The sequence below is a fragment of the Fringilla coelebs genome, assembly GCF_963513975.1.
Source record: "Fringilla coelebs genome assembly, chromosome: 7".
Classification (NCBI taxonomy): Eukaryota; Metazoa; Chordata; class Aves; order Passeriformes; family Fringillidae; genus Fringilla; species Fringilla coelebs.
The window spans coordinates 30441363-30566328 of NC_140035.1; the positions used below are offsets into that span (position 1 = coordinate 30441363).

A 124966-nucleotide genomic window follows, 5' to 3' on the forward strand; every position below is an offset into this window, starting at 1 on the left:
GGAAGTAAATTTCAAAGAAACAAGCACATCTCTGTTCATTACACTGAGTGACTCAAAGCAAGCTGCACTTAAGCTCAGCAAGTACCAACATAAAATAAAAAACAAGAGCAATTGTGTATATAGCTTGGTAATATGTGTAATTTATATAACCAGCATGAATAAATCCAATTTTGGCTTCAAGCTGCATACGGGGGACTCTGTGGATTTTTTCCAAGCACAACAAAAACAGTCTTGCTGCCTTTTGGTTGACCTTAAACTGAGCTGCACAGTAACACAGAATTCTAAAGCAGGAAACATAAGCTCCCTGACATCAGCTATTGCATGCCTTTTCATTCTAACCTCTTCTCACAATCGTAATTCAAAGAAAACGGGGGATACCTTTTATTTTTGACCACCTAAAGTTCATGAGAAGTACTGTAAGACAAGATCAGACATGGCACGAGAACCAGTCTCCTTTTTCCTTCTTCCCTGCTCTCCATGCAAGGCAACCCTTCCCGACTCCCAAGTATTAACTTCAATATAACTGGAGTTTCTGAACAGCACCATGGATCAGGTTTTGGCATGACAGTTCCTGCTATTGCTTCAGTACAGATGTTTTGCACAGGGCAGCCTTAACATTCTGTTGAAAAGATCTGCCTTGAGATAATTTCATTGCTTTAAAGGAACACTGGAATAATTTATCTGTAGGATGAAGATACAGCCCAAGCCTCCTTCCATTAAAAAAAGTGAGAATTTTGTCCTTATGTCACGATGAGTAAGAACACAGTTCTCCACAAAACAAAACGATGGCGTGGAGGAAAAACACAAAAAAAGAAGCACCGAGACACTACCAGGAAAAAAAAAAAAATCCGCTCTTATGTAGTTCTACTAACTGTGCTTGTGTTTTCGCTGTGCTTTGCAACCACAAAGTAAAAAAATGTGATTGTTTTGTCCTTTGTCTTGGTGCGACGCTCTAACTATCCTAATTTAAAAAAACATAAAACCTGTCAGTCACCTTCCCCCATAGCTTTTATTCATAACCATGTTTATAGATCTACTGCTCCCTAGCATTTCACTCCACGACCTTTACCAAACAGACCTCCTACTTAATTCTTTTCATGAGGAGGGAGCGGCCACAGACTACCCTGGAGACCCGCAGCGGAGCCTGGACCTCAACATCCCGCTCTTTGTCGGCTTCAAGCACCAGACAAAACCCAAAAAGGCTTCGCTGGACCAAGAGACAGCGACAGCGTCCCTGCCAGCAGGACTTACGGGAAATGGGATGGGGAAGGGGTTGGGGAAGGCTAAGCACCCTGCAGTTTATGGGCGCCGGAGCTGGCCAAGCGAGCAGGAGCGGCCGAGCCAGGAGCCGGGCCAGCCGCGCAGCCCCCCCGGCCCAGCCGCCCTCAGGGCCCTCAGGGCTCGCGCTGGTTTCGCTTTCGCCTCCGCCGCCTTTCCCAGAAGTCACGTGACGCGCCCTCCGCCCGGGAACGCCCCCGGCCCGCCCCCGCGCACGCGCACTGGGGCGGGCGCGCGGCTCCCCGGGCGCAGCCGGCAGCGTGACAGCGCCGAGCCGGAGCCGGAGCCGAGGTGAGGGGAGCGGGCGTGAGGGGCCGGGGATGGCGCTGGCGCTGCCCGCGCCTCGGGGGCCGGCGGGGTGAGTGCCCGGTGTAACCAAAGCTGTCGCTTCCTCGGACTGCTCCCCGTCCGCGGGACACCCACCGAGCTTTGCGCTCTGGTGTCCTTGCACCTGGGGAAACGGGAGGTATCTCCCCGCGGTCTTCGTTCCTGGCAGGGACGCCCCTGCTCCTCTGTCGCTTGTCGCACCCGCTCTCAACTCCTCGCTCTCCACAGCTCACCCTCGGCAGACCTGCCCTGCCCGGGAGCGCTCGAAGCGGACCCCTGTCCCCAGCACGGCTGACGCTGATCCCGCGCCCCCAGCGTCGCTGGGCAGCCTCTGCTGAACAGGTGCGCTGATCCCTCCCTGCCTCCCTCCCTCACACCCGCGGCCGGGCCGGCCGGCAGCGCGGGGAACGCGGGCACGGAGCTGGCCGGGGGCTGGAACAGCTGCCCGCGCCCTTTGCTCCCGGATCGGCCGCGATCCCCGGGAACGGCAGGAAAGGAGGGAGAGGAGGGCCAGGGAGGAGCCCTGGGGTGCAGCGGGTGGCCAGCACGTCGAGAGGGGGATCAGCCGTCTCTGCTCAGCCCTAGGGGGGCACATCTGGAGTGCTGCGGGCGTCCAGGTACAAAAAACACCAGGAGCTACTGGAGAGGGTCCAGTAGAGCTCACAAAGATGATGAGGGATCTGGAGCACTCTCTTTCAAGGAGAGACTGCGGGAGCTGGACCAGTTTAGTCCGGAGTAGAGAAGACTGAGAGGGGATCTCATCATTACATATAAATAACTCAAAGGCGGGTGCCAAGAGGATGGTGGCAGACTCTTTTCCGTGGTGCCCAGCTACAGGATGAGTTCCAGCTCAATGTGAAGAAGAATTTCTTTACCCTGAGGGTGGCAGAGCACTGAAACAGGTTGCCCAGGGAGGTCTTGAAGTCTCCGTCTTTGGGACTGTTAGAGCACACTCAAATGCTATGTTAGCTGTAATCTGAAAAGCACACATCAAAAGCCTCCAAGCCCTCACTTTAAACATAACAGTTTTAACTCCTTTGTTTCTCACACCTAGCACACACCACTCAGCAGCTGAGGGCACTGACATAGAAAAATGAAAGGATTTGCTAGGAAGGGGCATAGAAGATAGTCTTTCACCCTGATCCTGCCCTCTTCATTTGGATGGGTCTTATAGGCAGCCATTAAAAAACAACGATGTGAGTGGATTTGCATCTCACCACTCATATTCTCAGTCTGGGCTGTTCCTTGGATGTATTTTTATGTGCCATTACCACTACAAGCTGATAACCTGCAGCATAGAAGGCTAAGTGATCTGCTTCTAGAGACCCTACATCAGAGCTAAAGCCACTCTCACAAAAGTGTTAGGACTGAGAGGAGCTGTTCTGCACAGTCTTAGTTCCTTTAAGCACCCTGTATCTGCCGCACAGGTTACTTGAATTTAGCCTGAAACTATGATCATGAGAACTAAAACACATAGAAAAAAACATCTTTCCAGTACTTCTCCATCTAAAGTGACTTGAGATGTAGTCCATTTTCAGAGCAGGCAAGTGTGGACACAAACAGCAACTGAAAATGAGCACTTAGAGGGGTCTCTAAATTTTTCACTCATACTCTTGGTGCTGGGGAATACATCTGCACAAGCAAAGGTGATACTCCACGTTCAGGATCTGAGTTATGCAGAGTACAGGTATCAAACACACAGATCCTCATTCCATATCTGCTAAGCAAGAGAGCAGTAACACTAGCAGTACCCTAAATGCCATGAAAATGGGTTCAGAGGAAAAGGCAAAAAAGAAAGCACCACACAGCCACTCACTCACTTCCCCTCCTCACTACAAGGTGGGGATGGGGAGAGAATCAGAAAGGTAAAAGTGAGGCACATTATGGGCTGAGATAACAACAATTTAACAGGTAAAGCAAAGGCCATGTACACAAGAAAGCCATCCCAGGAAAGCCAGGCTCCATCACACCTAACAGTGGCTTGGGGGGACAAACCATCATGCAAAATGTCTCCCTTTCCTCCTTCTCCAAGCTCTGTGAGCTTGGTACCACATGGTCTGGAACATCCCTTTGGTCAGCTGGGGTCAGCTGTACAGCTGTGTCCCCTCCCAGCTCCTTGTGCACCCCCAGCCTCCTCACTGCTGGGGTGGGGTGAGGAGCAGAAAGGGCCTTGATGCTGTGTAAGCTTTGCTCAGCTGTGATAAAAACATCCCTGTCTTACCAGCACTGCTACCTGCACAAATCCAAAACAGCCCATACTAGCTGCTGTGAACAAGATAAACTTTATCCCAGCCAAAATCAGCACATCCTCTAATTTTGTCAATGTTCATGAAAACGTCACATAAATTATTTTTCACCACTTCAGTCCAAATAGTACTTAAATATTTACACTGGCTTTTTTTTTTTTTTTAACCCCTTCCTCAGAATGTCTCAGTGGTATCAACTACAGCAACTTGATTCCAAGTTTTTGGAGCAAGTTCACCAGCTATATGATGACAGCTTTCCTATGGAGATCAGGCAGTACCTGGCACAGTGGCTGGAAAACCAGGATTGGTAAGCCCAGAAATTAATTAGGCTTTGGGTTGTGTGATAAGCAGTGCCCTCAGAAGGGCAGTTACAGGCAGCAGCAGAATGCTGGGGAACCAAGCTGCTGGGTGATCCTTTACTGGTAGGATGCTTCAGTAGCTCTGTGGGTGCTCCAGCCTGTGCTCCTGCCCCTCTTCAGAGCTTTCTGGAAGGGCCTGATACCTGGAGTAAGTGTCCTTGCTCATGATGTTCTCAGTGGTCCCGAGTAGAAGTGGTTGTTTTAAGTTAGCTACTACCTTGGTAGCATCAGTCTCTCACTCTTCAAAGGCTCTGAACTGCTGCCAGACTTTCTGTGGAGTGTCTTCTCTTTGAGGGGTGGTACAACATGCACATGCATCAGGGTCACTCTGAGGTTCCTGATGTGCATGGCATGAGTAAATTGATTTGCACAGAATGTGGCAAAAATAATAGAGAAACAACATTTCTGCATCAAGGAAAGTAAAGTCAGTTAAGAGAATGAAACCATCTTACATTTGAAGGCAATTTTCAGTGCTTGCATATTCTACAACTGGAGTTGGGGATTAAAAATCAAGTATACCTGTATGTATTTCTTGGTTCTTGCATTGTAAGTGTATCTAACCCAAACATGCTTTAAATGATTCCAGGGAACATGCGGCCAACAATGTATCATTTGCTACACTCTTATTCCACGAGCTGCTGTCACAGCTTGATGATCAATTCAGTAGATTCTTTATAGAAAACAACTTTTTGCTGCAGCACAACATAAGGAAAAGCAAACGTAATCTTCAGGTACGCCTGGGTTATCTATACAATCTGCACATCTATATGTTATCTGTATATCTGTACATGTGCTTGATTTGCTTCAGTGCAATTGGATGCCTCTAAGCAGCTACCCTGCTGTGAGGGATTTTTACAGAGGATGTGTGAGAATCCTGATTTAAAAGCCAGAATTCCAAGTGTTGCTCCATTTTTGTTTTGATGTGCTACAGTTAGAAAGTTACTGTTTAATTATCAGCTCAGTTACAGTTTGAGAACTCTAGGAAAAAGAAAACCCCCCAGGGTAGCACCATCCTGAGTAGGGCAGTACTCAATCCACAGCACATTTCAGCTTTGTGTGCAGGTAAAACAGTAAGGTGGAATTTGCATCCAGCCTGGACTGTGTGTTAAACCAGCAGCCATACCAAGGTGTGGGAGGGTGGCTCTTGAGGGATGAGCTCTCTCTAGGACTGTAGGGTAGTATCCCACAACTCCCAGGAATGTCTCTGACCCTTTCATACTTCTTTGTATGCCAGTGAGGAAACTCGCTCTTGGAGCTGGTTGTGGCCATCACACCCTGTAATCCTGGAGCAATTTGTGACCAGTATGTTCCCTGAGACTCACACTTGGGTCATACCCTAATTTTTTTTGCCAATCTGAAAGTTACTGAAAGACAAGAAATTATGTGTACGGACTTGAACAATAGACTGTGTCTCTAATGCTAGGATAACTTCCAAGAAGACCCAATACACATGGCAATGATCATCCACAACTGTCTGAAAGAAGAGAGGAAAATACTGAACTGTGCCCAGGCATGCAATGAGGTAACAGTCTTGAAATGGCTGCTGCAGTTGTATCTCCCCTTGCCTATTGTTTGGGACAAAGGAAGTGGATGAAGACTGGCAGGGGAAACAGGCTATCCTCTCTCTGCCCAATAAGAGGCTCCTTAAAAAAGAGAAGAGAGAGCACTGATATGTACCAACTGGAGAACACTAATTTGTACCAGCATAGCTGGACAGTCTGGCTTTTTTCTGCTGAATGAAGCATTTGGAGGATAAATGGCCAGGAAATAATTTTTATTCCTCGAGTGACATAAAAGCTATGCTGGTTGTTTTAATTGGATTTTATTTTTAATAATTAGTGCTCAATTCATATATCAAGTAAGATTTTAGGTTTGTTCTTCTGCATTTTACTCCCCAGTTTACTCTCTATTAAGCAGCTGAGCACGCTTCTTTGGACTGTCTCTGGAGAAATGATGCATCATCCTCCTTCCCTGTTGTCTCCAAGTATTTCTTTCTATTTTTGGTGGTGTTTTGGGGTGTTATTTTAGTGAAGCCCTTTTCTTCTGAATTATAGGTAAAGCCATATCATGTCCTTCATCGTCTGTTCTCCAGCTTCTCACCTTGTTTTTTTTTTCCTTTACACAAGCTTCTTTTGCAATAAAAACTCCACAGTTGGGAAAGGCATGCGAAATATATAGATAGCTGTAATCCACTTATGTAGAAATAGAGTGATGACTGACCAGGCATGTTAATTTCTAATAAGGAAATACCTCAATTTATAGCAAGGCTTTGAATGTGCAGCATGGGAAGAGCACTTGGGCAGAGGCTTTCAACAAAGGGCCCTTTGCAGCAGTGTCCAAAGCAGCTGCTCTAAGAGTGTGACTCTGACAGAGCCCCTGTAGCTGCAGCACAGCTGTTTGGCCCTGGCACATAAAGCACTTGCTGCTGCCTTTCCAGTACACAATAAATGTGGGTCATCAAAAAGGGAAAGGGAATTTCAGAAGGCTTTGGGTTGGGAGGAACTTTAGAGATCATCTACCTTCCTCTAGACTGTGTTGCTCAAAGCCCAATACAGCTTGACCTAAATTCATGATGGGGGACCTTTGGCACTTTACTAAAATAAATACTTTGTTTCTTTCAAATTCACCTGAATTTGATTTTTTTAATACTACAAAATTTTAGTATGATTTATCAGAACAAGCCATGCTTCCTCAAGTTGTTTGTCAACAAATACCATTCATTTACAGTGATGAAAAAAGTTATGGGTCACTCTGTTTTGACTTGTTCTGCTTCTTCCCTCAGATGGAGGTAGGGAGCGTACAGAACACTGCGACTGGGATGCCAGACAAACAGAAGGAGCTTGATGCCAAAGTTAGGGATGTAAAAAGCAATGTTACTGTAAGTATAATAGAACTTTTCTCAGTAGGGTTTATTGATTTGCAGATGCTGAAAATTAGACTTGATAAAATGACAAATAAAAGTAAGGTGGGGTTTTCAAGTCCATAAACCAGGGATTTCCTGAGCACGGGAAGTACCTTGTGTCTAAATTTTAGCAACAAAAGCATTTTACCCACCTGAAATACTAGCAACTGACGGAAAAAAAAACCTCTTAAATCACAACTGACCAGTTTCTTGCCAACTAGAAGATATACTTTTTTTAGCATATAGATGTTGGTCTTAATAAATACAATCACAACAGAAAGCTTTTCTCCAAATAGTACATAAGAATTTGAAAGTTTAAAATGCAACGTGCTGTTCCAAGTTTTACCACTGTAGCCTAGGTTCTTCTAAATTCTGTGAACTTACTTGGCTTGACCACAAGGGTATTTCCATACTTTATAATTAACAGATTTCAGTTAGCTGAGAAGGAGGATGTATAGAAGGTGATAAAATGTAGAAATATTTCCTGTTAGTCCAGGAACAGACATATAAAACTGGACTTCATGTCTGTCAGGCCTGGTACCAGGCAGTTCCTAATCAGATCAAGTCTTGCATTACTTGAAAATATTAAATAATTGTGGCCACCCTCATTTCTGCATTACAGGAAGTGGAGCAGGACATCAAGACATTAGAGGATATACAAGATGAATATGACTTCAAATGTAAAACCCTGCAGAACAGAGGTGAGTCATTTTTCAGACATCCCCCACTGTATATAGTTTGTCAGAGTAAACTGCTCTTTATGTCAGGGCCCTGAGCCTAATGATAACACAGCCAAACTTACTGGTAATGTCCCTTGTTGATTAACTCTGCTTCACACTGATACCTAAATTTCTGCATGTCTTTTGTTCCAAGTAAGAGATTCTCCTTGTTAACACAGCATTCCTTTGCCCTTTACATCCCTTTGCCACTAGAAGTAACAAACCCTGTAGACTCTGTGACCATTCAGCCATACACTTAATTAGTGATGTTTCACAAATGCCAAACCAGCTTTAGGTTTTGTAGGCTCTTGTGTACCAAGGGAAACACACAGAGTCCATGCTGGTTTCATTGTACAGTTCTGTCTCTGTTGTTGCATTCTTTGTTCCAGAAAAGGCTGTTTATTTTCTAACACAACTTGGCAGAGCTGACTATCCCTTAGAACAGGGACATGTTCAGAAGGTGCTAAGGGAAGCACTAAGCCAGCATCTTGCTTTTTGTGTTTATCCCCTTCTCACCTCAGCATTTCCCCCGCCCATCCTTCAGCATTCCTTCAGCCTCATATTCACAATTTGGACTTATTTTACAGAACATGAATCCAATAATATGTCTCAGGAAGAATACAAGAAAGAGCAGCTGAATCTCCAGCACATGTTCTTATCACTGGACCGCAAGAGAAAGGTAGCATTCAAGTTTTCTTTCAGAAGTCAGCAGCTCTTAATCTTAAGCACACGTTCATTTTCATTGAATTGACACAAATTAGCAGTAGGAAAGGTTTTTTAATATATCAGTTCAACTGAGATATTTGCAGAGTTTTGCAAAACAGAAGAGCACTAGATAAAACAGTACTTATTTCTCCTGTGTGAAGTATTTCTAATGAACAGGCTAATCTCATATTCTGTGTAGGAGGTGGTGAATAAGATAGTGCAGCTGCTGCAGAGCACAGAGCACACACAGGCTGCCCTTATTAATGATGAGCTGGTGGAGTGGAAGCACAGGCAGCAGACAGCGTGCATTGGTGGGCCACCCAATGCCTGCCTCGACCAGCTGCAGAACTGGTAAGTCTTGTGTAAGACCACATTTAAACCATGTTATGAAGGAGGACCAGGTCTAGGGAATATACTGATTATTTGTATGATCCCTTTTCATTCTGTCTTAGCATAACTGCATTCATTTTATTACCTCACCACATTTCCATTGAGCACAAAGTGTACTCTGGGCACTGCCACGTCCTCAGGGACAGTCACCTGGCTGGTGCCTCTGCACTAGTACAATGTAAAAAAGTGCTAAAAGTAATAAGATTGTGTCAATTGTAGGTTCACCATTATTGCTGAAAGTCTACAGCAAGTTCGTCAGCAGCTCAAGAAGCTTGAGGAACTGGAACAGAAGTTTACCTACGACCCTGATCCCATCACAAAAAATAAACAATTTCTGCAGGACCTAACACACAAGCTTTTCCAGCAGCTCATCCAAAGGTAATAGACCATAAGGATCTTTTGGGTGTTACCATGAATAAATAGACAAAGAGCACCTTCCCTACCATTCCCTCAGTATTTCCTACATAGTATCATTTCATTTTCCAAGGTTTTCCTAAGTTTGTCAAACATTAAACTGAATTACTGCTTTTTAGATTTACCCCATCTAGGATTTCCACAGGTTCAGCCCTATGGAAAAGGTTTATGCTCAGTCATTATTTAAGGTATCAGGAGCTTTGCTGCAGTACACATTGATTACAGAGTCAAATTCTCAGTCTGTTTGTCCACTTCTCACTTCAAGCTTCAAAGTTCAAGTGAAGAGAGGCAAGAAAATCTGCAGCAAGCTGTGCCTGAGATAGATACACACTAGATTCTCCAATCCTTTGTCACTGGACACATCCTCTTTGCCTCCAGCACAGGGAGGCCAGCCTTGCCTCTGTACCACCTTTTTGATGCAAGTTACTGTAGCTGGTAGTTGCTTCACATAAGATCAGAAACCTATTCTGTAAACACACAGTAGATAAAAATTTTGTGTATCAAAACAGGCTAGCCCCAAAAGTTTGTTTCATAGCTGGCCCTCATCAAATTCCCTGCTAGTGTATCCGTGCCTTGGGCATATGTTGTTACACAGCAGTGTTACTGTGTATTCAGGAAGCCCTGGAAATGGCAAATAAAACAGCCCTCCTCACTTGCACCATGGTAATTGCAGCACAGTGTTTCCTTGCTGTTTGATTTCAGAGAAGTGTGATGTAGCAATCTCCCTCCTCAAGCCATCAATGTATTGCAGAAAAGCCAACACTTTAAAAATCACTATTTCTAGCCCCGTTGTAACAATTGAAAGGAACTGAGTCACACACCTCTATGTAGATTGAAGCCGAGTGAATATAGTGTATGGTATTACTGGTAAATCAGCATTCTTTAAAGTTCACTTTCATGTGGTTTCTTATTTAGGAGCACTACAGATAAACCATAGTGCCTTTAACCTGTTCTTCCCGTAGCTCCTTTGTGGTAGAGAGGCAGCCTTGCATGCCAACACATCCTCAGAGGCCACTAGTCCTGAAGACAGGAGTGCAGTTCACTGTGAAGCTGAGGTATGTTTTCCCCTTTCCCTGTTCCTTTTTTGTGGTAAGGCTTTCCTGTCACTGGCTTCCTGCAGCCCAGAGGATTGCACAGCCTGCCCTGCAGCCCAAGGGCTGAGGCAGGAGGAGGGAAGTGCCAGGGGCAGGGGCTTTCTTCTGGCAGAACTTAACTCACATTCAGCTTTTACTCTTTCCCAGAAGTGGGGTGTACCGAGTGCGTAACAAACTCAGCCAAACAGCAAGAAGATACATGCAGAGCACTCTGTCATGCCAAAGAGTAACTCATTTGCCTGTTTAGTTTTATCTCTAAATGCTCTCTGGTATGGAGCAAGCTTGGAGCCTCCATGTGGCCCCCAAGCATGCTGAAATATCTGTGGTAAGCAACACAATAGAAGAAAAGCCATATTTTTCAATTGCTGATGCTAAAAAAAAATACTTCTCTTTCCAGATTGCTGGTGAAACTGCAGGAACTGAACTACAACTTGAAAGTGAAAGTTTTATTTGACAAGTATGTTGAATTTATTTAATCCCTCTTAGGTAATGGTAAACCGTTCCCATACTCAGAAACCCAAGAGCAGTTACATTACAAGTGTTGAGGAGGCCAGCAGCAGGCTGGTTCTCCATGGCAGCAGGTACATCCTTCCCCTTTCCTTACCCATTCCCTTGCTCTAAATTTCTCTCTGCCACCAGAGACATGTCACAAAGTGCAGATGGCCTCAGCTTCTCACCATCAGCTCCACAGAGAAGAGCTCACTACTGCTAAATCAGACAGACCTGGGCAACAGCCACTCTGCTGGGGTGTTTCACCTGGATTAGCATGAGGTGACAGTGTGGAATTGGACTCCACCATTCCTAGTCACATAATTCAGTCATCTCTAGAATCCTTTACTTTTTGTCTGGAGTCTAGTAAGGAATATAGTTATCCTCAAGCTACCTTTGAATAAGGGGTATAATCTGTCTACCTGTAACATATGACATGTTCTCAATCAGAGAAAAAATTACAGCAGTTGAACAGATGAATTCCAATCTTTTGTATTTTCTAAGGGGTTCAGGTGAGTTTTGCACTTACTTCAAGGGCAGGGAAAGAAATGTGACAGGCTGTCTGAAATGATGACAGGGACTGTGCTTTCAAGAAAGCAAGTGGGTTTTTGTCTTCCCATCCAAGCATTTTTGTTCACTTGTAATAGTTCTAGGGTCCAGAAACTTGCAAAGATTAGTAAAAAAGTAAAAAGGAATTCTTATGTGGTTGTGGAAGGTGAGTCCTTGAGAAGTGCACTAGATAGAATGCAACTCAGTAAAATCCCAAGTGCTGGGAAGACCAATTCAAGTGGTGCAGCAATTTATCCAACCAGTTTAAATCCAGATTTAGAGTGGCAGAACTGTATTTTTTTTTCCTCAGAGCAAGAGTTAAAATCTTTATAATAAAAGAAAGTACTTCTTTTGATTATAAAGCTCCCATAGCAATATCAAGCCTCAGTAAAACACAGGCTGTGTAGTACAATATTTATTTTGACTGCTTTAACCAATTGCCTCATCTTTTGCACAAGAATTTCACAAAAGCATTTTACCAGTTCTCAGTCAGCACTGTCAGCTACTAAAACACGCACATTTTCCATGTCTTTGGCAGAAACTTTAAAAGATTATTTTGTCTTTTTTTTTCCTTGACAGAGATGTAACTGAGAAGAACTCAGTCAAAGGGTATGTGGCATCAGAGTTTGATATATTAACGTTAGGTTCTTTCAATGAATGAGAGATTTAATTACATTTTCTCTCTCTCTGTGTAGATTCAGGAAATTTAATATTTTGGGAACAAACACAAAAGTAATGAACATGGAAGAATCTACTAATGGAAGTCTTGCAGCAGAATTCAGGCACTTGGTAGGGGGTTGGTTTTTTCTTTCTCTTACTGATACAGACACTTAATTTTGTAGTAGAGCATGGTAGGAAGGAAACAAATTGCTTTTGTTATTGAAGTCATTATTCATTTTTTGTGTAAAGAGGAACTGTGATTATCTCTCCTTTTTCTTTGTTCTGTCTTTTAAAAAATATTTTCACCTGTTTCAAAATCAGAATCAATCAAAATGTGATTGGTTTGGCCCTTTCAGAGGAAGATCCATAGGTAGGGAAGTCTGGAATAGTTTAAAGAGCTTTGAGTCTGGAACATGAAAATTGTCAGAGTGTGCAGCTGCAAGAGTCAGTGCCTTTGGCAGGCTGTGGGGCACTTCTGATCTGCAGATTGGCAGGGAGCACTCTGGTTCCATCACTACAGGAGGAAAGGAAAAAATGCAAGTCCAGAACCAGGGAACATGGAACTCTACCTTCATTGTCCAGAACTGACAGGCTGTCTAGAGTTTATAATCTGATTCAGAGGGGTACTTTGATAGACCAGTATTCCATCTGATCCTGATTTCATACTCCTTCTGTTCTTAAAAGGCTTCTTGCATAAAGGCATTGCAACATAACTCTGCAGTATCTTTTTTCACAGATGGACAGTTCATAAAAGGGTAGTAGTTACCTAACAGTTTATTCCTTTGGCTCCCACAGTTTAGAACCAAATAAAATCAGACACTAGTGCAGCAAGTTTGCATACGGTTGAGCAAGTGGAGCTCTACCACTTCCATTTGTGGCTGCCATAAACAAGTGACAGGTTTTTTGTTCGTTTGCAGCAACTGAAAGAACAGAAAAACACAGGGAGCAGAACAAATGAGGTAAGCAGCACTAACCTTTGCTTTCCAAAGCTTTAGCATAGTGCTAACAAGGCATTCTTTTAATACAGTGCTCTCTGCTCAGACCCATGGAGACACATGTGGGATGAGAGATCATAGGAGAGGAGTTCAGTGTTTCTACAAAGTGATCCATGTAGGAAGAGTCTGCAAGGAGAAATACTGCCAGAATGTCAGTGAGGGACTCTCCCACACTGGCATCTGCTTTTAACAGGGCTTCTTGGCAAGCACAGATTTTTCTATGGCTTATAGGTAGTAGCCAAAAAAACCCCAAAAAACATGCCTGGAGAGGCAGTTTTAGGAATTCAGCACTGTCACTTGACTTTTACTTGTAAGCTCTTACTGAGGTCTAGAGCATGTGACCATGGGCAGAAAAAGGTTTTCCTCAGGATAAAGCCCCATTACTTCACCCTAGGAATTTTCGGTCCCTGAAAAGTTCTTTTTTTTTTTTTTTTTCAAGGGTCCTCTGATTGTGACAGAAGAGCTTCACTCTCTGAGTTTTGAGACACAGCTGTGCCAGCCTGGTTTGGTAATAGACCTAGAGGTAAGTCTTAGATCAAACAGATGCACTTCAGTTCCTCTGTGTCATTTGTGCTGACAATCTTAACTTTTTTCTCTCTCTTTTTTTGTTTTCTTTTTTTTTGTTTTTTTAAGTACTGGGATATCACGTACTTTGAGTTATTTCAAATTATGGGAATGACACTTCACAACAGCTCTGTACAGACACAGAGGGAGAATTCTGTCAGCTCTCTGGGTAAATAAGAATAGATGTGCTTTGCAAAATGTCTGATACCTAGAGGGCTTAAACCACAGGGTTGGTTATCAGGTTACATTTATTTCAGAAGCAGTCTTCTGTGAGCTCTACTGCCACTGTCAGTGCTGGGATACTGACACTAAATGAAAGTCTTTATTAGACAAAAATCACCCAAGTCTTTCCAGTATTTCATCATACTTTCTCCCCTACATACAAACTTCTATAGAAAAATTCAAGATTATGCAAGCAGGGAATTAAAACAGAAACCGGGTGTGTGGATAATCTCAAGGAGGATTGTGGCAACAGTGCAGGGTAACCTGACGTGTCCTTTTGTGCCCCTTTCAGACCACATCCCTTCCCATTGTTGTGATCTCAAATGTGAGCCAGCTTCCCAGTGGATGGGCTTCTATCTTGTGGTTCAACATGCTGTCTACTGATCCCAAGGTATTTGCAAGGAAAAAAAGATGTTTCATCAGGTACTATGTCTCATTTTCAAGCATTGTTTGCAAGTGGCTGCTGCATTTTAGCTCTGCAGATGACTCATAATGAGTTTCAGGTGTAGAGAGGAGCAGTGACTTCCCTGACCTAAACAGAGCAGTGTTTGAAACCATAAGGGTAGTGTACATGTATTCAGGATACACAGCACACAGTGAGAAGCCAAATAAACATTCAAGAACTCAATTATGGTGCACTTGAGTAATCCAACAATTCATTTCTGCCTGCTGGGAGATGACCTATCCAGAGCCCCAGAGATTGCTTTTCCTGGTAAAGAGTGCCTGGAAGAATAGCTGCCTGCTTCTGCAGAGCTGTTGCAAGCTGACATCCATCCTTAAACCTGGAGCTTGTTTGGGCAATACAAAAATTCAAGTGGCATTCCAAAATTAATGTTTGTTAACTATAGCTTGTATTTTTCTCTTCCATTCTAGAACCTGTCCTTCTTTCTGAATCCACCTTGTGCAAAGTGGTCTAAGCTTTCTGATGTTCTGAGTTGGCAGTTTTCTTCTGTAACAAAGAGAGGACTTAATGCAGATCAGCTGAGCATGCTGGGGGAGAAGCTTCTTGGTAAGGTCTACTTTCATCACAGATGGCCTGTCTGAATTGGAGCTAGTTCTGCATCTTTTCCTGCAGCCCATTTTAAATTTTCCTTTCCTCTCACAGCTTTCCCCCTCCTACAGTATGAAGCATTTTCCACTTTTCAGTATGGCAGAGTTTGTAAATGAGTTCCTGTCATGAAAAAAATCTGCAGTTCTAACTTGGGAGTTTTATGCATTAGAGCAACACAGACTGGGCCTAATTCTGCCTTTTGAAGTAACACTCATGTTTAGTCAGTCTGTGAAGTGGATGTTTCTTGGCATCTCTCAGCTTTTTTTTTAGTCCACCTCCATTCATTTTAGCTTCATGCATGCCCCCAGCTACAGTGGGGATTCACTCTGCATCAACACAGTTGCAGTATCAGCATGCAAACACTATGAAACTGCTAAAGAATATCAAACTGAATTATCTCCCACATGAGTGTCCTTAATAAAAGCCTCATCAGCCATGGGCTTTGTTTCCAAACTCCTTGCAGTTTGCCTGAAGAGGCAGAGCACTTTACACTGCTACTGATTTTTGCACAGTAGACTCTAGATGAAAAATACTATTGATCCAGTATATTTCATTAACCTTAAGTTTCAGGGATAAAATTGTATTTAAAGGCATTGGAGATTAGTGTGTCTAGATGGCAACTACAGCATTCTACTCTCTAATTCCCTCAAGACATAAGATCTGGCAAAAAGCTGTTAATTTATTAGATTCCTTTTCAAATTTCTACAAGGAAAATAATTTTATTTTTTAAATTAACCAACATAAAGAGACCCCTGATATATTTCTGTGGCAAATTTGCATTTCAGAACTACAGGGATTTTGTTGACCTCTGGTAGGGTTGCTACTTAAATCTTATCTCCATAGATAAAAATATTACCCAGCTGAAAAAAAATCCTGGTTGCTGAACACTATATTCAGGATTCCTCAGTGCAAGGAGACAGAGCCAGCATGGTGCCAGGGCACAACCTGGCTGCTGTTTTTGCAATGTGAAAGTTGACAGAATCTTGATCTCTTAACACCAGCAGTATCAGTAACAAGCTCCCTAACCCAGTTTATTTTTAGAAAAATGACAGAGAAAAGCATATTTATGGGAAGCCATAGCGTGATCTTGAATGGGAAAAATCTGGCTCTGACTACAGTCAGGGTCTGCAAAGCTCCCAGCTACTGTAGGCCCAGCATAGGACTTTTCTTTATGCTTTGGAGATGGTTATCAAACACTGTGGACATACAAACAAGGCTGAGGGAAACAACTGCAACAGGAATAAGATCAGTCTGTGGTTGGGGTAGACTTAGGAGTCAAGAGTTTCTGGGGCAAAATCCTGCAAATCACCAGAATTAAGGTAGGAAAGTGCTTAATCTTAGAGAGATGCTGCAGGGTCTGCTGAGCCTGCAGAGGAGCTAGTGGGCTGCAGTCTTCTTGCTGGGCTGGCAGGAACTGTGCAAGGATTCAGTTTCCTTCCTGGAAGCATTTTGAAGCTGGCAAGTGTTTGGTGCAGCACAGCACAGAAAGTGTCAGGGTGGATTGGTTCCCATTACACAAGGGCTGCTCACACAGGTTGGGGTATCCTAGCTGTGAAAGCTGCTGCAGCCTGCCCTTCCTTTTCTTTCTTAGTCCTACAGCTGCCTTCCCAATAAATACTCTGAACTTGGTTTGCTAGGTACTTTTAGCCTTACTAGGTAACTTGTGGAACATGACTGAAGTCAAATTTATTGTGTTCAGGGCCAACAAATGGAGGATCTCAGGATGGCCTTATTCCTTGGACAAGATTCTGCAAGGTATGCACACAGTTTTAAAAACTGAGATGGAAGAGGGATCTCATCTTGCTTTATCATGGACTTTGGGCATTTTTTGGTTCTTTCCCCCCCCCATGCCTACTTTTCTAGTAGCATCCCCTAGTTATTCTAGACATTACATGGTCATGGGAGGCTTTGGTGGTGAGGCTAAAGTAGCAGCAGGAGGAAAAAGAACTTGCAATGGCAAGGAGTAGATGATTTTGAGACTGTTTTTGATCCATGTAAACTCCATAAGAAAAAAAAAAAAGTGTCTTTCAAACACAGCATCTCCATTATTATTAATGCATCTGCTATCAATAGAATAGCTCTCCATTTTGACTGTTACAGAAAATGTAAACAAAAAGTCAAGATGAACAATTCTTCTGTATCTTAGTGAAGGACATTCCCCAGACCAGGGGAAACTGGATCAGGGTGAGGATTAACACAGGGTGGCCAAGAGGGTCAGTATAATGATAGAAAGCCACATCATGGAATTTCACAGCCCTGGCTGAAGCAAGACAGGAGGACTCTTCACATTTTTTTTCAGTTTTAGACCCTTAGCTGGCATAGATAAGTAGGAAATCACAGCAACCAGGAGCAGACTCCAGGGGAAGAGCAAGGCTCTGGTGATGTACAAGCACTCAAATTCATTGGTACAGATGCCTCATGAGACGCTGAGATCCAGATCTCAACAGAAAGTGTCTCTAAGGTTTTCTGCTAGCCAGCCCAGTCAAAAACCCCAGAGGCATGGGTTTGCATGTCCCACAACTCCAACAGGGATAGCACCCAGGCAGGAGCCAGAGCCTTATATCTGCTCTTAGACCAGTGTTGCCACATGTGAGAGGTGATGGATCACACATTTGTGGGTACTGGGGGCTCAGACAGGCATTTTATTTTAACTCATGTCTCATTATCCCTATTCTCCCCCCTCCCATCCCTGCTTTTCCATATTCTGAATTTCAGGAAAATATAAATGATAAAAATTTCCCCTTTTGGCTGTGGATTGAGGGAATCCTGGAGCTTATTAAGAAACATCTCCTGTGTCTCTGGAATGATGGGTAAGACCTTAGTGAATGTAAAGATGTGGTCATTGCCTCAGACTTCACTTTTAGGCTTGCAATTGCACCCTCAGGTTAGACGGTTGTTTGTGCAGAGGGTGGATCTTGAAACTGGAAAAATCTGAAGCAAATGAATTCTAATAGTGAGGAATCCTCTGATGAGGCAACTGCTAAAAGCAAGAACATCAGATCACCAAGTTGTCCCATTTAAGTCACAGAGCAGGGCTTTGAATGTTAGATTAGATTTTGTTTTGCCTCTGCTCCCACTCTAAGTCGGTTCTTCCTACCTCCTAGAACACAGCCAAGAAAAACTGAAGCACAAGAAAGTATAAGTCCTAGCGATATCCATTTTAAAAACCCGAAAACCAAACTCCCTGCCCGAAGAGAGTTACTGTGAGCTGCCTGGAGGTGGCAGCAGCCAGACTCAGAATGCCTGTGGGCCCAGAACCGTGTGCCCAGAGCCCGGCAGTTCACTGATTTTTTTAAGAGTATTACCAAGTAGAAGGACTCTGCCAGATGGGAACACAGTTCCATTTGCCCTTTAATACTGGTTTAGTAAACTTTTCATTCTGGGATTTCCGATTTCAGATGTAATTCTGCCCAAACTAGGCTTATCCAAAGTCACAATCCTGTGTTTTAGCTTTAGTCACATTATGAAACCTCATCAAACAGCACACTCACAGTGGAGCATCCCAGTATCTCACACTTCTGCAGGATCTACAGCAGCAGGATTGCTTTGCCTTGCTACATTCAGCAGAGGGCTTCACATTTTTACCCCCCAGCTCCAGAAGAGTTCTGTCAAAGCCCTGTGCAGTACAAGCCTTGTTTCCCTGCCCCAAACTTCCCCCTCTCTTAGCTGCAGTGCAGTGGGAATATTTGTCACCATTACTGAAGCAGAGTGGCAGTTCTGGGATTGGGATGACATGTGGATTTGGTACAGACTAGAATAGCACATACTCCCCTGGTATACAAAAGAGTAAATAATGCAACCTCAGGGACACTTACCTTTCTTCATACTTGAGAGAGAGGAAGGCAGAAGGCTTCCCTTACACACAGGACATTGACTACTGAACACATTTGTTACCTAAAGCATGGCATTTAAACCAAACCAAACAAACTCAAAAATCAAACTCCCAAACCCCATAAAACAGGGCAGCTTACTGCATCTGAAACTCTAAGCAAAATTATGATTGTTTAGGGGTTTGATGTGCAAAGCCCACTTTCCCTAACTTAATGCACTCAAGGACAGTCATAGTACTCAAAAGATCATTATTGATGAAGTGTTTTGAGGAATAAGAAACAGAGAAAACGTTTGGAAAAAAAAAAAAAAAGCCAACAAAAGCAAAATACCAAGCAACAAACCAACCAAAACCAAATAGCTGGGGCTTGGCCACGGTCATACCCTCGTACTGACTTGAAAACTCCCTCCCCAGTACCTGTCCAGATCAATCAATCTCTTAAAACTACCACACTAGCCTCCTTGTCTGTGCAATAACATTTGCTGAGCACAGTAAATAAGTCACAAAAATTTTACAGTTCCTGTAGAAAACAAGCTCAAGGCCCAAAGCAAACCCCATACCTGTAAGAGAGTAATCTGTCAGCCAGCAAAGTTGTTTCATCCGCCAAAAAGGAGAAACAACTGTTCCTTAGCATACTTTTGAACCCAAGACTGACTGCTAGCTGGGATCTGACCCTGTTACACACATGTAACTTCACTTCTGCTCCCCCAGCCCAGCTTTGACAGCAAAATGGACCATCATTTTTGTTCCAAGTGCAGAAAGATATTTGTATAGGCCCCCAGGCTGAAGTGAGAGTGCTGAGGGAAGCTGTGGTGATTCACAGCTGCCATGAGGCATGAATCACCACCTGACTGCAGCCAGTCAGTCCTGCTGCCAGCTGTTCACAGGACAAAGCCTTCTGTGAGGCTTTCACCAGTACCTCAGCTCTTTTAAGTGAAGGAAAGCTCTTTAGTTTTCCTAGCTAGCACAGCACAGATTGGTTTTTATGTTGGGAAGTAACTCAGCTCTTTCTTTTCAACATTACAGCTGCATTATGGGCTTCATCAGCAAAGAGAGAGAACGTGCTCTGCTGAAGGACCAGAGCCCAGGAACATTTTTATTGAGATTCAGTGAAAGCAGCAGGGAGGGAGCAATCACCTTTACCTGGGTAGAGGAATCTCAGAACGGTAAGTCAGCAACAGAGAACCTTTGCTGACCTGTTTGCATCAGAACAAGAAGTCTTTGGGCCCTTCTCCTCCACCCTGAGGACCAGCACAACAGCCCTGGCAGCAGAGGGCACAAGCAATAGCAGGGACACACTATACTTGGGGTAACTCAAACCACACAATCAATTGATCAGGGTTTCAGCTAGGACAAGTAGCACTTCCCAGTTGGAAAGGAAAAACTGCCCTCATTGTCTTCCCTGCCTCCTTAGGCTCTCTCCCAGCCTTTAGTACACAGACAGTTGCATCTCCTTCCAAGCCCAAATGCAGCTTTTGTTCCTCCCTTCCTTCCCACACTCCCCCTAGATAAATTATGTACTCACTTCGTTTTCCAAGTAGTTCTCCTTCCTCCCCTTGTCCAAATGGATCAATGAAGAGCTTGCTTCTTCAGTGAGCTGGACTAGTTTCTCATCCTCTCCCAAGGAAGCCTAGAGGCATGACAGCCACAGGAAGTTAAAACCTCCCCTGTACCCAGTCAGGGCTCTCTTGTTATCACTCTCTCTGCACGGCCCCACCTGTCAGTGTGGGGCAGCTGTTGACACTTCACTTTGATGAGCCCAAAACCAGCAGCAGGTGGAAGAGAAACTGCTGATGTACTGAAAGATGCTTCTTTCCCTTGGCTGCCTTTATTGCTGAGACATCCAAAAGCTCAAAGAAGGTTGATAGTATTTGGATCAAACACCCTAATAGGCAGCAGAGTTTGAATTACAACATTTGGAAGAAGGTTTAAAAGGCAGCACAACCTAAATTACTTAATGAAATATTGCAGTTAATTTCCATGGACAAGTCACACCAGTCATTCTGGACACAAAACACACCAAGAGCCATCACTGTGTGCTATAGCCCCATGCCTCCCTACCCACAGAGCAATTACGCTCCCTTTGCAGGCATTAAATACTTCCTGCAGCACTGTAGGTGTCCTCCAGGCAAGGCTTTTGCTCACGTCAACTCCGAATTTGTTGGAAGGGGTTGCAGCTTTTCTGGACACTTTCAGAAATGAACTTTGAAGCCAGCCTTAAGAACTGCTGTGTCTGTCCCCTGCAGAGCCACAGTTCCACTCAGTAGAGCCCTACACCAAGAAGGAGCTCTCTGCCGTCACCTTCCCGGACATCATCCGCAATTACAAAGTGATGGCAGCCGAAAACATCCCTGAGAACCCGCTGCGGTTCCTGTACCCCAACATCCCCAAGGACAATGCCTTTGGCAAGTACTACTCCAGGCCTAAGGAGGGTGAGTGTGCTATGTGGGGCTCGTGCCTTTTATCTTGTCTGCTTGTTCCTCAGCTGCTGGGGCACTGCACACTTTCTGTGGCGTGGAAGGAAAGGGAGCAGTTGGCCTGAATGCCTTTGTAGGTTAAGAAAAGGTCTGTTTTTAAACAGGCACTACATGAGAACTAATCAGAGCAAAAACTGAAACCCCTAATTGTCACTGGCTGTCATGTGAGCTGTTCCAGAAATGTAGGCTCCCACTAACAGCCCCAACCATGACTGATTATGGGATGGGTTTCTTTGCCATTTTCTATAGGAGAACAGGAAAAACTGACTAAAAATGGAATAAATTAACCATAGTGCTGTAAAATGTATGACAGAGAGACTTGCACGTTATCTGGGTCATAGGCTGTATTTTTGGTACGATAAAGGGGAAAATGTGATGTAAACTTGCTGAAGAAAAAAAAAACCCACAAGCTTTTTTTCTCTCTTGAAGCACCAGAGCCAATGGATTTGGATGGTCCCAAGGGAACTGGCTACATCAAGACCGAGTTAATCTCTGTATCTGAAGTGTAAGTTCTCACAAAAAGGCTGGATATTTGAGAACTGTTTATAAGATTTTAGCTGTAGTTCATGTCCCTTCATACTGTTTAAGCTGTAGGTGCCCCAGTCAAGTGTTTCCTCTTTGAGAATCTGATCACAACACATTAATGTGTGTTCAAACCACCATTTTTAGGTAAAAACCCTAGAAACTTGCAGGCGAGTAATTTCTTGAAAAGCATGTTCTCAAAGACTTGTTGGACTTCTTTGGTTAGGATGTGCACCCCTGAGTAGTCTGAGTTTTCATTTAAAGCCAGGCTGGCTTTGCAAAGCCTGGTCTTCCTCACAAGAGGCCTGGTGAGTGGCCCTTCAGGCCCCGGAGGCAGGCAGAGTAGCCCAGCTGTGCCCCATTTCTCTGGTGACAGTCAATCCCTGCTCTTGTCCATCAGGCACCCTTCCAGGCTGCAGTCTCCAGAAAACCTGCTGCCCATGTCTCCCGAGGAGTTTGATGAGGTGTCCCGGATGGTGGGCCCCGCCGAGATCGATACTGTGGTACGTACCAGGAGCCAGCCTGGAGCCCGAGGCTCCAGCCACAACTTGCTTTTCCCTTTGTTTGTCCCCCCTATCTGAGACATCCCTCAAATACTTAAACAGAGGGCACAAGCATAGGAATAGCTGGTGAGCCAGAGCTAGACTGGGATTGCCAGCAGTTGTTTTTAAACGTGTCTGCAGGGAGAAGGGTGAAGAACTGGAGAGCAAAGCTTCCTCTGCGTGCCTTGCAGGTGGAGGAGAGATGGCAGGGGGGTGAAGGAGTATCCCTGTAGTGCCCCTGGTAGGGTCTGTGTGGGGAGGGCCTCCAGCAGGAGTGCAGTTTGGAAGTGCTGCCCTGCCAGGGCTGGCGAGGTACTGCCTGCTAACAGAGCAGCGCTGCCCTTGCAGGGTGTGCCTCAGAAAAAGAAACAAATTCAAGTGCTCGCCCCACCCCGAGCAGCTGATGTGAATCAGTGTGACTGGGCAGAAGGTGGTCATGCTCTGTGCTTAGCAAGGACTGGAGAAGCAGGGCTGGGCCTGTGTAATGGAGGTTTCCTTTTCCCCTTGCAGATGTGTACACATATCCAGCTCTGAGCTCTGGCTGAGCTTTCCCTGCGTCGTTAGCACGGCCCGTCCGCTTCACGCATCCCGCGCTGCACTCAGTGCTTTGCTGACAACGCTTCACTGCCTTGGTTCCTCAGCCTCAAGGTCCAGCAGCAGTTTTAGCTGATGGGAATATCAACAGCAGCAGCCTGAGCAGCCTCCTTACCTGCACATCTTTGTTTAATTAGCAAGATACTGTGCCGAGGTGGAGGAAGAGGAAGGTGAGAATGTGAGCTCCTCAACACCAGTGATGGCAGAAACATGCATTCATTGTTTGAAGGAATTAGTTAAAGGTTTAAAACAGTTAACTGTACATAGAAGGCTTCAAAGAAAAGCTGGTTGTTTTCCAGGGGTTCTGTTCAGAAAGCTTACACCTTGAATTTTGGTCACAAAAGGGAAACACTCCACACATACCATGCCACACCAAATCCATGTGCTGCTGAAGTTTGTTGTGCTTTTAGCTCTTCTGGGCATGGCCTATGCAGAGAGCAGAAGCCCAAAAAGTTACCTGCATTTCATTTTCACAACTTTCACAAGGCATAATCTTGTGTAGGACGTTTAGCACAATCTTTCTCAAAGCATTTCTTAGGACACCACCTTGGCACATGCTGAGCTTGGAAGCCAAGGCACATAATCAAGACTAAAGCCTCTGCAGACTGCAGTCATCAGACAAAATCAGAACCTCCTCTTAGAAGACTGCAAAAGGGATTGAGTTACGTTTTTATTTACTGTGCCTAATCTGCCAGGGTGAGGATCTGGTCACCCCTATCTTCTGCAATAATACAGACCCCACGTAGGTTATAACAGGGGGACTGGAGCTCAGTTTTCTCATGCATCATGAACCAGGGCATTTATTTAACTGTTAATCTGAATAGCTAAAATACTCTACAGGTTTTGATAATTAAGTGGTTTTGTAACTAGGGGTAAGGCACAGGAAAGTGAAGAAGTTACAGTTCAGCCAGAGCAATGGCTGCAGGACAGAGTCTGCAGTACTTACAGGAGGAAGCTGTGCTTCCACCAGAGGAGGAACAGGTTGGTTTCTCAGCACGTTCGGAGGCAATTAACAGCTCTCAGTTCAGGCAAGGCTGTTCAGGCAGCTGCCTCTCTCTGAGAGTACCTGTTAGTGCAGGCTGCTCATCAGCACGGAGCTGAGCAGAGTGGCTGCAGAGCACTGGTGCTGCACCCCATCTGTCCAGGGACAGGGACACTGCAGGGGCCCTGCCTGAGCAGGGCTTGGACAAGGTGACCTCCAGAGGCCCCTCCAGACCCATCAGCTGCTGTTTGGGAACAAAAGGACTGCTTCAGTTTGGTGTGTTGTGCCCAAGACAACTGATGTGGCCCCTGAAAAAGCTTCCTAGAAAAATTAAAGGACCTAGAGCATGTAACACATGTATTTAAATGAAAGCATTGCCAACATATTTAAAAGAAAGCATTGCAAACTGACTTCTTTTTGGTGCCCTGAGTTACTGAGATTAACAATGCTACAGGAAAGGACTTAATGCTTTTATCTTACTGTAACTAGCTGGATGTGTATCTGTTGCTAATACAAAAATCAAGTTGTTTTCTGAGCTATGCTTTGTGTTCATGATCTACAAGTCATTTTATTCTTCAGTTTTGTGGGACTTAAAGCAGTGGCCTTATTCACAGCTTGGTCTTTCCATAGCCAATAGTTCTAGAAGCAGTGACTTTTCCTCAGTGGAATATTCTTTTATATATTTTAAATAAAAGGAACTGTCAGTTGCCATTTTTTGTCCTCTCTCGTGTTTTGGCTCCCTCTGTTATAAAGTAGATGTGCCAGTCAGTATTTTACTACTCTGTATCTCATTTTAAACTTGTTTGTGAAACTAAAGTTACAGCTCTGAAGCCTGAAGCTGTATTGATGCTTTTAATTCTCTGCATTGTTGCAGGTCTATCTGCACTGGAGTTTTACAAGGTGGCTGTTACCTTTTTTTATTCCTGCTTGTATCACTTCATTCATTTGTTTCCAACCGCACACAACCGTTAATAAACTGAACTTCAGTTTCTAATTTGAGTCCTCAGTAGGATAACTGATCTGTGGCTCATCTTTGTGAGCTACCAAGCTGGACCCTGCTGCTTTTCTCTGGGGCTAGTGAGTGACAAAATCCCTCATCTCACACTTGTCAGGCTTTTATATGAACTGTACAGCCAGAAGAAGAGTAAAGAAAACTGTTGGTGTGATGAAGGATAGCAGAGTAGGTCAAAAGAAAGCTAGACCTGTTCAGAGTACCTGGCCAGAATTCCAGCATTAACAAAATGCAACCACCAGTGAAAGGACACAGCTCTGGAAGTGTAGGTTTCAAAATAAACACAAAAAAAAAAAATCAGGAAAACGCTACATGACAGAAATTCATTCTGATTTCCTGTATGCTTTGCACAATGGAAATGACCAGAGTAGGTATTCCAGGACAGCCTTGCCACAACTGAAGACTTATTTCAATGGCATTCCCACAGAGAACCAATAAAAGCCAGCAGCACCACCATCATCTTGGTATTTCCATTTATTATGCTGTAAAAAGCAACACTATCTGGATTTTATTTCTTAAAATAAATAACTTTCATTTTCAGAACCAGTACAGCTCAAGTTTAGATTCATTCATGGGAAACTGCTAGAAATACATTCATCACTGTCTAGTCCCCACAATACAGAATCTAAAAGTCAAGATCAGCCCAGTCAGTTACAATGACCAGAAGTACACTGCCAGTAAGTATAGTCACGGATAGTCCAGCTCTGAAGCAAAAAAAATCTGGTACAATACAGTTTGTTCACAGAGGCTAATTAATGCTAAGACTACCACAATATCTCTGAGTACAAAGCATTAAGTTAGCTGAACGATTTTAGGTTGTGATACAGAAGAAACATATATGACATAAAAACAAAGGAGTGGGGGGAATCTTCTTTGGAGCATAAGGAAGTCAGCGTTGGGTAAGATAACCAAAAGCTATTTACTGTAAAACCTACATGTCAGTGTCATGAATGATAAACAGCCAAACCAATGTACTGCATATATTTATATTTATAAATAACGCCATGTCTAAGCAGCTGCATCGCTGAACTGGACATTACAAAATAATCCATCTTCTCACAATGAGAAAATACTAAAACTAACCAGCAAAAATGCACTGAAGCTAGGACTGGCTAAAAGCACTCAGTATGAAAGCATTAAGCTTAGGGACAGCCATGATCTTCAATGTTAGCTCAGTTACAATCCTTTTGGTTTTGGTTTGTTTATATCATGTGTACTAAATAATATAATTACGTTTAAAAATGCCAGTTTGAACAATGCAATGTCAGTTAAATAAAGCTACATCAGGTATTTTTCTGAGAAGCTACAGAATGTGTTGTAATAGGGGCAAAATTGGGAAGATTAGCACTGACATCCATAATTTAAAACTAGGATCCATCTGAAAATATTCCTTTACACTGAAGCTCATAATTTGTTGCCTTGTGCTACCCAGTGACTGATGTGGCTCAACAAAGAGCCAGAGGCCATTTCATTTAGTTCTTGTTTACAACAGCAGTGGCCATGACACAGGATGTGAAGAGAATGGGTTAAAAGCCTTCAGAAAAATAGCTGATCTTCAGAAGAACAAAAAAACAAAAAAAAACAAACCAAAAAACTAAAAACTAAAAACCAAACCTAACCAGCTTAAGAACAGGAGGATTCTTAAGAAAAAGTGTTTGATAACCATGCCAGCCAGCTTCAAGATGCTGTTTGAGGGCTTTAGACTTTCAGACTCTTTCATGATGAAGACAGTCACTGCTTGTGATGAGTACCAAGCACTTTTCCATGTGGCTTGTCCTCCCTGCAGGGAGGCAGTATGGCATTTCGACAAGAGACTGTACAGGAACTTGAAAGGATTTATTCTCAACTATACTGACCTGCTGGGTCGCTCTGGAGAGGTTACTTCTCTCCATGCCTTAGTGTACTCATTGCTAAAGGAGGGTAATGTGGTTCAGATCATCTTTATAAAGTGCTTGGGCATTCTAGGAAGAATTTGGGCATGATTTCAGGAGATTTTGGTGCCAAAACACAGAAAATTTGACCTCTGAGATCTACTAATGACTTGTACACCACGTGCTAGGATAAAAACCACCATATACACAATTCTCAAGCACAATCTCCTTTTCCATGTGCTAAATGATTCCTGCCTAAAACTCTTGTGCTAAAATCCTTGCCTACATCCAACAGCTGTAGTGTGTTGTGAGTATCTGAAGTGACCGCCCACTTCTGAGGTTTTGTGCCACACTACTGGCAGAAGCAATTGCACATGGGACAGGGAGCTGTGGCAGTATTGGACTTCTGTGAACTACAAATACCTGCATCTACACTTTCCATGACAGGGCACGTGCCAAGCTGGCTTCAGTGGCAAGACAATGAATGCCACCATTCACCACAGAAGGCATTTACTCACTTGTGCTCCTGGTGCTGAACTCCTGTCCCACACCAGGGGAATCCCAGCGATGCAATATCCCGCTCCCTGGTTGATGGCAGTGCAAGAAGAGAACATACCCCAAAACCTGGCTTATCTCCTGCTCTGCTCCTGTTTTGATTGGCTCTATGCTCCTTAAAGCTGTTTCACTCCATCCGTGCTCCTTACCACGAGCTTCAATGAGCTCAGATTGCATTTGGTTCGGTTCTTTGCCTTTCAAGCACTCCCACTGCCCTGGCTGGCTCCTGGTGCAGCCACCAGGAAGGAGCAGCCCCTGCCAGCCCCCCCAGGGGTAGTGCAAATACACCTGCAAGGAACACCTGCACGGAGTGGAAGCACCCGCGTTCCCTGGCCACAGGGAAGTACTTTAGCAGCTGAACATGGAGAGAGAGGAGGGAGGCAAGACAAAGGGAACTGAGAGAAATGCTGCCAAGACAAAAATCCCACTACACACTGGAGCTACACGTCACACTCCCCTACACCATTTGGTCAAACAAACCTTAAAACACATTCCCTGACAAGACTATCTCTAAGAACAAGCCTAGACCATTGACAAGTGTCACCTATATACTCTGTGATATTTATATTATGTAAACAAGGTTGTGTGGAATTCTTTTTTCTATTTTTTCCCAAAGATAAGTGCAGATCCTTACTTAACACACCCAGCCTAAATCTACAACAGCATCCTCAGCTTTCAAAAAAACCTCACTGACGCTCATACCTGACAGTACTCTGGCTCATCCAGGCCATACTGGGAACAGAGGGCTAAAGAAACAAAAATTCAGCAGAAAAGTTCCTGACCACAGACTAGAGTTCACATAGAACACAAAAATAAATTAAGTAGTGCACAGTAAAGCCAACAACAGCTAAATATTTTTATACATCAATTATATGCAGCATGAGGTAATATTGCTCACATTATGGAGGGAGATTCTTAGTTGGTTTTGTTTCTTTTGAAGAGATTGGATTTGTCCTGTGCGTATAGAAACTCCTGTAACGTAACACTGAAGTAACAGAGACTTCTGTAAAATATATACCACTATCAGATAGAAACACACACGCTCTTCATTACTTATGCATACCACAATTAAATAGGTAAGTGATTTGATTCTTAGGATCTAGCTGAAGATGATTATAGCAAGCCATCCAGATTTTTATGAACCGTTCGGTTCTCTTTGCCGTCGTTGTTATCCTCTGATGGCGTGTATTGGGTCTGATATTCTTGAAGAATTTTAAAAACATCATGGTGTCCAAAATGTAAAGCTTCATCCATAGGAGTGTTGTTCCACCTACAAAAAGCAGCACGGAATTTTTAAGATCGGCACAGTTAAGCACAGAGCCAGAAAGCACCACAAATCCAGGTCTTTACATTCTGCACTAATGGCTCAGCACACAGACCCCATTCAGTTCAGTAACTGTGGAACTTCATTAAGCTGAGCACAACCTTTGAAATAATGGGTTTAGTGGCTCATTCTTCATTCCTGCTCAGTCTGCAGAGCCTACAGACAACCAGCAGGATCCCGTTCCCCCGCTTCAGTGGCCTGGCTCAGTACATTCCACTCTTCTTTGACAGGCACCTCTCCTCACAGGGACTAGGGAAGTGTTACTGGAGCATCTTCCCTCCAAACCAGCAATAAAAGCACTCACCTATCTTTGGGGAAAGGATTCACTTTGCATGCTTCCAGTAGAAACTTAACAACATCCACGTGTCCTACAGGAAAAGCAGCTTTGTGAGTGCCTGTACTTCTGTATATCCATTTATGTACAGACAAAAGCAGGTATGCACAGAGACAGCAAGGACGTGCTAAAGCACACAGACAGACAGACAGACAGCAAATGCTGTGTGAGGAGACAGTACCTTCTGCAGCTGCCACATGCAGGGCTGTCCGTGAGTCATAGTCTCTTTGCTCCATATCCATTCCTGACAGAGCAAACCTTAAAAACAAAATAAAACACAATCAAGGAGACTGCAGAGGCAAGTCTTAGGTAATTTAAAGCACATCACAAAACTGGCACGGCAGAACACTGCCCTGCCACAAGAGGATGCAAGCAGCACCACGAGCACATCATATCTTTGCTGATAATGAAAGGGGCTTTGGCTTTGAAAACCAGCTTGGTGCCTTAACTTCCTTTCTGTTCTTTAGCTGTCATAAACTGAAATAAAACACCTTTGCAGAAAACATAACAGACAACATGCCTGATTTAAAATTGTTTGTGGACAAGCTAAGCCACATAAGGCAAAGTAAATTTATACCAGGTGAGAAAATCCCAGGAAGTCTCCCAAGTCTGAAAATCCTGAGCAGCATTAAGGGATTGGGAGGGTTCTTGCTTCACACTATGATTCCCTGGCACAGCAGAGTTAAACTATACACTATATATTTTTCCACCCACTAATTATATTTAGATATATTCTAGCCAAATCAATGCTTATTTAGACCACCACCATTATTACCTTAAAATTTTGCCAGATTCTCCTCCATATTTCAAAAGCAAAGCTAGATATCCAAACCTGTCCAATAACAATGTACATTTTCCAACCTGAATTTTTGTGGCATTTTCAGAATTGATTATTAAAGCATGTGAGAGCATAGACAGGATTTTCTGCCACTGCTATTAAAAAATGGTTAAAGAAATTGTTTTACTGTGATCCAAAGAAATGGAACACAGTGGGATTCAGGATAGTGTGAGGGTACCTTTTTGATAGTTGGATTGGGGTCTTAGTTGGGTTTTGGGTGAACATATTCAATCTCTAGCTCATGCAGCTCCATGTCCCCAACCCAGACAGAGTGCATATGCATGTTCCTAAAGAAACACCAAGAGCAGGAACCAAACAAGCAGCATTCCTATTCCCAAATTCCTGTTCCCAAACTGATTTTTACCTCCGGAGTGCAGACACGTCCCCTGTGTAGGCAGCAAACAGCAGATTTATCACAGACTTCACCTACAAAGAGAGATTAAGTTCCAGTTTACTGATCTTCTTCCCTCTAAAAGAAAACCCAGTGGGGCCAGTTGGTCCAGTGCTTATGAACTTGTGAATTGTATCCCCTCACCTGACCACATCCTGCAGTACAGCTTGCTGTGCTACCAGTACTGCAAGGTCTGTCTTTCCAAGGCTGAAGGACAGTAAAGTAAACTGAAGGACAGTTTAAGGACAGTAAAAGAACTAAAACCAATTAATTTCTGCTCTGTTGTGGTAAAAAATATGAGCCTGGCTCTATGGGCAAACTCTGTTTCTCTCTTCAGTTGCCCAATGACACCAAGTATTGAACTGCACACACAGCATCACTCTGCACAGTTTATAAAACCATGAACTCCTCAAAAGGCAAATTCACCCTGGGAAAGTAGGATTATTTTTGTTATTAACTGCAAAGATTCCTAATGCCAGGAGAAATCTATGTCAGCAGACCTAAATTTACTTAAATGTTACCCTTTTTCCCATGTATTACAGATTATCCTTGCATACACCCAATGTACACACTTTTGCTCAAATAAACCATTTTAAGCAGATCTTTTATGTAACAAGCAAGGTTTCCAGGCAGATAAAGTTGGATCTTTTCAGATAAATATGGGCTTAAAGCACGACACAGGTAAGTCTCTGGTAAGTAGTGCTTTTTCTCAGCTGTATTAATTACTCTAGTAAGAAATGATACTGTCAGGGTACACCAACCTTGTCCCATGCATATTTTTAATACATCCTGGCTATAACAACTCTGCAGGTTTTAACAAGTGCCAAAAATGACACCCTAGATGGTTTTAAGTATCCACATCAGTTTCTTTGATAAACTGACACGGCCACTTCTAGGCACCATTTCACAGTCATTTCCAGTAAACTTTCTAAATGCTGCTTTGCTTTTTGAGTCGCTGCCACCAGCCAAGTAACAGAGAGAAAAGAGGGACCTGATGCTGCACTGACCTTCTACAACAGGGAGGCTGCAGGACCTCGGGAAGGAGCTGCTGGAAGCACCCAGAGCTGGGCTGGGCTCTGCCCAGGCAGGGTCACAGACACACGGACACAGGGACCTGGCAGCAGCCACCCAGCCACACTCCATGGGCTTTCCACAGGGAGCACCACAGCCACCCCAGACTGCCAAACCCTCTCCCAGAGACAGCAGCCGAGTGCAGGTGTGAAAGGGGAATTTAGCTGGATCATCTCTGCATTTCATCGAGGTGAGTCGGGCGTTCCAACCTGCTGGGGCCCCGCTGGCAGCACTCCCGGGGTTCAGGTCCTACAGGTGATGAATACTCTCCCTTTGCAGGGTCTGGGATGAGCAAAGGACACACTGTCTTACACAAAAACCATTTCAGAGGTAACTGACCATTCTGGCTGGGCTTCTTGATGTTTCTGGGAAATGCAAATATATATTAAAGTAATAAAATAAAAATAGCGCACATTCCTTTCTTCAAAAAACAACTCTCCAAGCGCAGTCAGAACCCAGAATCCTGGATTCAGCTGAATGTTCTGCTCAAAAGTGATTTTTGTTTTCTATAAAGACGTGACAAAATGTAATTTAGAGATTCCTGAGGCCTTGTAACACAATCACCTTAGATTACATCTCTCAGCAGTCTGGGAGAGGTCAAAGCTGCTCCTTCCTTAAGATAAAGTAAAATCAAAGGTTACTTTACTTTAAAACTGAACTTTTGATAGATCAAAACAAAACCAAATACAAGTCCAGGCAAAAAGATCTCTGCTTGTTTACCTCAGAAGGAAGTTTGTTCTGTGTCCAATATTAAAAGCAATAGGATACAAAAAGCAGGAGAAACACAACAAATTCAGCGGGACAATTATTAGCAGAGTAATTATCCAAAGCTGGTCAAAGGTGAACTCAAACTAAAATGGGCCAAGTGTGGCCATCATAGCTGAAAAAATCCTTTTGGGACAACTTCCTCCTGATCCTAGAGAGACTTCAATGATTTTATGGGGGAATTAGACTGGATTTGCTACCAACAAAACACACCTTGACCCCATAACTGCACCCTACTGTAACAGCAGCATAGACCAGGCCAAAAAATTAACAAACCTCCTAAGGTATGAAATGAAACTGTTCAGAAGGCAGCCAAAAAACACAGAAGTTTTATTGAGTTCACGTAAAAAGTGAATTCAATAAAGTTAAGAAATCTGCAAATACAAAATATATTTTGAACTCAAGGTAAGAATATACCATCTCCACAAGCATCTCCTCAGCTTTCGAGAGAATATAAATCTAAGCAGCATATATACTAAATCATTCTGTAAGAGGCTGTCATTTACAGTGAGAAAAACTTTACTAAGTGAACAGCACTTGCTGCCATAAGCTTTGTATCTGTGCAGAATCTCTCTTAGGCTGCCAGAGTCAAGTTCAAATTCTCTACCCAAAACTCACAGTACTAGTTTGAAATAACAGGTTCATTGCAAAAAAAAAAAAAAAAAAAAAAAAAAGCAAAAGGCAAAAGAAACTCTGAAGTGACAGGAGCAAACATATGATTTTGGGGACAAAAAAAACCAGTGAACATGACAGATGAGCTCTATCCATTCAAACTAAGTAGGGCACAAAGCAACTAATTTAAGTGGTGAGAAACTCACTGGCAGAGTCTCTAAGCAAGCGGTTCATGAACATTCAGTGTTGGTGTTTTGATAACTGCACTGGTGAACACAAGCTTCCCTAATGTTTAGAAACACAAAGTTTGTTTTTCACAACCTTTTCCTACCGCACGTACTTCCCTAACAGTGAAAACGCAATGGAAGGAGAAGGGATGGAGTGCCTTTGCTTGCTGTGAGCTGGATGGATCTCACACTGCCACACAGCTGCAGGGCCAAACAAGAGGGAAAACCTGCATGCACTGAAGCAGAGGGACTTGGCAGCTCCCTTCTCACCACACCAACACCACAGAGCACTGCTCACTCAGCTACAATGAGACCCTCTCTGTGCAGCACTGGGTATCATCTTCATCATCCAGGCAGTGAAACCAGCAAGGAAATGTTCCTCAGAAATGCTCATGTCACTCCATGGTAGAAATCAGAACCACAGTTTCACTGTCAGGTTAGCAGGGGTTAGAGGTCTTGGACTCAGCTGGACAAAGCTGCGAAGGATCCAAGTCCTGCTTCACATCAGAGGTGGCCAAGTGACCGATGTCTCCAGAGGCACCTCTCCAATTAATGGCTCTGTGAGTCTGTGGGTCAGCATGTGAGCAGCTCAAGAAAGAAAGATCAACACTGTTGCTGCTCAAGAACTGCACTGAGGTCAAGTTAAAGCAAGGGAAACAGCCACAGTTGAGAGCAGCAGGAAGTCACAGAGCTGCAGCAGATCCTTCAGAGAAACACGGGCGACGAAAAGGCAGAACACGAAAGAGCAAAAACACCATTCCAAAACCCAAATGGACAAAGTGAGTGAGCCACAAAGCTAGTTGCAAACTCAGTGTCAAAGTGACTCCTGTGGCAGTTATTTTAAACATCTCCAGAGCCTGGTGCTGGTGACAGTCTCAGAGCAGGCTCCCTCAAGCAGCAGTGCTGATGTGAGCGGATGCACAGGGACAGAGGAAGTGCAGCAGGGAGCACGTGGCCCAGCACACAGCAAGAGCATGGCTGTGCCCCCCTTCTCTGCAAGCACAAAGGACTTGGGCATGACAGGAGAGCTCCAGGGCTGGTTTTCAATTCCTCAGTGTACCAACTGGAAAAACTAAATTTAAGAAAGGAAAGTTTAACTTCAGTGTTAATATGCTGAAGTTACTTATTGCAAGGGAAATTTCAACAAGATCTAACTGATCTGAAAGGCTTGGCTGGAATGTGGGAATTGCCTTGGTGGAGTATTTGTAACAAAACAGTCTTTCCTACCTGAGCTGCACACCCAAATCCAGACTTATTTAAATAATCTCACGATGGCTAACAGCAAATGCCCACACAAGACTAAGAATCACTCCTCTCCTAACAGAGACCAGTTTAGAGGATATTTTTTTAACTGAAGGCAAGGGTGTCTACCACTGCCTGGCTCTAATGCCATCCACAGAAGACCTCTCCAGACACTTCAGAGACAGCACCCTGGCATTGTCAGTGGCACTGAGATGGGAAACTGAGGCCCAGAGATGGAAATGAACTGCTACAGTCTCGTGGTGGAGGGAGAGTGGCCTGATACCTTCTGCCCACTGCCTTCATCACTACTGCAGAACACCCAAACCTCCAGGAGGAGCCCAGCCCAAGCAGCTGGGCACACTGTGCTCTGTCCTTGCCCAGGTGTCCCTGTCACCACAGGGCTCTGTCCTGCTCTGCAATGCCTCCAGCAGGGCAGGGAGAGCCTCAGCCCCGCACTGCACTTGGGTCAGGAGAGAAAAGCCAAACAGCTGTGCATGTACAGAAAGCAAATCCTTCAGGAAAAATTAATTTAGCTCAAAGCTGGATTAATTCCATGAGAAGCTCTTAGCTAAAAAGGTCAGTGGATCTGGATTTTAATTTCCTACCGTGTCCTGCTTCCTGAGAATGCTCCGCCCTCTATAATTTCTTTGAAAATGTTACAGAATTAACATTCTGAAAAAAAAAAGTATTACTTCCAATTTTATGTTTCTCCAGGTGGCTGAGCAATATAATCAAGCTCTATAGTTTATAGTAGTACTGCTCAAGGCAAGCCAAACAAGGATAAATAAACAACTTTCCAACACTCTTTCCATGATATTTAGGGATAACGCCACAGGTTAGCCTTCTGAAGAGATGTTCAAAATATTGAGAAAAAAAGGTTTGAATGGATGTTGTTTCTCAGGAACTTTGCTCTATCTGAATTTTACTGTGCACCAGACCAAGTGTGCTGACAGGAGACTTTCAAACACAACAAGAGGAGTTAAAAAGAGAGAGCAGAGCTAGTTGAGAGAACACGTGCACCACGCTCTTCTCTCACATCCCATTTTTTGTGCTTAAAATGGGACACAACACTTCCTCTCAGGGAACCCTGCCCCTCTGGCTTGAAGAACAGAGTTATAAACACTCTCCTGCATGGCACAGAGGTGCAGAGATCAACTGGGATTTAAATTTCAGTGCCCAATGACACGTGACTGTCACACCAACCTCAGAATGGGTCCCAGGTAAGCAGGGCTCTGGGTTCTGTCCCCCCAGGCTCCTGACAAGGCTCCCAGCCCTAGGAGAGCTGCACAGCCATCAGAATGCACTCTGCAGCTCTTCACCAGGGAATCACAGAATAATGAGGTTGGAAGAGACCTCTAAGATCATCGAGTCCAACCTATGCCCTAACACCTCAACTAGCCTATAGCACCAAGTGCCATGTCCAGTCTCTTTTTAAACACATCCAGAAATGGTGATTCTACCACCTCCCTGGGAAGAGCATCCCAGTACTTTATAATTCCTCTGGTGAAACATTTTTTCCTCATATCCCATCAGCCCAGCCCTGTCTGGCAGCGTCCCTGAGGCACACTTCTCCGTGCCACTAACCCCCACAGCACCGAGCACAGCTAATCTGCACCTGTGACAGCCTGGCTGTGTCACCCTCCCTGTGCCACCCGCAGCGAGGGTGACACAGCACAGCTCCGCACGGAAAATCCGTCAGGTGGCGTTTCCAAAGTGCCCATCCCAGCTGCACATTGCTCCCTGCAGCCAGGAGCTGCTGTCCCACGCTGGAGCCAGCCACCCTGGCTGGCAGGGGACACAGGAGCCCTGCACACCCCGGCTCTCCATCCATTGTTCCCAGCGCACGGCCCAGCTCATCCGGCTCAGCGCGGCATTAGCTCGGAAGGCAGAAAATAGATTGTTAAGCTGCCCAAGGTGAGCACCCGTCCAGGGAAGGGGGGTTAGTGCTCCACAGAGGGACTCTGCCTACTCCCATCCTCTGCAAACGGCCAGGGACCGACAGGGAAGGCAGGAGCAAGGAGTTTATGTGAGTCACGAGTGATTAAAGCAATAAAAGCTCCAAAGTCAACAGGAATTCACTTTCACAGTAGCACTGTTCAGCTGCTTTCCCTAAAGCTGATCCCCTGATGAGGGTCACCAGGGTATGCAGCAAAAAGCAATCCCTCCTCCTGCTCTTCAGAAGAGCTGCAGATTTTTGGATGCTTATTTTATCAATGGGAAACAACCCCTGAAAGCCAAGACACCAATATAAACTCTTGAAACAGCAGTGCTGACCTACAGATACCACAAAAAACAAACCTAGAGCACGAAGCAAACCATTTAGTCATCCAGTTTTTACACACTGAACTTGTAACTCACCTATGCTGGAGCACAGCCTTTAGATGGCCTTTTCCTGGCATGGAAGGTTTCAAAACAAAGTAAAAACAAACAGAATAAAAACCCACTCAAACCTGCACAAAACGAATTTTGGTGTTTCAACTCTGAAACTGGAATGCAAGTAGTGCCTAAAAGGACAAAAATAAACCAGGGATGGATCTGAGAGCAGAACACAGGTATCTATATCTTCAGACATTAGACAGGATCACTTATTTTACAAATAAGACAGTTTTGCATTTACATATAATTTTCAATAACCTGGAATCTCCTCTCCAGTGTCCACATACAAGGCTATTGTTGGGGAAAAAAATCCAGGTCTAAAAGAGATAGCCACAGTCTGCCTTTAAAATACCATGTTCAATATGAAGGTAAGTTGTACTTCATAGGGGAAGAAATCTCAGTCAAAAGCCTGTTTTTAAAATTGAGCTTCTGCTTTGTGGAACTTATTACCTAAGGGCAGGTAAAGCCCATATAAGACTGAACTAGAGACAAATATCCAACCAAACTCTAAGCCCTCCAAGCCCAGCCAAGCATCATCTCCATTCCACCTGCCCTGTCTGCCCCACTCCAGTGCCAGCTGCCTGCCAGGACCCAACTCCTAGACCTAATTCCCAAGTTTTATTCACTAAATGAATCCCAGACTAGTTTAGGTGCCCACCCAAGGGAGGACTGGCTCTGAAGTGGTCTCAGAGCTTGCTAGTGAGGTTGTCCATGAATATTTGTAGGGATGGACAGTCCTTGAAGGCACTCAAAGCAGCCTCTGTATTAAGCCTCAACATTACCTTATTCTACAGAAGACTCAGTTCCACAAGAACAGGCAATTTCTCTAAATAACTTCCTGAAGCACACAAAAGTGAGGCTTTCAGTGAGTGATCAAATGATCCCACAGAGCTCTACAGCAACCCAACACCAACTGCCCCTGACAGAGCCCCCTGCCCTGACTTCAAACAAACACAAGGGTCTTAAGAAGTTATAAACTTAGAATTCCTTGGGAGAGTATTTGTTCCCACTGCACTGTAAATAATTAGAAGATGGGTGAATAAATTAATACATATCCCTTCACACATTAAAATATTGATATATTTGAAAATACAGACGAGGTTAATTCCATAAAACTTGCATTTTTTTTTTCTTGACAATTTCCACCACCTCTTTAGGCTATTTTCTGCACTACTGATCCTTGTTTCCTCATGTAATGTGACAAAGTGCAAAAATAACTTTAGAATCCGCTCTGCCATGTCTTAAAAGTGACACAGGAAACAAGATTTTGCCAGTTCCTTTTCTAACCTTTGACTATCCTTTCTTTTCCTCTAGATGGTGCAAGGTCCTCCCACTTCACAGCTGGGGACAGAGGACAATACCCAGCTCCCTCAGTTTTACCAGCCGTGGGTGCAGAGTTTATTTTTGGACTCAAAGCTGCCACAAGTGACTTTCAAAGCTGCTACCAGGGAGTTTATTTCTGGAGTCTCCCTGGTGGAATTAACTCGAAGTGCCGTTTGCACAGCAATTATCCACACAGTTTGTGCTGTTGATATCAAACTAACAGACTAACAAAACACTTATTTATTCCTCACTCCGGTTTCCAGCAGCCCTGCTCAAACACGACCTGTGCATGTACTGAAATACTGAAAGCTGCTTCTCCCATGAATGATGTCTAGACTGCAGGCACACAAGAGGCTGTATTTCCATGTATCCAAACACAAAGCAGCTCTAAACCAACTGTGCTGCTAACGCTGCAAAACCCTCAGGCAAGCCAGCACACCAGTTAATTATTATTTTTATTTAAAGCTGGGCAAAATCCCAGTAGGTATTTAAGTATTTTCTTGCAATTCAACTATTCACATTGTTTCAAATCCTAGCTGGTAGAACTGACAATAAAAAATTTTCAATGGTCCTGAAAGTGTCTGTTTAAAACTCAAAAACAGAGCAAGGAGTTTTGACTAGGTTCAGTTCATGAACATTGAAACAAGCCTGCACCAGTAGCTCAGTCTTGGAACTTGTCACAGAAGCTGTGCATGCAGCTGAATGTAAGAAATAATTAAACCAAATATACACACCCAAGGTTTGTCTTGACACCAGGACCCGTTCTTCAACCTAAGAACAACTGCCAGTCTGCTTTACTGGCAAACAGGCTAAGGCCACTACAGGAGAAGTGCAGCTTTCCTGGAGGGAAGGCTGAGCAGAGGTGGTTTATTCCCCTCTTCCATCTACTGGCATCAAATGGATTTCCATCATTCATAGCTCCCTCTGATTCAAGCCTTTCTGAGATAAGTACTGGATTATGCCACCCAAAATTGCAAATAATTAGACTATTGAAACCACATGTTACAGTAAACTGCATTTCTTCATCCATCTCTGCCTGAAGCCCTTTTTTTGTCAAAATACTTTAAATTAATGGAGGTATTCAAAAGCATCTAAAAAATGTGTTTACTAAAAATGAGCACAATATCGTAAGAGTTTGTCCCTTTTTTCCTTCTCTGTTACTGTACTAGTTTGCATAAAAATTTAAAAGCTTAAGAACACAGGAAACAGTAACAGTGAGCAGAAGGTGCTTTTCCTCCAATCACATTTGGAGCCATGAAAGACAGAATTCATCTCTTCCAGCACCAACCCCATGCTCATAAGATGGCCATCAAGTGTACAGAAATTTCTGGAAGGAGTTTCTAACACCTGTATTCCTCAAAACAACATCTGTCTACCTGTGAATTCACCCTAAACACTGTCAGACAGGAGGTGCAAGTTCTTCCAGCTGTCCAAAAATATTCTTTGACTCATACAGAATAAAGAGTCACAGATAGGACTGAGCTCAGTTCTACCATTAATTCAGCCAGTGCATGCTCAGACATTATTACATTTATTTATTCTAATTTTTAAATGAGATTTAGAATCCTGTAAATGAAACTTGAAATCATCTATGTTTCCAATATAGTTTGTGATTCCATAGGTATAGGCTGCTTCATGCTATGTTTGGTTTTACTCAAGTGCCTGAAATACAGAAAGCCCTCGATGATGACAAGCCATGGAAGCAGAAACCTTGTTTCATGGCAACACACACTGGGAACGTGTAGTGCCTGGTTATTTACAGTCCTGACTATTGATTCATTCTGAAGTATTAGTAAACTGATGCTGTTTAAATTACAGATAAGACTATTTAATTATGATGAATTAAGAGTTAAGTAATTAAACAAACCGTTTACTAGAATAAGTGAAACATCTACTTACCTTCTGCAACTGAGATTCCTTCACAAAGACCATGCCCATCTATGCCACTCCTGAGCTGTGCAAACCCCACAGGGTGAGACAAGCTGCTCTGGCCAGCCATGTTCCTGAACTGCCCCACTCCCACCCCTGCCTCCCCTGAAGAAGCAACCATTCACTAATGCTGACTCCAGGACCTGATCTCCAGAGCTGGAGGGGGGGGTCACACAAAGCAAAGTGTAATTGGATCCCTGCACACAAGCCTCTCCCCCAGGAATCAAGGCATGCCAACTCAATTTCACTAGAAAATATTAGATAGTATCATAAGAATGTCCAGGGTGAGTGGATGGGGCAGTTCCTCCTTTCCAGTGCCATCAGCAGGAGCAGGACAGCAGGAAGTGTTGGGGGAAGCAGACTGGGTTTCTATTTCCCCTTTCTAGCAGATAAAACCAATACTAACAATGAACTGGGTTCAAGGGATACACAACAAAAAACCCCACAGAAATCAGAGCTCAAGATTCAGAGCCATTGACTCCACCAGTATTAGATTACAGAATCCCAGGGACAGATGCTTCTTTGGTTGGAAGACACTTCCAGGAAAAAAAAGCCTGATATGAAGGGTCAAGAACAGGTACTAGGATGGACCCAGCCAATATTGTGTCACAGATAACCTCTCAACAACAGATCATCCTAAATTTTTCAACACAGAAGGCCTTACAGTACCTAATGCTGAGGCTTCACCAGTGCTCAGATGACAATGTTTTGCCTGGAGAGCTTCCCTGCCCCTTCCCATGTGTGCCTGGAGAAACAGATGAGCCTGGCAGAAGAGGAGCTGATCTCAAGAGCTACTCACTAACAATTTCTTGTTATGTCTTATCCTTTGCTTAATACCCACATTGGTATGGGTATATCCATCCCATCCCTTTATTTTGGGGATAATGATGCTGATTTCAGAAGGCACAAATACTGGGAAGAACAGAGAGAACAGAGCACCAAAGCTGCCTTCACTAGATTACAGTGAGCAGGGCCATGCTTGCTTTTCCACCTGCTGTTTCTAATTTCTTCTGGTACCAATAAATGAACACACTTTTTGCTTTTGGAAGCAACAAAATTAAGCACATCACTGAAAAGACACCCAAAACATCACGTGAGAATTGAATTATCCTTCACTAGACTTAAGAGCTAAGTTGGCTGATTCCACTGTGTTTGGTTTTTTAAAGAAGATATTTCATGGACTTTCATAAACTCATATATTGTGCCAGCAAGAGAAGTTCTTGAACACCTAATAAAGAAAACCAAATTACAATAGCAGTAGTGAATAAAAATGGATCAGGCAGTTCCACAGAACTGTAAATTAACAAGAGGGAGTGACAGAAAAACCTGGCCTGGCTCCTGTCCTGGATGACCAGAAGTGTTACTGCTGCATTGTTGGCCATGAACAGTATGACAAAGGAATGGTAGATCAATTAATCCTTTCAACAAAAAGTTTACTAGATCAAGTGAAAGATCTAAAGCATGAAGACTTCCACCCTATAAGATGAAGACCAAGCAAATTTTCATTTCTAGGTGGCATGCATCTGCCAGCAGCAGCTTGGATGGAAATACTTCAGTGATGCCACCAATGTCCAAAGCATCCAAGTTTTGTAAAAAAATGATCCTCTCAAAGAGTTTAACTCACTCCACTGTGAAACATTTTCAGCATTTCTCATCAGCAGTGAAAAGTTTTGTCAGCAAATAATGATGGCTGGAAGTTCAAAAATGGTTAAACAATTCTTGCAGTAAACTATCACAGAAATGTTAGACCTACTTTGGTAGCTCCTTTACAAACACTAAACCTCTGCTGACAGTTCTGCAACAAAGAGCATTGGGAATATACAGAGAAGCCTTAAAAAGGGGAATGAATGTTAAGCCATTGATCCTGGATGCAGGGAAAAAAAACAAGAGCCTTTGAAGTAATGGATATAGACATCACTAACCGTGCAAGATTTGGGACCAAAGGACTGGGATCAACACTGTCACATGAATCCAGTGGAATGCTGATGGGTGTTTTAGTGACAGAGCTGTGTTAAGCAGACAGGACAAAAGGATGTCTGCCTTTTCAAGGACCTATTGACACCACTGATACCCACACAACAGAGCAGAGTGGGGCAATGCTCCTGCTTCCCAGCCTGTAGGCACTTCACAGTCTGTGGATGACAGTTTACTCACAAATACAGGGCTTGGAACTGGAATTATAGCCAAAAGAAAGGACTTGGCTCTAGAAGGACACAGGGCACCTGCACTAGCAACAGACTGACTCCACCCTGCAGGCTGAAAGCAGAATGGGGAAATCTTACCAGATGCTTGCACTCTACTCTTGCTGAGAAGGTTCTTTCTAAATACTAGGATCGAGTTTCTATAAATCTTCTTATTTTTAGGCTATGTATTCCATACCTGGTATTGAAAGGTATGTTTTCCTCATATGGAAAATATTTATTAGCTTAAATAAATCTTTTTCCTCCCTGCTTTTATGTTTAAATACTGCAAACAGTCATATTATTCCCCAGCAGCCTTGGTATGTAGAATAAAACACACTCAGCTATTTTAGCCTGCTTTTCTATATTCTCAATCATAATTGTTAATCCTGCTCTGCAATGGCATGAGTGGGGATTTTTTAAAACATGTTTAATCAAAACAGTTTATTCTCAGAGCAAGATTACATTTTAATTATTTGATTTGCAATAATTACAGGCTGGAGAATGTTAAGAGAGAGGTCCTTGAAAAGAAGTGTGAAATGTACTTTCCATTCAGAAAGTAAAAGCTACACATATAACCAAAAGCAGGTCTGTGAGTCCAAAAAAACCCTGATTATTGCATGAGTAATTCCTGGACAAACAATAAAGTTGCCTGCCTCAAGGAAAAAGCTGGGCTAGTGAATGACATCAACAGGAAATGAGTAACAATATCTCTTCCTATCACTCCACTTGTGTTCTCAGTTCATTGTTTTGACAAGTGCTCTGATCACAAGGGGTCCTAACAGTACCATGCCATCCCCCAGCAAATAGCACACTTCCACGTTTGCATTTCGCCTCTTGGGCTTCAATAGAAAAATAAAGGGCCTTTTCAAATCCCTGAATCACTTCACTTTCAATGACATAATGAAAAAATACTTAGAATCTGGTAGGAAAAATACAGCAGGAAGTAAAAATACTAGTTACTGCTGACCAAAAGCCACTTTCCCCTACACCACTTCTAGGACTCTCCAAAAGCCAACAGATTACAGCATGAAGGTCAGATCATCACATTCAGTGAAAACACAGAAGTCACCATGACAAACTACAGAAAGGGAAAATTCCAACTGTAGGATAGGAAAAAAATATTTAACCAAAGCATTAAAGCACTGGGATAACTTACCCAGCCAGATGATAAAACCTCATCACTGGAGGTTTTCAACACTTGACTGGCAAAGCCCTTGAGCAACACAATCCAAGTGACACTAGATGGTTCTTTGAGCTGGAGTCTGAGATCTCCAGAGATCCCTCCCAGCCTCTGTCACCTCGTGGTTTCCTTCTCAGGTTGCTGACAGTCACTAGTGCCCTCTGCACATCATACAGATAAGTTACAAGAACTGCACCCAGCTAAGTAAACCTGACCTCTAAGGAAAGGTACAATATGAAGATAAATGTCCAATTCACAGTGTGCACGTGAGTTTGTAAAACCACATGAAGGCACAGCTATGTGCCAGCTGAGTCAGAATCAAAACAGAGCAGCAGCTAAAACAGGAAGCAGCACCTTACAGCAGATATGCTGCCCCACGTGCCTGCTTAGCACAAAATACATCCAAGACTGGTTGGCTGGAACATTTTTGAGGATAGGAAGACATTCTAGAATAACTTCCTTTTCTCCTTGTCCTTCCTTCAACCCCATTTCCTCCTCAGTCCTAGTGCTGAGGTATCAAAGTGTCTATTATTCTCCAAACATCCACCTGCCTTGTCCTTGGGTCAAGCACCCATGCCAGCTTTATTGCCTCAATTAAGTCCTGCTGAAATTAAACTGGTAAAAAACCAAAATAGCAAACAAAGTACCCAACAAACTTGCCCCCACCACAGTTCTGCTACTCAACTGCATTCTAGGCTTTATTCAGCTAAGCTGCAGCCTCAGATGTGACCATTAAGCACCCCTGCTATGCACAGAAGAAATACACGTGGCATTTTCAGGAGTAGCTGAGCCATGTGCACAGTGCTGCCACTCAAGTCTTGCTAAAACACTTAAATGTTCAATGTCCAAGTGATACCAAAAAGTCTGCATAAAGCAAGATTAGATGCCAGTAAGAAAATTAACTCTTGCTCGCAGGAAAACCCAAAGACAAGAGGGCATTTTTAATTTTGTACGCAATATTCTCTAGGAGCAAACAGCAAATCAGAAACCATGCTTGATTCAAGGTAGGTAGTTTAATAATTTAGACTATTTAAATTATTCAACACACTAGGACATGAATTCCTGAAGGAAAGTGGGGCTGTGCATGACTCAACCATGTCTTTACATATATTGGTTAGTCATGCACTTTCCAGACTAGACAAATGTGGAACAGACAAGGTGCCAGCATGATTAAAAAAAATAGTTTTAGTTAAGATTTCTACCCAATTTAAAACCTCTTGCCAAAACTCCAACCACCATAGACATATGTGAACTCAAATCCTCAAGGAGACTCTGCACTGAAGGCAAATTATTAGGTGTATTTGTCATTCTAATAAGAACTCTGCTGAAACAAGCTCATTCTTGTTTCACTGCAATAATTGATTCTGAACCTTCAAAAAAACTACAGAAATATTATTTAAAATTTAAAAAAAAAGGAAAAACAGTGCAAGCCTACAAACAATGATGTTTATGATACCAAAACATCATACATTAATTATGCTCATAATCAATTCCTTTGTTCACAAATTACTGTGCATCAATGACATGTATGTATCAAGACCAAGAGATACATGAGCAATAAAAAACCAACATAATCCATCCCCCCCACCCAACCTCCTCTGAATCCATTGCCTTTTTATTCATCTACCCACCCACTTGACTTCTGACGCAAATATATGCTGAAAACCAAAATATAAGAGCCAAAATAAATCTACAGGAAATCACCTGTGGCTCTGTGTACCTGCTACTGTTTTTCATCATCTTTATGACTTTCAGAGAATAAACTCCTTTGACATTCAATGTTTTTAACGATAATGAACATACAGCTCATTTCACAGCCATGACAAAACTTCAGCTTATAAACCAGTCTGCAGAAAAGCTAAATTAACAATTCTGACCATCCTCAGTAGAGGCAGGCCCCAGCATCACTACCCAAACAATGTGGGGCTTGGACCACCTCCCTTGCTGCACATGATTTATTACAAGCTGTGTTTTTCCCTTCATAATGCTCAGGATCAGCAGTTACTACACTGGCACTGGCACCATTAACCATACATTTTCCATGTGACTGAATCAGTATCTTCAAAACCAGACAAAAACACAGTGATGTTAAAATTCTACTGCACCAGGACTTCTCTATTAAAAAAAGTCACGGTGACTAAGTTTTGCTAATTTTACTTTTGCCTTCAACTTTCTAAGACAAGAGTTCAAACAGAAAAATAATTAGATTATTGTACAAAATGTTTACAAAATCTTAGGAAAGTTTTCAATGACTGGTTTAACTTAATCTGCTTATTTCACCTCCTCTTCCAGAATCTTATTTTTCAACAGAGTACTCACTATTTCACTATTTCAACTTCAATCTAAAAAATGTTTTTGAACAAATCTGTTCTCCATTGAGAGGAAAAAAAAATACAATAAAAAAATCAGCTTAAAATAAATTTATTAAACAATACAAAAATAAGCATGCTGGAAATCAAGATACATAAATAACATACAATGCAAATGAAAAATGGAAAACGAGACAGGTAACTTAACAACTGAGCCAAAAGGTACAACACAAATGCTAAAATAAATCTTTAAAAAGCATTTACATTTCTAATGAAATGTTAATGATGCTGACAAAGAAAAAACAAACAAACAGCTAAAATGCTTGAATATCAAGAATTGCTATTACTGTAGCACAGGTGAACACTAGAACCGTTGCAGACTTCACACATGGAATGACTAAACCTCAGTGGCCCTGGCCTCTCCCACTGCCCCTGCTGGGTGACCTTGGCCCCCCAGGTGCCCTGCCAGAAACAGGAGCCATGTGCACACGTGGCAGCCAGGGCAACAAACTACAAGTGTGGGCAAGTTACAGAACAGTTGGTTCAGAGGAGTCTCCTCCTGACCCTTCCTAGCTAGAAGCTGCCTTCAATTCTGAGGCAGGCTTCAAAAGCATATATTACAGAACTGTAATATATATATATATTTAAAGATTGTTTAAGCTGTACCCTAAATATTCTTATTATGCATATTAAAGACCTAGTAGTTTTCTTATATTTGTATTTCCCATGCAGGACTTGACTCTACCACCAGGTTTGCCTGTGGAAAAATCGTCCATCTTCAACCACATCTTTAGAAGTGGCTTCAAACAGTACTAAAAATCAAGGTGGGTAGAATCAGACCAAGCAAATCCTGCATCGTGCCTTTTCCATTTTTAATTAAATCAGCAAGTCATCCAGCAACATGTCACCACTGTAAATACTTTCCATTAGCAGCACAGACACATTCTGTTCCCTCTTGCAACTGAGGGTATTTCAGGTAAAGTAGTTCTGCAGAATATGAATACTTGTTATGTCTCTGTAGCTACTGGTTTACTGCAAAATCCTCAAACAGGCAAGACATTTTTATAATTGAAGACTTTGCCTTGATTTTGAGGATAAGGACTAACAAACCTAACCTCATCATCAGAGATAAAATTATGAAAGTTATTGTTCAGCAATTCATGACTGACACTTATTACTGACATCTGCACCACAGATTTACCTCTTCATCCCAGTAGGGCATCAAATTCACTGAAAATTGATGTTCTGTATTGTTTTGCTTAAATATTTCCATCCTAGGCTTCAAAGACAGGAAGCCCATCCTTTTACAATACTCTGCTAAATGAAGATTATTCAGGGTTTAGTCAGAGCTTTTTCAAATGTTTATGCAAAATTAACAATACCCAAACAGATTAATTCAGAGCAGCTTGCTTCCTCAGAGAACATCAGCTCTGTTTTATGCATCTTCCTAAACTCATGAACATCCAGATGGATCAAAAAAATGGCAGGAAAAAAACTAACTCTGCCATTAGGTAAAACTCACATATCAACAGTTTGGAGTTTTAAAATAAAAAAGGGAGAGGGACTGGGGAAGGGAGCAGAGAGAAGAGGTGAAGGTGTTACTACAGAATTGTTTGTCACTGTCTCTTAAAATCCTCTAGCAGCTAATACCATTTATCATTGCTTGGACAAGTTTCTCCAGTTTGATAAACCAGGACTCTGTGTGATGTGTACTAGGGATGGGACACATCAGATTACTTTCAAATTTAGAGAGGAGAAAACTTTAGAGAGAATGCTTTCTAAGATTTTCAGCATTATTAAGAATCTAATTCCTGCAAGTGTTAAGAATTTAGCAAGTCGTTGACCTCTGTTCACAACTGCCTGTTGAGCCTATCTGAAGCTTAAATATATCATTTGGAGCTACACCCTACTCAAGATACTCAAATTATCAAATTATGCAGCTTAAGAGATGCAGCTGCCTGTAGAAAAATGCAAGTCCTCTTTCTCAGTAAGCTGACAGTGCTGCAACTCAAAATCATTTCCAAAAAATAGCAATTAATTATAACTTAAGATTTTGCTCCTGTGTAAATGAAACCTCATATATGAACATATGCACACATTAATGGTTGAAAAATAGTTCTAAACAGTACTAATAAGATCTACCTATCTGCTTCCCTGTGAACATATTTCCTGCTCACTGCTCAGTTGGTTACCAGTCTAAACCCCAGATTGCTTACATTCCTTTCCAGGGTGGAGCACAGCACTATTAGTAAGGCAGACATCTGAGTCATAACTACCAGCTGGCAGCACAAGCACCAAGAGAGACACTGCAAATAGCTGGGGCAGGAATCTCTCTGCTGCATTAGTTAACTTGCAAACAAGACAGGTTTTTTCCCTCCTCCTCCTCCTCCCCACTTCTCCCATCCTGCCCAGGCATTTTTGCTCTCTTTATTACAACATTAGCATTAATAATTATTAATGGTTTGATTAAAAGAACAAATAATCTTCACTAGCATGGCATATGCAAAAGGTCCATTTCTCTTCAAATTTGAAAGCTCATATTAAAGTAACCCTGATATGGTAATAATATGACTCAGAACCTATCTCCACTTAATATACAATTATTTAGAAATTCAGGAATTTGCTGTATTTTGCCAAATATTATTTTATATTTTAATTAATATTCTATCTTTACATGCTGACCCTGCTCAGTGGACACAAGCTCTTGCTCAGCCTCAAAGTTCATATACTTAAAAATCTCAGATATAAACAAAAATAAACAGATACATACCACTTTTGTGGTGTGTCTCTGAAAACACTAAGATTTACCTTTTTTTTTAACTAAATGTGTTCTAAGTAACTACAAAAGTCAGTTTACAGCTTTGGGTTTGTCTGCACATGCTTTTTGCCCACACACCCTTGAACTTTGACAATCTTTTTGGTATAGCATACAGAATTTACACAAAATGTATATATAAATGAAACACCATGTAAACAATATTCAAATCAAAGTTAAATCTAGAGATGCTTCAGGGTTTTTAAAATGAAGAATTTAATAGAACTAGAACCCATTTGTTTAGTTCTGCTCTCCCCGACCTTCCATTCTATACACTACGGTTCTGGAGATGTCCTCGTTTGATTCAGGTGACACTTTTTTCCATACTGTTTCTTTTAAAGCAAGTTCTTGCTGGAGATTCTCATAGTCCATTGGTCCAAAGGAATGCTAGTTGTTCAAGCAACATACATTATTTATTAGTGTACTTGAAGGAAAAAAAAATTCATACTTGCAGTCATTGCTAACAGACTCAAGTTTTTCAGCTCTTCACATAAACTGTTTCTCTTTTCCACTTATAAAAAAATTAAATTCAAAACTGGGTAATTTTTAGATGTACACATGCAAATAGAAGCACTTTAATAATCATTCTACTGTATTGAAATTTTCATGCCTTAGTCAAAACACTAATGGTATTGAAAACAAAGAGGTTTTCCTTATCTCAATCCCCTCATGCTTGTATCATTTGTGAATGTAGCTGGAGGGGATTCAGTTCATTCCCAGACACTGCTTATGCTGCTCCTTAAGTAGCAGGCTCTTGTCTGCAGCACTATTCATGCCTGAATTCACTGCCTGTGCAAGTCTCAGCAGGTCACATGGTGTCAGAGATATCCTCATGAAACTACAGCTAAACACACTTCTTGTGTGTTGCAGCACACACCAGAAAGGCTAAGCCCAGCAGCTGGTCAAGTCTTTATTAAAGGCAACCAGTACAGTAAAACTCCTGGCAACTTCCATCAGATACCATCTACCTGACCTAGCAGGGGAGATGAACTGCATGAAATGGAGTTACAAATCTAGTCATCAATTCTCCTTACACAGAAATGGAGTTACAAATCTAGTCATCCATTCTCCTTACACAAACCCTGTGACAGTGTGGCCCACCCAAGTAAGTGCCCACTAGTAATGTGCACTAACTAGATCTGAAAGCTTTGATGCAATACATGTCATTGAGCAGTTTGGCATTTAGAGAAGAACTGGCCATGTTTCCTCTGAAGTCTGGGAGCAATACTCACTGAACACAGACAGTAACTTACCCGCTGATCACCTCCTTCTCTGCGAGGATCAAGCTTTTTTGCAAAGTGTCTCAAATTATCGTAGTTATGGAAATTGCACAAAGAAACCAGATCCTGCAAGCATTTAGAGAACATGCATTATTATCTGCATAGGATAGCCAAATGCTTCTCAGTTATACTACCACTTAAATTTTGCATCATATCCTAGTAAGTTAAACCAGTAAGAAGGGAAGTTTATTAAACAAATGAATACCCATGTCCACGAGGCACTTTGAACATAATAGATCTACAGGATAAAATTCTAATAATACCTTTAAATAATACCTTTATAATATCTTTACTTCCTTCTTACAGAAGGACAAAACAAGGAGCAAATTTGCAAAATATCTATTTTAATAAATTCCTACTCAAAGACAGGAAGCCCATCCTTTTACAATACTCTGCTAAATGAAGATTATTCAGGGTTTAGTCAGAGTTTTTCAAATGTTTATGCAAAATTAACAATACCCAAACAGATTAATTCAGAGCAGCTTGCTTCCTCAGAGAGCATCAGCTCTGTTTCATGCATCTTCCTAAACTCATGAACATCCAGATGGGTCAAAAAAGGGGCAGGAAAAAACTAACTCTGCCATTAGGTAAAACTCACATATCAACAGTTTGGAGGTTTAGATAAAAAAAAGGGAGAGGGATTTAAAGCATAAATAAGCTGTACGCAACCCTTCAGCAACAGAAAAACTTTGATCAAAAGGATCAAACAAGGAAATGAGTGACCAATGGAGTCTCAATCAGTTTGAATTACGACATGAAAGGCTATGATTATAAAACTTGGCAATGCTGTTGTATTTTTAAAAGTGACTGTTACATTAATGTTACTTATATGCCACAATCATGTATCAGTTTTTAGGTCTCATTGCAATGCAGTAAACCCTTCACCTACCCCTCTATTCTAGGTTTTAGAATTAAGTTACCAAACCATTTAATATGAAGCTTTAAAGCATTTTAACTAGAATTAGTAACTTCTTAATTTGAAACTGTGTAAAGGTTAGATAAATAGAAGTCTGAGAAGTTTTAACTGCTGCTCAACCTCCCATTTATAATTAAGCAATCACCATTACAAGGCAGTTTTAGGGAGAAAAAAGGAAGAAATTCTTTACATTCTCAGCTCCCACAAAACACCTTAAATTAATCGTTACAAAGCCCTCCCCAAAATGTCTCCTTCTTCTAATGCTCCTATCAGCAGACTATCCACAGTTCTTTCACTGGCACAACATGAAGCTGGGAAGAGTCTGCCCAACATCTGGGTATCATCTATGAAGACATCTTTTATGTCAGATGGTTTACAAAAATCAGTTTAAAAATACATCAGAATGGTAGTATTTTGTTACAGCCTTTTTGTTTTATTGCAATGAAATAAGAGTTGCATTTCCAGTGTTTTGAACACTGTCCTTTATGACAAGAGGGGGGAAAAGTTTAGAAATAGAGCTCTACAGTTTTTAATGCAATACACTGCAGTCCAGCACTTTTATTACCCCATGAACTGTTCCTTCTCAAAGCTTTTCCACAACAATTTCTCCAGTGTTTCTGGCATCATACTTCAATGCTCACTGAAATCAAGTGCTATTTACTACTAAAAAACAAACATCTATTCTTAGACTTTCACCCTTGGATCAGATGAAACTTGCTATGTAGGGAACAATCAGAAATCACTACTTAATTTACTTGGATCTCAGCTATGCCAACTGAAGCTCAGTACATATCAGCTGCAAAACCAAAAAAAAATAACCCCAGAAAACAAAACCAAACAACCAAAAAACCCAAGGGCAATGCTGCTTACATGACAAAAGTGAATTCCTTTAACACTGTTGCCCATCTTGTCCAAAGGAGGTGACCAGCACATCAAGCCCATGACATTAGGAACAACCAGAAGAATCCCACCAGCAACTCCAGACTTTGCAGGAAGACCAACCTACAGAATAATCAGAGATTACTGGCCTCTGCAATTGCTCCTCACTATTGTAACACAATGCATCAGCATTTTCCTGAAGATTATTGTGTAGCATTTATAAAACATGTATCTGGAAGGCACTCAAAGCTGGGAAAGCATTATTACTTATCTCTTTTTAGATAAACAATAACCTGATGCAGTTTGTGACAATCCAAGGTTCACAATCATAAAACTATTTGCTCTCAGGAATACAGTGAGTCAATAATACTGTGAAAGAAGTTAATTTAAATCTATTTTTTAAAAAACCAATTATGACTAAGCAGTAGTACACAAGTGTATGTCTCACAAACAGCTTGCAACAAGGTGGTAGAATGAAGCTGTAAAAATCTTGACTGATAAACAAAACCACAAGAAAATTGGAAAGTATCTATGAAATCATACAATAACCTCTTTGTTTACAATCTGAACAAAGGCATTACTCTTTTCAGTAGGAACTAACATGTCACGTATCCTCATGGCTCTCCAAAAGGCAAATTTTATGTCACACAGTGCACCATAATCAATTTTACGTAAGGAAGAACTAAAAATGCTCAAATACTGAAAGCATAAATAAGATACAGTCCATCTTGAATTATACACATGTAAGGAACTCACTACTAGAAAACAGGAGCACAGTACGTGTGCTGTGTATGACAGCCATTTTCACACATAAAGGACAATTTCTGAGCCTGAGTTACTGAAAAAAAAAAACAACTGTCTGCAAAGGCTTTCTGCTATCCTTGACTCTCATACAGCAGGATTTCTTCAGCTGTGTTTTCAGTTCCTGTTGCTCTCATGAGCAGCCTTCCTAAGGAACAGCATTTATGTTTTGATATGAAAGGGATTCCCAGAAGTGAAGGCAGAGTGCTCTAAGGTATGTGACACTAGTAGTGCCACGAATCCTAGGTGACATTTTCCCTTACAGCGTGCTCAGTTTCTAAATAATTCATGTAACACCCTCTCTTCTGCCTCAAAAGCAAGGAAGCAACCCCTAGAACATAGAAAATAATAGCAGAGATTAACCTTCCTGGTCAGCTGTAATTAAAACCTGTAAAGTACTTACATGGAAGGCAAACTGCCCTGAAAAGTCATACATGCCACAGGAATGCATCAAACTCAAGGTATTGCGGACTGCCTCGGGGCTCAGGACTCTCTCACCAGTGATTGGGCAAAAGCCACCATTAGCCAGGGTTGCTGCCATCACACTTGCTGACTCGCATGTCACTTCTATTGAGCAAAGCTTATGGAAAAGAAATAGAGGTTATAAGCACTGGTACTTCTAGCACAGAAAGGCCAACTACAGCAGGATCAACAAAATACTGAAATCTTAAAATAACATCTCAGAACCACCTGCAGCGTAACATTTCTTACAGATTACACTAGTAGCATCAATTACTACAGTCTGATTCTTTCTACTATAAAGATCCCAGTGACAGTGTTTGTAAGCCCTCTTAAAAGCTGGGGACAGTATTTTTATGGGTTAGTGTCTCTGCTCGATTCCTCCCCCCGCCCCCCTTATGTTCCTTTGAGAGGAAGAGGTCTGTAAAACAATCTCTAAAAAAGTATTTTGCATCTGCTTAAATGGCAAAGCCACAGAATGACTGGGTTTTTTTTCAATTTGAGCTTGTTTCATGTGGTGGGTTCTTTTTATTTTAAAGCCTTAGAAGATCCCACACATTATTAGAAGTACAATTTAAAGCTGCAAATTCTAGCACATGCAAGTGTTAATGCCAGCACTTCCTGCTGATGCAGCCTTATTTCACCTTTCTTGTATTTCATTTCTTATATAGTAATGATACAACCACACCATAGTTTTTCCCAGGATCCCTGCTTCAGTACAGACTATACATACTTTGGTGACACATCAGGAAATGTGATAAGATGCCATCACCTGATGCTGCCTCATTTCTGCAGAAACCAAAAGATAAGTTGGTTTCAACCTGAAGCTGAAATGCTGCTCTAAAAAGTAAACAAACTAGTGCTCCTATTCTTGTTTCTGCCAAACAGTCATTACATGATACTTCATGAAGTTACCTAAGCCACGTTTGCATGAGTAGTTACTACCTGGAATTCTTATTTTCCGGGTGCCAAACTCAATACATCCTAGTCCAATCAACTGGAGTTGCAAATCAAGAGATTGTCAGAGACGCATCTAAAATGGCAACTGTGTTTTAAACATATGAAGTATTACATAATATCACCTACTTTCAAAAAAAAAAAATTGTTTCTAGGTTCTCAGTTTAAGCACCTGCATTCTGTACCTCGTTTGTCTAAACTGAGAATAACCCATCCTCACTTTACAGAAATAATAGGTAAATATGTTTATTCCTGCTCAGAAAGTTCCCAGTGACAAAAGGGAGGAAGGAGCATTACAGAAAACCCAAAGAAAAGAAATAACTAGACTTTTAAGTAGAATCTGAGTGCTGGAAAGGTAAGCATTGTACCCTAACAGGAAAAGAGAAATGCTGCTCATGTATGAGCTACCCTTTTCCTGAGCATGGAGTGAAAAGGGGATTTTTCAAGGAAAAAAAGAATGACACATGGTCATTAAATCAGAGATCAGAATGCATAAAAATGAGGCCAAATTAAAATACATCAGAAAAGTAAGCTTAACTTATGAATAGCTTCCACTTCGAAAACACGTCAGGCAGTGGGATACAAGGCATTTAAAAAGCATTTTTACACAGTAAATTCATATAAATGACACATTCTCTTCTGTCACAAGTTCAGAACAGCTTGCATCTAGTTTCTAACTTAACCAGAGATCAACTACAGCTAATCACACATACCTTACTTCATAAACACTCATCCAATCTAAATACAAGAGAGCAGGTGCATCCTCACACAAAAAACTCAAATGAAATTTGCGTTTTGAAAATAATGGCTTATAATTTGCATAAGTAACTTGCATTAGCAAGTCTCCAAGTCAAAAACAGATTTTGAGAACTCTGTATTTCTTTTTTTAAACTCTCCCAGATGAAGTGAATCAGTAACACAACTTGAACTGCCTCTTGAGAACTCTATACAGCAGGGCTGAGCTGTGGACTTATAAACATCAGGAAACCCTTACTGAGGAAATACTTCACACTTGCAAGTTCTCATTTTGTGACAGTTGTAAATAACTTGCTGAAAGTGAAAAAGAAAAAAAAGGGGGGGAGGGGGAGAAAAAAATATATATATTCTTACTCAAAAGCATTGAATGAAACCAAAAGGAGGTGATATTCCCATTACTTCCCTTGTGGCACTCCCTCAAGCCTACAGCTCAGCATGCACGCTCCAGTTAACCAGAGGTTAAACTACTCCACAGCCATAAGAAGCAGCAACCCAAAGAGGAAGCGTTTTGTCAAACTCACTGAAGTAATACAAGATGTTTCAAACTTCTAACTTCAAGTGGTTTAAAGACTATTGCTAGTTTGTATTAGCAACAAAGACACCCGAGTAGATCACCTAAACAAAGGCAAATCTGGATACATCAAACATACATCTGTCATTTCCAGAGTTAAACAGAAGCTGACATTTAACTGCACGTCATTAAAGCCTCCATGTCTAGGCACAAATCAGCTTCTACTGCTCATAATAGCAATTCTAAGCCTACAGTGAGTCTCAATTTTGAAGTCAGTTACCTGAAAATAGAAGTCTAGTATAGCAACCATATCCGTGCCTTCAGGAAAGCACTGAGGAAGCAAAATAAAAAGTCTTTAGATAATTTTTTTTTTAAAGTATCACTTTTAGATAGACATAACTTTAGCTATACTGTTGCCAGCTATATTAGGTATATTTTAATATAAACATTTAAATGTAGTAAGTAGAAATACTTAATGACATCAGACTTAAAAATAAATAACACAGTGCAGCAATATCAATGAACTAGGTACTAAAAGATTTTTCACTATAGTTTTCAACATCTTTAAATAAGCAAACGGAAAAATGCATCCAGGAGTTTTATAAAGTCGCCTCTACAGCATAGATTGCACTTTTTTTACAACAAATAAACAAATTACCATGGCTATGTTACAGAAAAATATTTAGAGGTATTTTATTAGAATGGCATAAATATCACGTTTTTAAATGACAGCATTTGAATAACACTGATGAGACATATCTAGTACAAATTTGTGCCATACTATCCATAAAATAAATTAAAAGTCTTCGCAGACTACAAATAAAACCCAGCATATCATCTTCAAAATACGCTTAAGAAAAAAGAAATAACCTTTTTTTCTTTCAAGTAATAGCCAATTGCAAAGTTTCTATCTCCACTCTCTCTTTCAGACTGGAACCTAAAAGAGGAAGAAAAAAAAAAAAAGACAAGGCAACATGTCAGACTTTCCAGAAAATCGCTGAACTCAAGATGCATAATGTAATTCAGTAAAATTCCCTGTAAAGGATACATCATTTCTGAACACAAATATTCTACTAATGGGACAGAAGTGGCCACAGCAGCTCATCCCAGTTCACTCAGCTGGAGTGAATCAGCACTGACATCCAAATACCCACAGTGCTGGTTACTTGCACAACAAAAGCTGACTTGGAGAGAAGGCAAAGGAAGGCAAAATCCTCATCTTGGAAGCATTTCTAAATAGGCCAGAGTGGAATGGACCATCCCACACTGGGACAGTGAAAGGGTCAATATTCCCTGCCCAAAGCAGAGGAATGCGATGATCACACAGCAGGTCAGACAAAAGGCTGCACTCCTCACTGGGATGACTGAGGTAAGGATGAAACCTAAAGGAGGAACACCTGCCTGGTTCCTTCTGCAGTACACACCTTGCACTGAAACAAAGCCCAGGAAAACACCTCTGCACATGCATTGCAGCTGGCAACCTGGAAGCAACTCTGCTAAAGGGAATCTTCACGATTCACCCTGCGCTGCCTGAAAAAGCTCTCAAGATTTCTGGAATGTTATACACTGAGTTTACAAGGGGAACTGTTTGTTTGAGAAAATAATTTAAATATGCAAAATAAAAAAGCAGAAGGAGTCCCAGTTGTATCAACTGTGCTTCCTAAACAGTTGCTATTCAGCCACCAACATGCAGAGTTCAATTTTTAATATGAATGCCAGGAAGAGTAGAGTTGCACTTACAGCTCTCATTGCCATAGCACCAACAGAGCACTAAGACAGAATAATGACATTTTCAAAGAGGTAACCAACACTTTAAGGTGAAATTTTGCCCCACCAATGTCAGAGACATGCACAACTTTGGTTGTAAATTGTTAAGTGAAAGACACCCTCCAATAAAAGGGATGAAATACTGGTTGAGATGTAAATAACTGAACTTTGTCATAAGCTCAAAATATCAGTTATTAGTTGAACCACTTTCCACCTAACCCTAGTAAGTGAATAAAAAATACTTACGTGGCATTACTGAATCCAACATACTCATTACCAGCCATTTTATTCATGAACTGCATCACCTGTCAAAGACAAGGAAAAGCAATATTTTTACACATAAAAAGGTTATGCACTTTCAACCCATCTTTACCCTAAATCTTGCAACACCATTTTAGAAATGCAATACAAATCACTAAATGTTTAAACAACTAAGTACATCTACAAAGACAAACCCCAGGTTATGACTAAAATTTTACTTTCAATTCCCTTGCCATCTTGAAACTTCCACCACTGAAGTTAGTTAAAAAAGAGAAGTTATAATGTTAACTTACGTAGTCAAATTTTTCTGCGTTATTTGCTCCTTGCTGCAAGAAAAGAAAAAATAATTTACAAAAATTGTTAACAAAGGAACAAAGTTAGTTCACTTAACAGTATTAGGATTTTAATGCACATAACTAAGGTATGAGTCTAATTAAGAATAAGGTACTACAATCACTTCATTTACTAATGAAGAAATTTAAATGTTAGATAAGTACATCTTTAATTATAATTTAAATAATCCTATGCATCCTTAACACCTGTATGCTGGAGATTAATTTTAATTGGAAAAGGTATGCTTTATTTTAAGTGCTCTCTATTCAACTTTACATGCTTAGCATAAGTAAATGCAGTAGCTAAAGCAAAAAAATACAAAAGTAACTACAAACAGGATAATTACAGTAAAAACACTAACTTTTTATAGATTAATAAGGCAAAGGAATTCTCATATTACCAACAGAGCTGAGCATAGGGAGGTTCAGGCTACTTAAGTTAAAATATTTCCACGGCCATTGCCCATACTAAGAATTTAAACTGAAGACTTAAAATGAAGTGTTACCCTAACTACAAAAATAAATGCAATTAATTAAAAAATATCTGATTAATGCGCTACCTATTAAAAGTTGTTAAACAGCTAGAAAAATAGAATTTCACATCATAGGGCACATCACTGTGCTAACAATGTACAGGAAAACCTAAATCCAACTTAATAAGGATGATAGTGAAACTTAATTCTTAGGGTGGGCTTGGTTTGGGTTTTTCAGGGAGGATGAAGGCTGTTATTTTGAGGATTTTTTTTTTCCTCCCTCATTCAAGAACATTCTCAAATTTAGTAGCTGCCAGTTAAAGACATTAATTTTTTAGAGGTCTCTGATAGGTGACCTTTCACAAATTCCTATTGAAAGAGATTCAAAGAGGAGTGGGAGGTAAAAAATAGCACATGGTCCACTGGGGGGAGTTTTAAAGTTTTTTTAAGTAGCCGAGTAGAATTTTTGGAGGAAGTTTAAAAACCAACGGCATCGCATACACAAGTGGAAACAATGTATCTGGAGAAGATCTTTTAATACAGAATTTTAATATTAAAGACATTCTATTTAGAATAACAAGACTCTAACAAATCTCAAACAATTCAAGACAGTACTTGTACTGTGTTTAGTGTGGGGATGGGGAAGAAAGTGGAAAAAACAGAAGCTTTATATCAATAAACAGTATTTTACTTAATGAAATGCATAAAGCCTGTCTCATTTCCCACTCTGTATGTGGATTAGGGTGTTGCAGATAATCTTGGAAGCCCATGCTTCAGCTCATCTACAAGAGGATGTGCAGACACACACGTACAATCACTGGTGAAAGGAACATCACACTGTTCTCTCAAAGTTATGTGCCAGTGGTTACCTTCTGTTTAAAGGCTAATAACCTTACTCCTAAAGGCAATAAACTCTAGCTAATTTTCAATTAGATAAAAAAATGCATGATACATTTCATCAAAATGTTCCTGTATAATATACCAGAACACAAATCTTAAAAATTTAACTCCAAATCTGTTCAATGAAAAATAATTAAAAGAAGAAATTACCAACTTCATTGAACTGTTGCAGTTGTCAAAATATTCCATAGATCCTAATGCTGTAAAATATGTAACAACATTTAAACCACAAAAAACCTTTTTAACCTTTCAAATGCACAATGAACATCTTTTTCTGGGAAAGTGGGTCAGCATTAGTTATGGGATGCTGCATTGATAATTGTATGGTTAGACATGTATAATAAATTGAAACAGGTTCTTTTGTTAAAAAAAAAAAGAAAAGAGGGAGAAAGGGATCATGCTTTCTGCAAAAATATAAATACATAATACTTCACTTTTTTGTTCTGCCCAGTGGAAAAAAATATTCCCTCAACAAAAACATGGCTTTACCAGCAGCACATAAAATTGGTGGGCAAAAGACTTAATGCAAACTTTTTCCACATCGACTTCTTATAAAAAAGGTTCCTTTTAAAGTTTACAACTAAACTCGTATTTTGGGAAGAAAATCTTCTGCACACTAAGCCAGATGATGAGCTTTTGGTCCTTGATGTTCCACGCACTTGCAGAGGTATTTCATAGCACACACAAAAGCATTGTCACTGAAACCAGACTGCTCATACACCTGAACTATTTGCTTAAGCAATGCATGATCAAGACCTCAGCAGGGATTTACTACAACATGTTACTGAAATAACAAACTCTGCTTCCATATGCATGATGACTAAAAACCCCAACAGATTATTTCCCCTCTTCCAGCAGCTGACAGAGGTGTCCTGCTCCTCCTAAAAAGCTGGAGAGACACAGTGGCAACATACATTCTATGATTAAAATACAATTGCAAATATAAAATCCTAACATTCAGAGAACTGAGCAGCTTTTCCATAATAATTTAAACAAATATAAGGGACAAGGGAACTTCTGTTCTTCCACAAGTGCTTCTTATTTTAAGCTTGACTGTATAAACCTATGAGTTTGGGGGCACAATATTTCTTAAACAGCATTTTTAAATTTCAGATGCAATTCAACCTGTCAAGAACATCAAAGAAAACATTCCATGCACTAAACTCCACAAACACTTTGTACATTTACTGGAACATGTTCATATACACACTTATACATGCTTGTGTGTATATGCATATAAAAAAACACTTCTAAATGAATACAAAATTAAATTTACAATGTTAAGACTGAAGCAGTTTGATAGGCAGAAAATTCAAACTTTCAGAAGACAGCTCAATACAATTTTGTAAACACTTAAAACCCCAATGGAAACTATGGCTGTCAATCATAAATTTGAATTTTTTGACTGTGTCAGGTTTTAGTGATCTTCCCTTTTTTTAAAAAAAAGGGTACTTGTACTGTATTAATTATATTTCTACTAAAACATATAAACAGTTGCAAAGGCTACGTGTCTACATAGGAAAGAGAGACCCATGGATACTTACCAGAGCTTGCAACAACAAAATTAGGCAAAATTTATTGGAAAAGTAGTTAATATTTTAGCCACTTTTCATTGATCAACACTGTTTCTATGATTAGACCATATAAGCTCTTACCATGTGTCTCTTGTTAAAGCAATTTCTCAATTTTGAACCTAAGCAAAGCTAATTAAAATACTTGCATCATGAGAAGTTTATAATCTTCTAATAGTAGAAGATTATTTAAAAATCAATTTCTGGAAATTTTAAAGCCAAATTTATAATCTAACACTATACTGTGATGAAAATATCCAGAAACAAAAAATCATAATTCTATGTCAGAGTGCAAGAAAACTTATTTTTAAACACATCTGCATTTTTCATGAAGTTAACTACTAATGTCTTTATTTTAGCTTTCTCTGCTTACACACTTTTAATATTTTATTTGTTAAGATGGTCCTGCTTTGTGAGAGCTGGTGTCTTCACAGTTTAGTGTACCATCTTCAACTCTGAAATACTTGAGAGTACACTCTAACAGACAGTATTTGACCTAAGACCAACACTATCAAAATTTCAAACACCTGTAAAATTTTTTTGTATCCTTCACTTCTGTGCACGTGTGACCACTTAACACATTTCACAGAACCTACTACATATTCTGTGTCAGATAACATCCAATATACTTGAGTTTTAATAAAAAGTGGAGAAGAACATGGATGAAAGTTCTATCCCAAATTAGTTACCATAAGAAAATTAGTAATCTAGGAAGAGAGGCAATGTCACCAAAGTGAAGACAAGTATCTGACAGAGAAGATCACAACACCAACACATTGTAAAGTGATTTGTATGCACATTTACCCATCAGGATAACTCCAGTGACAGCAGAGAGCAATTAAGCTAAATCAGTACTATTTATTGGAATTGTATTGTCAAATAAACCATGCATTTTCCCACCTCTCAAGTACTGAACAGTAACTGCATAGGGTTCCTAATAACTGAATCCTGACAGCAAACAGACCCTTGGCACAGCTAGACATGTTTTTCCTACCACTCTTCACCTCATTTATTTTGTGATTTATCAGCAGATTTAGAAAGTTCTTAAATATATCACAACTCTCTCCATGTTTTATATTGAAAAAATAAGCTTCCATTGAACTAGGGTTTTTTTAGGGTGACAAAGATCAGCATTTTCATTTTTTTGTACGCCAAATTTTTTGCAACAGCTATGAATTTTGCTATTGCCAATATGGCTAAATGCTTCCCACATAATTCCAGACCACAGCACAACTCCCTTCAATGAGCATTCCAGTCCACCCTGTCTAAGGTCCTGCATGTGGCTGCCAGGACATAGAAGATTTGAAGATGCTGTATTTGCCTGAACCTTTGCTGTTAGGTTAGGAAAACTTTTATCTACAGATGGAATGCTAAAGCATACAATAAAAATTACTTAAGATTAATCCATTGTCCTCTGGTGATTCCACCCACAGCCATCTGCCTCCTTCCACATATTTCTCTCTGAACTCTTCTTCTCATCTGCACTTCTAATGTGGCAGTCAGTAAAAGTAATGTGGAAGTGGGAAGTTACTGACAAAACCACTGATACTCCTGGAGTTGACAAGCTCTGAGAATTGAGTTTAAGGTTTAAGAAAACTTTAAAGATCAAAGCAGTAAAATCTATCCATACTACAGGCAATAAAGACTTTTCCCAGCCAATGTGACGTACAGAAAGCTGCACTGGATCTGTACTAAATCCGTGCAAGAGTTGAATTACCTTCTTTCAAGCACCTGTATTTCCTTGGAGACATGATAAAAATTACTGGTTTATCTCACACCACTTTTCCACAAACTCCTGTAATCGCCACTACAATTTTCTTTTGATAAAAATTATTTGAAAATTGTTGTAACTATGCCATTTATATAACTAGTAATACAGGCAAATGGCTGTACAACTATCAACAAGGGAAAAGGTCCTCAGCGGGCTTTTTTAAACTTTATTCCATTAAAAATGACCTGCAGGATGTCCTTTTGCTAAAGCATTTTTATTGTTGACATATGCTTTAAACTGCTGGAACAGTCTGTGGAGTGTAATGCAAGTACAATTAGAACAGGGGCAGGGGTTAAGGCACCAAAATGTAAATACAGCATAGTCCCAAACACAGGGCAGTGGGAAAATCACTTAAGATGGCAGGAGTAGGATACAGCCATGCCTAAGTAACTCAAACAAATGTGTAACTTAACATGCACATACCCCTAATTATTTATTATTATGGATTGCAAAGACAATGTAACTTTACAGTTTAGGTCCCTGATCTGCTTCAAGGCAGGAACACAAAATTCAGACAGCACACAGAACTGGGTATGTGACGCTAAGAGCCTTTTTTACCCCTAAAATGTTAACATACTACATGTTAATATATTCTGATAGAGATTACTCCAAGCATCATCCCTCATCCACAATCATAATCCGTGCCAGGCTCCAAGGACAGCTGGGTGCAAGATCACATCTACTAACAGCTGCTCAACTCAGTACAATGTATGAGAACATGGAAAGAGTTCTTAGATCCATTTCTCAGAGAGAGATAATGAATCTCAGAGGAGCTAAAAGCATTCTTAACCATGAAATACAGCAACAATCTCTCTGCAATTATTAACATGCTATTGTTAGATAAATATGCAATACATGGTGAATTTCAGTTTTCTTACACTTTAAGAGCCATACACTATTTTCAAGACATGTAAGTAACACCTTAAAAAAAATTAATAAATGCAGAGGAATTGAGGGCAAAACATGAGTTAATGAAGCCACCTTTTTCAGAAAAAAGGTAAGTTTGATATTAGATCAAATACAAATGTGAATTATGTAATTCACTGGTTAGTAGCAATAATGTTAAGTTGCAGATTGTAAAGAAGTTACTTGACAAAAATTACAAGTACTAAGTAGTTTTGTACTGGTGACCCTCTATGTAATTGTCTTCAGAATATATTTAGCTTGGTTAGTTATTCAAATAATAAATGGTATCTTAGTGAAAGCAGTACAGAAAATCTACACTGAGAACAAATAATAGTGTGATAAGATACGTGTCCAACAGACGTGCAGTTACCACATGCAGAAATGTTAGTGCAATGCAATACTCTTTATAAGAACATTACAGAAAAAACCCAAATAAAAGTTAAAAAAAAAGCCACCCAGCAAAACCAATCCCCAATGCTTCTAACAAATACCACAGTTGCATGCATTAAACAAATCCATGTTATCTATTCAGAAGTACACCATTTATCAAGAACTACGTGCCTTCTACAAGAGGCACGTGCTTTTGTTTTGCTTTATGATCAGTAGGGCATGTTGGAGTTGGACTAACATTTTAACATTTCAGACAAATGTGTTAAATCAGATTTTAAAATTCACTATCATCCAAGTGAATTTCAATGCTCAGTCAACCTTTAAAAAATATTAAATGTGAATAAATTTACCTGTCATACTTAAGGCCATTTTCTTTCACCTACAGCTATCAAAGATAAATGTCTTTAAGCAGGAGTTCTTACACCTTCTTTAAATATAAAATAACAGAAAATCATGATCTAAGTAATTTTAAAATCAACGTTTTGGAAAGAGGGGGTAGGAAACACATTGTAGCTAATAGACTTGGAAATGCAACCAAGAAACAGGTTGTAAACAAGACTTTTAGACCTCTGAAGTAACAGTATCAAGTTTACTACTCAAAAATTCCAGGGGACTGACATGTTCCCCAGAACTCTATGCAGGTACTCTTAGGAAAAAAAAAAAATCATTTTTGTACCTGTGGCTACTAAAACCAGCAGAAAATACAAGTCAAGTATCTGGCAAGCATTAACATTACATAAGAGTTTATGCCATTAACAACTTCAGGACATTTATACAGCTGTTCTAGGAAAAACATAAAATACAGCTTTCCAAAAGTATCAAGATCATGGACTAAAGATGTAAAGTCATTCAGACCTGGTGTGCTTGGCAAAATAAGTACCTGTTTTCAAACACTCTTGTTCATGAAAGCACACTTACATCCCAACAGCAACTATGTACCACAGAAGCTCAACATAATTTAGTGGTGCAGGATGTTAATAACACACAAATTCAACATAAGACTGGCATTCAGATATAGCAGCATTGCTCCATTTCTTCTGCACTGCAAGAAATATTCTTGTAACTTTATGCTCTTTAAGAGCACTTAGAGACTCAGAAATGTACTTCTGAGTTCTACAAAGTATATTCCTGAGAAATATACTTCCTCAACAATTAACAAGTAGAAGGCAACACTCTCAAGAGAATATCAAGTGTTGTGCAGCTAAAGAAGGAAACAAATCAAATACCATCAAGGAAAAAGAGTTTTTCAGATGCCCTGATACTTGTTAGAAACTACTATTCTAACACTGCATTCATTTCAAGGGTTACAATTCCCAAAATATCAGAGCTTGTCTACCTGCCAATGAGTAAAGTGCCATCAGATATTGCAGACAAAAATCAAATATAATCTGCACAAGACATTTTTTCTACATTCTACTAAAATACTCAGAGAGAAACTAAAAATTAACTTTTTACCTTGATTAAAGATGTGATCACAATTGCTCCAGCATTCACCATAGGATTATGAGGCCTGTCTGTGAAATAAAGTTTTCAATTACAAATATATTCCAAGACATGTTTGTCAAAAACCAGTCCAGTGCCTAAGTAAAAATTATTCCAGATTTAAGTATGAAGATTTACGATTGAAAAGCTACTATTACAGAATAGCAATTATATAATCTTAAACCTTTTAAAAATACTGTAATCCAACACCATACACAATATTTCACCATTCTGAGCACAATATTTTACAGCTTAGAACACACTCAGCTATTTAACAATCCAGTAATTTTTTTTTTTTTTTTGGTTTGGTATCATTTCCTTTCTTGAAAATTACAAATCCTCTTCATTTAAGAATTTAGCTTACTTCATAGCTGACTTGCACATACCTGCTACACTTACATTCTCCTTTTTCCCCACTGATCTCCATATTAAGTCTCTTTGCATTCCCAAGTCGTTCATGGTTGCTGAATAATTCACCTTCTTTTGTATCTCTTTTTTCTAAAAAAAACCCTCTCCTCAGCCATCTTACTTTTCCCAAATAATCTACCTTCCACAAATTACTCTTTTCTTTTATAACTAACATTTTTGATGTGCATTTTTACTAGGATGTTGACTTCTGAGCACTGTGGTATCTGAAAACCTCAAACAATTCTCAATATATTAATACCATGACAGGTTTGAATTCTTTATTTGCTGTTCTTTTACCTCCAAATCTGGAAAAATACTGATTCAAAAACTGCACAATGATCAATGGCACTTAGCTATCTATGACTATCAGTCTTCAAAAACAAGTTTCAAAAGTCAATATTCATAAACCTGCACAAGTTTCCAAATTTCCATGGCAAAGCACAGATCATACTCAAAACACAGCAACAGCTTTTTGTTTTAAGTTGGCATTTTTAGCTATAATTTAAAACTGTCTTATAATAGTCTTCATTCTTTCCAGCTTGAATCTCAATACTAGTAAACAATGAAATGCAAGAATATCCTGTTTCAGGAATCTTCCATATAGTTAGTATAGAAAAAATACCTTCAGATGCATAAACAGTTTTGAAACTGTAATGTGTATCCTGTGTATCACTTCATAAAATCTGGATTACAAACATGAAATTTAGCTATGTCTGAATATTTAAAAACTAAATAAGATTAAATACCTTTTTTTTTTTAAATTTTCAAATCTAGTCTTCCAAGTATTTATGGATGGTCAAACTGACAAATATCCCACATATCTGAAGTTCATACAGTGGTTTAAATCTACAAGTGTAGATTTAATCTTTTAAATCTTTCTCTTCCCTCCTCTTCCTTTACTTGGAGAAACTCAACCTCCCTTTCTCTCACTTTTACTGAAAAGTTTCTATTTATTAGACTTCTATTTCCTGTTTTATTATTTTCTTAAGGACTGTAAAAGAGGCCATCTGTAAAAGCGGTCAGTTCCAGCGCCTTTTTTCTCTATCAGCCACAGAAGCACATACTTAAAAACTAATTTTTCTATCATGTCAATTAAGTCTTCTCTATTAACTTCACGTTCCTTGGTCAAAATTTCAATTGTCCATATTCTCTTATGCATAAGAGCCTTATGTACTGTTATACTCTTGAAGTATAACAGTAATGTAAAAGACCACAGCCCAACAATTCATCTTCTCCAATAGTTCTATTTTAAAAGTAGCAATAAAAGAAAAAAATAATTATTACACTTTGTCATGTTATTAAAAAGTGAAAATATAGAACATCTATATTAATTCAAAGGAATTAAGAGGCAATTTTCAGCACCATCAAAGCTTTTTTTATAGCAGAGCTTTTGTAGGATATGAAAGACAAGTCTTCACACTGTACAACACCGTATTTGGAAAAACTAGGAAAGCAAAAACAAGATAGCATAACTTGACAAAATGCTTAATCCTTTCTTGGCAATGTATTCCAACACTGGTATTTCATCATCATTTACTAACATAATAAAAGAGAAGAAATAAATTGCAAAGACATATTTTAATTTTAAGTATGGAAAGAGGATTTTAAGGTATAAATAAATAATTTTTATGTAAATCATTTGCATGCATTTAAAACATAATAAATTTACTTAGGTATCATTAATATATTAATACTAGAGATATTTAAGTCAGAATTCAATACAGTCCTTGACAAAAATGTCATCCAAGCCTTATGCTGGTAATTAAATATTAATTGCAATACCATGGCAACGGAAACATTGTCTGTTCTTTTACTGAGAGAAACCCACTAGAAGAAACATTTGTGTTTCAGAGATAACATCCAGTATTTCCTCTAAGGCTACATGAGTCATCTTTCTCAAACTTTTCCCATAAATTTAAAAAAAAAAATTTTCCATGCTTAAAAATTAATGTAATATGAAAAAGAAATAATCTAGGTAAGTGCTGTAGGAGAAATTCTTACTAAAATAATCCTGCCACAGGGAAAAAAATAAACACATTGTTTTGAATCAGTAGTGAAATTCCATTTAGAATAAACTGTGGGAAGATTTCGCCTTCTGGAAACCAGTCAGTGCTGGCCTTTGGCAGCAGCACCTGCTTCTCAGGAGGCTGAGAAGTGATATGTTTTTTAAAATCAATTTAACATCTTTGATTCTTTCACTACCATTTTACAGAAGCCTAGATTAAGGAACTCTTTCTACCAACTCAATTAAATAAAAATAAATTTCAAATGCCTGCACTGTTTAAACTCTTTGGGTTTTCCTACAGCTTAGTAACTGGCAAACAGAATAGAAGCAATAAACCATCTTTCACTAGCATTCTAAACTAGGCAAAAGTGACTAACAAAGACCAAGTCTACCTTGCTGATGGCAAAATATTCTGGGACGCTGACTAGTAATAAGACAAAACACATAAATATAATATTTAAGAGGATACAGTAAAATCAAAAAGACTGAAAAAACAGTGTAGGCTTGCCTCATAATTTTCTAAATCTGAGTATTTGCATTATTAAGTATAATGCATCTCTTACCATCTTCATTCAGGAACAATTTGTTGAATCTTAATCCACTAGGCTCTTTACCAACATATCTGTGCACATACTCTGTGCCAAGATCATTGACAGCAATCGCGTATTTCAAAGGCTTCACACAGGACTGGAGACAAAATGGAACTTTGGTATCACCCACAGAATGCCTGGGAAAAACACAGATGAAGAGGCTTGAAATTTTCTGTTTGTCAGCTGTGGCAGTAGAGAGTTAAATGCTTCATCTATCCTTCAACATACAAGGACTATTCACAAAAACGCCCCAAAAAGCCAAAGCATTTTATTACTGAGTCTGATTTTAAAGAACACAACAATGAGAGTTAGAGGTCTTAGCAACTGACTCCATAAGCCAAGCATAAAGTCAGTTGCTGACTACTGCAGAGGTAACAAAATAAAAGCAAGTTCAGAAATGGGCTTGTACCCAAGCAAAAAAATCTCCTCAAACCTCTAGTCTTACACTTATCCTACTCAATTGCAACCCACATACTCAGCAGGGTACAGCTGACCCAGATAGAGCCACTATAACTGATTTATGTCTGTATAAACAAAGATGAGATACTGCTTGGTTCTGCCATTTGAGAACAATAATCAAATGGCCAGATTTACATTTCCTTTAATAATGGCAAAGATACAGCACTTATTACATGCTATCTTTTGGAAAGTTTACTTTCAGCATCTATGTCAGACTGCACCAAAGAGTGACTCATGCAAGCAGCATATGCCACATCTAGAGAGCAAAAGGCTTGAAGCAGCCACTTGTCTGATGGCAAAATCAGGAGTGGATTTGCTTCTGTTCTTTGCAGAAAACACAAGAAGGCTTCACTGAAAATCACAATACCATTCTGGCATTATAAAAGCTAACATTACACAACATTAAACATTACAAAAATTAAAATTTTAAGAACTTTCATTAGCCCATAATATCCAAAACAAAGCAAAATGTCAATTTAAAGTATAAGGTTTTTTACTATTAATAGATTCTAATTCAGACACTTAAACAGGGAGATGAAAAAAATACTTCTGCTCTCTTTTACAGCTCCTCCCCTGAGATTACAGAACATATGGCTAATTATAAGCAAACATATGGATCTCAACAGATCATGGCAAAATGAACTCCAAAATGAACTCCAAGCCACAGTCACCAGAAGGAAGTCGGATGCTCTCAGGAATGCCCCATTCACAAACACAACACCTAAAAACTGCAGTTTCCAGAACCTGCAGTAGGACCACAGCAAACTGCAGGTCAGCAGAGCAGATGAGCACCTTGCATTGTGTACTCACAAAGGGAGACACAGAGCTCATGTTACTTCTCAGCTAGATGGTGCAAGGTATCCCTTTACATCTAGGCTCCTAACTGTCTCTGCTACTCTGAGTTACTAATACTGAGAAAAATAAAATCACTCTGCCTAGATCTAAGACCTACATACACCCTTACAGGGGAAAGCTTGATAAACCTGAAAAGCAAAACCGTATTCAGCTCTGTCCGGTGCCCACATCTTCATTTTCTTTTTAAAGAACATGAATCTGCACTTTTTCAGTGACACACAGATTATATAACAATGTTACAGTGAAAACATTAAAATGCAGAGAAGGAGCTAACACTTAAGTACATTGTGACCTACACAGAAAGTTATACAGCTTGATGCACAGGTACTATTAGGCAAAGCTTTTCAACTTCCAAATATTATTGCTACAGAAGCATGGCCTCTGTCTTCCCTTCAACTATTCCAAGAACAAAATGTAGAAGTTACAATATACCTCTGTCCATCCACGGTGCAAAGTGACACCCCCCACAAATCGGGGCTGAACTTGGCCAGCTGGGGAATATAGTCAGCAACCTATCACAGTGTGAAATAAAGAGAGAAACATTACAATATCCAAAATACTTAACTCTATGGTAATTAAAATAAGTATCAAAGGAAAAAATACACAAGTTACAACTGATTTATTCTAGAAATGATCACCTGGTATATCTAAAACTTCATTAGAAATTATTATATTCACTAGATCATTATCAAATAAAACATTTTTTCTAAGTAAAATTTTCAGCGTATTCAGAAAGATATCTGTGTTCTGTATAACAGCATGTCCATCATTTTCAAATAATATAAATTTTTTTTTTGTAACACATTCTGGGATTTTTCAACTGATGAAAAAACAAGCACCAGAATAAATTTTATTTACTAGCCAATGTGCAGTATTAACAATTACTTTTGCCACACAATCCAGACAGATGTGTAGAGCTGCATAATTTTTCTATAGCCTAACTGTAGGCTGAAAAATTATACAGCAGTTTAATACTTTATGTAAAATAAAGAAAGAATAATGCTATTTTCATATTCCAACATCAAAACGCTATAAGATTCTTAGAGGCTGTGAACTGTATTTCTAACACAGTTAACAAATTGCAGGCATAACTGAACTTCAAAACTCTTTTCATCAAGTTACCAGTTTAATTTTGCTAAAAATGTTAAGAAAAACCTGTCTACTTAACAAACGATGCATTTGGTTAATAGTGAAAATGTACAGAAGTTTGAAGTTGAATTTACAAAGAGGTTACCTTTCCTCCAGATTGTTTTTTAGCACTTTCATATAGCTCATCAATATGGGAAGTAAAGGACATAAAATCTGGAATGACAAACTTCCTTCTGAAAGCTTGAGTAAGCAACACAATATTACTCTGTACACACCTGCAAAAAGTTAAAAACGTTTATTAGTGCCTTGACAATGTACTGTCAAAAAGCAATTACAGGTTATTTAATTAGGACCTTCCGTCCCTTGAAGCTACATGCCTACAAGAAGAAGTCTATATTACTTTTCCAATTTGCCACTCCATTTTTTAAAATTAGTTGTAATAGATTTACTGCATGCATTTTTATTCCTTTCTACTTAAAGCTCTCTTTTGAAGTTTCAACTGTGAAGCTGTACTCCAAGGTATTACCAATCAGACTTCAAGTAGCACCTCAGCTTGCAAAAGGGATCTAAAACACCCAGTTCTTGGGATCAAACCATCTGAAGTTCATCTAACCCAGTCCTTGTCTAAAAAAGTGCTAATTTCAGAGTTAAATCACACTTGGGAGGTTCAGGGTTGCTTTCTCTCACTTCACCGTTTCACCACTGAGGTGAAAACGCTGCCAACAGACCAAACTGGAATGTGATTCCACTCTTAATAGGAAAAAAAAAAAAAGTGGAAAAACTTGATAACATCTCCCGCACTAAGCAAAAGTTAATAGTGAGCCGTCCTGCAAGTTTCTTCTTTCCAATCTCCAGCACTCAAGGAATCTCTGTTGCCTTTTAGCCCAGAAAACACAGTTACACTATCGGCCACACCCTCTGAACGTCAGCCCATCTGGGACAGCGAAAAAACCGATGAGGTAAAAAGGAAAAGACTTATCTAGGACAAACAGAAGGAAGGATGAAAACACAAACTGAGACCTGCTGAAAGTGGTGTGTCTGCGGGTGAGAGAGGAGAGCAATTGGCAGCCATTATCAAGTCAGTTGAAATATGACCTGATAAAAGCTATTAAGAGCCCTATCCCAGGGCATGGAGGACAAAGGCAGGTTTAACAGCAAACAAACAGTTAACACCTTCACACCGTGCCTTCTGGCAGTGTTGACAGAAGCAGACACATACTATTAATGGCAAATGGAAAGTAAAGAACATCTAGTAAAGCACAGGCTACAAAGAAGAGCATACCTTCCAATTAAGACTTAATCAGAAAAAAAAATTAGGGAAATGTTTTCACTTAAAATAGATATTTCAATAATCCTAGTATTAAAAGACATCATCGGTTCAAAATGAAGGTGCATGAAGACCGGTTAAGAGACAGAATTATCCTCCCTTTGAATCCCCCCTCTTTTTCCAAGTCTTTAAACTCCTCCTATTTCGAGGACTTTATCTTAAATTCAACTGATATACATTTCAAATGCTGATAAGCACTACTCTCCGAAAGTGAAAGAGAAACTGTGAACTTACAAACTGCTGTCTGTAATACTGCTGCTTTCTTACCCTGTGTGAAAATTGCAGTCGAGTTGTTTTTGTTGCAATCTTTTTTTTTTTCTGTATCTTGCAAAAACTGCTGTTTGCTTTTGTTCCCAGCAGCTTCCAATTACAGTCACCTACTCCAGGTGCAAAACCCCTTTTCAAAAGTAATTAATAACACTGATGGCAGCCATGAGTGCAGAAGGAGTAACAACATAATATGCACTAGGTTCAAACTTCAGATGCACTTCTACATTGTCTGTACTACCTGGGCAGCATTAAGCACTCCTATAAGAAAAAACTAATATCTGAAGTTCACCCAAACCTTTCAGAACGATTCAATACAAAGTCTGGAAAACAAGAAGGCAGTATGCACTGAAATACAGTCCTCTTAAGATCACATCATGTTTCTGAAACAAGAAGGGCATTTATACACTTAAAATTTACACCAAGCCCATGATGCTCGCTTCAGCAGTTCAATCCTTTTAATGTAGGGATTAAAACTCAGTACAGAAATGGCTGTGCTGGTGAAGGACATTACTTATTGCTGCCAATTTTTCCCAGACTCTGCCAAGGTCATTGTCTGGTTATTTATCCTGGTACTCCTTAACCCAAGCAAATCCTATGAATTCACAAACCAACTTAAATACAAGGGTTCGGTACTCTAGATGGGTATTCAGAACAATAGGTGCATGGAAAAAAAAAAAAAACAGAGTTATTGAGTCTCCCTTTAACGGGACAGTAAACAGGATTCACAGTTTTCAGTCAGCCAGGACATGAGCCAAAACAGCCTCTAAAATTCTGTAGCTGATATCTCCTCCCACCGAAGTAATTAACAAATTATGTTCCAGGTAACTCTCTGGAGATGGCTGGCCTCAGGCTCTGAAGAAGTGGAGCCATAGGAAAAGATCACAGGGAGGAATTTAAGTAAATAATTATACTGATAAATAAAAACCTTTCTACAGTCAAATATTGTGAACAGCTTGGCCCTGATCTCTCACATTTAGTGGTGTTCAGGAATGGTACACTAAAAAGTCCTACTTTACATTCTTCCATTTCAACAAACTTTACAATCTCAGCCTGAAAAAAAACCCAGAACTCTCATCCCAAATCCCAATCCAAGCATTTCTTGCCTCACTCTAAAAAATGTCATTTCAAACTATATTTTTTTCCTGATACATTTTGGTTAGGAAGATTAGGCTGCAAGTCTTATGATCAATATTAACTGTCAGTGACTCGTATACTCAACTTTGAAAGCAACAGTTTGAGGGGTTTTGGAAATTGCATCTTTGTTCTTTAGCACAAGTTAAGATCACTTTGTTTCCTTTACCACCTTGTTAGGTTTATCTATTATCTTTCAAGTTCTGACTCAGATTGCTTATTACTGCTTCCCTACACAAAGCAGCCCAAAGTTCATCTAATAACAGATGAATTGTTGAGTACTATTATTGTAACAGAGTACTATTATATTAAGTAGTACCAAAATGGAAAAAAAGGAAAGAGAAAAAATTCTCATAGCAAGCTAACCAGCATGTCAGACTGCTTTCATTAGCAGCCTGGTCTCACCTTGCAAAGACCACATTATGTTACACAAACACAACATTAACAGCTAATTCATTAATTTATCAACACTCTCTCTGAAATGTGCAGCCCAGAAATCTTCATCGCAAGAAATTCTGCAGATGAAAGATTAAAACTTTAAAACTCCAAGTTGTTCTACCTGTAACATGGAGATTCTTTCTAATGTGGAGAGTGCTGTAAAGCCAAAAAACTTCAAAATAATGCAATTTTAGTCGAATTGGAGCCTATTGTTTAGAACCACTAAAAAGGCATATAGAATGACAGACAACACAGATGTGTGAGCTGGTGTATTTTACATGTAATTTCTAGTGGACTTGATTAATTTCATCAAGCTTATGCTACCACCACTCCAGATCACTTAACCTTGATATTTTATTTGATCTGGCAGCTTTGAAATTCAAATTCAAGAGGAGAACTACACCACTGACTTTTGTTTTGGGAACTGAAGCTTTCAAGTCCTGAGCTAAGTACAGCTGACTAGATACATTACTGTATTTCACACCTTAAACACTCATAGAAGAAAATACAGGGAACCCTATGCAAGCCTCTTCACAACAAATGCAGCGTCCCTACAAGGAACAGGTAACTGAAGTTCAGGGTTTTTAATTTACAAAAATGGTTAAAAAGGAACCTTCTGCTACTGCAAAGAAAAATTTGCTGTGTGAAACAAGATTCACATTCAAAACTCTTCCTACACAAGAAGCAATCATATAAGCTTTCCACAAATTTTTATAGTAATGACTACTCTCCTCACACAGAGAATCAAATCCCAGAGATGCGACACAGAACATAAAATAATCCTGCTAATTAGCAATAAATTCTTTTTCAAATTAAGTGCCCTTGCCTAAAACACAATTCAGTTACTGTGACAAATAAGCCTTTTAGTATAAAGGTAACAGATAATAGCAAATGCATTTCCTTTCCAATCCATCCATGCACCCAGGAAGGTTTCTGAATCCAACAATTTAGAGTTCTTACTCTGCTGACAATAAAAACAGTGAAGACCTGATCTAGAACTTAACACAGGAGTAAAGTTAGTCCATGCTGGACCTTTACAAAGTAAGGTAAAGATCCATCTGCTTAAGGAGCTGACTGGCTTTCTGTAGCACACACAGACATGAATTTTTTCTCAATCTATTTCCAAAAATGTGTGTGTGTGTGTATATACATATATACACACACACATATACATATATACACACACACATATACACATATATATACACACACACACACTTACATAAACTATGTCAATACATAGTACAGCATAAGCATATACTGTATATACTTTATATACCTATATGTACTAAAATATATGTACCATATATATATGTACTTAGAAAATTGTATGCACAAATTTAGGTATTATGATTTACCCTGCAAATGGAATAAAAATGCAAACAGTCTAAAAATTTCATTTCAAAATTTAAGAGCCTCAACATTTCCAGTCTTTTGGCACACAAAAGCTGTAAGTAGAGGAGCAAAGGAGGGTGCTTGAACTGAACAGTGCTTATACTTTCAGCTGACTACAGACTTTGCTAAAAATAACCAAACAAAAGCATCACTAAAATACGGCACACAGATCTTTTCCAAAACAGACCAATGTCTGCAATCCTAACCCCTCTCATTTCCACCTATCTTGAAATTTAACGTCACTGTTTCCCTCACACTCACTTTTAGAATTACATATATGCTCTGAACATCTTGCCACACAGAAGCAGCATCCTGAACTTCAGATTAAAAACTGACAATACAGAGAGCAGTTTTATGTAATCATACTAAACACTTCATGCTGCATCAATTAATTTTCTTTGGCATCTGACCAGGAGTTGCAGTATGGGGTCAGACAAACATGCAAACAACACTGACACATTAAGCTCTTGTGGAGATCACAAAGCCTGTCTGCTGCATGGAATCTGAGAACAAACTTTTAGCAAAAGAGCATCAGCAGGGTGTGTTTGACTCCCTTTCTAATCAATTTATATACCTTATGTCTCTCCTTAAAACAGCACTCAGTAACACACAGACAGCATTCATTCAGAATTATACAGTCACAAAATTGACAGAAAGTTTACTTTTTAAAAAGGTCTTTGTCCAGCATAACACCATCTGAAGTAGTCTGAAGAGTCAGTCTTAGCATATCCATGCACTCTTTCAATCGAGGATCAGATGTACGTAATCCTGTAGATTTGAGTGCCTATTACAATAAAACAATAATTACTAAGTGAAAAGATATGCTATTACAATCAAGTTATCTACTGCTCAGCATTATCACTGTAAGAGATCTGCCACTGCATCATCCACAGAGACATTGTGACACTTTACTGATTCTTTAGCAATTTCCTTTGGCCATTTTGGCTGCATTTCATGTCAAAACATTAATGTTATTTGAGATCCAGTAGTCCAACTAGATTTTACACAAGCACAAATACTACCGAGACATGCCACAGGCATAGCTGCTTTCAGGCATACTCTTTTGCACATCAAAGAAGTGAATAATAACATTAATATACTCATTCTCTTACTTAACTACAGAAACAGCACTGGGGGGGGAACAATACATTCCTTCCCGCCGCTAAACAGGTACAACAGAAATTCTTTGCTTGGCATTCTTGCATTTAAGATGTTAAAATAACCTCGCAGTAGTTAGCTTTCATACAGCACTTTGGAACAGTAAACTTACAGTTATGAATTTATGAACTGGTATTTTTTCTTGTCCTTCTGCAATAGTATAGAAAAGCAGATCTTCTAAGCTGGGAAGGAGACCTTGTTTTATTTTACTGGAAAACAGAAAAAAAAACCATAATTATTTTAGCGCTTATTTTTATTTATACACATTTTTGCTTTATCCTCAGGCAAACACATTTTTACTGCTACCACTAATTTCAAAGAACGTTTTCATCAGTGAGCACAAAGCTTAGCTAGACTTTAAGCAGAAAAAAATGGCTATATTACAAGCAGCATACATAGATTTTACAGTAGCAAACATTCTTAACTGCAACTCAGTCATATTTTTACTGTCATACATTTACTGCTAAGATTATATTTAGGTTTTTTGGGGAGCAGATCAATCACATACCCCTCTTTTTGATATTGCCAAGGATAGGTATGTTACTTGCAGAGGATAAATTATTTATAAGATTCCAGGATGCACATGCCTCATAATGAAGTTGTAGAGAATACTGACCCAACTGTTCCACAGGCAAGAGAAGGAGATGATAAATGTGTAATATTTTCTACAAAACAGTGCCATTTTCAGGACTCGACAGAGGAGTCCTGAAGTCCTTATCCTTCTAGAAGCTTATGTAAGCCCCATCAGTTACCATGAAACAAGCAAAGCCATCTGCAGCATAATAGAGCACCTGAAGCAGAAGGAGTGACTCTCATCACACCTACTTAGCTAAGTAAACCCAGTGTGGATGCACCTTTAATGGTCACTGTGCTTATCAGTGTAAACACACCACTCTCCAAGGATCCCAGGTGTTACCTATTCCACTAAGATATGCTTCCCCTAGGCCTGCAGGTCTTCATTACCTGCATCTCCATTTCATGTGAAATCTGAAGGAAACCTACCAAACTAAGCACTCAGATTCCTTCTAAGACAGAAAGCTGTAGTACTGACAGCTTTCCCTTCCCTTTGAAGTTTACAGATTTCACCTGTAAAAAATATAAAAATATTTCTTGATATTCCAAAGCACCCTGCAGCAGCAGGAGCCCAAGTCTTTACACTTGCCCTGTAAGCAGTGCCCACTACACTTCCAGACTGAGAGGGGCAGTGACAGCAAAGGGATTCCGATTCTTTGGTTGCCTGAAGTGCCCAGGTTTGTTTCCAGACAAAAAAGCCAATATTCCAATGTTTGACAAACAAAAATACATAAAACCAAAAGAAAAAAAATATGTAGATAGTAACTAAAATGCAGAGTATGCAGTCTTACATTATTTTAACCATCAGTTTTAAAGGTCCATCTTATAATCTATTAATACTGGCAATACTTTGTACAGTATTAATACAGAAACTATTGCCTGAAACTAGAATGCTCAGTGGCAATTTATGTATTTTTATGCATTTATGCATGTGTTTACAAAAAGTAGGTCCAAATTCTAGTCACTGAAGTTTTCAAGAGATTAGTAATTCTCCGGATAACAGAACTCAGGGCTACAACTGCAAAAATAAAATGTTTCAGCTAAGCACAGACCCTAGATAGGCCAGTGCAATCTTCCTGACTGACGTTTAATCCTCTCCTCTCCCAATACTTACACAAGTCAGATTTATGATTATTTTTAATAAAAATCTGATTGTACCCAAATACCCTTATAAATTTAAGACAACCTCTAGATTGCCCTTGCCTCCCTCCTTTCCTGGTAACTAGCTGTGAAAACCACTAGTAAAAAATATCACCTCTCATTTTCCAATTTAAAACCCTGTACTTACATACTAAGAACAGAAGACAGCTTTGTAAGCCAACAGAACTTTCCTTGTCTTACAGTCTAGATTTTTTTTTTTTTAATTTAAATTATGCTGGCTGACTAATGCACAGACAGGCTTGCAATTCAACCAAGACAAACGTTTGCAACTACCTCAAGCAAATTACTGAGCAGCCCTTTTGCTAAAGAAAATTCAGGTCTTCCAGGCAGCATGTTTCATTTTCAACCCCTTGGGGACAGTATGTCCAGTCAAGCCAGCAGAACCAGAACTACCAACACAGCAACTAAAGCTATAGGATGTCTGCATCCTAATTCTGTAGGGAACTAATTTTAAAAGTTACGCTAAGTTACATCATCTACACCCTACATATTCATCGTTTACACAAAGCATTCAACTGAGCTCCCCAAAACACCGAGATTTCATGTTTTAAGGAATGTCTCTGCTACAAAAATCATTCCTAGACTGTTTAAGGTCTGGCAGAGGAAACTTTCCTATTTCACTCTGGCAAAACCAGCCAGCAAACACACTGAGAAATGTTAACTGATAACCTATTCAATTACATCTTTCTGAGCAATTACTCAATTTTACAGCTGTTCCAAGTACAGAATTTCTATCTGAAAAGATGCAGAAAAATACTTCAGCCATTTAACCAAGATTTTACCTGCCTCTTCATAAGATTTTAATCTATTTTAGAGACGTGCACCTTTCCCAGCAGAAAATCTCTCAACGTGGTTTTCATATCTTTCACATCTGCTGTTGTTCAATACTGGGTCACTCAGCCTAATTAAACAATGGAGCTGCACAGACGACCAAAGCAAAGAGGATGACATTCAATATATTTACAGAAAATTGCTCCTTGTCAAATAGTCCACCTTTTGGTAAAGTTTATCAGCTAAATAGGGGTGAAAAGGCTTGCTCTGCAGTTCATCAGATCAGTGATGTCAGTAACTGATGTTTGCTTAACCTAAAAGATGTGTTTTGGCACTGTGAACACACTTAGCAAGATAATTCTGTTCCACACACGTAAAAAGCTGTTTTTCAGGTCAGGGAACTTGCAATTTTCACAGTCAAATTAAGTGGAAATTCCAGTTTACCTGATTTCATTAATAATGACTTTGATATTTTCTTACCCTTTTGAAAAAAGAAATAAGCACCAGACTATAGAACAACTAGACTTCCTTGGCAGTATACTAATCTGTGGACTACAATACTGGTGGACTGGTTTATTAAATGCCAAGAAAAACCAACATAGGAATTCCAAGCACAAGGACTTCCCAGTCCTTCCTTCAGATCTTCCTTTTGCATCACTACAATGTCTACAATGTCTACACCAGATTCTGGGGGGGACTTCATTTTAACAAATGCTGAATTTCTAGGATAAGAAAAATATTAAATTTCAAATAATGTGGCAGATTCTTACTCTGTACTTCAGGATAGAACTGCCAAAATACAGAACAGGATTTACAGAACAACAAATGATATAAAGATATGATATTGCTAATAATAGTTTCAGGCATTATTAATAAATATGACACCAGTCACAAAAATGAGGTTACAATTACTGTACCAAACAATGGTCCCTCAGGGAACACTGAAGATCTTCATCAATGACACCTACAGCGGGATCAAGTTTGCCAGTGACACCAAGCTGAGTGGTGCAGGTGACAAGCCTGAGGAATGGGCTAATATCCAGAGGGACCTGGACACACTCAAGAAGCTTGTTTAGGTGTGAACCTCATGAAGCTCAGCAAGGTAAAGTGCAGGGCTGTACACCTGGGCCATGGTAACTCCTGGAATCAACACATCCTGGGGGAAGAACAGACCAAGAGCAGCCCTGCCAAGAAGGATTTGTGGGTGCTGGTGGAGGAACTGGACACGACTCAGAGCCAAGTGCGTGCTGCCCTACATCCAGAGCAGTGTGGGCAGCAGGTGAAGGAGGAGATCTTCCCCTTTACTCCACTCTGCTGAGACCCCACACAAAGTACTACATTCAGCTCTGGGACCCTCAGCACAGGAATGACACTGGCCCATGGGAGCAGGTCCAGAGGAAGCCACCAAGATGGCCAGAGGGATGAGCACCACCCCCTAAGAGGCAAGGCTCAAGGAACTAGGGTTGCTCAGCCTGGAGAAGAGGAGGGTCTTGGAAGACCTCACTGCAGCTTTTCAGTACCTAGAGTGAGTCTATAAGAGAGATGGGGACAGGCTTTTTAGCGGGGTCTGTCACAACAGGACCAGGCGTAATGGTTTTCCACTAGAAGAGGGCAGCTTCATATTAGATATAATGAAGAAATTTTATGGTGAAGGTGATGAAATGCTGGAACAGGCTGTCCAGTGAAGCAGTAAATGCCCCACCCCTGGAAACATTCAAGGTCAGCTTGCATGAAGCTCTCAGCAGCCTGATCTGGTTGGAGATGTCCCTGCTCATTGCAGAGGGGTTTAGACTAAGTGACCTTTAAATGGTCTCTACCAATCCAAACTATTCTGGGATTCTATGAAAGCTGCAAGTCACAGTCAGTAGCCACTCTGCCTAAGACAGGCACCACAAAGAAGCTGTCACCATACTACAGATGCTGTGTATCTTGGTTTTATCTCCCAACACTTGTCAAGTCACTAAGCAACTGCTTTTTGTCCACTCCTATAGTGAGACACTGATCGCATAACAGAGGCGGGCAGCTATTTACCCAAGAACTACCATTGTTCTAGAGCAAACTACATATTTATAAACTTAGATCAAAGATAGACATGTTTAGTAGCTAACAAAGTGCTTCTGATAAAAAAAAAAAACCAAAAAACAAAAGAAACCAAACTCTAGCTTCAAAACCTTGGCCTCTACAGAAGTTATGAAAGGTCTAACGAAAGTGCACTTCTGTTTCTTGCATCTCTCAGTATTGTATCCACACTCCATCAGAAGTATCAGCAAAATGAAACACTGCCTGGTTACTTGTTATTCCTCAGTTCTCTGGCTTGCAAAAGCAAATTTATTTTGAAAAGTATCTCCAGAATTCATCCCTGCCCTTAAAAATGAGTCCTACCACTCCCTTGTCATTAAAACAAAATAAAACAAAAACATTTCCTTTAACTGTTTTGTGATATTCTATATGCCACTGTCTAGCACTATTGCAATTTGGCTTTAAAAAGTGAGCAACTTAGCTTTCAAAAGTTAGGGTCACTCACGTTCTGCTTCTCCCTCTCACCTTAATCAAGGACTTTTTAATTTAGAAATAGCTTCTACTAAGATAAACTGTTTCATCCCTTTACTGTCCAGTGCAAGATGAACTCTTATACCGAAAGTAAAAGGAAGCAGCTACATTAAAACAGTCACACTGAAAGCAGGAGCAAGGGGTATTAAATATTATACATGTCTGTAACTGAGGAGTGTCTTGGGCTACTGTGTTTTAAAAACTCAGGCATGAGCACAGATACTATTGTGTTCTAATCCACAACTCCTATTAATTAAATCTACTGGTCTGTGACCATTCTCAGTTTAAGCTCAATTATTTTTCCGGTCCAAAATACATTAAGTTTCAGTTGGATACACAGTGTGAAGGCTGGATAGCAGGGATAAAGAGGTGGTGGAAGATGTTATGGAAAAAATGCACCAGGGGATCTGGTTATGCAATGGGATACTAGTTATTTCATCAGCCACAGACCTCATAATTTATCCTCACTATGAGGAACTGAGCTGTTCTAAATTTCTGTGTAGTCTTTGCAAAGAATATTTTAGGCTTTTACTTGTAACTCCTACTCTGTACACAAGGAGTGTTAGGAAAGCAAATAAACAGGAAAACCTTACTGCTGTCTTTTGACATCATGAGTTATTTCAGTATCCCAGAACCATGACTTTATAATCAAATAGAAAAAAAATAGCTCCCCCCAACTAACTAAAAAAAGAAAAAAAAAAGAAAAAAGAAAAAAAAAAAGAAAAAAGGCTATTACTAGTCCACAAGCCATTTGCCAAACACCACTCAAATGTTAAGACACTACGGATGGTAAAGTGCTGGAATCAGCAGAATACAGACTGCACTGACTTAGCCCAGTTGTCAATTCAGTTCAGACACCTGTCTTTTGAAGAACCTCACTTTTCTTCTCGAGCCTGCACTCTGTCTTAATATAGCAATAACTTCCACATGGAATGTACCATTTACAAATGCTTGAAGGAAGATTTTCACAGTTCTGCTTTGAGAAAAGTAAGAATGAAAGTATCTAGTAGCCTGACTAATGTGCCACCAGGAATTCCTGCACAACCTGAAATGAAAGTTTCTAGCTTCTTCTGTGTTTGTGACTACATGCTAGATGTTTTATAGAATTTCTCCCTGTTCATTTTGCAGTAAGATCTAAAGAACAAACATCTGACTTTTAAATACATCCTTTTGTCAAAAGCCAAAAATTATTAAAAGTGTTCAACTGGCTGTGATTACATAGCTTTACCATGCATGTTAGAAATTAAAGAATTTCCCTGCTTGATGCTAGCAGTAGGAAGCTAATAACAGCTCAGTTTAAGACAATGGTACCTCTTTAATAAATCACCTTTGCAATATCCTCAAAACCTCATCACAACTGGCATGCTGTTTTTTTCCAAAGTTTTAAATGTCTGTCTTTCTGCTGGAAAACAGAAGTGCAGTCTTTATAAATCACACCTATTCGACTACAGAAGGATATATTTTTGTTCCAAAACATTATCTAGAGAGCTAATTCAAAGAGGAGACTTCATGTTTGTTGAACAAGGACATAAATTTAGAAATACTACCCGTTATGATTGTGCATTATATTGCAAACAGTTACATAACTGAACGGGCATGCAATTTTTAAGGCATCTGACAGCAGAAGTAACTGGTGATGCCTTTAAAGCAGGCTGTACCCCACTGAACCAGGCTGAGTAGCTGATGCATCTGGGGGGAAAAAGCAGAAAAGAACAAGGTCACAGCCTCTCTCCCCAGCTGCCATATTGAAGTTCATGCTGAAAAAAAAAAAAACCCACAAACCACAAGTCAAAAGGAGAACTATTAACAAGCTAAGGGCTGAAGCCTTCCTGACTGGCTTTGTGGAATCTTCCCCAGACTTCCTCTTAGCATTAGACTAACAGAGACTTTGTTCAATGTCAAAACAAGGTACTGCTTTCTCGGCCCTGTTTCTTCTGTCATTTGCTTTTTTCATCTAGATAATAAGCATAGCAAAGACTGGGAAAGCAGCTTGGGTTTAATTTTAATTATGCTACCCCATAATAGGCACACAAGGTGCCTACAGGAATGCCATCGGGCACTTTTCAAACATATACAAAGAAGAAGTCTTCATGGAGTTTGCAGTTAAGCTGTCAAACTTCTTGTTAAAGGTTATCTGACATTCCAAATGTACTCTGGTTCAAACAGCCAATGTACAGACAGTCAAGACAGGGGGTGGTAGGAAATGAATACTCAAGACTTGCATAATGCTGAAGACTAACAGAGAAGAATGCTCCGTCAAACCATTTACCTCATCATTATACTCAACCTCTGGCACCCACTACCAGGTGCAAAAACTGGAGCTGATACACCTGTCTCCCATGTTTTTGGGTGGTTTTTTTAAGGAGTATTTCAGTTCTGAGTAAAGCAATATTAACTTCATAGAAATATACAGCCTTATCATTCTACTACCTGAACATACCTTTGTCACTAAAGCAAAAGTAAGGACCTCGGCACAGGCACACATCCTGCAGCACCTATAAACATCCGTACTCACCACATCGGCACAGGCACACATCCTGCAGCACCTATAAACATCCGTACTCACCACATACAGACGGCGGTATCTGTGCCTGGCTGCACTACATCACAGAATTGTTAGGGCTGGAAGGGACCTCTGGAGATCACCGAGCCCCCAATGCCCCTGCCAAGGCTGGGTCACCCTCGGGCAGGTTACACAGGGACGCATCGGCGGAGAAGACAGTGCCGCAAAACTTCCGAGGCAGCACTACGCACCCTGCACACTGCCTTTAATAATTAATGCGAGATGACACAGCTTTCGCTTCTCTTGAAAAATATTTTTAGCCAAGTGGAAGCGCCACCAAAGCCACCCTACCACCTGCGCCGGGGCTCCCGACGGACGGCACCCCCGCACACAGGCGGGACGGACCCCCGGGGCTGCCGGGGGAAGCCCGAGGCGCTGCCCGGGCCGCACGCCGCGGTGAGCGGAGCCCCGAGCGGCGCACACGCCCCCCGCCACGCGTGTGCGCCTCCCTCCCGCTCCGAGCCGCCGGCAGCCGGGCCCGCACCGCCCGGGCAGCGGCCGGGATGGACCCGGCAGCCCCGGGGTCCCCGCACCTGCCGGGGAAGCGCCCGCCCGGCGCGGCCCGGCCCCTTCCGCAGGCACCACGCGTGCGAGGGGGAGGCGGCGCTCACATGGCGCCTCCGCATCATCCCCCGCGCCCGCCGCCCCCTCCACACTCACTTCTCCCCGCCGCCGCCTACGGCCACCTCCTTGCCGCCGCCGCCGTGGTTATTGTTGTGGCCGCTGTCGGCGGGGGGCTCGCCGGGAGTCGGCGACGGCGCCTGCGCCCCCTTCCCCGGCTCCTCCAAGGCTCCCTCCGAGCGGGTGCACAGACCTCGCGCTGACGGCAGCGCCGCCGGGCCGCGGCGGGCGGCGGGCGGGCTAGCGCCGAGAGCGGCGAGCGGCGGCTGGAGACGCCTGGTCCCGGCGGCGGGTGCCGGGGCCGGGGCCCCGCCGCCGGCCGCCCCCGGCGGGCCGAGCAGCAGCAGCTCCCGCAGCAGCGCCGAGCGCCACAGCCGCATCATCCTGCGCCACCGCGCCGACTGCCCGCCGCGCCGCCCGGCCGCGCCTCTCCCACCGCGCCGCGCCCGCCCCTCGCTGCGCGCCATTGGTCGAGCCCGCTTAACTGTCAGGCGTGCGGCGCGCCCATTGGTCTATAGGAACGTCACTCAGGGCCGCTGCCACGCCCCCGGCGCGGGCCGCGTCTCCCCGCGGGGCCGCTGGTGTCGCGCGCGGCCGGCGGCGCGGGAGCAGCAGCGCCCCAAGCGGGCGGACCCGGAGCGCTGAGCGGGGCCCGGGGCGCCGCCTCCCTCCCTCATTCCTTTGCTCCCTCCTTCCTTCCCTCCCTCGCTCTGCGACGTGTAAAGGCGTTGGGAGCGGGCTGGGCTGCGGCGGTGTCGGGTTCAGGTTGCCATGGATATGACCATATTTTAAAACTGTGTGTTTTTGATTACGAAGCGCACCGCCTCTGCCATGCCGGCAGGATCACACACTATGCTGAGTTGGAAGGGACCCACAAGGATCAGGGAATCCAGCTCCTGGCCCTGCACAGGACGCCCCGAGAACCTCACCCTGTGCCTGAGAGCTTTGTCCGAACCCTTCTTGAACTCTTGTCAGGCTTGAGCTGTGAGCATTTCCCTGGGGAGCCTGTTCTGTTGCCCGACCATCCTCGGGGTGAAACACGTTCTCCTAATATCCAACCTAAACCTCTGCTGACACAACTGCAGCGCTCACCACAGAGGAGAGAGAAGGATGCACAGGGTCTGCGTCCATCACCCACCAGGCACCCTAGGAAAGGGCTCAGGCAACAGGAGCCTCTTGGAAATGCGCTCAAAAGGAATGGTTGTTCCCACATTTTTTGGGTCAAACCCTTCTGGCAAGGAGCAGAGCTCCATGTACTTTCAGTAAAAGGGTAACTGTACAGCTCATTGCCAAAATTCACAGTGGAGGCTGTAATTCTTGGTCAAATGTCTGAAGTTTTGGGGTTTTGAGAAAAATAAATAAACCAAACACAAACCCACAAAAAAAAAAATCAACCACCTAGCTGCCTAGGTGAACTGGGTGCGGCCATTCTTCATGTTCACATGATCCAACATTTAATCAGAGTGTGGAAATTTTGCTGCTGCTCACCTACAGGTCCCAGTTTGAGAGCCACCGACCCATGGTTGTGAAGTCCTGAAAGCAAAAGTGTAGCAGAAAATAACTGCGGGGCTTCAGCACAAGGTGTAAATGTCACTCTTTATATACACTTAAGCTTCTGTCACAGCTGTCAGGATATAGCATTTTGGAAGTCACAGATTTTGCAGTTACTTGGTGAAACTTTGCCCACATCACCAACTGCTAAATTTGTCCTGGATGAGTACAAATCTATATTAGCAAATTTTATCCATTATGGGTAACAGTAGAAGACGAGATTTCCTGTCATCCTACTTCCTCAGTAATGCCAACAGGCAAACCAGTTTTTTAATTGTCCCTAGTCTTCTCAGTTTAGGAATCTTAATTTTCAGAGCAAAAATGTAAATACTTGTGGAGCTGGAAGTTTATTACTGCTAAATTTCCTTGTGAACAATTTCCCCATGCATTGAGGTTTATTTCATCTGGTATGTTTATTATGTTTGGCAGAGGTGGGGGCGGAAAAGCTGCAATTCTGAGTTAAAATGATCTTGATGCACACTTCATTTGAAATGTTTTACTCTGAAGATACTGATATTTTGCTTTCCACTCCCCCCCAGATTGAAAGTTTCAGCTGTCTAGGCATAGTAACTTACACTTAAAGACCCCATGGAACAGAGAAGGGTCTGTTACCCATTTTTCACGCACTGAGATAACTACAAATAGACATGGAGAATAGTCTTGCCTTGTGCTTCTACTTACCCAGCAGCACAAATACCCACAGGAGTTCCCTATGCTAATAAATTGTCACAACAGCCATGAGGGGTTTTGGAGGAAGATATAAAGATAGCTGGTAATCTATGCCTATAAAATGAGCCTCCACACGCCAATGGTTTTGCTTCCCACTGATCAAGGAAACTTGAAATACCAGTGTGGGATGTGTAATCCTGTGCTGCAGTAACTTCACATACAAAAATGCAAAGTACCTGCATTTCTCACGTACTTATTACGTTACCTATTATATTTCCTGGAACTAATTTTGGATTTCCATTTGCTAAATCCTTTTTGGCAAGCCAATACTGCCTCGTTTATCCTGCTGCCCAGTAATAATATTTCTCATTTTTAAAATTGTGTTACGTAAAATACTCTAAAGATAGAAGTCTCTCAAGCACCTTTTCCATTTTTTCTAGAGTCTGCTGTTCTAAGACCAGAGACTGTGAGTGCTGTCTCTTCCAGACTGTGCATTTGGTCACTAATTAAACACATAGTTCTGCAGACACGACAAGATTCAGAATTTTAGTGCCAAGGTGGTTTGTTGGTATGACAGCTGCACTCTTTTCTAAGCCAGCTGTTTAGCCACAACCTGGTGCAAAAACTTGTCTAATTAACCTCTTATACTGTAGGGGGACAAGTGGAAGAATGAAAAATGTAATGATCTGGATCTTTCCTTTCAGTGCTCTGGTTTCTGTTCAGAACATTTCAGATAAGGTGGTAGGAAGGAGAAGAAAAGGCTACTACATTCACAAAAATATATGCCTCTCAAAAGAGTACCCCATGATACTTGACCCCACAGGAACTCTTTAATTTTACTCACTTCCTTTCTTAATTTTTTTATATTTTTATTTTTTATGCTATTACCTTTTTCCTGTATTTAAGCTTTTAATATTGCCTTCACACTACTACATAAATCATCTCCCACTGCAGGTATTCTTCATTAAAGCTTTCCTTAAAACTCACTTAAAGAAATTGATCCTCGACTTGTCTCCCTGGAAATTCCCCTGTCTGTGTTTTTAGCTCTTGAAGGCAGAAAATGCAAGTTGCTCCATGTGTGGGACTACAGCTACACAGCTTGGGAACAATGCAAAATGATAAATATAGTTTTAGATCCAGAAAGTTCAAGGGCAATAGTGACTCATTCACTATTCTGAGAACTTTTGCTGCATAATTCAGGCCATCACTCCTTGCTCCTACTATGACTAAGCCTGAGACATTTCACACACTGATTCTCTCCCCTCCTCCCACTGGCACAGGTATATCAGAGTGTCTTAATCTAAAGACAGATTATTTCTTTTTTTAATTTAAAATAAGCCATAAGAAATGTAGTGAAACCTGCACCAGAACCACCACCATTTGCTTGGGAAAGCATTATACATTAAACCTGTTAAACTGACACTGATTTTTGTATTGATCCAGATGTTGGACTGGGCTTTCCCATATGCCAGCAAAACCCCCTTTAGACTTCTCCTTTGAACACAGTGATATTACTTGTCTCTTTGGAAAGAGAAGGCACGCCATCTGCTCTGCCATTCTGTGTTTCACACAGTATCCCAAGAGAAACAGAAAATTACAAAATGGTTTCCACACAGAGCAAAGAAATTTGAAATTAAAATTCCCCATAGCTTTTATTTTGAGTTGGTTACACAAACAGCACTAACCATAAGCTAATTATTCTCTTTTTTATTTCCACAACCATTGTAAGACAAAAAAAAAAAAAAGGAATTTAAGACAACAAGTTTCTTCAAGAAAGAAAGAAAGAAAAAGGATCTTTTAAATAGGCATTATTTTTAAAGTATTTCCCTTAAGCTGTATTGTAGCAAAATATTCCTAGTATAGCTCTCTAAAAATAATCCATATTTCCGAGGTTTTCCTTTCTAAAAGGGGCATAGCAGCATTAATCTCCTAGGAGAAAGGGCTCTGAAAAGCAGGTGCAAAGAGGTCTTCCCAGTTCAAGCACATACACTGATAACAGCTTTCAGGAAGGTTAAATCCTCCCATCAGATCAGCAGGGCAGATCTCAGATAAGCAGCAGAAATTAAGGATTATCTTGACTACGACATGAACTGTTTACTTTACTATTTTAAATGGTAATGTTGGCTCCATTTCATTTTGGTAATACTTTCCAAAAGAGAACTAAGGACCAGAGACAACTATTATTATTCAAGTATTTCTACCCATTCTAACAGCAGTTCCTAAGAATACGCTTTTCTTTTGTGAGGCTGACTTGCTGCACCTTTGGGTAATATTTTATATTCATTCCAGGGAAAAGTACTCAGTCACAAAAACCATTCCTGTTTGGATTGTACAGAGGATACAGAACAGTTTCCTCTGAGCATAGAAGCATAAGCAGTAAATAGTTACTATTTAATCTAAGAAAATGAATGTTCAAATGTTTGGGCATCATAGCTCAGAAATCCAACAAGAAGGAAAACATTCAGAGGATTTATTTAACTGGAAAGAAATGGTTGAGGGAGTGACCTCGAGTGACAAGCAATAAAAATAAAATCAAAAATGCCCTTCCTGCATAGCGCATCGATGAGTCAATAGCTCAGTTCATATCACTCACATTCCAGGCAAACAGAGGCAGTGAGGAATTAATTCAAAGGGCAGAATATTTGGAGGATTTTGTGAGACTGACATGAAGAAAGACTACAAGGGCCCAGGACATTCCTAGCATGGTTAGCAGACAGCATATGATGTGTTCTAGCATACCTAACAAGAGCAAGCAAATCACAGAAGCAGAGTTATTGAGGATGACCTGCAATCCTCAATACTTTTTTCCCATTACTCTATTGGTTAACCTGCTTCCTTTCATCTTGGTTGGTGAGACAGCACCATCCTTCCTCATTCTCATTATCAGTCATAGCATTTTTCAGATGTAAAATTCTTCACACGTCAGAACATCCACCTTGAGCAGCTAGCAGAAAAGCATTCCCTGCTGCATCCAGCACGCTGCATGTTATTTGCACTACAATATACCTAAATCATAGCGTTACATACCCCATGCATTCCACTCACAGTCACATTTAATGCTTAATTCTGATGACATCTCAAACTGCAGTCTTGATATTAACAGAGGCCAGGGAGCAGGAGCAAATTTGGATCTTCTGTTTGTATTCCCAGTGCTCAAATATCAGCCTAGGTGATCTTGTGCAAGCAAAAAGAAACAAGTGACAACATCATCCAAGTGCCCCATCATATGCCTGAGATGAGCATGCATGGGGGAGCTCAGGGCAGCTCATGGGCTCATGTCTTGCTGCTCTTGAGAACAGACATGGAAAATTGGTGCCAGCATTTGGCAGAGGTCAGAACACTGGGGCTGGCTACCAGCTGGCTTGTCATGCACAGAGCTCCACAGCACTGGGCAGTCACTGGCTGACCATTAACACCTGAGTTATTAGGCCCCTAAAGGGCATTAAGAAAAGATGGGGAGGGACTTTTGACAAGGGAACGCAGAGCCAGGACAAGAGGAAGGGCTTCAAACTGACAGAGAACAAGTTTAGATCAGATATTGGGAAGAAATTCTGATAAGGCCCTGGCACAGGTTGCCCACAGAAGCTGTGGCTACCACATCCCTGAAAGTGTTCAAGGCCAGGCTGGATGGGGCTTGGACCAACATGGCTTAGTGAAATATCATCCTCTCCATGGAAGGGGTTTGGAATGAGGGGTTTTTAAGGTTCCTTCCAACCCAAACCCATTCCATGATCTACAGTGCCACTTCAGCTCTGACGTGATGGAGAAGCCAGCGTGTGCTGCATCCTCCCCCTATCCTAAACTAGTCACTTTCAGCTCTGAACTTCAGCACATGAAAAAGACCCTTGGAGAGATGCAAGCTTTCAAGCCAAAGCATAAAACTGCATCCCATTAAATTGTCCCATGAAGGAAAAGCCCTGGTTTTACCTTTTCAAAAATACCTGTGGCCATGTAGACGCTTAAGCTTGACAAAACATCCAGTCTTAAGCAGAGAAGCAAAACAAAACAAGGTAAAATGAAGCAAGCAAAACAAGCAGTCAGACTGTGGTGGAAACTGTCTCATCATAAGTGGCAGCCAAAATAGTTTAAAAGTCTTCCACTTCCAGAAGGCTCCTCTGGAGTACATAGAAACCACTCTGATTGGGTGCAAGGTATAATGCCAGCATCAACACAATCCCACTACCTCTGAAATGACAAATTTCACAAGCAAAACCACATGCTTTTTTTCTGCCCTGATATTTTTGGCACCCTCTCGTTTCTTTTGCTGCAGGTTGAGTCCTCAGCCTTCCTTTGCAACTGCTGTGAGTTGCCAGCCTCCTCCCAAGCTGCAAGAGTGTTTGTCTCCTGTTTACTTAAAAACAAAAGGTCCCATAAAGACTAATGAGAAAACAGACAAGTTTTTTTAGTTCTTGAAGGATGTAACCTTGAAAGATTTCTCTCCTTCCCCCACATCTAATTCTCTCTTTATAAACATGTAACTTTGTTAGGGAGGTGAAAGGAAGAAAGACCAACAGCACTTCCAGTAATACATGGTGAACCCTCATACTCCAAGGGTATTTAATGTTTATCCAAGGACTTTTGAACAGTTCCACAACAGTAGGCCAGGGGACTGAAGATCTGCAAAACTGAATCCCAAGATTTAAAAAGTAGAGCGATCAAGGTTTTAAAAGAGCCTGGATTAAGTACATGTTTTTGCTAGTAACTAATCTACTGCTTAAATATGTGTATGTTCATCCTAAATTCCAAGAAGAAAAACATTCAAAAATTTCATATGGTATTTTTGGTGCACTTGAAACACTTGTGGAAGCCAAAGATTTGTGCTTCAGTAACATTAACTGCTGTCACAGAACTTCTTCACATCATCTTTAACTGCTCCATCTTTTCAGACAGGGCTTGAAACAACTCTCACAGAAGTCAGGAGCTGATGGGAAAACATACAAGACAAGAAACTCTACCTTTTAAATAGTATTTTCAGTCCTCAGCATACTTTTCATAGCAGTATTAGGCCAAATTATTTGGGCTTTTACACCAGCTAACTGGGCTGTGATGTGGAAATGAGTGTGTTTCTAACATGACATGAACTCTGGTGGCAACATCACTCATTCCCACGCACGTGCCATGGCTTGTCACTCCCCCACAGCTGTCCTGAGACAGCTATTGAACTACAAAACAGAAGTGAAACAAGCTGGCTTACAAATTCACAGGTCGACATTCTCTGCTTTGAGAAAGAGGAGTTTCACATGATAAAGTTGTGAAACACGTCTTGAGGTGTTTTGAATTAACATGCTGTGGAAGGACTCAAAAGAAGAGCAGTAGCCAAGAAATGCTGATAATTTTGTTTCTCTCTGTACACTTGGCCTTGTACTACAGGAAAGGGATGTTGTCAGATAACAGACTTCACAGCCTTCCTGTCACAGGCAGTTTTTAAACTATGACCACGTGGCTTGGATATTTGGGATATTCAGATAAAGTTTCATGTGGTTCTTTGATCAACAAATGGGGCTTTGGGCAATCAGATACCCCTAAAATAAGGCATAAGGCCAAACCAGTTGCCTATCTGAATAATATGATTATATTGATTTCAGGCAATACAAATTCTGGATTTAGCAGACCATCTCTTATTCTGCCATATAGTTGCACAAAAAGTAACCTTGTAATACCCTACACTAATCACCCCAGACATTATGGGCCTAATTTGAGAACAAATCTAAGCCCCTACTGTGGTCCATTCAGTAGGAATTTTTGGTTTGTTTTCAGGCTGTTTGTGCTGTGTTTGACTAAAGTCTCATTAGATATTTGAGGACTGGCTCTTTCAAAACTGAGTCAGAGAACAGTGGCATAGTTGAGTAGCCCAGCTGTGGTAGGGAGGATATTTTCAGCTAAAAGTGCTTCAAGACAACAAAAAGTGAACTATATATTGAGTATTTTGGGCCAGAAGGCATGTAATACAGATACATGTAATTATTCACATAATTATGGTTAGGAAAACGTCATCCAGCCACCTTTCTGTTTCCTCCCCAGCACTGACTTACTGTATCATGACTTCAGCAGTCACAAACTCTCAAGATAGGAAGACACATGCTCTGTTAGTCATGTTTAATCAAGAAGTTACATTTTGTTTCATTTCTTGCATTTTCATTATGTGTATTTCCATGCAATTTTTCGATCCAGTTTATCTCACTGCGCATATTTCTGCAAGTTTTTCTTCTGGTTATCTACCTTTTAAGTTGTATTTCTGTCTTTTGATTGATATATTCTAACAGGGAAAGCATATTCTAAAAGGAAAAAAACAAATAGCCTAAATAGTGATTCACTTTGTCCTGCTTTGCCTGTTAGTCACATTGTTTGATATGTCAACATGTTTTCTAAACAGTAAAGGTGAAATTCAGAGTTGAAAAAGCACAAGCAGTAAAATGCATTGCCTTTTTACACAGAAGTATGATTGAAGAGAAAGGTAACTGCTTAGCAGGGTTTACTGCACCTGCCTTGGTGTAAAGCCAAATAAATTCCACCCTTTGAAATAAGAAGTAATTCTTAAACTACCAGTAGTTGTTAATGATTGCTAGAACTGGAACTAATCAATGAAACCACATGCTAGTGAGTAATAATCTTCTAGAAACATCCTGAATATAGAGATTATACCCTTTATTTAACAGATAAGAGGGAAAAGGTTACTTTACATCTCAGTACTAATTTGGGTAACAAGAACCATTAACTTAGGAAGGTAATGAGCTGAAACATCCACCAGCTCAATCCAATGACCCTATACTTCAGGACAAGCAGAAGGATCTATGTGATGGACTGCTGCTGATCACTTCCTGAGGATTGGCCAGGCTCTGGATGCCTGGCACACCCCACCTGAATGGCATTGAGTCTGGCTCAGCATAAGTGCTTGTATGGAAAAAGAAAACTGTGAGGAACAGTGCTCTTCCCACATAGTAGTTCTGAAAAAAGGCTAGTAGCCTTTTTTTTTTATCTCCAAATAGATTGCAGAGAATTGGCTCCAAAGCTGCCAAGTAAATATTCCAAGGAGGAGAAAAAGAATGAGCACCTTTAATAGCATTACAGCTGTGCTCTTCTGCCAGCTTATTTCTGTCTCTTGCCTACTTCTCATGTCAAGGCCACATTTATTGGCACATCGAGACCTCCACCTTAAAAACTGGAAGACTAACATATGCATAAGATGAAGGCAGATGCAGTATAGACACCAGGTGACTGTCACCCAGACAGACACAGACCAGTTTTGGAGTACTGCTGAAACTCCATATTGGGAATGCTGTGCTCCAAAGAGAGCAGCAGCAGAGCCAACTGGCTTCAGCCTGCCTGTAGCAGGACAGAGCTGGTTTGTCCCTACCTCTGTTACCTCCTGGCCTTGTCAGTTCAAGGGCATGAGTAAGAGGCAGCTGTGCCACGAAGTTGCAGGTGTAACCTTTGAGTGCCTATTTCAGAGTTCACATAGAGTCAGCAGCATCTTCCAGCCTGAACTTGAACTGCTTAACCTTCAGCTCTCACAGGCTTTCAGATCAGAGCTGCAAGGGGATGGAGAAGATTATTCCCAAAAGGTCTGTCAGTCTGTTACACATTACCTCGAAGCAGAGTGGGCAGAAGGATGTCAGGGCACTCTCTCTGGAGCAGAAAGGATCTCCTGGGAACAGTCAGTCCACTGGGTCACGCTTGCCTGTGTGCAAAGGCCAGGCCGTGGCCCAAGAGAGAGGTCATTTATATAAATGCCTTCCTCACAGGTGTCACAAGGCTGTCCACTGAAGGCACTAACAGCTCAGTGCTTGAAATGCTTTAGAATTAGGCTGCATGAGAGTAAAATTATTCTTAACTGCTTCACTTTTCCTTCCTAAAGAATTACATGCTTTTTTGACCCTATAATAATGAGATTACAAGAAGAGAAAAGCAATGAGGAATGATGCTACAAGCAATCATGAGGTAAGCATTCTTAACAAAGCTAATTAGTTTTGAGTTTATGAAAAGAAAAAAATAATTAAAAAAAAATTTCTAAAGTTCCATAAGTGATCCTATAGAGATTAACTATGCCACATTCCACTAAAAACATCCAGAACTCTGAGTGCAGGCTTACACATGCAAACAGCCATTTAAAGAGGTGGTTTTTACTAAGAAAATAATCTGTTTATTATCATTGTTGTTGAGGCTTTTCGGTTTTTTAACTCCTATTAGTGCAGCAGATTGAACGTACCTTTGCATTTCATGACTCCTCAGCAGAACTGGCTGTAGCACAGTATGTTGTAGTGGCACTGCCAATCTGTCCAGCATTTATGTGACACGAGACAGCACACGGAGCAGGGCTCCTGGCATGGACACAGCCACCAGCACTCTGACTGCTGCCCTGAACAGTGGGGAGAGGGGCTTTTGGAGCTCCCTGAACAGTGGGGAGGGAGAGGGGCTTCTGGAGCTGGCATCATGAGCAAGTCAGAGCAGAAAATGTTTAGCAAAAAGCAAAATGCAGGGCAAGCTTATCATTTTTATAATTGTCCTTTAGAGATAAACCTCACTTGAAGCCACTGCTCTGAGAACAAAACCAGAGAAAAAAAAAAAAAGACAAAACAACTTCTAAAAGCCTTTTCTGCCATGAGGAAATTCATCTTTGATGAAACCTGGAGGAACAGATGTTACTGGGTTCCCAGGCAAGTCAAATCTGGAAAGAAATGAGCACTATTATCCAGGAAATGGAAGTGATGGGAAGCAGCTGCGACCTGGAGCCTGCTGGATCTCCTGGCAAGTTCTGTGGCTGTTGATTATCCCTGCAAAGAGGAGCTTCAGTGTCCCTTAAATTCCCTTTACACTGTCAGGGACATCCCTGTGGAGGCTGGCTGCCCCAGCCCCACCAGCATACTTGAAGATTAGTTTAGGGAAAGTGTGGATGGTGTCCTAATCCTGTGTTGAAGCCATGATGGATTGCAAGCCCTTTGTTACACAACAGGATCCCTCCTCTGACTCAGTGGAAAGGATTTCCTGGATGCCCAGGGCAGTGTGGATCAGACACAGGGAGGATATGCAAGAGAGCAGGCTCACTGCTCAGTCACTCACAGCACAGCCATGACCTATCCCAGCACTTGAAATAAGAGTTGCTGGCACATCTCCACTTCTGGGCAGCCTTCCCATGTGCAGGACTGACACACTCACTGTGAACCCACGCAGATATTCATCTCTTGACCCTAGAGATTAAAACACACACATGCAAGTCTTCCCCTCCGTGTTCTCAGCTGTGCACAGCCAAGGCCTGTGTACCTGTGCTCACAAAAACATCCTCCCCAGCTGCTGCTGGAAGGCGCTGCCGTGATCACTCTCACCTCGCAGCCTGGCTTGCGGCCCTCAGCGCTTCTAAGGAGTTGAAGATAAATGAAGCAAGGTCTTTCAGCAACCTGATAGTGCCACAACTGCACAAAGCAAGCTGTTCCTGCCCTGACAAAGGTGGGGGATAGAAGAGGCCATAATACCATAGCAATAGTATTATACAAACACATAAATGTAATGTCTTCTGTCAGGAAAGCATTTTCAATAATATGGGTAGTGTGTTTAACCACTTGCATTTTTTATATGCTAAATCATCCCAGGAGCTCTTACACAGGGCAAGTGGAAGAGATCCTTTTTGTTCATCTGAAGGTGAATCCCACCCCTACCCCTCCACATTCATTTCAGTACTCAAGCTCTGCTAGAGGACTGAAAGTACAAGCAGTCAAGTGCTTCCTCAGCTGATTTGGGACACGCAGAGGACAGCAATCATGGCACTGAAGAGACCGTATGACAGTAACAAAGAAAGCATCTGGAGGGAGCTGGTCAGTGGTCTCCAGCTGGCTCCAGGCCCCAGGTCATCATCCTGTGAGTCACCCCCTGATCCTGCCTGTGTCCAGCATAACTCATGTGCTTTGGCAGCACTGAGGGAAGTTCCTCCTCCTTGCTTATTGCACAGAGTCAATGTTGCCTTATAGAACACATGAGACAGTAAAGCCACCAAGAGACAGATGGCAACTTGACCATCTTGTTAGTCATCCTCACCTCCTTGAGTGGCAGCACCGGACCAGATTCATACACAAACACCACTCTCAAGCTGTCTAGATGACATATCAGCACAGCTAAAATACATCTACCTACATCAAAAATAAAGGTTTGCATCCCAGGTCAACTAATTGAACTACATTCTTTGAAGTCTCTGCTTAAATAACAGAATGTGTTCAGATCTTAGCCTGGCTGAAACAACAGACATCTTCTCAAAACACCTCTCCACAGCTCTGTGGAGTAAGGCCCATGAGGTAATACAGGTTTCATTCAGGGTCTGCACTGCTACACCCTCTGAATTGACTCCCTAACCAGAGACTTGGCTGGCACCCTGACAGCACTAGAATATGACAGTGTCACCCCATCAAACAGGTGCTCAGTCAAAACCATACCCCAGTCAAATAAAAGGGAAAATTACAGTCACCAGACTAAAGTCAGGTCTGAGTTCCCTGAATTTTGGCTAAACTTAAAAATTTAAAAAACTCATACACCAGAGGGAAGACATGGTGTTCCAGGAAAAGGACACAGAAGATATCAATGAAAGCACAGGAGTGTGGTGAGATGGGACACCCCTGTCTTGCCAGGTGTGACTCCATCCCTTCCAGATAAGCCCTGCCAGTCATCCTGGAGGAGCAAATGCCATGCCTGGAAGGAAAATTGCCTTCCTGGAGTGTGCAACAGTACCCAGCATGTAATGTGTCAATGTAATGACAATTAAAGGATTATGTTAATAGGCAGGTAGCTGTAATGAGAAAAAAATGACACAGACCATGCAGCATACATCTTTCCAGGTGCAAGAAAGGATGGTAAGGGTGGTTGAGCTGTCTATGACTGTCCAGACAAGTGCTAGAGATGGGTGCTCAAACATACTGTCTTTCATGAAGAACAGAGCAATAGCCTTACAGGTTTTTTCTGTTATGGTGAGGTGTTGCTTTTTCCACAGCATTAGGTTCTGGTGACCACCACCTTGAGAGAAGCTGGGATTTTCCTTCTGCAGTGAAAGAAAAGAAATCATACAAATCAACATTTAGCTGTCATCCTGTAGTGCTGAGTGAAGTGCTGCAAACTGCCAAGGCTGCTCCAGACCCACCAATAGCAGAGCCGCAGATGAATCTCTGAGTCAAACACAAGTCATACTGTACACCTGAAACAACACATCTGTGTGACTGTCCACTTCAAAAAGCTGCATTGTGCATTTAGGGATAGGCACCAGAGAGGGAAAAGTGGTTAGCGAAAGCACAGAAAAGAGAAAAGATGCTCAAGGACACTTCGCTAGATGCTGCAGTACTTTCAAAGACAATGATAAGAGTTTTACCCAAGAAGGTTTTTAAACAGAAGAGCCTATACCTGTTTCCTGAAGTAGATGCTAAAGTTACTCATTAGCATTTCAAATTCAGGCACAGGAATGTTTGTTTGGGGCAGGAATGTATGTTAGGTTTTTATTTCCTCAGAAGCAGGTAGCTTACATCTGAGGGATATCAATTATTAACTCCAGCCTGAGATGAAAGTGTACAGGTTTAACTTCCCTGAGAGACAGGTACCTCCCTGTGTTTCTAGATCTGACAGGTTCTGGTGCGCCTTGCTCCCACACAGGAGGTAAACTACCAACTTATAGTGAAGTGATCCCTCTGGGAGAAAGGACCCTGCATTAAATGCTGATGGGGATACAGGAGGGATTGATTTAACTTAAATTCAAATTTTTACTGTGCTAATAGAAAAAACACTATGAAAAAAAATATTTATTGTTCCTAATTATCCTTAGGCCTTAGGTTTTGCTAAAATCTGTCAAGAGTTTTTGACAAGGTGCCATGTTCCTGCACCTGCTCTCAGTGGATGATGTTCAGACCTCTACAGAGCCACTTATGTGTGCATAAAATTAATATGGGGAAACAACCATGCACTTCTGAAGGCTGCTCTTGAAGTGCAACTTCAGACTCCTTCATCAGACCTAATTGAGCTCTTGGGTATCAGATGTTTCTGCACAAACATTTTTTCCATGCACAGCAGTATATGGATTTTTTTTTTAATCAGTTTTTACTGTTGATCCTTTAGTGAGGGGACCTGAAGCTTTCTTTCATTAACACCAGCTTATCATCATTTACACCTAGAATCACCCCAGCTTTACAGGTAAGTGACAGTAGCATCACCCCTACCCAGTAGCAGCAGCGGATGGTCCTCTTGGGTGCTGTCCCAAGCAGGCTTTGTGTGTTACATGAACACTTGCCCTCAAGGTATATTCTAGAGCAGAACCTGCTCCCACAGAAGTCAAAACCAAACTCACAGCATCCCTGACAACTGGCACTAATCAGCTTCCTCAGAAGTATCCCCATCCTTCAGGGAGGATCCATGTACCTCCAAACAGGGGGCTGGCCAAACTGAATTCCCAAAGTGTTGGAGGTCACTGCCCTGTGCTGGGGTCTTCAAAGCTGGGCTCAACACCAAGTGGGACCAGATGAAGCTCTCCTGTTGGATGACAGTCGGTGCATGTGCACAGCAAGCTGGTGGGGATTTCCCAGTTTTGGCCCTTGCTTTCTAAAATGAGGAAGTTCCCCACATCTGCTGGCTTGCAAATTCCATTTCTGTCTGACTTTACAGCCCACGACAGCAGCACAAGCAGAGCTGGGGCTGGAGCACTGCCACGGTGCTGTGCTCTGGGAGGCTGCCTCCCGTACAAAGCAGACCTTGTCCTCTCCACCAGGGCTGTGCCTCATCCCGCCCCTTCCAGCGGGCTGTCTGCGAGATGCCAAACCCAGGGGAGTCACATGGCTGCGTGGCAGACACGAGCAGGTCTATTTAAATTGATTATGCTTCAAACACAGCTGGTTCAATGTCTACTTCCATTCCAGTTTCAGGAACATTTCATAACCACTAAGCCTTTTAATTAAAGAATGTACGACCTTCTTTGCTGAGCCAGCAGTCTTTGCAAAGCATCTTTGCAAGCAGCAGGTGAGCTCAGGAAGGGACCCGAGGCATGAGAGGAGAATCTACTGGCCCCATTCCCTCTCTCAGATCCCTTGAGCTGCCTGGGCACATCTGCTCATAGGTGAGGCTCTTACAGACCACAGCATGAATTATCTGCCCCAGCAGTCAGAGAGGACAGCTCACACTGGTGCCTGGGGTGACAACCAGGAGCATTTCCTAAACCAGGGGAAAGAGCTCTCTCCGTCCAGCTAAAAGTGCCTCTAGTCAGAAAGTGTTTATAGCTTCCAGCTGTCAAGTCAGCTAAAGTACCAGCCTGGAACGGAGACTGCACTGGCTCTCACAAAGGAGGCTCCTGTTCAGGCAAACTGCTTGCTGTTTCTTTCAAGTGACTGCACACACAGCTCCTCGGAAGGAAGCTGGTGGCCTCCTTCATGCTGAAGTTTTGCAAAGTTATGTAAAGGAGTGTTGTTTTCCTGGCCATCCCTGCAAGCTCCGGTCTGACACATCACCGCGCTGATTTCTCTCCCGAGGAGAGGCTTGCCGGAGATCTGCTCTTTCGGGCAGTTCCCTTATAAGGCAAAGCTTTGGGCTCAGCTGGACTTAGCTATTCCCTTAGTCTTTAGTCTTCAGTGCAAAAAAATAGTCCTGCACTCTGATAAGCCATTGTACCAGTGTCAAGCCAGAAAGAAGAACAGAATTGCTCTTTTTGCCTTTGCTAAATGCCAGCTGACTTTGCCATTTGAAAAAACCACCCCGCCCCCCTCCAAAAAACAATAAGCTCAGAGAATGTGTAACGTTTGTACCATGAGTTTTGCCCACCAACAATAGCCTGCAAACTCTTCAGCACTTGTCTCTTCATCACATGTTCATCCAGTGCTTAACTCGGCAGAGCTCTGCCACTCATCTCGGATCCCTGGGCAGCACTGTCATGTAGACACGACAGAAAATAGTGAAAACCCCGCAAAAACCAGCTTGAGTTACAAGGAGACTGGGCTGGGCCCTGACTCATCCCTCCCAAGAGCCCTCTCACAAAGGGCACCAGAGAATCGGTAATAACAAACATGCCAGCCCAGCTAACTCCCTTTTGAGCTCTTAGCCAGAAAAAAACTGCTATTGTCTCAAATCCAGGGAGTGTAAAGCAATTTGGAGATGACAAGCAGTTCAGTTACTGCAGAAGCAATCATGAGAAGCAAAAGGAAGACACAAAAAGCATTCAGACTGTGGTATATATACTTATACTACACTCAAGCTGGAAGCCAGGTTTAAGCCTGACCCTGTATATGTTTAAACTGATAATGCTCAGATCAGATCTCAAGTCCTGAATTTTCAAAGGAGCTGCAGAGATGCAAGTTTGAACCTAGCTCTGTGGTGCCCTGGATAAAGATATTCTGTGTCAAGCATCCTAACACATGAAGTCTTAGCAGTTAACACCTCACAGCTGTGTAAAGTGGATTACACATTTGCCTTAAAATGTGCTTTTCATAAAGAAAAGCTATTGCTCAGATGCTGATTCAGGCACAGATTCAATGAACTATTGAAATAAGGTGACAGAGATGATGCTATCCTTGGCTGCCCTGTCTGCAGTGGATTACCAAGCCAGTGGCTAAGAGTATCTTTAGCTGTCAGCCTCCTCTTCCTAAACAAGAGCAATTACTTTGGTATAGTTAAAACCAGAATTTATTATTTCTTAATAAACGATTAGCAGTCTCTCCATTGATTTTCCTATATGCCTGCCATGGCCCTATTTGCACATTGCTAACTGGATCTATGAATGCAAGTCAGCCTGCTCTTAAAAGCCATTGAAAGGCATCATTGTGTGCTCCTCAGCTTGGACATGACTCACTTTTCAAAACTGAAATGCCAGTAGTTATGTGGTGGTTTCTCAAACCCCAAGAGCATTCTGTTGGAATAGTGTCACTGGAAAAGGTCACGTCAGCTGAAGGGAGAAGCTGAAATTCGTCACCTTGCAGCTGCTGCCCAGTTTATTTGTTACCTGCCTGGTGGAACAGCGCATTACCAAGTGTTGTTTCCTTTTTGAAGGATGAGCACTTTGCAAAAACAGCACGTAACAGACTCTCCCTCTGGTACCCCATGATCCTTTCTCCTCTCCCCGTGGGGAGAAAGGGCCTGCCACCCTGCACTCCAGCAGCAGCACGTGAGCCCTGCTGAATGGGTGCTGAGGCATGTGCAGAGTCAATGGGGATTTACTGCTCCACCCAAATTTAATCTCATCATAATCCAAGGTATTTGTACACCAGTGTGTGGTTCGCTGTAGATAACCAGGGCTACTGTGTCACAGGAGGCTTGTCTGTCAGGCAGGGCACGTAGTGTCTACTGCTGCTTTCATGGCTTATCTTACAAATCTATTGCAGCAATCAGAATGAAGGCGGGGAGATCATAAAAGTTACCAAGAACAACAAAAGTGTTTTAGACCGGTAGGTTTGCAGCACAAGAGGAAGAGTTGTGGTGCGCTTTGTTTTGTTTACTTCCTTGAGTAGTACCACCATGCATACCACAGTGATGGCTTAATCCAAAATAACATCTTTTTTTATGCGTGAGAGGAGGAGAAGAGCTGAGAAAGGAACATGCTGTAAAAACAATGCAAACTGGATATGCAGCACAAGGGATATTTTTGTTTCTTCTGTAAAGTCATTAAGCAAAACAAAATAAAACCTGTTGAAACTAAATTCAACTTGTTCCGAGCCAAGCTGCCTGTTTCCTCCTGCGCCTGCCATATCCAAGCTACTTCTCCATTTAGCAGCACCAGGCACAGCCCTTTCATACTGTAACACCAAAATCAGCACAGGACTTTCACTGCATTTCACAAGGTTTGAGGAGTGGCACATTAGCAGGTGTGGTCAGCAACAGAGGTATTTCATCATGAACAGCAAAACTCAACAGAAAAAAACCTTCGACCATAGAAAACACATCAGCACCAGCATTTTCAGCATGCCACTGACATTAATTCATCACTCAATTACGTGGCTGCTCCAACATCCCAACCAGACAAGGCCCTCCCCTCACTGCCCTTCCTCTGAACTGATTTCATTCCAAGAGTGCTGTGGGGCAAAGATCTGTCTCCCAAGGCTTTGAAGTGCTTAGTGCACTGCTGGCATCATATGAAAGCATCATAAAATATACACAAGCAAGTATCTGCATAGATTATTATTATTACCAAGGCTGTTGCTACATTTGTTGCTTATTTTACCCTGCAGCAGCTATCTCGCTCTGATTTCCTATAAGCTCATGATAGGTTTATACAGATGCAAAGGTAATCTAGCAAATGCGAGTGATTAATAACTTCCCCAACTAACATAATCCGCGAGCAGTAAGACAGAAACTGCGTCATTTTCCGGGCCGGCTCTCGGAGAGGAATTGGAGCTGATGGGAAAAGCTATCCAGAGGCACAGCCTACAGGTACAAGCTGATACTGCAACCCGGGCTGAGGGCACCAGCGCGGCTCACCGCCGTGGAAAAGCAGTCTATCCACCAGGGAGAAGTCCTCCTTACGGGATAAAAATGGTGGTGGATGTGAAAGGGATACAAGCTCCACTGCTCCCCGTGCAGAGCATCCCAGTGTTCCCTTTCCAGAGAAAGGGCCTGCGCTTATCCCTTCTGGGCAAGGGGCTGGAAGAGAAATTCCAAACCTGACAAGCACTGGCTACTGAGTAAAGTGGTGAATGAAGGTTGGATCATCATATTAATAATGGTTTTACCTCCAAGTACTTCTGTCCTTGGAGCAAATTAGTCACTATAATTTGTAGTATGTCCTCCTTCTCCAAGTCAGGAAGACTTGGAGCCCGTGAAAGCATTAAGTACACCAGACACAGAAAGGAGAAAAGGCAAAAGGAAAGGTGGGTTGCCTCCAAGGAAGGCTCCTTTTCTTCAGGGAGCTTGCTGAGTAACTGTGAATGCAGCCTGCTCACCCTGCTGGCCACCTCTTCTGCCTCCATCCCCTTTCCTGCAGCAATGCCACAGGGGAATAGTCCAAACTCTACTCTGCATCTCCAGGACATTACTTTTATCACCAGGCAATGTTCTTTTCCAGCCAACACAGCTGAGTCCAGTGAGCTGGAGCATAACCCACAGCTTGGGGATGAGGTCTGGAGGGCACTCATCACAGGCAGGGCTGTGCTGGTACCAGGTTGTCAGGGTTATCCAAATCATGAGTGGGGGAAGAAAAGGAGAGCCCTGACTGCTAATGCTCAGTCAGCTGTGCCCTCCTGAGGGTCACACACAAAAGGAGGGGTCTTGTCAATCCCCCCTCCCCAGGCAGCTCTGTCCCCATCAGTCTCATGACTCCCAAATATATGAACATTGTAATTTGTGCCTTGAGAAATGCAGGGGTTCAGCCACTCCAGAACTAATGAACAAGGTTAGTTTCAGGGCTGACACCACTAAAAAAGCCTGGCTTTCAGCTGCACAGCAATTTTTCTAAATTGGCTCCACTTGAGAGGATTCAAATGGGGTGGCCAACCATCACCTACAACTCTTCAAAATATCAGTCTTCATACATGTGCTGTGAAGGGCAGATCCAGTCTGAAGGCCTTTACTGCTCTCCCAGTCACTCTGTTAACTGCAGCAGGTCTGTTTGCAGAAATCGGCTGGAATAACTATTTCCGAATCACTGCAGACGTTTTGTTAAGGGATAAAGGGACCATTATTAATTTTTCTTTTTTTTAAAATTCTGTTCTTTTGGATGGAAAGTCATATGGAGGCAATCATCACATGGGCATCTGGGAGAGATTCCAGAGCATAATCAAAGAACAGGTTTTTTTTTTCTCTCTGTGTTGCTATTCTGGTAATTTTCTTCATGTGGAAAAATCCCAACAACGGTCAAGCTCACCGTGTTGTTTACCTCTCTTAGGGCATGGAGATGTCTTATACACCCTACTTTAGATGTCAGCAGTTTCAGCTGCACAATGAAGTCGTTTTGGTAGGCACAAGGATCTGATAGAGGTTTCCAAAAGTACTGGAATCTGCTGTGGGAGTGCTCCTGGCCAGGCTCCTGGCCAACCTCCCTGACCTCTGTAGGTCCCTCCTTAGCAGCTTGCACATTACTGCTCGTGTTTTCAGAATTGAAAACCAAGAGAGACACCATGGCAAAAAAAAAGTAAATTTAGGTTATAAAAAGACACGAATGCAGTCTCTTTTTAAAATGTGTAGCAATGCATTTCCTTTGCATTCCCACTGCAAGCCAGCGGGGTGTGCCAGTGGACCAGCTTTCCTACACACAACTCATTTTTTGCCTTAAATGATGCAAACTCTCTTCCTTATGCATCATAGCTTTCTTAAAAAAAAAAGTCCATGACCCAATTAAACTAACAAGAACAAATCATCCTTGCTGATGCTGCACCACCTCTCTGTAATTTCTCACTAAAATACAGCAAAACTTCAGCAATACGTAAAAGGAGCACTAGGCTGAGAATCAGAATCACCTCTGGTTTTCCAATAAACATAAACACTCTCAAACTTCTCTTTACACTGCCTGTTTTTAGGCAGATCAGCCTGGCAGCCTGCCCAGCAGCCCCTCTGAAACCAGGTTTCCTGGGGAGGCACACAAGGGCAGGGCAGCTCCTGTTTCCCTCCAGCACCGTGGAAGGCAGCGAGTTCTCCAGCTCATAGGGATGGGAAGGGACCCTGTCCCCAGGCAGTGCCCCAGCAGCAGCACAGCCAAAGCTGCCTCCAAGAGCTGGATGCAAACTCTGAATTGTACCCCCCTGAAAGCTACAGCCATGCAGAATAATGCTGTTATAGCACCAGGTAGTTTAGTTCACTGCTGAGCAAGACACACTGGGGATTAAGGTGTGCAAAAGCACATGAGAAACAGCAGTTTAAGACTTTTAAAAGCACTCTGGGCTCCTAAAAGGATTTCGCTATTCTGTTGCAATATTGTTCGCATCACTCTGTGAATTCACCTCCACTGACCCAAAAGAGCTACAGCTGGCACTTTATCTATTTTTGACACTAATGCAAAAAAGCTGTCCTGGATCACTAGCGAGTACCATCTGCTCTTTGCAACTGAAATGCCATCAATTCACACACCAGGGCCAGGAGCTTCAAAAATAGCTAGTCTGAAGTGAGCTGCCTGGATCTGTATTTAGGCACCTGACTGACTTTCAGGGAGAGCTGGGCCTGCTGCAGCTCCCATTAACCTGAATTTGGGACCCTTTGCCATTTCAGCCTTAGCAGTATCCTCTGGGTTTCTCCAGTCTGAGACAAGCAAAAAGGGACTGGTTTGTACTAAATGCTGATTTAGCAGTCTCTCAGATGAGTTAAATTCTCCAAAGCACCCAAAGTCTGAAGCTACCAGGTTGCTATTTACTTTCAATTTCTTAAGTCAGAACTACCTTTTAACTCAGGAACCTTTTCTTTTTAAAATGAAGTTAGAATGACAATTTTCACCTCACAGAAATAAAAAAATACAAACTCCAATTTTTAGTGTTTGCAAGGTGGGAAACAGCTTGGCAGAAGTGATGGGAATGCTATGCTGAAGTTGTAGATACAATCCACTGCACCCTATTTACAAAAAGGACTCTCAGGAATGTCCTTGTTCCTAGCACACTGACATAGTATATTCATTTTCTTCTGAAGGGGACCACAGGTACACAGTTCATACCTGCTGTGTAGGTCCAGGAAGACATTTCCATACCAGTGGAGATCCAGCATTTATACCATGCAACATAAAAATCCTGAAAGCTCTAAAAGATGTTTTCACTGTATTAGTGACTATCATTTTGATGTGAAACCTGCTTTAATGAATACCTGACAACTAAAACTCTTAAAGGAATGATTTCACTTGACATGAATGCATTCAACTACTGTTTGTTGAATGATATTCTTCTTAAACAGCCAGCCAAAGAATATAGTGACACCTGTAAATCAGGGCTTCACAACCTTAGCAGCACTCAGGGCCACGTTTGAAACCTGCCAGAGCTCCCAGGGTGATGCTGGATTTCAGGATAAGCTCAGGAGGATTTGCATAAGCAGAGGCCTTCAGGAAGTCAGTGTTTGCACTGTAACCAGGGAGCAGTCCTCACCACAAACATTATCAAGGACTGCACACAGAATATCTCTTTTGCAGCCAGCATATTTACTTTTTCCTCATAAAATGTGGACGGATGTAAAGCCAGCCTCTGTGGGCCACGTCAGGTCATTGTACTGGCTCACATTCAGAGCAGCTTCTGTTGGCACTGAAATAAGTCGAAGTTTAATTAGTTTAGGGGTGGAGCTTTTTGAAAGCCCGTTTTCTGCAGAATAAAAAAATTAAAAAAAAAAAAAAAAAAAATCAAGCACCTAAAGAGATACATCCTGTATGCATAAGCACCCTGGAAAAAGTACTTTCCAACCTGCCAAAATGAGTCAGAGTGCTGAGAACAACAACGAGGAGCACCTATAAAACCCCGCAAAGGAGGGGTGCAAGAACTGAGTGCTTTCTGGAAAAACAAAAAGGCACGAGCAGGTCTCGTTTCCAAAGGGCAGCCGTGCCTTTTCTTACCAGCAGGTGTCACATGGAAGTAAGTTGGCATTTCAGCTGGCACCGTTTCCCCTGGCCGGGGCAACGAGCTTGGCCCCAAATCAAGGTGCCTGAAGAACATGGTCCTGGCCAGGAGATAAATGGAGTTGTCCTCCACCTGGACAAGGACCAGAATTACCCAGAAACGCCTTACATGCCACACAGGGGACCTGGCTGGTGTTTCAAGAGCTACCTCTCACTGGGCATTTCTCTAACAGGACACACAACCCTCACAGAGGGCAAGGATGCCTGACAGCTGACCCTTAGCTGCTTCCTTAGGGGCACTTACAATACTGATGCTTCACAACCTTTTCTTTCAGGAAATATCACTCTTTTGTGCCAGTTCAACCTGCATTGTCCTTTCCAAGAGGTCACAGCTAGGTCCTCCAGGCTGCCAGACTGTCCAGCCCAGAGTAAATGAAAGGATGGGGGATTTTAGCAGGATGTGCAAGAGCAAGGCTTTGAGTGATGTTTCTTTTCAGAAGCATTGGGATTCCCAAAGCATCCCTATCCAAGATGTGAGTTGTGAATGCTAAGTGAAAAAACACAGGCAAATAGCAATTTCTCATCTCACAGGAATTTCTGAGCTTGAGGTAAACACCATATAGGACATTTTTTAAAACACTTCAACAACTGCTTTCACTTAATGGGATCCTTTGGAGCCCAAATCTCTTCTCAATCAGCTCACCAGAAACACTGTGGGCTTTGCCAGTGCTGCACACAGCTGCACAAATCAGCCCAGCACTGGGAGTGCATTATCTCCTAGAGGGAAACTGCCATGGAACCACCAGGAGCTCACCCAAATCTCTACCACCACTGGCACTGCAGAGTCCCCTGCCCCAGAGAACTTTGCACAGGCAGCCTGCAAAAGGAGTCCCTGGGTGCCCCATGGGCTGGGAAACCATCAGGTGGATGGCAGCCCCAGGAAAATAGGAATTTCACCCTGGGTGAGTGCCTTTGGCTGTGCTGGACCCCTGCTAAGAGGGAGTGACAGCCATTGCTTTGCCCAAAAGGAGAGGCCTGAGCTTCAGCTCTGTCACATCCAGAAAGGAGGCATCACCTGGGGGAACCCTCCACATAAGCAGCTGCTGAGTGACCAACAGTGGAGCAAATCAAAGCAATTATAACTATTAAATATAAACATTGATTAGTGTGGTTCCTAGAGTCAGGAGTCGTGACATGTTCTCTAAATGCTTCCATGAATGTAGGTATCTTTTCCAGCATCCATACAGCCTCAGATTTTGTTCCCCTCCTGGAACAAATACAAAGGAGAGGATGGATGCTTTGTAGAAACCCATTTTCAACAGCCCTGTGAAAGTGTGGGAGTAAAAATGTCTGACATCCCCCTGCACAGCTTCAAATGCCCTCAGGCCCATCTCCTGCTTACAGGCTCCATCAGCCTATGCCAACCTGAAATACCTTGAAACAGAGATGAGTCATTTGTAAGGACTGATGGCTAATGTTGCTTCCATCATCCTCCTTCATGCAAGGGACTTGCAATAAAATTTTAAAAGACCAAGAAAAGGATGAGTTTTACAGAAATTAAATACTTCAGCATATTAAAGAATTAAATAATATGGTGACCAATACATCCCTACAGCTGGGGCATGCTCAGGAAAGCAAAATGTAAGAGATTTTCTTTATTGGCTTTGAGCAAACAGCTCAGCTTGAGTAGCACAAGTGGCACAGAAACACCTGTGGCCCTAGCACTGCTCCACAGTACTGGGGTTGAAATGACCCACGCTCATTCGTGCTCGAAAATAATTAAGCTCACAAATGAAGTCATCATCTCAGGATGGAGATGCTCCATCAGGGATGGAGGGTAGCACTTCCCACGCACACATGCGGCAAGGAGAGGAATAGACAAAAAACACACAGAAAGAAGTGCTTGTGTGGCCTGAGTGCTGCATGGCCCCATCATTCCCATCACCTCACTATCCCTCTACTTCCCCACCAACTGTTTCCAGCCTTCACTTTCCAGTCCTCATTCATCCTGGAGCTCTGGGACACTCATGGCAGGGAATGTGCCCTCATGCACTTCTGCTACAGTGGCTACAGGCAGCAAAAAAATATCCAAGCTGCTCCCATCTCCCTCTCCAGAGTATAGCTGATTCTGGCATCCCAGAATTACCAATGTTCAAGTAGGGAGAAAATACAGAAGTTATTTAAATAAACAAATTCCCTCTGTAAATGCTACATGTGGCCAAACCGGATCTCCCAAGGCACAAGGAGCTGCTCCTCAGCTGGTACAAAGCATATCAGCAAAGGATATTTGCTCAGAGATTACAGCCTTGGGGAGCAAAAGCCAAGCCTTGTGACAGGGCAGAGATAAAAGAAACTGGAACTGAGGAAAAAAAGGAGGGAAAAGGAAAAATCAGAAGCAAATTAAATGTCATCTTTCAACTGTACATTAATGGGCTTTGAACAGAGGCTGATGTGTTCCCTCAGAACTGTCTCTCTGCACTCCGACATATTTTTGCAATGGCTGAATATTGTGATTTTTTCATCAAGTGCAGCATCATCAATGCCAGGACCTGGCATTTCTTGGGGCCTGGAGGACCCCTCTCCTCTTACTCAAAGGGTGAGGGGTGGGAAAGGGAGCAGAGAAGGGGCCAGCTGGGCCAGGGCAGCAGGGCTGGCTCACCCTGGGAAGATGCGGCATCAGATGAACTCCATCCCAGTCATCCTTATGAATTGACACTGGAAAGGCACTGGGAAGAGCACAGTTGTGGTTTGCTCCTCAATTTTCCTTCTCTTGAAGAAAGACCAGAGTACAAGCACAGAGATAATGATTTTTTCTGTAAGAGTCTTCCCTGACCCAAGTCCAAACTGCCAGAAACATCTTCCAGGCTGCTGCATATAAAATTACTTAGCACTTTCTCCCTTACAGGTGGGGAACTGCCATCATTAAAAAGCACTTTTTTATACATTTACATGAAAAAACCGATTATTCTTATGGCTTTATCCTTTTCATACACAGTGTCTGCTGCAAGCTCAGTGCAGTCACAGCCAAATTGCTTGGTTGTGTCAGAACTCTGGTGGGGCAGGAACAGTGACTTGTGGGAATTAATTATCCCCTTGCATCCATGGTCTATCTCCCACCCTGTTTGTTCCCTTCTTCATGTCAGTGTTCCTTCCCACTGCAAACTCTCAAATTGGAGTTGCTTGTTTTTTCCCTACCCCGAAGCCCCTTTGCCTGTGAGGGGGGAACACAGCTCTGCCACTACCAGGCCCTGCTACAGCTGCTGACAGGGAAGCACCAGGGCAAGCCCAGCAAAAGATCCTTTGATCCAGAAAAACAGATGAGAGAGATGGTTTGGTATCAATGATTCCCAAAACATTAAAAGCTCAACAACAGGCAGTTCTGGCATTTAGCAGAAGCAGCTTAAAAGTAACACTTGTTATGCTCCTACCTGGTATCCCCTCACCAAGAAAACAAAAGCCAAGAGAGGTGCTCATCCAGCTGGGTTGTGGGACTCAGGACTAAGGGGGAACAAAATTTTAAAGATCTGAAGGACCTCTGCACCATCCCCTGCAGCACCCAGACAGATTCACAAGTTAGTTGATATCTTGACTGAACCACAGAGAATAAGAGGTGAAAAACAAGCATGGAAAGAGGCTGCCATTCACTGCTATCCCCAGTGGACAAGGGGAATGGCAAGAGAAATTGGTTTTGATTTGAAGTTCTTCACGAGGCTTTAAAAAATAAAAGAAAAAAGGAGTGATGGAGGGAGTGGTGAAACAGTGACAGCAGCCTGTGAGGGTGCAGTGGGGCAGGAGGATGGGTCAGTGTGAGTGGGTTGGGGTGAAGGCCATGAGCAGGACCGGGGAGTGGGCAGGCACAGAGCTCCTGCTCAGGGTCCTTGCAGAGCACATGGGCTCCAATTGCCACGGGGAAAAACCAAAAAACACCAAAGACCTGGTTTTACACGGAATGAGAAAGCAGAAATCTGATGGTTAATGGCTTTTCTGCATCCTGCACACCTGGCAGCTTTGCAGTGTCCTGATCCTGGTCTGAAACATAAAATGCTTTCCCACAAGATGCAAAGCCCTCCTGTCAGGTGCACAGCCTGCTGGGCACAGCTTTGTGAAGCAACCCTGGCTCCAGGAGAGCCTTCAAGCAGGGGGGCTCAAAGCATCCAGCCCTCAGCCCCCTTGAAACAGCTTTCCATATTGAGTGATCATCATAATTAAACCAGAGCCGAGTGTCATGGCAGAGCAGCAGCTAAATTACAGGGTGGGGAAAGGCAAGGGTCTGACTGCCTGGCAATCAAAGAGGGCAAAGGAAACCTGAACTCTGCAATTGCACCCCAACCTGAGAACAGGCAGGAATAGAAATGTGCCTTCAAAAAAAAAAAAAATCACATTGCAATTATCTTCCTTTCTAATTCATAACTTGAAATCTAAGTATTTTAAATTATAATGAGTGATACCTCTGTAGACCAGAGAGTGTTGTAAATTAGAAACTACCTAATATGCAAACCTAAGCTATCTCCAGTAATTTATATTCCATGAAACTGCTTGCAGGCCACATCCCAGGAAATGCAGCAAGTAAGGTGAGCACCAGGGTGGCTGGAAGTGACAGAGTTTCACCTTTGTACAGCCCCTCACCTCTGTACAGGACATCCACCACCCAGCCCTAAAGTCTCTCAACTCACTACCAGGTGCTTTTCCTCCCTACTGGCAGGGATAACCAGCAGTGGAGGTACCACACTGGGCAGCTGTTTCAGTATGACCTCTTGTAGCCACAAAAAGCAAATTGTGGCACCCATGGCCTGGTGCAGACTTGGAGTAGTTTCTGAGGTTTAGAAACCAGGTGAGATCTGGGCACTGGAGCTGATGGTGGCCTTGCTCAGCTCTGACAACAGAGACAGGGCTGCTCATACATGCTGGGAAATGCTGCAACTGCGTGGGCAGAGCATGATACAGTGGACACATTTAGAAGCACTTACACTGACTTTTAAAAATACATTAATTTTACACATCTACTACTTCAAGAGGTTGGGTTTTTTTGGGGCGGTTTTTTTTTAATTATTCAAAATAACACCCTTTCTCCCTGCTAAAATGTGTCCTGCATATCAATCAGTGTGAAGAGGAATCCTTTGGACCCTTCTCTGTGCACAAAACCACCACCAAAAAAAAATTATCAATAAATTATAAAGCCTTCTTTCCACAGCCATCTGTGTGGAGAAGGAAATCCCCAGCATACATGTCTTTTAGCAGAACCACTTTATCAAAATACCACTAAAATCCACGCATGGTTTCCATCAGAAGCTTAGAGGTTTTCTGAAGCATACAAGCAATCCTGAACTGGTAGACCTGGAAATGTGCAGGGCCCCGTTTGTAGGACCTGGGAGGACATCCCTTCTGGGAGCTGTGCTTCAGCACACAGCATCCTCATGGCACATGAGATGCCTGAGCCACTTGCACTTGCTGGCAGCAAATCTAATTATAATTCATCATTAAAAGTGGCAGGAAAACACATAGGGAATTATTTATCTCATCTTGTAACAGAATAGCAAAGCTGGCCTTGGAGAATGACTTCTTAATTTTTTTCACCTCAAAACAGATAAAAATTGCTAACAGACTCAAGTAAATTAATACTATGAATTAAGTCAGCAGTGCTGCTGCATAGAAGTGAAGCTTGAACATCAAAAGCCGAGGTATCAGCCCAAAGCAGGTGCCTTTCCACTGGTTATGCAGGTTTGTGACCACAAGATTTGAGTTTCCTTCATCCCTTACTGAACGAGGGCTTTATTGATTTATTTATTTTAATCAGATTTCTCTCATGTCACGCACACTCATCAAACCTGATTGGCAGGGCATGAAATAGCAATCCCTGAAAATAGAAGCGAGGACGAGTGTCGCTCTACTTCCACCCTCCTCCCAAAAATCTGCCACGCAGGGCCGCAGTGAGGTGGGGTCCCATGGGATGGAGTCAGCCAGACAGTGGAATTTGGATGTTGTTCCCATTGCAGGGGACAAACAGCAAAGGAGCCAAACCCACATCCCTTGGAGGCTCTTGGTTGCAAGGGATTTGCAAAGGCAGCAGTACCACCCAAGATCTTTCTGGGCTGGAGTATTGGGGTCATGTCACAAGTGGGATCTAGCACCAGTCCCTAGAAGCGATAGTGATGGGCAACATAGAAAAAAAAACCCCACCAACTCAAGCTTTTCTGTGAGCTCTGGGCATGATCCTAGTCCCACAGAAGTGTGTGGGCGTTTTGCAACTATTCCCAGTAAATGTAGATCTGTTCTCCTCTCCTTGTTCCCTTACTGTTTCTGCTTGGCATTCCTTCCTCGCCTCAGTTCTCCCTCCCTCTGCCGGGGTCAGCGCCTGCAGCCCCAGGCACGCATTCTCCATGGAGGTGTGCACGGCACCTGGAAACCGGCCCATTTCCAACCAGCAACTGCTGGAGTCACCTCCCACATCAGCAGGGATAACTGGCTCCAGGAGCACAGCATCCAGCGGGAAACGCCCGCCGGCCCCCGAGCAGCCGGCAAGCAGCTCTCTGGGAAACGCCGCTCTCGCAACCTGCGCCTTTAAATTCATTTTACTATTACAGTCATTTCACTAACTACTTAATTGCAGCCATCTCTGTGCGTCTGTCTCGGCCCGACACCCACAGCTGCGGCCGCCCACGCCGCCACCCACGCCGGCCCACGCTCTGACTCATGCTCCGAGCCGTGCTCGAAAAGCCCCGCTCCCCGCCGAACGCTCCCTTCAAATGTGTGCTGCTACTTTGATCTATTTCCATAGATTCCTGTGAGTCATCTGATCCGTCTCTGATCTAAACCCAGTAGACTAGAGCCTGCATGTATGGTGTTTTGCATGAATTTGGCTTGCACAGAGGGCTGACCCTGCTGAAATGCACAGGCATGCGAGAGCACAAAACTCCTGGGAACTTCTCCCAGGAGGGAATTGCTTACTTATCCGAAAAGAAGAACAATTATTTTCTATTAAAATGTCTCATTGTGCTCTAAAAAATTGTGTGTGTATATATATATATATATATATATATATATATATATATATATATATATGTATAGGTAGTGGGGACAGCATTATTCCAGGGTACAAGGCCACAGTGATGCTCAAAGCCCCATTCCACCAAATCCCTTCACAGCCTTTTCCCACCTCCCCCAGCTTGCTACCCTCTCCTCACTTTGTAGATGGCAGCATGGTGGTGCCAAACCTCAAAGTGCATGTTGGCAGGAGCCAGCCAGCCACTGGCAGCACCTTAATGAAGGCGGGGGGATGATCTGTCCTGGACACCTCGAGGCAGTGCAATTTGGCTGCTGTCACAGGGGAAGGCACTAATGACACCCAGGCTACCACTAAAGCTTCACACCTACTATCTGGCAGACTTGTGGTCCCTCATTATCCCAAACCTCAGGAGATGTGCCCCAGGGATACCCAAACTCTTCCCGAGTGGGTATTGTCTCCTGGTGATCAATCCGGCACTTGTGGGTGGATCCACAAAGGCCATGGGGGAGCATTCCTAAGCCTGCCATCTCTTCCAGCCGTTATGTGGTTTGTGGAGGATGCTGTCATGGCTGAGTGTGGATAGTCAGAGGTGCTCATTCCCACCCGGAGGCTGTTGGACAGGTCGTGCCAGCCTGCACCCGAGCTACCCCTCCCCTCTCACAGCCAGCACTCAACCTTGAAAATGTACCTTCCCCAAGCCCTGCTGCTGCAGCCACCAGCATTATTCCCACTCCACAGCCTCCCTGTGCACAGCAGGCAGGCAGCATTCCTTCCTGAGTGCTTCACAGGCAAGTAGCAGATGGTGCCTGTCACTAAAAGCAAATAAACGCTTTGGTGCCCTGATTTATCTGCACAAACACCACCTGAATTATCAAGGACAGGAGGCCCCCTTGGAAACGCCCTTCTTAGTGGATTTGCACTCGTTGATAACAAGCTCTAAGCACACGGAATTCACACTTTACAGGGTGTATATCACTAATGGCTTATTTAGGTTTGCACAGATGCATTTGAAACACAATTAAAGAAAAGAAAAAAAAAGAGAGAAGCCAGATGGGTTTCATGGAGTTGTCACAAGGATAATTCCCAGACATGCCTAAAATGCTAAATATTAAGAAAAAAAATATAAAGATGTGAAACTTGAAGCCTACACCTGAGCTTGCTGAAGTCAGTGGCAAAGCTCCTGTCACCTCCCTGCAAGAAGAGACTGCAGGCATGCAATTAGAGATGGGGAACCCAGGGCCAAATTGCTTCCCTTTGCTCCCTGGGTATAAAACCAATTAACTCCCTTCTGCACAGCAGATGAGTAACAGAAAGCCAAATCTTCAAAGCTTCCCAGCGGCTGATGTTCGGGCTCACCCTTTTATATCCCCCATCCATCCTCCTAATGGGTCTCAGCACTGCCATCATGCCTGGCACCAGGGGAGAGGGGGGAACCTGTGGCCATCCATCTCCTCCTGCAAAACGCAGCCCAACTGTAAGGGGGCTCTGGGAGGTTTAGAGGTTTATTTAAACCAAGTCGGTGGAGATGGGCCCCTCTCCCTGCACCGGGCACAGCTGGTCACAGCTCTCCCTGGGAGTGCTGTATCTTTCAGCCATTCCTCCTGGTGAGCACCGCAGGGTGTGGCACAGGGAATGCTCTGTCGGCTTGGAGGGGGGCTGCTTATTAATTGGAACAGCTTGGACTAGGGACACATGAATCTCAATCTGGTAATTTTTCACAGGAATAACATCAACATCACGAAGGTGACCAACCCTTACTGCAAAATGTGGCTGTACTCAATTCCTGGACACCCCAAAAAGTGCCAAAAATAGCCCAAGTGACCCAGGGAGCACAGCAACGATCTAACACAGGGTGTTTTTTTCTGGAAAACCTACAATGATCTAGCACTTCAGTACTGAACAACTCTCTTTCTCCCTTTTTTCCCCTGGTTGTTTTTGTTCATTTTCTTTCATTTTGTTTTTGTTTGTTTTCAAGAGAACTGGGGGAGGAGAGAGAGAAAGGGGTAGAAAAAACATTGTGTGATTTGATTTGAATTGCACTACATTTTCCCTGTGCTTTTTTTATGCTTGATGGGAATGACATACAAGTCTGGGAAAACAGCACATTTCACCAGCCTGAAAAATATTGCCTTGGGCCAAACCCAAATTTTCACCACTTTCAGTGGAAGTTGAATACCATTTTTTGAATAGCCAGAGTGGCAACCTGTGATACCTGGAGTTCTAAGACAATAGATATTATATGGTAACCGAAGCCTCAACAGCCTCAAATATTTTTAGGGTGTTGATGGCCATCAGCAGCCTGAGCATCAGGCTCAGAAAGCAGCACTCAGCCCTTGCCAACCCTTGCAGCACTTCCGAGTGGGAAGCAGCAAGGCAAGCAAGTCACTAGAGGGAGAATTTCTGTCTTCCAGGTCCATAAAGGATATGCAATATATAAGCAGAATCAAAATGAATCACAAAACCACATGGAAACTGCCTGATTTCCCCTATTATTCCTAACACATCAGCCCTAAATGATACACCCCAGAAGAGCTGCAGTTAAAATACTGTTGTTTATTCTGTTATTTCCATACGTGTCTTATTTATTTAGGAACGAGACAAATACTACTTGCATGCCTACTCTGCTGGCATTAATCATCTCCTGCATCCTGGGGTGCAGGAGGTGGGAGGAACACGACAGCCATGTGTGTGGGCAGGCACAGAGGTGGGTGTTTGCCTGTTGGAGCAGAGGTTTGGATCAAGCCAGGGTGAACGCTCAAATTCAGAGCCTTCGCAGGGTCTTGCACAACACTCCATGTTTATTTATACTTTTTTTTGGTTTAAATATCTTTTCTTTGCAAATTTTATCTGTGATCAAGGGGCATATCAGTGGGGTTTGCTGCTTTGGAATAAGATGGGGTATTTGCCTCTATGTGGCGGAGGGTAATACCTCTGTGGCCTTTGAACACAGATTTTCAGCCTTGCCTCTCTGCTGCATCTTGGCACTCAGCCGCTCTCCCCACCAGCCCTCCCTCTCTATTCAGAGCTGCTGAAAGCACCTTGGCTGTGCCTGAATGGGGGAACATTTGTTCCGCTCGCTCCGGCACAGGGAGGGAGCTGTGTGTCAAGGAGTGACGCTGGTACAGCGCGCAGGAGCCTCGCCAATGTAGCCGCTCGCAGCGGGGATGCCAAGGCGCGGGCGCTGCTGGCTCCACTCGCAGCAGGAAGCGCATCCACTCGGAGGAGCAAAGCCACACTTGCTGGGAAGCCCCGGGCCGTGAGAGCCACGGCATCGCTCTGTGGAGGAGAGGCAGCACACAGACACCCGACCCAGGGGTGGGGGTTGTGGCTGTCCCCCCACCGCCAGCTCTCTGCACCTCCCCAGCCGCTGACTCTTTAACCAACCTAAACCCTTTTTCAAACATTTATTTAGCTTGAGAAAATGGTCAATTTCCCTTGGAGTGTGGTCCTAGACTATTTAATTAAAAATCAATTCAGCCCGTATCTAAACAAATGAAGGCAAAAGAAAGGCCAAGTCTAGTAAACCTGATTAGAGCAAACCAAATCAAACACTCCTAAGTTAAACACCTCAATCCATCCATGCACAGCCACACTGAGAGTCATCCTTTAGGTCAAACCTCACTGGGATATTAACAACACTTGGGATATTAACAACATATTTGATATCTGAATGTCCCCTTTTATTTACCTTAGAATTACAGAATCAATTAGGTTGAAAAAGACCTGCAGTCATTGAGTCCAACCATAAACCTAACACTGCCACATCCCCCACAAAACCACGTCCCTAAGTGCCACATACCTTTTCATTTTCCACCTGTTGCAGCATATATCACAGTTGAGACAGCCATAATGAACAGGATAACACCTTATCCCTTCAGAAGGCTCCAAGCAGGCACCCTTACGGCTCTCTAGCCCAACCTTTTATCCCCTCATGCTGATGCAGTGCCCCTGTGTGCCCTCTGTTCCCTTTGGTGGCTGGTCAGTGCCCCTGGACACTCCATGGCTCGTTGCTGTCAGTGCTGCTCACCTGCTGCTCACAGCTGTGCCCATGGGGATGAGGCTGGGCCAGCCCCACTCAAACCACCACAAACTGTGTGCCTACACCCACCCACTTACAACAGCAAGGAAACCCATAACATCTCCTGTTAATGTGATTCATGACCCAGCTGTGCCCACAATGAATTAAATGATTTTTCAGCTTGGACAGGAGAACAAATCCCTTTCTTGGGAGCCCTCTGCCATGAACGGAGCCTGAGTTGGCATTACAGGAGTGCTGATGTCCTGCTGACCTGAAGATCAGCACAGACAAATTTCATACAAACAGCAAAGCAAAAGCCAGTGTCACCCACTTTTACCCTCTGCTACCAACTTCCAGTGACTACAAGTGAGGTTTTTTAATCTCACCAAAGCCTGAGGCATTGTGCTAACATCCATCCTCTTACGTCCTTCCTTCTCCATCCTTTCCAAGGGAAGTCCTCAGCACAGCAAAAAAGAAACGAGTAAAAATATAGTATCTGCTTAAATATGCTTTCTGCCTTCTTTTTAGAAGAGAAATTTTAGTAAAGGCCCTGAGGGGGGAGCCCGAGGAAGGACAGGTAGCATCCCATCCTGCCCAGAGGAAGCGTAACAGCAGAGTCCCTGGGGAACAGGGGTCAGCTGCTGCACCAGGATCACTTCGATTTCAGCTGGGGAGCAAAGTGAAAAAAAAAAACCCAAAAAACCAAGAAGTAAAAAGTCGGTGTATTTTGGTTCCTTTCACCAAGGACCAAGAGGGTGGTGTGGGAACAGCAAATGGGAATTCAAGGTGATCTGCAGAGCAAAAAGGACCTCATGCCTCTTCTTCCTTCTTTGAAATACATAAAAAAAGTAACTTTAGAGGATATTTCTTCTGTCTTCTCTTAAACAATGGAAAGAAAAATACAGTCTTGGCATTTTTGCCCTCAACTACAAAGACTGTGAAATTATTTTTGGAGAAAGCAAAATGGCATCTCAGAACCTAACACATTCAAGACACTGAGCACTCCAAAAATAAAGCTGAGCATCACAAGGCAGACAGCCCTGTCAGCAGGCTCTGAGCGGGGATCGCCTGCCCCTGTCAGAGCAGATTTCATGAAGCTTGATAGCAAAGGCATCTGGTGAGGGCTCTGCTGTCTAATCCTCAAAGCACACCTGATATTGCAGGAAGAAATCTTGGATGTACTCAATAGTCACACTGTCAGACTGGGGCTCCGTTTAGCACCAGGAGCTGTTTCTAGAGAGCTTGAGAAAAAACTGACAGAGTGAGGAAAGAAGGAAGGAAAAAAGGGAATAAAATTCAGGATGACACTTACATAGATATAATGGCTAACAAATGGCTTATTTTCTACCCCTAGAAACATTCCTGTTGAAAAATACTGTATGAGTTGTCTCCCAGTATCGCAGGCTCTGTAGGACACCTTGATCTTATAGAAAGCACAAGGCAAACACGGTCCTTACAGTGGAAAATTGATGGGGTTTTGCTCCAGCAACAGGAATGGATAATTTCTGGAATTAGTACTCAAAGTCATTACAATGTCATATAAGGCTTTAAAATATGCATTGGTTTTTTCCTGAGTAAATCAGCATTTACACAATGAGAGCATTGGGGAAAATCCTCTAGACACTACTGAGGAATTTGTTCATTTTTTTTGTCATTACTGAGTTTTGATAAGTGCTCCTTAATGTGTTTCCTACACTCCTGGAAGTTGCCATCGGTTTACAGGGACTGGGTGTGCCCCAGCCTCAGGAGAGATGTGCTGTAGCAGGCAGCCCCAGCAAAGAGCTGTCACTCCTGTGGGTAACAGTCAGAGCATCCTGTTCCCTCCTCCTCCTCACAGCCCAGTCATCAGCACAACATCCCTACACGTGCCAGAAATACAGAGGCAAGGGTTGTTTCCACTGCATCCCAGTATGAGGATGAACCATGGAGGGCCCTGACCCTCACGTTTTACTCCCTTTGCACTACTGAAGAAAAGGAGAGCATTTGGGGGATGTACATCCTGGCTCTGCCACAGCAGCTGGCTCACAAACCGAGCAGTTCTTACTGCAGGAACCCCCTGCATTTTGTCTGTTGAAGTAATTTGCGTAGGAATGATGACACTGTCATTAAGGGTAGATGTTAATGGCGATATCTACACAAAGAGTGTAATTTCAGCTGCTCTGTTCAGGCTGTAGCCCACAAACATCAATAGGCAGGGTGAATAAATCCACACATGTCCCTGTGGGATCACTCCCCTGACTTGCTTTTCATCCTAAACACTGGTGAACTAAAAGCTACAGTCACCTCCACTGCAACCTGGTATTTAGGCTTGTGGAAAAACAATAAATCTTTACATTCAGAGAAACGGCTTGGGGTGTTATCCAGCATTCCCTGACCTCAGGCACAGCCTCTGCTCCCATCCTCTTTGTGGCCAGGAGCCCAGGGTTCCCCAGCCAGCCGTGCCAAATCTGCCAGGCACTGCAAGGGCACCTGGGGCTATCAGTGTTTCTGCTCTGCTTTTCACCTGAGCTTCTCTGTTCGGGAGCTCTGTAACCCATTAATTGCTACTCTGAGCAAGTGTGATGGATTGGGATGGGTTTGGGCTTTGGAGGGAGCGTGGGGGACAGCAGTTCAGTGGGATCCAGCTTTCTCCATGCCTGCATCTCTTCCCCTCGCTCAGGCGGAAAACAACAGCTGTGACAAGCGGGGGAGCAGCATCGCCCACTCCCTACTCCCACTCACACCGGGAAGAAAACAGCCTGCTCTCAGTTCCTCCTCACTTCTGTCGGCTTCCAGCAGTGCCGGGCTGCCAGCGAGGCAAGAAGTCGCGTCAGCAGAGTGGGTGCAACTCCAGAGCTAAGGGGAGGTCACTGGTTAAACATCTCATTGATTCTCTTCCAAGGACAGGAATTACAGAGTGCCTGCAGCGCTTGTAAATTGTCATTGTTGAGGGATGAAGTTCACCTGTAGTAGCCAGCCATGAGCAGAGACTTTGTCAGAGTCAATGATTTGTTATTTATTTTCCTGGATTTCTACAATACTAAGGTGCCATCCATACAAAAAGCTCTGGGCTCACTGCCATGATTTAAAACATGCACATCCACCCCCTGTCAGCCTCACACCCAGCAACACCCAGCTGCGAGCCTTGGGTGGGGGGAAAGAGGAGGGAAAAAAAATAAAGAGAGAAGCAAGAAGCAATCCCCTTGGCCAGCCCACCCTTGTCTGGGAAGAGCAGGACCTCCCTCTAATGCTCAGTTACCTATATTCTCTCAGGACACAGGGCAACCCCTGCAGCCCGGTGCTAGCTAACAGCGCTGCCACAGCCTCACCCTTGCAGCCAGGCTTGGCCAGGGCCTCCTCACATCCCTGCAGGTCACATCCCTGCAGGTGGTGGGGCCAAGAACAAGGATCTCTAAATCCTGATTTGTGAGCAGTTAAACCAGGATGGGAGACCGACTGCAAGTCGAGGGAGCGCTTTTTCTCATGCCAGGAAAGGGAACAGTGCCTCTTAATATAGCAAGGGGAGTAATATAAAAAGAGTCTTCCCTATCTCCCACCTCCCATCCCTCCTACATCCTGACTTATTTTAGTGCCTGGATACACCCCGGCATGCAGAAAACCATTAGGGTTGCCAAACGCCTGTTTCAGGAGACAATTTACATACACAAAATAATTTTGGTTTTGTTTGCTGCTCCTCACTGGAGCACCTGTGGCTAAGGCTGGCCAGCAACCCTGCTGACAGCTCCTGAAGTTCCAGCAAACTTTGCCTGCTGGTTGGGAGCAGACTGGGGCTTCCTGGCCGCAAATCCCAGGAAGCCTCTCTGGTCCTGGCCATGCCTCCAGGTGGGCTGGTGGCCAGGCTGCAGGGACATAGGGAAGGGCCGTATCGGGTCCCTGCCCGCCCTGGCACCTGCCAGGGGACAAGGGGGGATGTTTAATGGGTCATGGCCACACGACACCATGGCTGGCAGCAGCACAGAGTCTTTGATTTTGGAGTGAGGACAGCGAGACCCCAGCTGTGGTGGGCTGAGGAAACCTCCTCTCCCACACCAGCTCTCTGTGTCCCAGGGAGAGACATGAGTCAGAGCCACAAGGTGAGGTCACAAAGTCACCTACTGAGACCACAGGGCCTGTTTTACATGCAGCTCTGGAAAAAGCCTGAGCAAAGAAAACCCTTCTTTTTGGAAGAAATCCTGCAGCTTCCCCATGTTTCAGTGGTGGCCAGCATCCCCCTCCTAGTCCCAGCAGAGCAAAGCTCGTGACCTGTCCCCTGGTACAGGGCACATCTGCCAGAGCATCTCTGCATCCCAAGAGGCTGCGCACTGAGGATCCCAAGCTAATGACAACTGTTCCTTAATTTTTGGTCAAAGGAAGTATTTTCTGTCACAAAGACACTCATAACAGAATTCAGCTGCTGGTGAAACATGCATACTGATGAAAGCTGCCACTTTATAAATGAAGGCTCCTCCATTAAAAAAAAAAGTCTTATTTTATGGAGTTTCATTCTAATAATATTATTTTTACGTATTAAATTACATGTCAGAAGTAGTTACTCTATCATGTCATATTATGACAGGGATAATAGTTGAAATATTCTCCTTTTACTTGCCATTACAATCACAAAGAGCAGCTGTTATCTGGTGCTGTTCAAGACATCTTTTCTTTGTTCTAGATCAAAGTGGCTCCTGTTTGTGCCCCAGCGAAGTCGTCAAACCCTTTCGTTACAACATGAACATGAGCCACTTTGATCTAGAAACAAAGGCAAGGGAGATTAATCAGTATCTAGCCAAACCACTCTTAATTAAAAAATTAAAAATAAAAATAGCTGAAGCTCTTACATCATACTATGATGTGTAGGTAATTGTAAGGCATGTAATGCACTGCCTTTACAGGGATGACACAGAAATTGGAATGGCAAAACATCCACATACACTAAACAGATTTTCCTCAAGCATTCTAAAATTTAAAAAAAAAAAATAAAATTTAAAAATAATAATTATAAAAAGGTTTTCCCAAAATTCCAGTTTATGAAAAACTGAAAATATTTGGATTTGCTCTAATCAGCAGCTACAGATTATTTTCCTTTGTGATATTTTATAAGAATCCTGAAATCCAATCCCGAACTTTATCTCTCTATCATGTGTTTGGTTTATAAAACACCATCTTCACATAATGTCTGCTGAAGCCTGATTTGGTTAGTGACATATTATCACAGAAGTTTGCTGAATTCTTTCTGAACCAGCTGATCTCCAAGGACAAAAAGAAATACCAGATTTAGTAAATCCAGACTATTTCAGAGGCGTGTTTCTGTCTCATCAAGAAGGTCCTAGATAATCTAAGATTTTTCTTCAAATTTACAATACATTTATAAATTAAAATCACAAAACAAATTATCATAATTCTTTGATAAAAATATTTGTGCATTAATTGTATAGGGTTTTGAAAAGGTAAGACATTCCTGAATCCTCAATTTCTAGATCAAAAGATTGCAGGTTTAGGGATGAAGTAATATTCTCTTGTTTTTCTCATCAGCTACTGGCCACCTCTTTTGCTGAGTAGGAGAAAGAATAGCCCCAGCAGTTTCACTGTACAGAAGCCTTGCTGGAGGCTGCAGTGGCAGCAGGAGAAGTCTGAAGGACCAGGGGTTTGTGTTCTCCTCTGGTGGTCCTTAATAAACTCTGTCTCCCGCCCCTCTGCTTTCCCTTTGATTTGCTGTCCCTCAGCCTTGATCACTGCTTTTATTTATGCAAACACAAAGCAACATATTTTAAAGGACTGCCTCAGCACTCCAGCAGATGCAAAGCACAACAGCTGGATATTAATGCAGCTTGGCATCACAACCATTTGGGGCCTTTTTTCCCCTTAATTAGTGCTCTACCATATTACAACAAGGAAACAGTTTCTCTTCTTTTATTACCATCCTATCCCTGAGCCAAGTATTAAATAAGACTTAATTTAATTAGTTTTTATATTTTCTCCCCTTGCAAGATTATTCAGTAACACAAGGTTCCTACCCAGCTCCCTTTCTTGCAGGCAGATAGAAATCCTGCTGATGGTGGTGGGAACACTCCAGACACCTAATTTACATGCAAGACGGATTACTGGGTTATGAAAAGTAGAGATATTTTCAACCAGTCCTGTGGTTCACCTTTTGCTTTGCCACACATTCCCAAGCTGTTCTGCTCTCCCTGCCCTTCTGCAGTGTGTGGGGATGCCACCAGCTTCAGACCTCACTCCCAGCCCCAGTCCCACCAGGCTTGTCCCACCTTTGCGGGCAGCTCCAGAAAAATGAAAGCTGTGAACCGTAGGTTCGAGGGTTATATCCTGGCATCCCCTTATCCTGCTGGCATTGGTTCTTTCCCTCACTCCCAGCTTTTCTCTGCACACTAGGTGAGCCGGTTTTCCTCACCCTGGTGTTTTGAAGGGAGGAAATGCCTCTCGTCTCCACTCTTAAGCACACTCCTGTTTGGAGTGGACCACTGGTGTTCTCAGACTCCCTGGACGTTTGGATCCAGATGACATCCTGCTAGCTCCTTCATGAGTCTGCCCACCAAACTCCTAGCTGGAGACTGGACTGGAGCATCTACTGTGTTCCTATACTCCACCACTAAAATACCCAATTAACTGGGCTCCTGCCCCAACAGATCCTCTCTCATTCCATCGAGGGGAGGCTTCTGCTGGGATTTGAAGTCACAGAGTCACTGCTGTGTGTGCCCAAGGTAAAACCTGACCAAGAGGGACCTTGAGGGATGGGACTGCTGGAACAGAGCTCTCCAAGGGGCACAAGCTGCATCAACATGAGTTGGAGCAAGCCTGAGTCTCATCCCAAATCTCATCTCAAGTCAGAACAGCAGTGAAACAGGGCTGTGCCCCACACTGTCCCTGGTGCTCACTCTGGGCAGTGAGCTGTAACAGCAGCTGCCAAGGATGCTGCTGAAGGGTTTGGCACCACTGACATCTGGACACTGCTGGCCATGGCTCACCACCTTGATCCAGCCCTTGGGTGACCAGGAGCAGCAACACATGCCTGGCAGCCCAGAGTAGATGTGGCTTTAGAAATCCTGCAGATGTTTTGACTTAGGAGTGCGCATCTCATCCTTCTGAGGCACAATAAATAACTGACATGTTGTGATTAGTCACTCAATATCAATTGATGTTCACAGCCAGCTTGGATGGAGCACAGAAAGCAAAGCCCTTGCAAGGAGCCCTTGGGAAGGGGATGCACAGTCACACAGGTCATCTTTAAGGAAGAAA

The 124966-nt window shown here is 42.2% G+C and overlaps 2 protein-coding genes across 3 annotated transcripts; one reads left to right on the forward strand and one right to left on the reverse strand.

Moving 5' to 3' along the window:
- Positions 1-1503: 1503 nt before the first annotated feature.
- STAT1 (signal transducer and activator of transcription 1) lies at positions 1504-24861 on the forward strand. The gene is made up of 25 exons (XM_084208864.1): positions 1504-1569; positions 1834-1947; positions 4030-4158; positions 4797-4941; positions 5634-5732; positions 6993-7088; positions 7735-7813; positions 8419-8510; positions 8736-8887; positions 9146-9304; positions 10303-10395; positions 10832-10891; positions 12052-12081; positions 12168-12261; positions 13050-13091; positions 13567-13650; positions 14206-14304; positions 14787-14922; positions 16664-16719; positions 17680-17774; positions 19820-19959; positions 21040-21225; positions 21700-21775; positions 22193-22295; positions 22845-24861. Exons 3-25 carry the CDS (start codon positions 4031-4033, stop codon positions 22866-22868), a joined length of 2268 nt encoding a protein of 755 aa, XP_084064990.1. The 5' UTR covers positions 1504-1569; positions 1834-1947; position 4030; the 3' UTR covers positions 22869-24861.
- A 538-nt stretch (positions 24862-25399) lies between these two features.
- On the reverse strand, positions 25400-84441 carry GLS (glutaminase; the record flags this gene model as incomplete). Of its 2 annotated transcripts, XM_084209616.1 has the most annotated exons (18): positions 25400-28618; positions 28977-29040; positions 29188-29264; positions 30209-30270; positions 49521-49613; positions 51334-51465; positions 52547-52723; positions 55107-55157; positions 55697-55763; positions 56840-56898; positions 57148-57180; positions 64653-64711; positions 67656-67819; positions 69429-69508; positions 70231-70360; positions 75309-75430; positions 75917-76013; positions 84083-84441. In XM_084209616.1, 18 exons carry the CDS (start codon positions 84424-84426, stop codon positions 28462-28464), a joined length of 1968 nt encoding a protein of 655 aa, XP_084065742.1. In that variant the 3' UTR covers positions 25400-28461. The 2 variants fall into 2 exon arrangements, with proteins under 2 accessions (XP_084065742.1, XP_084065743.1); XM_084209617.1 differs by lacking the exons at positions 25400-28618; positions 28977-29040; positions 29188-29264; positions 30209-30270 and adding an exon at positions 45416-48654 and having other exon boundaries at positions 84083-84426.
- Positions 84442-124966: the final 40525 nt, after the last annotated feature.

Bases quoted from the DNA above. Each gene is read 5' to 3' on its own strand.
- STAT1 (XM_084208864.1), top strand. From the start codon at position 4,031: ATGTCTCAGTGGTATCAACTACAGCAACTTGATTCCAAGTTTTTGGAG. The intron at 9,305-10,302 runs GTAATAGACCAT...TTCTTCCCGTAG, and splicing joins TTCCAGCAGCTCATCCAAAG to CTCCTTTGTGGTAGAGAGGC. The intron at 13,092-13,566 runs GTAAGCAGCACT...TTTTTTTTCAAG, and splicing joins CAGGGAGCAGAACAAATGAG to GGTCCTCTGATTGTGACAGA.